The sequence below is a fragment of the Drosophila suzukii genome, chromosome 2L (genome assembly GCF_043229965.1).
Source record: "Drosophila suzukii chromosome 2L, CBGP_Dsuzu_IsoJpt1.0, whole genome shotgun sequence".
Lineage (NCBI taxonomy): Eukaryota > Metazoa > Arthropoda > Insecta > Diptera > Drosophilidae > Drosophila > Drosophila suzukii.
The window spans coordinates 1,408,436-1,530,331 of NC_092080.1; the positions used below are offsets into that span (position 1 = coordinate 1,408,436).

General features: G+C 39.7%; 6 protein-coding genes across 7 annotated transcripts; 1 reads left to right on the top strand and 5 right to left on the bottom strand.

Moving 5' to 3' along the window:
* The first annotated feature begins 9,141 nt into the window (after positions 1-9,141).
* LOC118876811 (salivary glue protein Sgs-3-like) lies at positions 9,142-10,514 on the top strand. The gene is made up of 2 exons (XM_065864439.2): positions 9,142-9,291; positions 9,356-10,514. Exons 1-2 carry the CDS (start codon positions 9,264-9,266, stop codon positions 10,381-10,383), a joined length of 1,056 nt encoding a protein of 351 aa, XP_065720511.2. The 5' UTR covers positions 9,142-9,263; the 3' UTR covers positions 10,384-10,514.
* A 4,938-nt stretch (positions 10,515-15,452) lies between these two features.
* Positions 15,453-16,149, bottom strand: LOC108010813 (uncharacterized). Its single transcript, XM_017075762.4, has 2 exons — positions 16,049-16,149; positions 15,453-15,984 (listed from the first exon to the last, which is right to left on the bottom strand). The coding sequence occupies exons 1-2, from the start codon at positions 16,122-16,124 to the stop codon at positions 15,545-15,547; spliced, it is 516 nt and encodes a 171-aa protein (XP_016931251.2). The 5' UTR covers positions 16,125-16,149; the 3' UTR covers positions 15,453-15,544.
* Positions 16,150-20,807: 4,658 nt separating this feature from the next.
* On the bottom strand, positions 20,808-23,744 carry Sr-CI (Scavenger receptor class C, type I). The gene is made up of 4 exons (XM_017068137.4): positions 23,476-23,744; positions 22,617-23,154; positions 21,438-22,303; positions 20,808-21,285 (listed from the first exon to the last, which is right to left on the bottom strand). The coding sequence occupies exons 1-4, from the start codon at positions 23,729-23,731 to the stop codon at positions 20,927-20,929; spliced, it is 2,019 nt and encodes a 672-aa protein (XP_016923626.2). The 5' UTR covers positions 23,732-23,744; the 3' UTR covers positions 20,808-20,926.
* A 445-nt stretch (positions 23,745-24,189) lies between these two features.
* On the bottom strand, positions 24,190-25,730 carry Sr-CIII (Scavenger receptor class C, type III). Its single transcript, XM_017078077.4, has 3 exons — positions 25,462-25,730; positions 24,870-25,410; positions 24,190-24,812 (listed from the first exon to the last, which is right to left on the bottom strand). The coding sequence occupies exons 1-3, from the start codon at positions 25,688-25,690 to the stop codon at positions 24,641-24,643; spliced, it is 942 nt and encodes a 313-aa protein (XP_016933566.2). The 5' UTR covers positions 25,691-25,730; the 3' UTR covers positions 24,190-24,640.
* Positions 25,731-26,836: 1,106 nt separating this feature from the next.
* LOC136116876 (serine-rich adhesin for platelets-like) lies at positions 26,837-28,383 on the bottom strand. The gene is made up of 2 exons (XM_065864442.2): positions 28,111-28,383; positions 26,837-27,852 (listed from the first exon to the last, which is right to left on the bottom strand). Exons 1-2 carry the CDS (start codon positions 28,325-28,327, stop codon positions 26,837-26,839), a joined length of 1,233 nt encoding a protein of 410 aa, XP_065720514.2. The 5' UTR covers positions 28,328-28,383.
* A 5,278-nt stretch (positions 28,384-33,661) lies between these two features.
* On the bottom strand, positions 33,662-121,528 carry ed (hemicentin protein echinoid). Of its 2 annotated transcripts, XM_036812927.3 has the most exons (10): positions 121,365-121,528; positions 120,052-120,425; positions 77,602-77,800; positions 71,886-72,146; positions 71,627-71,823; positions 50,485-52,674; positions 49,232-49,747; positions 42,056-42,424; positions 36,096-36,142; positions 35,725-35,851 (listed from the first exon to the last, which is right to left on the bottom strand). In XM_036812927.3, exons 2-9 carry the CDS (start codon positions 120,143-120,145, stop codon positions 36,114-36,116), a joined length of 3,855 nt encoding a protein of 1,284 aa, XP_036668822.2. In that variant the 5' UTR covers positions 120,146-120,425; positions 121,365-121,528; the 3' UTR covers positions 35,725-35,851; positions 36,096-36,113. The 2 variants fall into 2 exon arrangements, with proteins under 2 accessions (XP_036668816.2, XP_036668822.2); XM_036812921.3 differs by lacking the exon at positions 36,096-36,142 and having other exon boundaries at positions 33,662-35,851; positions 121,365-121,527.
* Positions 121,529-121,896: the final 368 nt, after the last annotated feature.

A 121,896-nucleotide genomic window follows, 5' to 3' on the forward strand; every position in this document is an offset into this window, starting at 1 on the left:
GATTTATTAACACGCCCCGAGCAACGTGCTGATGCAACAACGAAAACAACTGCAATCGATTGGCAACTTGTTCAATTTAAATGCTCAATAAACAAAGGCCACAAAAGATGGTATTTGCAGAGAGTGGGGCCCTGGGGGTCAGGGGCCAGGGGTCAGGGGTCAGGGGGCCACAAGAAGCCCTTTGCGACCATTTTACAATCGTTCAACAGCCGCAGGCCAGACAAAAACTGTCGCGACGTGAATGCGGCCAAAGAAGTGCTGGCCAAGTGGTAAAAAGTATGAATGGCAAAATAAAAATTATGAGAATGGGCGAAAGTCGGCCGACATTTAGTGCAATGTCCTTTTGTACAACTTGGGTAGCTTAAAAGGCGCAGGGATTTATAATGGCAATCTGAAAAGAAAATAAAGCGAGATGCATAAATAAAAATATTATATAATAATTGCAAGGCGTAGATTAGCTCATTTAGGTGACATTTCTAGTTACCTTAAAACTGGATGAAACTAAAAAAAATACCAAATGAAACTTCCTATTTAAAGACTTAGATAGTTTTCGTTTTCCTTACATAATTTTAGTCCCAGCTTTGCCCTAAATCAGTTTAAAGGGATCAGAACGGATCGAAATACAAGTGAAACCTGAAGCGGGACCTGCTGTTTTGATAAATACAAATGCCTCCTCTCCACGGTCACTTATTCCGGCTTACTGGGGCATTAAAGACCTCGAAGGACGACATTGAGGGATCAAAAATATCCAGCCAGCTGCTGGAATTGAATTCGAGCTTAATGCCCTGATGGCTTGGCTCTTATCTGTGCTAATTACAAGAGAGCAGCCAACAGGACTTGACCCAAATGCTGAAGCAGCAGCGATTGATTTTCCAGTCCAGTTTTCAGCCGGAAAAGGGAAAGGAAAAGGGGTTCTCCAAAGCGTCCCCTTCGAAAGCCATAAATGATGACAATAAAAAAAGGAAAATACACCAGCCACGCGTTGCAGCTTAGCTGGCGAAAAAAGCTGGGAGCTAGGGCTTTCAATTTGATGACAATTCCGCAGATGATTTGACGGTTGCCTCAGCATTCGGCATTTTTAATATGATTCTGCTGGTATTTCAGTTTCTGGGCGTATAAAATATCAGACGGCGACAGCTGAGCTCATCTCTTTCTCGATTTTCCCTGGGTTTTCCCGGTCCTCGCCCCCTTTTGATGTTGAACAATAACAGTTGCTGGTCTGGCTTGAGCTCCAACCCCCTGAAAAATGCATGATGCAACCCTCTGCTTTTATTTCATATCACTCGTATTCTTAATCGCATAAATCGTCAAGTATGCGTAATAATCTAATCGTCGTAATTCCTTTTTTGCCGGAAAATCTCTGCAAGAAAATGCGAATATATTTTCCGGGGGAAAAAGAGGGGGAGTGGCCTTAGCCTACTTATGACTTGCGGTCCGGGCCAAAATTGAATTATTCGCCCATTCTGTATTTCCCATTTTGCAAATTTTTAAATGCTTTTGATGACATTTTTATTTATACTCCGAATGTGTGAGAGTGTGTTTGTACTTGTGTTTCGGGGGATCCCCTTTTATTTATGTGCGGGATTTCTTTTCTCTGCTTTTCCCCCGCTTAAGAGCCTTAAGTGCCATCTGGGGAAATCATTGCGAGAACATGCCCGAGGTTGGTTTAAATGGAAAATGGCTCTCTGGGAATTCCCGGATCATATCAAGAGTCTTTACGGCTGCAATCGGTGGGATAATGAGTTAGGATATTCCTCAAAGAAGGTGTTTATTGATAGTAAAAACGAATAAAAATTGTTCAACAGAAATAGAAAAAAATATATAATTTATTGTTTCATTAGGCAATTTAGTCGTTTAAATACTCCGAACCGATACCTACCTTTAATCCGTGCCAATTCAAATTAAACTTGCATTTCAATATTCCAATTAAAGCATTTTCCCATAATTTGCTGCTCTATCCCTTTCTAACCCATTGTTTCACTGCTCTCATAGATTATTCAAACCTTTGTTTAAACTGCAAATGATTTCTTTGCCATGCTTTATAATTAATTGCAAAACGTTCGATTTGCAACGCTAATTGCAACTTTGTATCCATTGTGCCCGCAGGGGCGTACGAAAAAGGGGGTGGCGATTCGACGGGCTGAAGTTGGGCGGTGAAAGTGCTGCTAATGATTGGTTACATTCTCCGGCTGATATTTTCGGCTGCTCGGTAACAAAGTAAATGAAATTTAGAGCACCACATGTGTGTCCCCCTGGGCAATTTGGATACACATATAGAGATAGATATCGCCATTCCCCACTTTTAACCCTTCGAAAATAGCTCGGTGGCATCCATTTGAGTTGCATTGATTTGTTGACTTTGTCGCTTGCAGCTAATCGAAAACAAATGCACAAAAAACACGGTACATATCTCTAAGGGCATTCACAATTCGAGGTGTGTTAATATTGATGTGTTATATATTACAGCTATTATTATATTATATTAATAGTTTTTATAATACATCGTATTTCCCAGACGCTGTGAGGAACGGCAGAAAAGTTTGTAATATATATGGAGTTAAATACATTTTTCAACAAAAGATAACTTATAAATTAGGACTACAAAACATTGCACTAAATTACCTGCACAGTTTTTGAAAAATATATTATTCTTATTAGGCTTTATTAAAAATGGTATTATAAAGTGCTCCGAAACATGGCATAATATGTGCTCTCTATATATAAAAAACTTTCTAAGAAATTTATCTATGTATATCTTTGTAAGCCTTAAAATATATCCTTTTGCTACCAGGCCTTTTTCCATTTTTATTTTCTGTACAGGGCACCAGTTGTTTGACATGCAAGCCATTTGTTCTACCTATTCATTTGACAAACAATTATTTTTCAACTAATTGCTAGCTCTGCTATTATTCTGACCGCAGCTGTTCATGCATGATGTATCTGTGGAGACAAAGGCATTTTTGCCACGCGTTGATTTTGGTTCATAATTAACGCAGAACTTTGGCAAATTGGCAAACAGGACGGCAAGGACATTCGCAATGTCCAAGACAGACACGTCGAATGAATGACAATTACCTTTGTGTGCCAGTGCCAATGGCAGTTTTCAGTTTACAGGACAAAGGATGTGGGGATGGTGTTTTCTCACTGCGGTTTGGGATGAAATATAAATATTCCAATTACGCTTCGAAATGATATGTACCCAAAAGGGCACACGAGGGGTGTGTACTCTACACAGTGTACACAAATCACCAGCCGAACCGGGCAGTATGACAAAAGCAAAAATTCAATTAATATGCTAAATGTAAATTGATATTCTACAATGCATTTACAATGATTACACTTGTTTGTACTTGTGTTTTTTTAATCGCAATCATTATGTGGTCCATAATACAGTTTATGTGCCCGATGAATATAATACGCTCAAAAGCATATTACAACAAGTCGGGCAACAACAGCTGAATTTCCCATTCAAAGCTTTTCCACTTTCCACGCTGGCCACTTTTGGGCGCTTCGAATTTTAATAGAATTAAGCTAATTGCCATAGAAAAGCCGCTTGGCCCGCGCCCCCGGCACAAAATGCCAATGCGAATGAATCAAATGAAATGGGCAAACTGATTGAAAACTGATTGAAATTCGGTAATGTCGAAATTTTCCCATATTTTGGGGTCGAAGGAGATGTTCTGCAATGCAATATCACTAGTTTGTTGTTTGAAGGGCGTTTTAGTGGAATTTCAACGTATTTTCCTAAGCTCATCATTTACCATTCAATAAGGTTAGCTTGATAATAAAAAAAAAATTGAACAGGAGAGACACAAACTCATAGTTCGAACGAGTGTATTTCAAAGATGATATTCCCTCTTTGGAATTAATTTAAAATTCTTTCGCTTAAAAAATATAAAATTGATTACAAAAATATTTTAGTGCCCAAAGAATAATTATTTAGCCCAAAACACTTTCTATACAAATGAAAAATGGTTTGTGGGAACTCCTTGCCTCGAAAAAACATGCATGGTATGGACCAAGCTGAGCTCAGCAGAAAAAGAAAGGGATTTTCTTTCAGCCAGTGCTATTTGGCCAACTTCCCCGCTCGCGCCCAGATTTTATTGAAAGCAAATATTTTTGCAAATTACATTTTGAAGGCTGAACCGGAAAAGACGCGGCTCCAATAGCCAAATTCTCATTTCGCCGGCGAATGTAGAAGAGTCAGAGATCCATGGCAGAAGCAATTTGTTTGATTAATTTGAACAGCGGGCGAGGGGGTGGGGGCGACCTTCATTATGTAAATTGTATGCGAAATTTAAATAATCATCTGCAATTTAAATGCACAACAACACTTTGGCCCGAGCCCCGACAATTAATCGTTGGAACACCACACCCCACTCCTGTATCTCCTCATAAAATATGCCAAATGTGCGCCTTATGTTCATTTTCTATTTTAAGACGGATAATATATATTGCTGCCTGTTGGCATTAACTGCCTACGCATATTCGTAGTATCTGCCAGTATCTGTTTCTCTTGCCTGCGTGTGCCATAAATAATTATTCATATTTGTATAAAATACACACAGAATTTAATTAAAAATTGTTTCGCTCCGACCGAAAGGGGAGTCATCATCTCCATTTCCATCTCCATTTTCATTGGCATAATTCCCTTTGTCCTCTGGACACTTCCTTACACTTGTTTCCCCCTTGTTTTTGTTTGCCAGAGAACGATGAAGTTGGTCCAGTGGAGTGCCATTGCCATTTTGGCTCATAATAAAATTAAAACGAAATGAAACGAGATGAAAAAGTAATAAAGTCCTTATGGAAAATGCCAGCCAAGATGGTCAAAGCTTCTGTTTTAGCTTTCACTTCGGTTTTCCACTGCCACTGCCACTGCCTTTTGGCTTTCCCTTACCATTTTCCATTTCCCGCTTCTGTTTCTGTTATTGCCCTGGCTTTAACATCATCTCCTTCTGTTTCTGCCATGGCTACAAACATTGAATAGATGAGAGGACAGCAACAGACGGTAATGATAAATATGGAAGGAGTGATGTCGAACAGACGACCAACCCTCCAGTTCGTACTCAGTAAATATTATCGAAATATTGCATGGTCTGTTCGAATCGACCTCATTTCGGTACAATATATCATTATTATACTAAATTTTCGTCAAATATACTTTATATCAATGTCATATCTATCATATTTATAACAAAATATTGATGATGGATTGGATTTGGAACATTGGATTTAAGATTAATGTAAATATTTTTATAAATTAATGTGACTTAACATTGTGCTTTTTATATTTTAACTCTATGTCATATCTATCTTTCACTTCTTTAGTTCCAACTAAAATAATAATATATGTTATTTAATGTTTTTCCATAGTTAAGAAAAAAATGGATACAACCATTTGGGCCCTTATCTACATGGTATTTCAATAGTTCCCACTTTTCAAGAACCCTTTCCTCGCACACCCATTAATAATTGTTTGTTGCTAGTTGGGGCGGCACTGGCTTCAGCTTGTCTTTGAGCTTTTGTGCACAAATTTTTGAAATGCCGAACCATGTCCTTCATTCCATTTTCGTGTCTATCTGAGGGGATTCCCGCTTTTAGATCCCGGTTTTTCGGGTTTGAGTTTTGGGTTTCGGTCTGGCTTCTGCCTGCGCATAATTAAGCGGGAATCGCACTCCATTGTGAAATATACTTGGCCATTGCATTTAAGTGTTTTGCTCATAAAAGCTCCGAAATGGGGATCCGGAATGAAGAATTCCCGGGGACGAGGTGGATTGGGACGGGATGGCCAGACAGTGAATTCATTAAACCATTAGGCAGACTCCGGCTGAAATGGAGGCGATTAACGAAAGACGCTTTCCGGCAAAGAGCTCCGAAACTCGGCGTACAAATCAAACGGAAATCAAAACCCAAACAAGTAAATCAAGCAAATCCAGAGGCCCTGAGAGTCTCGGGGGGCGTTCTATGGAAAAGTGGGCGGAACCGACCGACATACAGCCTGCGTCATCGGAAAATTGTTGCAATTACGTCGTAGTAAGCAACCAACAATGATTGGAAAAGCGAAAAGGGAAAGGGAAAACATGGACTGGCTGGGGAAAAAGAGAAGCTGCCCGGAATTTCCATAAACACAATGCCGAAATGATGCCCTCCGACCATTCCAATTCGAATCGTCCTGGGTTTCGAAAGAAGCAGACTTGTCAAAGAGCCCATGCACCGTAGAAAATAACCGAGTTACTCTGTTTTTTCAGACATTAAGTGCCTTGAAGATAGATCGCTTTGATTATTTTAAATTCCCCATAGATGGGTAATCTAATCCGGGGTGTATAAAGGTTCCTAAGGTTAAAATTAGCTAGAATGGCTAGTTTTAATCATATCCTATTAATATCTATCCAAAAAAGTAAAATATAATACATGCTCTGACATATTTTAAGTATCTAGATTATTATCATGAGAGATTCCACTTTTGAGCAGTGAATATTTGAAACCACTGACACTGGCAGAAAAGTGCCGCTCGCCGCCAGTTGTTGCTACGGTAAATATGGGCGTTAGCCACCCCCGAATCGTGGGTGGTGGGGGCGTGCCAAGGGGTGCATACATTTGCGTGATTTACGAGCTGTCTCATATAGGCCGACGGATCTGATCCGTTGGAGATGATGATGATGACGTCGACGATGTGGCCAAACTCCTGGATCAAAGGAAGCTGGCCACGTCGAATGGAACATACGGCGTGACACGGGCCTATTGAAAAGGTGGTCGCTTTGCGGTGGGATTAAAACATTAATAAACGTTGAGAAACCATATATTTAGATAATAAAAGTAGATATTATAATTATTTTAAAACTATTTAATGAATAAATTTACCTGTTATTACCCATTATACAGGTGATATGGCCAAATCATTAAAGGTTTGCCCTGATCAAGTTATTAATATCAATAAAATTTAAATACAGCAACAGGCGCACATAAGGTTATTGATTCGTTGAAGTTCGATTATAAAAATACATATACTTCTTTTAAAAAAATGTTATTCGCATAAAGTTACTAGTATAGCAAAGGGAGAAATACCAGGGAGTGCCTTGGGTTATTTAGGAAAGAATGGTTTTAGAGAAAGTTAGAAATGGTTTTACTGGTTTTCCCAAGTCCTGCGTGATGTGATTGGCCCATCTCTAGTTGCGTTATGACCTGGCACACAATGGCACAAAGTTGTCAACGCAATCAGCAGCCCACAGTTGTTGCTACTCATGTTGTTCGGCCCTTGTGTTAGTTGTTGCAGAACAAAAGTGTATGGGACAAGTGGACAGAGGATAGTATTCCTCATCGAAGGAGGCGCTCTGGAGATGAATGAGTGCGTCATGCTGGGCGGTTGTGCCAGGATGGGTGGATGCCTGGGTGGTGCATTTACGAGTTTCAAATTGAATTGTTGGCAACACGTGACCGGGCGGACGCCCCGTCAATAAAGTCGGAGTGAATGACAGGCCTACAAACAGTCTACAAGTGGCCCTCCTCCCGAATCCCACACACCTCCCACATCCCACATCATCTTGATGAATGGCATATTAAAAACTGTATAGCAAATGGTTTCGCTTTTTGTGGTTTTTTCCAGTCGGTTTTTCGGGGTTGACCGACCAGCGAAACGCAAAATGTAATTTGCGTAAAATGAGTGCGGAATTTCGGGGGGAGAGCTCAGCTAGTTGATGTTTTGTAAAGAAGTGGTTGGTGTTCCAATTTTAACCGAGAGCAATGCACTGTTGGAAATATTGACACGTTTTTCCTAGGTCATACAAACCTTTTTTATTAAATAACTCAAATAATGAGCTGTATTTAATTATGAAATTATTTTTGACTTATGGCAAATGTATACCTTTACATCTTTATTAATTTCTTTAGGCCATAAAAGAGGATTTGAAATAAATCGCAATCTATTACTATCAATCACATTTTTAGTGGTACAAATAACTTTAAGGTTAAAACTATTTCTAGTCCCGTATTTAAGATCTGATTGAATTGATTTCTTACCGTAAGAGTAAGTCCCATAATACATCCATTTTATATACATTTTTTTTGCGGTGCACACTAGCCTGCACGCATTTGTCGAGTGCCTGGAGCAATCAATTCCCAAATCGCATTATGCCGCTGCCAGAAGCGAGAGTCCTGAGGAAAATTGCTTGGTGGCTTTTACGTGGGAAAGTGGGGAAAGCGGGGAATGGCCGGGGAGTATCTGAAGTAGGAGGAGCACCATCGCCACCGCCATCACCATCGCCGCCATCGACATCCTTCACAGCATTTGGCATTTTATGTGCGTCAACATCAGCAAGTCGCCAAGTGCATTGCGTGCCAAATAGTTTACGTGTCAGTGGCGACAAGAGTTCTCGATGGTCCGGAGTTGGGTGGCTACCAGGATGGGTTCGGAAATTTGTGGCGGTGGTGCATCTGCGATGTTGTGGCATTGTGGCCCCTCCCGTGGCAGATGCATCCCAATCCCAATCCCCACTACTTTATGGCATTTTGTTGCCCGTTTCTAGTCATCTCGGCATTGTCCACACGGCCATTTCCCCCCAGCATGCAAATGCAAGTCCCAAGTACTCGATTCCTCAGATCGAAGACTCTTTATGGACTGACTTTGTTGTGCCCACAAAATCGCAGGCGAACAGCACTTTGTTGCGCAGTTCTTGAATTAAAATGGGAGCTTATGATTGATTTGACTAGTTTTACTTTACTCGGCCGGGAAATTGCAGTCAAAGTTTAATCGCTGGGAAATATCGATGGTGCTTTCTCAGGCTTTGTTGCTTTCACATGGCCGTTTGAACTAGTTTTGCCTTCAGAACATACTTTTCTATCGAAGATCATTCTAAGCCTATCTGGAACATACAAAATGTTAGCCCCCATTATTGCCTGCAATCAGTACATACATTTTAAATAAACTTTAAACCCTTTTAAGACAAGTCAAAATATATTAAAGTGCTATATGTACAACTGCCTCATAACAACTTTTTAAACAAAAACCCATGCACGCGACAGCAAAACAAACACGAGGCGTATGCACAACCTTGAACTTGAGCAAACTTTGGATCAGCTGAAGGCTAATAATAAGCCGCAGGTGGATCGCATCGATCGGAACCAACGGGGCTGATTTATTTTTAACTAAAACTTTAGGGAATGCGAGTGCCTATAAAACGGGATCGAAGAACCGATAAGGACAACAGTCAGGGGCGCAGCTTTCTCTAGAGTACTTTGTTGCTCCGTCAAAAGAAAAAGAAATCAACATGAAGTTTACTCTTTTCTTTTTGATTGGTAATTTTTAAGAAGCTCTGTTAGAACCCACATAAAATATTATTATTTCCTTGCAATTATTCAGCGAGTGTCTTGCTGATCGACTATGCGAGTTCAACGTTAGAATGTGGTTGTCCGGAACCAACCACAACAACATTACCACCACCATGTGAAGAAACAACAACGACAACCACCACCTCAACTGAAAAGCCAACTACCACAGCAACAACAACCACCTCAACTGAAAAGCCAACCACTACTAAAAAGACAACCACCACAACGACAACAACAACCACAACTAAAAAGCCAACAACAACAACCACCACAACTGAAAAGCCAACCACCACAACAACAACCACAACTAAAAAGCCAACAACAACAACAACCACAACTGAAAAGACAACCACTACAAAAACAACAAAGCCAACCACCACACCAACGACAACCACTAAAAAAACAACCACCACAACAACAACAACAACTAAAAAGCCAACAACCACACCAACGACAACAACTAAAAAGCCAACCACCACAACAACAACGACTACAACAACAACCACTACACCGCCCCCAACAACTACAACTACAACCACAACATCAACAACAACAACAACCTCAACAACAACAACCACTACACCTCCCCCAACAACCACAACTACTACACCTCCTCCAACAACCACAACCACTACACCTCCTCCAACAACCACAACAACTACTACACCTCGCTCAACAACAACAACTACAGAGAAGACAACGACCAAGAAGACAACCACTACACCTCGCCCAACATTAACAACGACCAGGAAGACAACCACAAAGAAACCCAAGACGACCAAGCCACCTAAGACAACCAAGCCACCCAAGACAACCAAACCACCTAAGACAACCAGACCACCCAAGACAACCAGACCACCCAAAACAACAACCACCGAGGCACCGAGAACAACCACCCAGAAGCCCGGATGTGGTTGCAAGCCATGTGGTCCCGGTGGTCAACCGTGCGCCGGATGCCCGAGTCGGGAGAACCTGTGCCAAGACTTGATCAGCCTCCTGAAGAGTCTGGAGAATAAAGTCAAACAGTGTGTCTGCGGAGAACCTCAGTGGATGTTGTAAGTCAAAGCACCACCCACAACGTTTTAAACGGGAGCGATCGAGTCGAAGGACCACGTACTCAGATCTGTTTATCTGCTCCTTATTTGCCTAGTTTTATTGTTATCGATTGAATAAATTTTTATGTTTAATTACATTTTGCATTTTAATATGGTGGTCTTTATAAAGATATGATTATATTACCCACAGACTTTAATCATTGAAGCTTAAGAAACCCCAAATCATTTATTCCGCTTCCTAAAATAACCATTTTTGTCCTTATATCTATCCAAGTGTTTCCCACTGTCTCATTTGTCGTTGTATTTCCGTTTCTATTGACATCTTTTGCTCGAACACTTGCCAAAATCCATCATCATTGAATGTCACATCATCATCATCATTGACATCTATTCCATGGATACAGATCCCCGCCCCCTCCAAATCCATCTCTATTCATCTGTCGCCTTCAGTAAGCGTGCACGTTTTATAATTCATTTGCAGTTCCTTCAACAATTTCGTGAATATTTCATTTGGTTTCGTGTGGAACAATTTTTACAGCTCGTTTGTCACTTTCCCACCTTGTACCGCCCACTTCCCCCACATTCCCCCCACATTTCCCCCGCGCTTGCCCATTTTCCACGACTGAGAACCGCATGCAGTCTGCATGAATAATGCAGTGATCCGATCTGTGGGCGGAATCTGTCACAGATACTCCCAGATACCCAGATACTCACCCACTGAACTCCAAACATATGCATACTTATGCATCCGTCAGATACATTTGAATTGACTCGGTTTATTCAACGGCAAGAAGCAAAGACGATTAGCTAATTGACTAATTGTAATTGTAGTCATTAGGGGCGAGGGATGTGGTGGGTGCAGGTGGTCAGGTATTGGGCATTCATAATCTATCAATTAATTAGAATTCAGCTTGGGTTACTTGATTGAAGAGCAGGGAATTCCCTGTGCTAAATACGTAATAAAATCAGTAGTGTCATGAATATATTTTGTGAAGCCTTTTACAACTAATAAAAAAATATATTTTTGCAGTAATAGTATTCAAGCCATAACTCAAGTTCAAAATTGTCGGCTTGATGACCTATTCATATCAAATTTTTTCTCTGTGGACTCACCTATTAATTTTTTCGGGTGATAATGTAATTACCAATTTTCCAATACTGCCTGTTTCTGTCTTCTTTGTTCAGTCAGTGTGCTTTTGCAAAACCCAATCCAATCCATTAGGCGACCACCTTCATAAATAGAGTCCCGAGCCTAGGCCTTCCTGGACTTTTCAGCCATATGGAGTCCAGAGAAGGAGCATTCAATCCAGCTCGGATTATTACGAAGTGCAGCACACTCCTGTGATTTCTGAGCCAATCACAGTGGCAGATGCACAATTCCAGACTCACGAATGGAGTCGAACCGAGCGGAGCCCCTCTGGCGATTTTACTCCAGTCTCCAATTGCCTTCTCTTAAAACTTTTCATCCTTCTACTAATATTCAACACTTCCAAAAATGAGTGTATTGATTAAGTCAAAAAGCAAGGTTGGTAAACAATTTGGACCAAATTTCGTCTTACTTAAATTTAGTACTTTTATATAGTTACTTTTCTTTCAAAGATACTTTTCTGAGGGATAACATATCTTGAAGAATAACTTTATATTCAAAAATGTATTAATTTGTTGAAGAAATATAAAATTATTATATTATGAGCAAAACATTATTATTTCTATTACCAAAATTCTCGATCTTGTAAAATATAAGTAAATTGAAAATAAACGTAAACTTCCATATCTTCATCTAAATATTTTGTCAGCTTAAGAAGTTATGGGTCTTTTCTACCTTCCACAATTCGTATGCTCATATTAAAAGAAAACAGTTTCTTTCCAGTGCACTTCGCTTTCACTGTGTCGCCTTGATTTTCCAGAGTCGCCCTCTTACTTTTAATTTCGAATGTTGGCTAAACACAAAGTTTGTCATGGCTTGCCAAAAGGCTTCTCCTTCCTGCAACTTCTTGCCACTTCTTCTGGCTTTCCTGCCTCCCCCATCACCGCCTCCATTCGAACTTTCCGGGTTTTTTGGGGGTTTCCGAAAGGGGTTTTCGAGGTGGTTCATGTATAATGCATGTGGCTGCAGAGGACCAAAAACCTCCAGCAAATGTCGATGGCTGTCAACGCAACTTCGATGCGGAGACAATGTAACTCAAAGCTAGACACAATGTTGCCGGCTTCAGGGGTGGGTAAAAGGGGCTGAAAAGGGATAAGGCCCCCTGTGCAACAGAAACTGCAATGACTGAACGATTATGCCAATGGCAGGCCATGTCTAAAGCAAACGATTTGTCACAGTGCCAATGGAGTTGAGTCGAGTTCTCTGGCGGAGTTGAGTTGCGTATTTCTGGGGGAGTTGGTAGTGGGGCATCGGGTTTTATTGCCAATAACAAGGGCTGACGAAGGGGGCAGAGGGGTACCAGAGATGCAGAACCGCAAACACTTTACCCCAAAATGCGGCAGAGGGAGAAGTTTCTCCTTGGGCCCTGAACGGCAGCAAAGGGAGCGTACACTTCAGGAACAAAACATTTAGTTTCAATCACGGAAATCCTCAAATCTTTACATTTTTAAGGTACCTATATTTGAAGAACAACATTTTAAATCACACTTTAAGGCTGCAAGTCTATGGAATAACTTTACTATTTTTCGTACATTCTCTATAAACCCAAAACTAAAATAAATAACCAATGTGCTAAATTAAATAAATATTTCTTTATTTTGGGTCCTTAGCTTTAAGGTTTTAGAGTTAAGGGAAGCTTGCCATATTGATAACTATTATCACCTAACCGAAACCTCTAAAAAGTTTTTTTTTAACATGAGCTAACTTTCATATACGATAAAGTCCCTTTTTTGACAGTGCATTTCGCCCAGCGTGTGGGCGGGTTTTTGTTGAGTGGCCAGCCCGCTTCGATTTGAAAACTCCAGCTGCGACAACTGCAGGGGAGTCCTCCGTCCTTGGTGACTCCCTGGACTCCCTTTTCCAGCTACTCGAACATGACACCAAGTCCAAAGTCGTTGGCTGTTCATCCTTTTCAGCCCGCTGCCACTCCCACAACTCCAGCCCTTTTCCCTTTCGGTTGTCCTTGCCTTTGCCCAGCTGCAAGTGACAGTAATTGTTTTATTGACATTGATTGACATGGCAGGGGGGTGGAACTGTTCGAGGGGGTTGCGCTACGGAGCAGGCAGCATCCTCTGGAATCAAGAGCAGGGATCTGGAGGGGAAGGACAAACAGTAGCCGGAGCAGCCAAGTCAAGCCAAAGACAAACTGCAATGCCAAATGCGAATTTCAATCCCAATTTTTGTATCTTCCCCCCTGCGCCGAGAGCCCCTTTCATCCACCACTCGGAAAAGCTCAAAAATGAGCAAAAGATTTCAATTTCATTTTGATGGATCGCATTTACCCACCCACTTTTCGGCCCACTGTTCCTCGATTCATGCACTTTTTGGCTTTCCCTCCCATTGTTTACCCTTGTAAGCTGCTGATTAAACCATGCAATGTTGCAGCTTCTTTTGGCTTTTCCTCCCTTTCCCGCCAGATTTTCCTTCTTCGGCTTTTCCAGCTCCTCCAACAGCTGGTGGAAAAACAACACATCAATTGCCGGGTGTGCCAGCACAATGAATGTGGTGTGCCATTGTAAGAAAGACAATTGTTTGATTTTCGATATGTTTTTGGAAAGGTGCATTGGAAAAATAAACTTAGGATTAATGGCAGTCCTTTATGACATTTTCATGGTCTAATCAATTTCTATTGCTCATGAAAATCTACGACCTAAAATTTATTTATGTTATTTAAGTATAAGTGCCAGCCAATATTTTTAGTAAATCCTTTCTTGTATATAAATAAGATATTAATAAGAACATGCACATTGTATTTGTGCCCACCAAGAATAATTAAAAATATTAATTATAAACATAGTATAAATATAAATATAAATAATTATTTGTAGTGTAGCGGAAACTCTTAGAATTTCTGCCGTTGCCGCACTTTTCATTCGGGTGCGGATGCGAATGGGGATGCGAATGCGGATGCGAATGCGGATGCGGATTAGTCCTTGTGTAATGCACATCAATCCCGAAGCCAGACCCTGAAAATATTGAGGCAAGGATAACTTGTGCACCCCGCCATCCATTTTCCATTTCCCCTTTCATTTCCATTTGTTGTCATGGCAGCTATGACTTGGCTCCTTGTTTCTCCTCTTGTTTTTCATATTAATTATGAAAGCGCATTTGGTGAACGGGAAATTTATTTGGCTTATATTTCGATTTCGGTTGGTTTTTCTTTTTCTCTGCTTAGATTTCCTTCCTTTTTTGCAATATTATTTTTCCTGCCATTTGCGGATACTCAGGGGAGCTAGAGGTCGAATTGGATGTGAAATGTGATGCTTAATTAGTTTTTATGCTGTTGCCGGGTGATTATGGCGATGATCCTGAGATCCCCATGATGACGTCAATGAAAATGGGAAAAATGGTGAGCGGTGTGGAGAAACTAAGTTTCCATGAAGCTGATTCTTTTGGCTTGGCCTTTAAGCGGATTTCAAACCAACTCATAATGAGAAAAGAACTTTGATTATTTTTACTGCGAATTTAATTCAAGTCAATTCAACTCACTTCAAATCAATTCAACACAATTATCAACATATGATGTTGATAATATTGGCGCTGGAATCTATCACACCTTATACGACAAGTATCAGGTTTTTCAGAACTCCTAAATATCCCACACTTGGGAAGCAAATTACAGCAGATTTACCACTCCAAGTCAAATGACTTTCCTAATTTTCGGCATCCTGATCATATTTAAAAGTGAAAATGTATGCCATCATATCCTTTGTGGTGCTTCTACCTGAGTTTTTAACACTTACCTTTGGATTTTAACATGTAGCGCTGATCTTTATCCTTCCTTTAGTAAGCTAATTTATATACTCTGGCAGAGGCTATTGTATTTTAAGTCAGAAGATTGCACCGCAGTGGTATAGGGGCTTAAATATGCTCCCCAGCTACATACATATGTATTCGAGTAATGTTAATAAAGGAAAGCCTACTAGTTTTGCTGGTGCTCAAATCTGCTTTATATATACACTTATATTTTTGCAGAAACCCCATTTAGTTATTTCACTTGAGTAAACCTCTTACAATTTCATCGGGCCACTAGAACCTCGTATTTGTCATACTTTGCCGTGCTTCCTGCCACGCAGCAGACCTTTGACCCGAGAATCAGGGTTCCAGGAAGCTGACCAACAGGTGTAATCGCACGGCAAACGAAAACCAGCTCGTCAATGGTCGAGGTTCCCACGGCTACCAAACCTCTTTCATATTTCCCATTGTGGCTGGTTATCCACTCCAGGGAAGAGTTACTCGACGTCACCAAGATATCATAGAATTTCGTACCTTGATAAGCATAGGTTCCATTGTGCCACGTGATCCAACCAGTCTCTGCTACCACCTGAACTGGGAAAACTCCACCGTACTTAACGCGTCCTACGTATACGTAATATCCCTTGGTTGAGACGCCACCCAGTACTGCGTTCGCAGGAAAAGACAGCGAGAGGTTTCCAGCTACCCAAGTGTGCTCGGTATCTAAAGTTATTTTCGGTTATATTTAGTGAAAATTCAAGGTCTTTTTGCAGCCTGATCAACTCACCATAGTCTTCTGGATTGGCAAAAGCCACTAGAAACAATGCGAATAGAGCCACCACCAAACCTACAACTTTGACCATCCTGAAGCAATAACTGTGATTGCTAGAGTTTTGCGCTATTTATAAGCTAAATTCTTTATTTACAAAGTCGGCTTATCAGAAGACAGCAATCAGATATTTTGATATTGCAACTATAAAGCGATTCAATGGTGTCATATATTAGGCGAACCTGGCCAGCTTTGCAGCCTACATTTTAGCTAGAATTGCTACGGTGCGATCTTCTTTATCAGGGTTCGTCATATATATAAAATGTCAATATATTTATATACCTTCTTCAAAATTGCACTGTTTGTTAATTATTTGAACAATGACTAATCTCGTATCTCCTTTTAATTACTCTCTATGTTCGCATAGTTCGTAATAAATTGATAACATTTATAGTTTTCCGAGAAATTTCCCGTTACAACTTAATAAGGGCCTTCTAGTTTTTGCTTTCTGTATTTATTTAAATGTAGTCACAGTGTTGTGCAAAAATACTGCCTGACACACACAAGAAGTGCAAAAAGATCTGCAGTCGACAACAACTTTGGAAAACTGATAACGAACGGCAACAGGAAATGTCGAGACCAGGCAACAACAACTGCAGTGAAGGGGGTGGAAAATGCGGGGAGGGGTAACTGAAAACTCTGGTCAAGCTGGAAAAAGGAAAACCAGCCGTGTACACCGGAAGAAACGAAGTATTTCATAAGGTCTTATCTACATTTTTTGCTAGGCTAAAGACAATTCTGTACTGTTTACTGCAGACAAAATATGAGTTTCTATTAATTAGTTAATAATCTTATCTGGTATATTTTATATAAAAATAAAAAATATCTTCAATAAAATAAATTTTTTTTGGTTTTTCTTGCTGCAAAGGTATTGATTAAATATACAAGGATAACAGTTCTTACACTAACTTCACTTCCCTTCGAATCCTTTATTTTCTGTAATATTTTTCTCTTCGTGTAAAACCCCAGTGGCAACGATAAAGTTGCAGTCTGGTCCGCCATAACTTGAGTGCATAAATCTTGGCCAGGTTTTGTGTGTTGCCTGAAACACCCTCTGCGAGCCCCTTAACCCCCTGGAGCCCCACACAAGGTGACATCTTTGGTGACTGGCACATTAAAGTAGCCAAAACTCAGCTCCCCTCCACTCCACAATTTCACTTCCACTTCCACTGTCCAGTGTCCAGACACTGCATAATAAATTGCAGCCGTAGTGTTATAAATATTCGGAGGCCCCTGAGTCCTGATACTCCCCATACTCCCCATATTCCATATCTCCCCCTTATTCCGATTGGGATCTTAGGCAACAATTTCGCACATGAAGATTAAAAGGACAAAACTGAAAGGCTGACGCAGCTGATAGAAATGAGAAAACAATAAAAACGTAATGCAGAGACATTTTTATGTCGTGGGGGATATTGAGGAATGATATATACCATGTACGGGGGGCACACTTGCAATAAAGCGCACTTGGTTGTTAGGACTTGAATTTATATTAATATCTGGCAATAAGCTACCTAAACTTTAAATCAGTTTGTTATGTTTGAAATCAAATAACATATTATCCGGCATGTATTACATTTTTTAATTGCATAAAAAACATATTTTCGCATTGAATGAACCTAAGATTTTTCCCTGTGTGCCAAAGACATGTTGCATAGTTTCAGGTGGCCAAAAAAAACCTCTAAGTGGAAAACAATAATAATGCAGTTGCTGTCGCCTTTCCTCGCCACCCTCCGATTTTCGCCAGTTAGTGGACAATCCCATTAAGGGAAAACGGGCTGAGTGGGTGGGGTTTTCCACCGTGCCGCCGAATATGCGGCGACAACAATAAATTAATGCGATTTATTGCCCCGATAAGAAGGGGACAGCCAGAGGCCTAGGGACTTGGCAGGGAATAAAGCAGGGTGTCAAGGGTGCGTCCCTTTTTACCAACTCCAGCGTCGTGTGTGGGCTTGTCCGGAATGCGATAGATAAGGTGAGCCCCCTAAAACCCACCGTTACCACGCAATTTTCCATGCAAAAATTTGTCCCCTGGAAATTTACGATGCTCCGCATGCAATGCACCCGAATAAAAAACGTATATATAGCCATGGCCCAACCCCAGACCATATTTAACCCCTCCAGTTCGCAGATAAGCCGACTTACTTACCATTTAATTAGGGCCTCAATGAGCATTAGGGTGAAAATGCGCCAAAAGCAACTTGAGGCACGCCCCCTGTCTGGCCCATCAAAATGCCTTTTTAATTAAATCCCAAAGTGGGAAAAACAGCAGTGAAACAGGAAAACTCTCGCCGCCAAATGATGTGTGAGAAGTCGATAGAGAGCGACGGCGGGCGTTAAATCACAATGGCAAACAGGAAGTCATGGAAAAAATAAAAGTGCCGCTGGCTGAGGGGGAGGGGAAGGGGGACTTTTTCCCAAAAAACGTCAGGGGTGCATGCAAAACGCTGCGGAAAACTCAAGGCTGGCAAATCTTGTGTGAAAATTTGTTGAGCGTGCAAACTTGCTATTTTGTTGGGGGCTTTGGTCTGGGATTCGTCTGGTCCAGGAGCTATAATTGCATCAAATGCCCAGAAAAATATTTCTGCTGAGAGCCGCACAAATCGTTTTTACACAGTGAGAAAATGTGAAAAATCTGTGTGGAAACAAAAGGTAATAGGTTTCACATGACAAATTGTATTCCTTTCTTTATTAGGGTTATGCTGTTTTTTAATAAAATAATATATGATTCACTACAATTAATAGAAATAGGGTTGTAAAAGATTAGCCATAAATCGTTAAGGTTTTTAAAAGCGAAATAAAAAATTAATGGAATGGTCTTTAATGCATTAACTTTTTGGTTTTATGCAGACAAATATATTCTAAGTGTAATTTTTAGCTTCTTTTTATTTTTGTGTCAAACTATTCACAATATTGTCATCGAATTAAGGATTTCTACATTCCTCAGTTTCAGTAGTAATTCGTTCTATTTCTCTCTGTGCAGAGGAAGGGTGTGATAGAGGTTGTCTGGTTACTGGTTGTCTGGTTACTGGTAACTGGTCCCGTGCCAGACGCTAAGCTGCCAGTAAATCACAACCGAGAGCCGCTGTTAAAACACGATCTGGCCCCGGAAAAGTCGGAAAACTCCGTTGGTGGTTGCTTTGGCTTGGTTTGGTTTTTTGGTTAGGTTATTGGGTTCTTGGGTCTTCAGCCTTTTCTTTTTTTCTGCTCGGCAGCAGTCGGTGGTTGCAACAGCCGCTGGCAGGACACGTGCAACACCCGGATTCCAAGGAGAGGGCTGTGAAAATATAGGATATGGGGCGACTGACTGACAGAAGCCCTAGCTTCCGCAGGAACTCAAAGCCGGAGGCATTTTCCTAGTAACTGACACTCCCCACAAGATTTGATTATAGGCGAAGGTCGGGGAGGCTGCGAAACTCCTTCGAAGCTCGTTAAATGCGTCCAAAAGAGATTCGTTCCCGAGGGTTAACTTTTCGAACCCGCAATATATAACAGCTACTTCCCACCTGCCCTTCGTCTATTCAATTTTCTTGCCCTTTTCATAATCACAATATAGCCTAATTTGATTGGGTTATTCACAGTTATTCTTGGAGGGCTGAACCCTTCTAAAAATGTTTACTAACATTAAAAAACAGCACAATTCTATCAAGTAATATTAAGAATTTGTAGACTTTGAAAGAGGAAGGGAAATTATTCAAATGCCCTATATAAGCTACACGTTTTTAATAATAACAAACAAATTTGTGTATGCCTTTTAAGTGAGATTGTCACCCATAAATTCTTTTGAGTGATTTTTAAGTACTTATATATAATCACAAATATGATCACATATGGAAACAAATGAACCCATTAATGGGTTTTTAATATGCGGAATACTAAATATTGTTTACTTGTTGACTTCTTAAACTTAATAAACAGTTTCAAATTTGCTCATCGACAACAATGTTTAAAAAATCATTCGCTTTTCCTTGGATTTGTCTTATCTTTTTAATGGCCACCCAAGTAAAATGACACATGAATAACGCATATAGTATTTTTGTTCTTATCTCACACTTGTGTCATTAGATCCGTGCAGCTTTTGAGTTTACAAATATTAAGTGCACTTCGGTGGACTCTTCGTTTTCCACTTTTGAATACTGCTTTCTGAAGTCTGTGAATCGAACCTACAAGTATGGATCTCTGAAAGTGAACTTACATCAGTTGCCAGTTGACAAAGTAAAAGTATGCAGGTGAACGTACATTTTCACAGACAGATTATACGATTTCCCATTGTACTTACAGTTAAATCTGGCTCTCTATAAACGCTTGAATGGTTACAAACCATTTCTGTACAACATCACCATCGATGCTTGCAAATTCATTGTTAATCGAAATTCTTCTCCAGTGGCCGCGTTTATCTACAATCTTTTCAGTCCCTATTCCAATATGAACCATCCTTGTCCTTACAATGTGAGTCCCCACAAAATAAATACCATTTACGATTTAATTGTGAGACCTTTTCAGCATGACGTCATGGTGGATAAGGCACCCACATCGCATCTAAACCAACAATTGACGAATGTGTTGCCGTTTCCCAAGGGCGATTACGGATTTTTTAGCATTTGGTATGCCAGGGGGATTAAGCGGGCCTACGTCAATGTTTATGGGACCTTATCTTAGTTGTTTGGTAGATTTAATATCCCAAGTTTTTTTAAAAACACCAAGGAGCTGAACCATAATATTTTCTTCGAATCGTTTTCTATTTTAATCTTGATTTAATAGTTTATAACTTCCTACATAATAGGGATAAGCGAATGTAACTCAGATGGCGGTTTTGCCCATTCTGATAGGTCACCCTCATAGGTCAGTCCTATTGCGTATGTCCACGCCCGTTTCCTCGAAATAGTCGCCGTCCTCGTTATCAGTGTCGCACAATGGATCGTCTATGCTATTTCTCCTCCGATGTTTCTTCAGACTCTCAAATGCCTTTCTGAAACTCACGGCCTTCTCGCTGCTAGATCTCGCTCTACTCAGTGGTATTATCCAACGCTGGACGACATTGGCCAGTACTATCACTAGGACTAAGCCGACGAGCATGTACAGGACTATTAAAGCTGGATTCGGGGTACTGTCGCTCGTGTCCGTGTGACCAGCGATTTCCTGCGGATCAACCTTCCAAGTAATGCGCTTCCTCGTCTTCTCGGTGGTGCCGATCACTGGGGGATAATATTAAAGAAATATTATGTTGGATATCATAGTTTTTGGGAATAGTTAGTTGATCATAAGATCTGAATATATAATACATTTTATATCCCCTTACAGTTAAAATCGTTCTTAAGTCTTCATACCAGAGAAGCAATATTCTTACCTGCGATCTTTGGGGTACTTAAAGCTGGAGGTTTCATTGTTGTTGTTTTAGTGGTTGTTGTCATATACTTTTTGGTTGCGGCTGTGGTTTTTTGTGTTGTTGTTGTTATGGGTCTTGTTATTTTAGTTGTAAATACTTTCGTAGTCGTTGTTATTCTTGGCGTTGTGGTTGTTGTCCTTGGCGTTGTTGAACTCGTTGGTGTTAGCTTTGGTGTTGTTAAAGTCGTTGTTGTTGAAGTTTTTCGCGTTGTCGGGGCTTTAGTGGTTGTTGTGGTGGTTGTGCTCTTTGTGGATGTGCGTGGCTTTGGTGTTGTTGTCGTTGTCGAAGTGGTTGTCCTCTTCGTTGTAGTTGTGGTCGTTGTTGTTTTCTCTGTCGTTGTGTCTGGCTTCTTTGTGGTGGTAGTTGCAGTAGTAGTGGGTGTTGTTTGTGTTGCTGGTGAACTCAGATCATCGAAGGGCGTTGTGTCCATCTCTTTCTGACACTCATCTAAATAGTTGAGACAGCAAGTACTCGCCGATAGACATCCCTCGTCACAGCTACAACCCAAGACGAAACCGTGTTCGGTAATTTGGACACCGGGATCCGGAGATCCACAGCGTCCCGTGCAATTCATCATGTCGAAGACAAAACGCTCTTCGCCGCTGGTTATCGTTGTTGGCGGTGGCTCGGTGGTGGTCGTAAACCCATTCACCCCACAGTCGCTGCCCGTCATCAGCTTCACGTCGTCGATGGCGATGTCTCCGAACTGGGACCTCGCATCCGTGGCCGAGAAGATCACCTGAAAGTCCTCCTGCATTTCGTCGATGGTGATTGTATGCTCCCGCCACTCGGTTCCCTGGGGACCAGTAATCTCGAATTTGCTTGAGCTGAGGAGTAAGGCAGGAAATATATATGGTATTAAATAGAAAAAAAGAAAATCGATAATTTGCAGAAATAATTTTCAGTTTAAAAAATATCGAATGGGTCAATCTTTGAAACAAACAACAAGAACTTGTATCTAAAACATGAAAGTACTTCAATCACATTTAGCAAATTTCTGTATAACCTACATTTCATTCATGAAAAACGAATTCATTCTGTATACGAAATTATGATAAAACGCTGGAAACAATGTTCCCGTCTTTATCGCATTGCATGTGCCGGCTTATCACATTGTTCATCCGCTGCGGCAAAACTCACTTGGCCCTGAACCTGTTCCACATGTCGATCATCGTCATCGAGACGGGTTTTACGGACACCACCAGACTTTCCACGCCCTTCCCGAACATGAAGTAATGGAACCGAAAGCAGCAGGCGGTCTTCAGGCTGAGTTCTCTGGGATAGATCGGGGACATCAGGTGGTAGCTCCCGAAGGCCCCCAACTGGCTCTCCATGCGCATATAGTGTCCGCCGGATCGGCTGCCGAAGGTGTGATCGTGGTGCGGACCCGTATTCACGGAGTGGAACTCGGACACCGCGCTGACCCGCCTCCAGGGTTGCCGGTAGTGCGTCTCCGCCTCCCAGCCGCACTGATCCTCGCTCTCGAAGTCGCAGGAGTGGTCGCCCGTGTGGTTGCTCCTCCGACAGAATCCCAACTGGGTGCTCCACTTCAATCCATCGCAGAAGGCTGTGCGACTTCCAACCAGTACATAGCCTTCGAGGCATATGATTTCCGCCTTCAAGGGGTTCTTTTCAATGTGTCCGTTTTCAGGAGTATCTGGCTCGTCGCATCCTCTTCCTAAGTAAGGGAACATATCAAGATATCAATTTAGAATTATGTTCTTTTCGTGCAGAAGGCCTCCAATTCTGTTAAACTTAATGATTAAACTTGTTTTTTTATATGTTGCTTTTATATGGAACAGAAAATGTAGTACTGCCTAAAATTATGTATTTGTACGTGTACTTTATTTATTTCTTTCTTATTTCCTTGTGCTACAAGGACTTTCATATAAATTAATGCACTAGTCACAAAATTAAATTTTTTTTAAGCACTCTATTTATTCCTTATATTGATAAATATAACTTGTTTTGTTATATTTTTTTAATTATTTCCACTCACTGGCACAAAAAGGCTTTTCCCCACGAAGGAGACCACTTTGATCGCAGGCTTTAATCATTACTCCTTGCGGAGAATAACCACGATGACACCTGATTCTTACAAAACTCCGAGCTCTATAGTTCACTGTGGCATGTTGCAAATCTAAAACTTGTTCACAGCGTCCATTTGTTTGATCTGTACTGTATATCAACAGAACCAGAAAAACCAGAACCCAGAAAAATTCCATTATAAGGGATACGATGCCTTTGCTGGACATGTAAGTCCGGATGCTGAAAAAAGACTGAGCGACGATCGGTGCTCGCCTGTTTCTCGAGTCGAGGTTTATCAAGTCAGCGTTACGAAGAGGGGTCTCAGATGATAAGTTCCGGAACAACCGCAAAACACTGAAAGCCCGGCGAACTCTCTTTGCAGCTATTGCAGATAAACAATTTATCATTCTCAAGTCACTACAAGCTGGTTGTTTTACACATACAAGAAAATAATTTCCCCAGTAGTAAGCATTGTTGTACCGCCTATTCTACTTTCGATTAGAATATAAAAAACACAACGTCTGTATTTTTGCTATACATTTATTATTATTGGATGTCTTCAAGTTTAACAGTTTTGTAATCTAGAATTCCTTAACACATAGAATTACCTATAACCTGAAGTCAATTTGAAAGGAATTTTTTTCAACGTTTTTTAGATAGTAGTTCCTACAATTGTAATTGTAATATACACAGAACTCAAAACCATATACTTCGAGAAAGTACGATATCTAAATTTCGGGATTCATTTTTTGTTTTTAAAGCGTTTTATATTAAGAACCTAGATACTTTTCAAATCTCCTTAAATGCCCAAAATAATATTTCCCCCTTGAGAAGACCTATTGGGCAATCGTTAGATGAAAATTTACTTTTTTAAAGGGTGTATCCGTCATTGCACTTGAACTTTTGGGAACCACATGGTATTACCTACGTTCCATATTCCAAAAATGCAGGTTCAACAAGTTCACTGCCGGAGTTGTAGGTTGATAGATTAGGGTATTATACAATGGTATATATATAGAACATTTAACATATTAATTAACATTTATATTGATTTAATTTTTAACTTTTTACTTTAATTTGAATGTTATTAATTTCATTTTTATCCATTAATGCTGACTCGGTGACTACGGTTTTCTTCAAACTCTCTCATTGATAAATTTGACATCGTCGATGCCAATGTCTCCACCTAGAGAACTGGGATCCGCGCACGTGAATACAACCTGGAAGTCAGTATCCATCTCACTAATGTGGATTGAATGGCTTTGCCAGTTAGCGCCTTGATTTCCAGATACAATAAGCTTGGTGGAGCTGAAGCATTTAAATTAGTTTAGATTAACAAAAAGAAGACCCGGCTTATCAACTTACTTTGCCCTGAAAGTCTTCCACATATCTTCGGCTGGCATTGAACCGGGCTTCACTGAGACCGTCAGGTTCTTCACTCCCGTCCCGAACATATAGAGTTGGAACTGAAACCGCAAGGAGTTGCCTGAGGTGAGGTTCTTGGGCAAGATCGGCGACATGAAGTGGTAGGTCCTAAAGGCATGCACATGCGATTGCAGGCGGATAAAGTGTCCTTGGACGTCGCTCTGGAAGGTATGATCCTGCCGGAGGCAATTCTTCTTTTGGAAATCAGCTGCAGCCCTGATCCGCTGCCATGGTTGTGGTATGGCCTTGCTGGCCGTCCAACCACACAAATCCTCCCTCTCGAAGTCGCAGGAATAGTCACCCGTATGATTTTGCACCTGACAAGTTCCCAACGGAAGGATCCACTGCGATCCATTGCAGTATGTCACCGAATTTCCACTGAGAATAAATTCCTCATCGCAAGTGATGACCGCCTTTAATCCTCCTGGGACGGTGGATATCTTTCCGTTCTCCGGTTTTTCAAAATCTTCGCATCCCGTCTCTGAAAGAAAAATGGCAGTAGTTTGCACCTAGTTAAAATACCTATACTCACTGGCACAGAATCTCTTCAGAATGTTTCCGCTGCCGAGGTGCCAAGATTTGCCCTGCATGATATATCCCCGATCGCACTCGAACTCGATATAGTCACCCCCGTACCAACTGGATGTCTCAGTAACTTTTCCATTGGCCAACTTTATTTCGAGGTCACAGCTTGCAATCGCTTGGGCCACCTTCAATAACAGAAATATCGTTTTTGTCCAGAAAAAACCTGAAAATTCCATTGTGCTCGTGCAAATTTAGAAGCCAAATAGCAACTGAACCCAGCGAAGCTGTTGTAGAAACATGTTTACCACAGGAAGTGAACAATACACACACTGCTAGAAAAATGTAGTTAGTCCGAGAATTTCATATTCATTTTAAATATTTTTCGTACACTGCGAATTGTATCTTCTGTATATATGAAAATATTTAATTGAGCAATTCTAGTTACATTAAAGATTTTCAAATTTGAATTTAATGTGAAAAATATTTTAGAATATTTTGTATTTAGTTTAAATGTTTTATTCAAAATTTTAAATTCAATACGCAAATATTACTTATTTTTACTATTCCATTTTTTATCAGTGCACTTTGTTATCTAACTTAAATTGTACTCTACAGAAATCTCCAAAATTGTTATATATGTGTACACAAGTACAGGGTGTCTTAACTTATGTTTCAAACTTGACTGAGCTATTGGAAAGTGTTTAGTGTTGTTTAGTGCCTTCAAGTTTATGCTAAAATGTAATTGTAATATTATAGCTGACAATCGATTCTCATAATAAACAAGTCGATACCCTAATATATTTTAATTAAAAAAAAAAAAGTACCCAAAAACGTATTATTTTTTAAATTTCATAAATTTTATTAGTTTTTGTAAGTCCCTGCTGAAAACAACACGGAATTTGAAGTCTGCTCTTAAGAAAAAAAATATATAACAACCCATATCCGTTTTTTTTATCGCGGTTTGAAGCTAAGAGCCCTTATCAATAAATAAATTCATCAAATAAGATTCTATTAAGTAATTTAGATGAAATTTTCACATAAATATTAAACAAGAAATATTTTTTTTTTCTCTTGTCCTTAGTGTTTACACCCATCGATAATAGAGGCATGTTTATTTTTATATTGGTTATCAGAGTAAAGGTTATCTGATATATTGTTCTGAAACCTCCTTCAACCAAATACCGCCTCTGCGCCTCTACCTCATGCGTGAAAAATTCAAAAAGGAAATGTTGTGTATATATATGTATGTGAATATATTTAAATATATTTTTTAGCAGACGAACACCTTAAAATTTCCAAATTTCATATTTTCAAAAGCCTTCACTGTACACAGTTGGTAATTATTTTCTATCTACTAATTAGATTTAAAGTTGATAGTTGTCTCACTTATAAAGAAGTGTAAGAATAGCACAAATAAGCAAGGCCAGGTTATATATTCCGCATTCATTTGAACTATTAGATCCGTTTCGGGTGTCTAATAATCGGCGTGTAGTGGTTTCAGAAGGAGGTTCCGGTGATACTCTGTTGTAGGCTTCAGTTGGAGAATTGCCAATGGTCTTATTTACTGGAATTCTCTGTACATCTGCTTTTTTTTCAGTCCAGCTATAAATTCTAGTTGAAGGAGTGGTTCTTTTTTCTAATGTTTTTGTAGTCCTACCGGGGGTCTTAAACACTCGAACGTTCTGTTCGTTGCTTTCAGGATTATCTTTCACTAAAGTTTTAGTTGTCGTTTTATCGTTTCCTGGTAAAGAATGGCCAATAGCTTTAATAGTTGAAGCTCCCGGAAACTGTCGGTTATTTTCAGGCGCAGTATTTTCTAAAATTACACTTGTTGATTTGTCATAGGTTTCAGTCCAAGAACTGCCCGTCCCATCAGTTGATGTTTCCGGATCCTGAGTGCTATTTTTATACGTAGTACTCTCTAACTCTTCGTTTTTTTCAGTTGCAGAAGTCTCTTTGTTATAGACTTCAGGTAAAGAGAGGCCACTGTTCCCATTGGTTGAAGCCCCCGGTAAAAGTTGGTTAATTTCAGGCGCAGTATTTTCTGAAGTTACAACGGTTGCTTTTTCATAAGTTTCAGGCGAAGAACTGCCCATTCCAACAGTTGAAGCTACCGAAATCTCCGGGGTTTTTGTAGACAGAGTTATAGGTGGATAAGAACTGCCCTCCTCATCAGTTGAAGCCGTCTCGATTGTGATAGTTGGAGGTGTAGATGTAATTACGCCACTGGCCCCATCCAATGAATTAGTTTTCGTTTCTTGTTGAAAATTGCCAGTGGGCTGATCATTTGATGAAGATTCCGGTATATTTATCTTGGTTCCGTTCTGCGTACTGCTGGTCTCATCGAATTGAAGTGATTTGGCTTTCTCGCAGGTTCCTAAGTCAGCGCACTTCGACCCTGCAAGATTGCGAAAATAACCGGTAAATTTTTAAAGTTTACTACAGCATTTACAATAAATTAATTTTTTAATTGCTTTTTATGTCTGAGGTAATTGGGCATTATTCATCGTTGACCTTTCAAAATTAAATTATTTATTAAATTTAAAAAATTTCAAATCTTGTTTTGCTTTTTTAGTTTTTATTATTTAATTTATGGTTAAAAACACTTAAACGATTTTTGTTAAACTTTAAAGAAGTAATTGTTTTTCGTACTTACTGACACATGATATTTGTTCTCCTTTTAAGGTTCCACCTTCGCAGAGCAATTGGGAACTAGGGAACGCGGTATATTCATCATCGCACTTTAAAATATGAGTAGCACCCTCCAATTCAACGTGCCCGTGATCGAAACTGTACCCCGGTTCACAAATATCACCATTTATTAATACCGAGCTGGAAGCCACAAGTATTGCAAGAGCACAGAAGAACTTCATGGTTTCAAGAACCACCGGAGTTGTATGCTCTTGAAAAGTTAAAAAACGACTGGCCTGCGACCTAAGGTTAATGCCTTAAATATTCCACTTTATCGGCTTAATAATGATTTGTCAACACCATCATCCGTCGCCAGCATTCTGGACTTCGTTCATGTGTTGAATGGAAATAATTATTTTGTATAATCTTGCATAAAAAAACGGTTAGTACATTCCATACTTTTCTTATCAAAATCTGACTTTTTCCTACTAAACTAAATAGGAGTCATAAAAAAAAAATATTTCTGTATAAAATTTGCGATGCTATCATTTCTGTATAATTATGATTTCTGTTTTAAACAACTTTAAATGTTGATTTCCGAATTTCTAAAGAAACCGGTAATTCCTTGACTTGGGAATCTAAAAACCAGGTTTGGTCCCAGTGATTGATAAGATCATCATTCAGTTCATCCCCATATTACACCACTAAACTGGTAATGCAGTTTCGCCTTGGGTCGCCATCCAAATGCAATTATGCGCATCTCCGGTCGGAATCGGATCGCAGGGAGATGGAACTAAATGGTAGCAGCTTCTTCCTGTCGCCTGCACGCTTAAATTATGGCCATCTCCTGGAAAGTCCTGGAAAGTAATTGCCGAGGGTGGCTGCGTTTCTTGCTGTGATTTATGTTTACTTCCGCTTAAGTCTCAAACAACTCGCAATCACGACGGGCGACGGCTTTCTCCGCATCTCCCCCTCTAAATCTCCCTCACTTTCGCCGTGTCGAGATAATCAGTCAATATTGACAACTACTTATTGGCACTTCCGATGAGCGCGGAGTTGGCCGAAAGGGGGTGGTGGCCAGGGACACGTGACCGGGGATCAGGAACTGCCACGTGTCCGGCGAAATGCAACGGAAAGTGTAGCAAATTCCCGTTCTCCGATTCCCCGAGTCCTCCAGCAATTCAAATTTCATTCATAATTACAATCAGCGAAACGGGAGAGTTCAGGGTGGTAAACTCTAGGGGAGGTTTCTAGCCATGAGACTCTTCTTAGCGAAGGAAACGACCTGGTCCCATAGAGAAAACTCTAAAAAATAACACTCAGATTTTATTTTTTGAACTTATACATTTTTGTTATTCAATAGTATTTATATTTATGCATACTTTCTATTTTCAAATTTGTTTCTGGGTTAATATTTTTGAATGAAACACACAGAATAATGGCGAAGAATAATTGTAAGTTCATACGAAATTTCTTTTCAGTGCCGGAATACAAAAAGAAAATAATTCTGTATTTATATAATATTTTTGGAGCATAGAATTAAATTTATTTTAAAGTCCAAAAATTGTTTCCCGTGTAGCTGTTTTTCTGATAAGTTCCCGGCTGCTTAAATATTTGCTCATTATTATTATTATTCTTTTATTTGCGGCTGCAGCCACTGTTGCCGGTGGTTTTCAAACTTCAATATTTGCGCTCGAATTACGTAGCCCAACCACCGACCACCACTGGCCGTCTAGTTGCCTGGCAACGAAGGTGGTGCGGATGGCATGGTGGCAATCCCTTTCGGAGGTCCAGGATTAGCAGCAAATGAGCAGCTGTTGCCGGGGAAGGTTAGCTGATAAGGCAATGGGTCCAAGGGGTTTTCGTTTCCGAAAGATTTAAAGTTCTGGGAATGCCTATTCCCTGTCATGCCAACGCAGATAATCAAATCGAATTGGGATATTTCTTGATAACGATGTAATAGAAAGCTAGATATTTTCGGCTGGTTTACAAAATGTGTTGCGTTCTCAAGGTACTTTTAAATTAGGCATTGGATCTGTATTATCATTTTCTTTGGCATCTGACTTGACAAGAATCTTTCTAATACCGCATATTTATTTAATGGCCGTATGATTCAATAAGCTTTTATTTAGAACTCAAAAAATTTGGTTGTCAAGGCCACTAACGTCCATGAATGTAATCACCTAATTTTTGAAGAACAGATATTTTGACTCAACAACATTGTTGGATGTTTCCAGGAATTTTGTTCGTTAATATAATATTCTCAGAGAGTTTAACTTAGCAGAGGGTAAAACCTTTGTTTCACAACAAGTTGTTTACTTGCTTACTCTGATAAAAATGGAATGCCGAAAATTTATATCTGCATACTGAATTTAAAATGTTGTATTAAATATTTGAACTAAATACAAAACTTTTACGTTCAATACAAAATAAATTCGGAGCTAAACATCGAAAATTTTTAAAACAAGGTGGAAAGTATTTATACCCGTTACCCGTTGAGTAAAAGGGTATACCAGATTCGTCGGAAAGTATGTAACAGGCAGAAGGAAGCGTTTCCAAATCCTTAAGGTATATATGCTCTTGATCAGGATCACTCGCCGAGGCAATTATTATACATTCAAAAAATACATGAAGGACCACAAATAAGCTGCTTCCTTATAGAATTATTAAATAAATGAATGAAATATTAGATTAAGTAGAACCGGAACTTAACTTCCTCATCAGCTGCTCCTTTCCCTCGCATATGCCAAAACCTAATTGTGTTTTGTTGGAACTTCTGCAGCTTCCAAAATTGTGTGGGCGAATTTCGCGCCAGAGACTACTGACACACACGTTCGAGTTAACGCGATTAATGGAGGCGCCTTGCTTCGAGAGAGGTGGGACTCCGAAAGTTAAAGTTCCCCGGGAGTTTGGGGGCCGCAAACTTCAAAGATTACGTCGATAATTAATAAAATTAAACACAAAAGCACTCAACAAGGCCGCGGAGGTGTCCGTGCCCCCGCTGGCCTCCTCATCCGCGAGGGACGACCGCAGACAGGGGGGGCACTCCGGAGATTTACCTCCGACCCCGGCACTTTGGCCCCGTGCAACATTAGGGAGCCGCAGGCGTGCCAAGTCGCTCTTTGGTCAGCTTCTGGTCGCATTAATTACAAACCAATGACCGCAGAACACACAAACAGAATGAGCGATGGGAGTTTGGGGTATTCCCCCTTCCAAGTACCCAGCAAAAATCAAAGATGCTAGTTAAAAAGGAGAATATTAAGGAGCTTAAACTTATGACTGACTGGACTTTTACAATAATTCAAAGCTGTTGCAGTTAGGATATCGATATTTAAGAGTCATATAACAAAAATGTTCACCCAATATAAGCTGACAGCTATTCCCAACCCTTAAACCTCACAAAATCCAAAGTTTTGAGATTGGAGTTAAATGAGCTCTGACTAACTCAACAATTTTTAGATTTACCTTAGCACAAATAATTTTTTAAAGGATCAATTAATTAAATATAATTGTTAACACAAAAACATATATTATTTTTAACAATTTTGAAAGAAACCAAAGACATGTGTTATAAGGTGTCATTTCGGATACTCCCCGGAAATAATTGCTTCCTCGTTGACACCCCGGTTCGGTGGTTCGATGGAATCCAGGTGGCATCCACTTATGTACAAGGATGCCTACTCATCGGGTCTTTAATTTGCGGTAATTTATGGAACTCATTATGATCGCGGGCGTGCCATCGGCTAAAATCGTGGGATATAGTTTGTGTGCCGCCCGACCATCTCTTGAAAAAGTTGCCATTTCTGACTGCAGTCCGAAAGTTTTCGCGTAATTTCATTTAAAGTCCTCGAAAGTTGCAATTGTTGAGTTTGTGGTTCTCAGTGTTTTAGTGTTTTCCCGCGCCTAATGGCAGCAGTTGGTCGCTCATTATCCTGCTGATTTTTAGCACGACTTTCCGACAGCCCCGCAATTTGCAGCGATTCCGCGAATTTGCACCTACACACATAAATGTGGCATAAATCCAATTAGGCGCCACCGGCAGCGCTTTAATTGACGGCGGTTGCCGCCTACGTGCTGGATGAGCCACCCTTGGTCACGGGCGGGTTAAGGGGGCCGGGCCGGGCCGGGCCGTTCAGGGGTTAAGGATGGAGCCGAGCGGAGTAAATGAATTTCCATATGCCGCTTTTGTTTTCGCCACCGAGATATGAATGAATGAATGACTGCGGTTCGTTTCAGTTCAGTTCGGAGTGGTTTGGTGGTTCCCTGGCTCTTTGTGGGCTATATAGAGGTTTATATAGGACGACTGGAAGCTCCTGTTCCTGTTCTGTGGCCCACATTTACGAATTGCAGCTGGAGCCAGGCGAGAAACGGGAAGAAATTAGTTTGCGTTCCCTTTCAAATGATACCAAGCACTGCAAGAAAACGGCTTACTAATTTAAAGAAATAACTTCAAGCCTGCAAAAATATGTATAAAAAAATGTATTATTAATGTATTCGATAAATACATGCCCTTATTAACACTATTTTCTTTTTTCTTAAATTATAAAATTTCCTATCACGTTCTTTCGACAAATGGCACAAAATTAAACAAGGAAAAGATTCATAATATTGAAGACATTGTTGGAAAAACTTCACAAAAAGCATATCATTTCCTTGTTTTACCATCACTTGATATTTGCATCTGTCAATTTGGTTTTAATATCCGCAATCCCATAAATAAACTTCATTTTTCGCACACTTATCAGCTTGTTAATCGCTTCCATTTGATTTCGAGTTGATGGCTGGAATTCGCCCCCACCTTTCCCGCCTTTCCCGGTTTTCCCAGCTGTCAGCGGTATTCGAAGTGGCTGACTTTCGTTTCTTACGCAAAACTGCAAAAGTGACACGAACAGGAAGGGGAAATCGAGGGGCGGAGGAGGAGGTGGGGAGCCAGAGGTCCTGCGCTTGGCACTAAATTAAAATGTCAGTGTCGTGTTACTTCCGGCGCCAGGATTGCCCGCCAGGGTTGCCAGAGTGCCGGAGTGCTGCACTGCCACTTAAGTCAAATTGCATGCTATAAATTTGGTGCCAATCAACTTAAACATGGCACATTATGCAACGCCTGCAGCTGCTGCTGCTTCTTTGTTATTAATGCTGATGTCTGCCGCCACGCCCACAGCCCCTTTTTCGGAGGAGTTTTCCCACTTCACGCCCTGGGTCTTTAAGTCTGTGGAAAACCATATACTTACGTTAAAGTACCTGCTTTGAAACCAGAGTTTCGACATCATTTATGAAGGTTCCTTAAAATCCATTGGACTTTCAATTTCAAATAATTTCATAGGATAATTTTGTTCACCTTCTTGACAGATTTCCAAGCCCCTTGGATTTTTCTTTCAACTTCAACAACTATTTATTTGGCATGGCAATATCTCTGCATCTGAAGCAAATCAAAACGCAGGTCATCCAATTGAAATTATACTTACGTCAGAAGCTATTAAATTTCAAATGACCCAATGTCATTCCTATCTCTTTGCCATTGAAATTAAAATCTCTGTGGATGAAAATGTCGAAACCACTGCCAATCAAAACACGGGGCATTTAATTTAAATTCTTCGTTTTTTGATGTTTCGCTTTATTTTTACCTTTCGTTTTAAAACTGAATAAAAAAATATTATATGTTTTGTTTTATGTGTGTGACTGCATGAGTGTTGTTTGTGTGTATGCATAAATATTTTAGCTAATGTTTTCTTTTCGTTTTGTGGGGTGGCAATTTGTTGAATTGAATGAAATCAGAAATGCATACAAAATAGTTAACAAAGTGTTTTATTGTTTGAACAGCCCGAGGGCCTCAGATTCTGTCTCTACTTTTTCGTTCATGTTTTTATCGCTCGTGTTTTTGTGTGCCACTGCCACTGCTGTCAGTCAAATTGCAAAATATATATATATTTGTATAAATACTTTTGCTAAATAAAAAATCTGCTTTGATTTTTGTTCCGCTTTTTGTTGTGTTTGGAAATATATTTTAAATGGGTTCCGGTTCGCCTGGGGTTGTCAAATGAGAAATTATGCTTTACTTATTTACAAATAATAAGTAGATGTATATGTACGTGTATATGTATATATATATAATGTATATCCGCTTATCTGGTTTTAGATTGTATAATTTATATAATAAAGTTTCTCGTTTTTTCCCGCCTTGCTTATATATTTTTTGTTCATTCGACGAGATTTGCTTGTTTGCTTAAGGTTTCTTAATTCGTTTTATCCGCTTTATTTTGTGGCATTTGCTCTTAAACACTTGCTTACTAATTAAATTCATTTCGAAATTGTTTAAAATTAACTACAATTTAATTTAAGTTGCCGCTGCTGCTTATTTACTTTGCAAGTCAAGTAAATATATACAATTACACATGTATTTACATTTAAACCTTAGCTACAAAAATGTTTTCCTCTCGAACTTCTCGAGTTGTGTCTGTGCCATTGTCAAAAAGTTGCAAAAACACATGATAAGGGGTTAAAAACACAACGTAATGCACACAAACAAAACATTTATATTTAACTCAATAGGTCTGCGTGGTTAACATAACTTAATCGATCGTTTTCTAGTTGGCTTAACGATAACTACAATTAAAATTTTGAATTTCAACACAAAGCTTGAACAAATGGAAAACACATAGTTTCGTTAGTTGGTAAATTTTGTAAATTAAATTAAAGTTTTCAGAATGGAGGAGTTGAGTTCTATTTTTTTTTTGTATTTTACTGTTTATCTTAATCTTTTTCAATTATTTTCAATAATTTGTTAAAGTTCTCTTTATTTTAGTTTTATTTTTGTATCATATAACTTACTTAAAGCAACGTTTTTCGTTTTTCTCAGAGTTATTTAAAAATTTAAAATTAATTTAAGGTAAGTTTTTGTTTCCTTTTGTTTCGATTTTTTTTATATATTTTTCTTGTTTTTTGTGGCAGGTCGTACTGTTTATGTATATACTTTTTACTTTTCGTGGATCTGTGCTCGCGAATTTCGCACAGAACCAACAAGAATCACTTACGAGTTAATTAGCCTAAGCCTAGGTGAAAAGTGAGATTTTGTTATCGATTTTTCGATCGCCTGCCCTCCGAAATTCCGCCTTATAGTTTAGAGTTCGTTTGTTGCAACTGGGACCTAGATGACCATTAATATTAACTACTACTTAGCCTTATGCTACCTGGTAAATCGTAACATTTAGTGCTTGTCCAGTGATGGTTTTAATCCGTGTGTGTGGGTATTTCTCTCAGTGTTGTCGTGTTGTTTCAACAAAGTGCTGAACTAGAGCAATGATAGATCGGAACTCTAATCCTAGGGTATATGGTATATGGTATATGTTTCGTTGCCAATAAAACTCAACACACGTTCGTCGTATCCCTCAAAAACTAAGCTTACATCGAAGTAATATATTAAAAAAAGTATTCAAAATGGCCACTTTTCAAAAGATCTGCTGCTGGCAGTTGAAAATGATAATGTAAAAATGGATGATCATGGAATTTAGCGTGTGTGTGGGTGTGTGTATGTGGAGAATATTTTGGGTGCTGATTTTCCGATTTACCGATTCTCGAACTAGATTTTTCCTAGACAATAATCTCGCGTATGACGCGACGATTTCTGGCATTCGGCGTTGTCGAATACTCGCCCTCGAAGCTGTCGTCGTAGCTCAAGGACATGTGCTGCTGCGGGGGAAGGACCTCGTCCTGTTCCAAGTGCTCCATGTTGTAGGGATTGGGCAGGCCGCTTACGTCGTGATATGGTGAATCTGTGTGCGGAAGAGAGAGGGGGGAAATTGTTTAAATTAGTTTACCAAAATGGGCGGAAAAGCGGCCAAGTCATGCTCAAACAATTAAAAACAAAATGCTAATCAAACAGTGTTTCTCTTTTTTTTTTATGGGCTCTCAGTGCATAGGCTGGGAAAATCATAGGCAAAATGAAGTCCAGGCAACTCAAAAATTCAGCATCATCACAGTAATGGAATTTAGATTTTTTGTCTGACTTTAACTTACTTCAGCCTGCGCGCTCCGTTAGAGCGTAACATCCTGTATAATGTCCGCTATAGATTTGTTTATGATACATAATATATATTTTTTTGGATTTATGAGAGTGCAAGACATGTGTGAGAGTAGTAGAGAAAAATAGCCATGTTAGGGAGTAGTTAAAACACGCAATACTTAAGGTCTAGCTTAAAATGAAGGATAACGCTTTTTGCACTTTACAAACTCGTTCATTGAAGCTTAAAGTACCCAAAAGCAATTGTTTTAATTTACCAGTTGATTGCCCTCACTAACGACATCCAATTGCAGTACAGATTGCTGCATTTGCTGACCCCCTCGAAATCGTAAACGAATTAGAGGCATTTTCTGGCATTTGGTTTGGGTGGTCCCTGGTAAACAGGACATTAATTTATAATCAAAGGACTTGGCTGCTGCTGTTCCCCTCCCCCGCCACTTTGGCAAACATCTTTGTCTGCTACAAATTGTTGCATATTTAAGCGGATCCCCCTCCCAACTCTCCACTTCGAGCCATGTCCGCAGCTCTTTTGGCCATGCAAATCCGGCAAAGGATTCAGCACTAACAACCCCCACGCATTCCCACACTTAAGCCCCCTTTTTTCAGCTTTGGATTGCTTTGTGTGCCAAATCGTTGGAAAATTTATTGGAATTTGAATTTCAAAATAAGGAAAAAAGAGGAGCCAGAACAAAATCGCCGCATCGAAATGCTTTTTTGGCCAAATACCAATGTGTGAATGTGTCTGCCCCCTGGCCCACCCTTCTTAAACCCCTTCTGCACCGAAAAAAAACAGAGACGTGCAGTTTCTATCGGAATAAATAAAGAAACCAGATCCATTTTTAATACAATAAAATTATCCGACTAAAAAAATAATGTGTTTAGTTTTTCCCATTTATTATAATATATTTCAAAAAAACTTAGTTGAACAACAACTGAGTTAAAAACATTGGAAAATCGTATTGCATTTAAGCATCATATCTTACATTTAAAATTTTAAAAAATATATTAAATAAAATAATTATCAAGTGTGTAATATTTGGAACTTTTCTCCCTGTGCCTTCAAATGCAAAACGTAAATCCGTTCTAACAACTGCTCTTTAACATATTCCGTCTCGTTCGACTGGCTTTTCTTCACCGGACGGCTACCACAACCCCCCTCCCCCTGCTTTTTCCTGGCTTCTGGGTCGTGTGAAAATTCCTAAGCGCGTTTGTCGCCATCGCCCCATCGCCTTGGATTTTTTTCCACTTCGCTCTGGCATCTGCATAAACTTGACCCAAAAGCGATGGGGGTGGCAAAAAAAGGGAAAGCCAGCTAGCCAGGGAAAGCTGGGAAAGCGAATCCTTTTTTCCCGTCTTTCTGAACTATTTCCCTTCGAAGATTTTCAACTGCCGGAAGATTTGGCTCTCCTGCCCGCATTTTATGGCCAATACGTGAGCTGTGGATATTATGCGCATAACTTTATTGTGCCACGCCCACGTTAGCGAAACGCCCCTTCGGCTAGTGGTTTTTCCTGCTGTTTTTCAATTTCCATTCAGTCTCCTCTGTCTCTCAACAACTTAATCGTTTCTGCGTTAAGCATACGCACTGTTGCCTTTTTGCCCAGCTGTCTTTGCATGCAAATGTTCTATGTGTGTGTTAGCCTCTTTGGCCAAGTTTTTTGCTATGCTAAGCTCGTAATAACCCATTCTTTTTTAGGAAATTTTCGGAAACGTCGAAAGTAAACAAATTGCAGATGAGTTTATCCTAGCAGCACACACAAGACAAACAAACAAACTTGCTGGCCGGCTGGCAACACTTTCTCATGCATAGAACAAGGGGTTAAAACGCTTATCATTTGTTGCCTTTTTGGCCAGTGGCTTTCTCCAGTCTTCCTCCGATTCTTCTGGCCCCTGTCCCCCGCCTTTCTTCTCACAAATCCACTTAGTGTGTGTTTAGTGCTGTGGAGTGTGTTTCGCCTCCTGCTGTTTTTCCTGCTCGTCCTTTTTTCTTGTTGCGAAAATCCTGACTCATGTGATTTATGTGATTCCCGGTGCCCCACATCCTTGCAACTATTTTGGAAGCCATCCAGGAGAAAGGAGAAAGCGAAAGCGAGGCCAGAACAATATTCTTACGGCAGTTTGAATAAGTTTTCCTGGCATTTATTGCCCAAGCCCAAAAGAAAACTGCATTATGAGCCTTTCAGCGAGGCGATAAGAAGGGCGAAAGAAGGCTTTCTAATGGCGAAAACAGATTTGTTTGGACTTAAATCATCAGACAGTTGGCAAAGACAAGAACTGGGGGGATTATATATCGATTATTATTAGTTTATCGTAGGCTCCTACAACCCATGTGCAATTTCTAAGTAGATAACTGTAGTACCTTTCCCTTTCTCATACTCTTCCCGCAATTAAATTACCCCGACATAAATATGTGAGGCATACGCTCCGATATTAATCAAAATCGTTTATGTATATTTATGAAGTAGCAATTTGAATAATCTGCTAAAAGCCCGGGATAATCTCCGACTTGTTCTTCATCTTGCGGTTGGCTTTCTCTACTCCGCTTGGCCTAATGATGAATTAAAGCCATTTCCTGTGGGCCAGGAGTCTGTTTGACAAAAGACCAAACAAAGGCGCTCAACCAACTGACACAAAAGTCTGCATAATCAATCAGTTAGTCGGTGTGTCGGTCGGTCGTTCGGTCCCCCGAAAATTTCCCTTTCAGTTTTCCCCTTCATGTATGTATATATACCATATATGCCCCAATCTTTATTCTGTGCAGCCTTCTTTGCATGTTAACAGATGAGCAAAAAATTTGCTTACGCAGCTTTTTGGCGCCTGCCGCAGACTTCCTTCCTTCCGGCCATGTCCAGCACCCCTCTCCCCTCAACTTGCATCCCCTGATCACTCGAGTACACTGCAGAAAAATGTTGCACATTCATTTTAAAATAATGTGACACGTTTTGATGAAAAATACCTAAAAATATTAAACTATACTCCAGCAATATTTGAAACATTATTTTAGGAATTGGAAAGCCACCTAAATCCACAGGAAAATGTATGAGATACGAAATTGGTGAAATATTACCGAAATTCACAGGCAACTTTAAGGTGGCTCTAAAAAGTTGTGTATCGCTGTAGGTGATGTTACATTATTTACAGCATACTTTAAGGGATTAATGATTTCTCCCAAGAAACATATTTTCTACAGCATACTTAGACATTACACTATATAATCTCTAACGATTTCAATGGAACCCCAAGTTATTTAATGTCTAAAATGATTTATTTACGTGTGAATTTTTTTCCAGTGCAATTTGGATGCATTTTGCATAGCACAAAAGTCAGCCGGGGTCTCGGAAGCCACAGGAGGTGGGGAAAGCGGGCCGCAGAATGAGCGATGAGGGTCTCAAATGTGAGTTTGGCAAGTGTAAAAGCTTTTAAACATACAAACACAGACAGGCGGGCACACACACTCTCAGACTCTCACACACACACGCAGAGACGACATTCAGTTGCATTCGCAAGCTGTGCATAAGCTGACATCAATGTAATGAAGATGTATTTGCATATTGTAGCACTGTCAATCTGCTGGCTGTTCCACTCGTAACCCCTCTTTGGCCCTCTCTTAACCCACTACATTCTACATTAACCCTCTTCAGTGGCACTACCCCCTAAAAGTTTGCCTTGCTTTTGATGGCTCTCATGGGGGATCTATCTTCCATCTGGTAGCTTGTATCTTGTATCTTGCAGTTTGCTCTTTCTTCGATGGCGCTGTTGCATTTTATTGACATGCACGAATAGTTCCTTTCTTTCACTTTTTTTTACAAATATTTTCTTTATTGTTTCCATGCATTTTTTTAACCAAAAAGAACTACAGTTTCCCTGGCATTTTTTCATGTTTGTGCCTTGCGTTTAACCTCAGTAAACAAAAAAATGAATAAGGACATAGAAAGGGAGCCTCCAGAGCTTTTTTGCATTTCATATGCAAGGAGTGAGTGAAAGAAGAACTGAGGCGAAAGTACAAAAAAAATGGCTAACAATATTCAACACAGAAACAACAACAATAATAACGTCCTGCGAGTCCAGGGCAATAAAAACCGCCCAAGAACAACAAGAAGTAGCAACCAAAAATGTATTTTTTTCCGGTTTTGGTGCTCATAAAGCGTAAAGATAACACACACACACCGCTCATAGTTGTGGCCAACACACATACACACAAAAAAGAGGGGGATATTACGCATACGACCCGCTGGCGCTTTACAGTCACCACTGCTGCTGATCCAACTCAAAACTCTCACTGTGGCCGCTGTTCATCTTGGGCTTTCATTCGGTTCAGTTCGGTTCGGTTCGCTTTTTATTATTTAATATTTTAAAACACTTGCGGTGCTATTGGCATCACAATAACAACAACAAACAGTATGGAAAGTATGCAGAATTACAAAACATTTGAATACCCTAGAACATCAGGGTTACTCTCAAATTTTAAAAATTATATCGGTTTTTTGTGTTGCAAATTAAGCAACAAAAAATACCTGTAACAGAGCTTAGCTCAGTAACTAATTTTTAGATATCTATTTAAAAAAGCTTAACGTTTCTTCTGAATGATACTTTCTGTAATCATTTCGTCTTTTTCTTTACTTTTAAATACTTTCAAAAAATATAAAAGATTATTTCCTTTAAAATATTTAAAGATTTTTCTGTGGCTTATATCTAAGGACTGAAAACTAAAGCCACGTTAGTGCCCTTTTCTTGTAGAGTATACAAATAATAAAACACGCATAACAACAGGGGCCATGCGGCAGAAATGGATTCCGCAAAAATTCGAGCTCACACACAAGCACACACAGGACACCCAGAATACCCATAGACAATCCCAAAAAACAAGCTGTGGATGCCAAAGGGCAGCCCACATCCCAACGTCCCCATCTCCTCGACATCCTGCCACCCACTTGGTCCTTGTTGATTTTGCTGCTTTTGCTGCGGTTGTGTTTTGTGCTCGGGTGAACTTAAAGCAAACTCAACAAAGACTTTAGGCCGAGTCCGAATGTTCGAACAGCATATTGCCCAATAATATTTATTTGCAACTTGTGCCCGCCCTCACCCCTGATTTCACATAATTAGCATGGAAAAGGGCGCAAAACATTTCCAGATTCCCAGTGCTTAACTTGTCATAACTGAAAGCGAGCCAAAGCCTGAAATGCCAACAGAAATGTTGTTGGCCCTCTCACTTTCCTCGGCCCACACACTTTTTGACATAGGCCATGGGACATAGCATCCAAAGCCAGGACCTCACTCTTTTCCTGGGAACTCTAGGCAGCTTAATGTGTCAGAAAATAGAAACTTTGGGTCCTCGGCTCGGCAAAAGTTTATCAATCAAAATAAGGGAAAAGTTCCTCCAACAAATCTCTTCGCAATCTATGTGTAATTTTCTGCAGTTTGCCTTTCTCTCTCATTATTTCATCGGCGCTTATTCACTTCTTGTTCACACACAGTTTCTGATGAATGGGTGAATTTTCTACTAATAAGTTTCGTTATCCATGCTTCGATGGCTTTTATTTTGGAAAGTATTCTGAGTAGTTACCCCCAAAAATATACTTATTGTGTTCTTATACACATTTATGATCAGACTGGAGACAATTATCCCTCATGTCCTTTTTCATATATGCTCCTTATTTGATTTCTTACATTCAGACTGTTTGTTATTATGGTATGTAATATACTAAACTTTAACCTATCCTAGAGAACTGAAAATACTATATTAGTACATTTTCCTGTCCTATCATCCTATTGCTGGTGATTATATGTACTATATTTATCTCAAAACCCTTGTATTGGTTATTATGTTTCGCATCGAGAACACCAATAATCAGAATCTATTTATTATCTCCCAGCTAACAATCATATCTTTTTTCTTTAGATCTCAGCTCCTTAGATCTTAATCTTTTCTCATAGGGAAACTCCGTAGATTGCTTACCTAAATGCTGATCGACTCGCTTCTTGGGCTTCTGCACGGATGCGTAGGGATCGCTGCAGTAGTCCTGCCGGGACGGATTCTGGCTGTTGCGCAAGTTGTGGTACTCGTCGCCCACCTGGCTGGGCGTGGCCGTGAGGTGCGGGTAGGGGGCGTAGTCGTCCACCGCCCCGTAGCCCCCGTGGGTCAAGGGGTCGTAGCCATAGGCGGGCTGCTGCTCCACGTACTGGTTGAGGGGGGCCTGGACCAATCCCTGCTGGTTGCCCACCGCCGCCGCCGACATCTTCACCTGCCACAAGGAGTCCTGCGAGTTGACACTGCCGCCGTTGTTCGAGTTCGAATAGTTGTTCTCCATGTAGCCCATGTTGACCCCTGGAAAAACACAACGAAAATGTAAATGATGAATGAATATTTTTTGAACAAGTACAGGAGAGAGTTGCATTCTTTTCATAGGAAAAACATGGGTACGAAAAAGAATAATATATTGATGAGTTGTTCAAAAAGAGTTGAAAAGCGCAGGAATGTTTATAAATGTTGATTTGTTATTTAATTTATTATGTTTTGCTTCACACAGTTCCTATTATTTTAACCTCCAACGTTCACATGTAAGGCACTGACTATTTGGCCCTTGGCCAAGTAAAACTTTCGCTCGTTGGCAGTAAAACAAATTTTAATTAAAATTAAGCAAAAGTTTGGTCCCGAAACAAAGTTGAAGTTCTATCTTTTGGCGGCAACTTTGGGCTGGATTTTTATTGATTAACACATAAAAATGACAGGGGCATAAAATTTATTAACTTCGAGTCATAGACAAGGCGTAATTAATAGTTTATCACATTGCGCATACGCCGCGTGCGCCACTTAAAATCCATCGCAACGTCATAAACCCACGAAGAGCACCTTTCTTCGGCCCTCAGCCCATTTTGACAAATTTGTATGGGGTAAACGGGTGGAGGAGTCTTTGTCCTTCGACGAGGAGCAGCTGGTGCTCCCATTTTCCCACTCCTGCTCCAACCTGCCAACCGAGTTTTCCGTTTCCATTCATTGTTCCCTATGCTTTTCCATGGGCTGGTGCGTGCTTGCCGCCTGGACGCATTTATTATTATTTTTATATCGTGATAAATCACTCATAAATATTAAACGCACGCTTGCCGGCAAACGAAAACTTTTTGAATTTTGAGTTGGCTGCGGAAAAATTGTGTTCCCAAAAGTATATAATCTTTGGCATTTTAGGGGATTTGTCACAGTCCCTGGGTTTCTTATACCCACAAAGAGGATTTCCTAATGTTTATCTTACATTAACAGTTAATTATGGGGTGTGGTTGAATAAAATGATTTTTATTTAATAAACAAAATAATATTATCCAGACAAAATAATAACATAAATATGGATACTTTTTCAAGTACACTATCTTTCGCACTCCTCAAACAGTATGCAATAAAAATGTTCGATTTTAGGGGATTTCCCCAGATTGAGTGCCATATTTTCTGGGGTCTAAAAAACCTAGTGGTTCGGGAAATAGGCTCATATACCCCGCCTTGCGTGGCCTCTTTTGGCGACCATTTTTATGGCAAGTTTTCGCCATTTTTGCGTGTCCTCAGCTGGAACTGCGACTCGAGTTTAGGGCCCCGATTTTATGCCTCGTTTTCGGTGGGCGTGATAATTTTTATGATTAGCCATAAAACTAAAACAGTAATAATATTAACTTCATTTACATTTCATGCGGCCAACTTTTCTGTTGGCTCTTTATTTGCTCAGCCAATTTGCATATTTGCTTGAGTAATTTTATGCCGCAACATTCTGCTTATATACATTTTCCAATTGCAATGCGGGGGGACTACCAAAAAAAAAGACTGGAACTTTTCAATTTGATAAGCATCAAATCTTTTGTCGGCGGCAACTTTTGATTGCTCAAGTTTGCCAAAATATTTGACCGAAATAACAAAATTTCCCTCCCTCGCTGATGAAAATTTTAATGCATTTCCATTGTCTGGAGGGAAACATTTTGCCTACTCCTTGTATTTTTTATTTTTTTAGCAATTAAAGTTTGTCAAAGTTTTGTGCATTGATTTGAGCAAATAACAACAACAGTTGCGGCATAGTTCTGGCCGAGTCACGCCTCCATTTTCCCCAGTTTTCCACCGAAACCCCCTCCCCCGCCCCGGCACAACAGCTTATTATTAAACCCAGTCCGCACTTGGAAAATCTTTTCATGTAAAAGTGCTTGGGCTGGTGGAAAGTTTTCCCTCTAATTCACTCGACAAACTTTTCAACCGGAAGCGCTTACAATTATGCAACATTTTTGTGCAGCAGCAGCAGCGGCAGACGCACAATAAAAACAGTTTCAAATGCCATTAACGGTTAACTAAATAGCAGGCCGTGGTCCCAGTGGCACCCAGGGGTTAAGGATGGGGCAAACTTGCGCCTCCGGCTGCTGCCTCCTCACTTTTGCTGCCAACTTAACCCATTCCATTCCATCCCGACTCAACTCAACTCATCCGCACTGAACTCAAGCCCAGTTCTCTGTTTTTGGGGTGTTAATAGCACCAGTTCACTCCTTATCTAGGTTTCTCACACTACACAGAGAGAAATAGTCATACGAAAACTAGGAAAACAAGTAAAAGTAACTTAACCAGTTATTGTATATTAATTTCTTTGATGTAGGATTTTGGGTGATAAAACGTTGTAAAAATTTAATAATCCATAAAGGAATAATTCATATTATTATTGATTTAAGTGTTTTAGGACTAGGACTATATATTCTATGTAAACACTACTGAAGTTTGAGTATAAGCTCAAAAGCGTTGAAACAATTTTAAATATGGTTGAGTTAATATTCATTCATTAAAATAAATAAGGAATTATTATTTAAGGATTTGACATGATATATTTTACTTATAAAATCTTTGCAAAAATGTAACTAATGATTGCTCATTTTAAAGTTTCTGTATCTCAGTTTCCTCTATCTTTTGTAAAGATGTTGTTCTGCAACTTCTTTGCAACACAATGAATGCAAATTTGCAGAACATATTTTGGCAAGTTTTACCCCCATTTTCTAACCATGCAGCTGCGATTTTCCCTACGATTTCCCCAACCCCTGGTGACCTTTTCCTTGTTGCACTTTTAATTAGCGACGCGACTCGGAGACTCCGGGAGTCGAGATTGCGAGTTGAGAGTCGGAGGCTGCTTGGCATTTGCCCTAAATGCGCTTAAATGTAGCTGGCACAACAAGGGCTGTACTTTAAGGGAAAAGGGCTGGGAAAGCCGGGGAAAGTGGGAAAAGTGGGGCGCACTAGTGCCGAGTTCCTGCACTTGCCGTGTTGCACTTTTCCGCCGCTCCATCCGCTTTTCCTGCCAGCTTCTTTTGTGCGCCCAAGTTGGCCAAAAACTTTGGTGCGCTGCAACAGCGTCAGTTTCTCAGATTTTATTTCATTTTATTTTTTCGCCAGGATAATGAATGAAAAGCCTGTGGGGGCGTGGCGTGCTAGGGAAAGTAAAATAACTTTGTTAGCGAAACTCTCCCCGGAATTCGCCTTGTTGTTCCTGATCAGCTGGGCATGACGGAGAATTTCAGCCCAAGAAAGTGAGTTGAGTTGAGTGAAAAGCGGAGACAGGTCAAGGGTATTGATGATTTTATGGTAATAAATTAAAGCCCGCTTTCCCTGCAATTCCCCAGCAGTGTTCAGATTTAAGCCAATTAGCTGGGCCAGCTGTAAAAAAATAAAGACAACAAATTGGAACTCATAGATATAGATGGTGTCTTCGGAATGTTGTTTGTGGTGCGGTGGGATTTTGGTTTGTTTTGGTTTGGGTTGGGTCAGTTGGCTAGTTGGTCGGTTGGTCACCCAGTCTGCTGGGCCAAGGCTGCTGCTGACCCCCTTGAACCCATCGTGTTAACCCTTCGCTTACAACTGACACAAGACAAACATGTTCGAGAGGCAATCACTGCAAAAAAAAGACAGAGAGATTAGGGGAACAAAGAGCACCAAAATGCTGGCCTAAAACACAGCAGCTGGCGTGCACTCGAAGAAATATATTTACTTTGTCTTGAAAGTATTATATATACGGCAAGTTTTGGAAAAGCTTTTGATTTTATATGTTTTTTTAATGTTAATTTGAACCTATATTTTCGAACTAGAAACTTTTATAGAACAGATTTTAGGGATTTGTTTAAGCCTTTTTTAAAAAGATTTAGAATATTTTGTTTGTGCGAAAGCTACCCCCTTTTGGGCTACGTTTTTGGGGCGCGCAAAACTATTTTGCGGCTATTTGCTTTGCCGGGCTGCATTTTAAGCCCAGAACACAGAGCACAAGAGAACTGAGCTGAACAGAATGGAACACGGAACCCCGGCCCCCAGAAGCGCATTGAAAACACCCCCGACCAGAGGAATCCCGACCAAACCAAACCGAACTAAACCAAACCCAACTAAAACATGGCAGACATTTGTTGGCCAGGCGCGCGGGTTCATGGCTTTATTTATTTAGCGCATAAATTTGCCGAGCGCGAGATTCCTTCTGTTCTCTTTTTTTTTTTTGTATTTCCCAGCTATTTTTTTATATTTTCATTTTCATTTTTATTTTTCCTCCTCTCAATTTTCTATGGTTGGTTGCCTCTTCTGTGTGTGCGACGACATTTGTTTGCATTTATTTGGTTTTCCAAATTCCAGCTGCTTGTTTTGCTGTGCATTTATTTGGTGAAACATGTCCTAGCCGTCGTCTAGCCGTGGGCGTATTCCATATACATTTTTATACGTATATCCCAGACTTGTGATCCTTCATCTGGAGAGTGCAAGAAACTTTCCAAGAGGTGCCAGGGACTAATAAAGAGCTGCTTAGTTCTTGTTTACTTATTTAATATTTTTGAAGATAAATATTCTATGATTTTAATTCATATAATGGTTAACTTGGTTCTTAAAGCAAATATACTACTTCATATTTTGGATATTCCTCTTCCAAAAACCCATATTACCTTTCCCCAACTCCAAATGACTCCTTTCAACACTCGTTTTATTGGCTGCACTTTCGCTCCTCGCTTGATTGTTTTTATTGTCGTCGCCGGTTTACATGCAAAGTTCATTAGGTTTTTGGCCTAGGTCGAAAGCAATTGTGGCCATGAAGAGAAAGGAGAAGGGTTTCGAAAGGGGCAAAGCTCTGGGGGTGGAAAGCCAAAGGACCCGAATTGGGCGGCGTTAACGAGCCCGAAAAGTGCAGGCGACTACAACAATGAACCGCCACAGCTCTCAGTCGTAGGCAAAGTGGAAAGTGAAGGGGGTTTTACACAGAGAAAATAATGGGAGTTCTTATTTTGGGGGTGCATAAAAATCATTGGGGGTTTTAAAACCCTTATAGAGGTGTTAAAAAGTATACTGTGAAATAAAAAAGCTGTTCTTTCTTTTAAAAACAATATTGTTGCATACTTTTAGGCACCTCCATAAATGAATTCTTATCTTAGCACTTTTATAAGGTATAATATTCTGATTAATAATATAATTCTGTAACTTCCACATCACAATTAATCGGTATTTTTTGTCGTGCAGTGCAAATGAAGTCGGGGGTTCGGGTTTCCGGGAAGCATCTGCATCTGCGAAAGGACATTTTGGTCTGGAGCCGTGTGTTTCGGCTCCTCGCTTGTGGCTGCTCTGCTCCTTAAGCGGCAATTAGCGCTCACAATGGCAGGGAAATGGGGAGAAAGGAGTTTCCCAACACTCTTTGGTGCTCTTGCGTTTCGTGCACTTGCAACCCTTTATTATTCATGCCACTTTCACTTGGCAAATTAGCTGTTACTGCAACTCCTTCTCCGCTTTCCACCTCCCACAATCGTTTTTAAATGCAATTAAGTGGCAGCCCCCATAACCCCTTAATGCCCCCTCAGCGAGTCCTTTCGAGACTAAGCGCCTTAAAATTTTAATTGGCCTTCGAAAACAATTGAAACACGAAATTGCCAAAGCAAATTGCTGCTATTTAGAGGCTTAAAAAATATAAAAGTAGATTCAATTTCACAACGAGCAGTTATAGCAGATATTTTCCCTATCTTTGTGGTAAGCAAAAAAAGGAATTTTTAATTTGCACATCATTAGCAAGTGCCAAATGCTTTTTTCCCCACCATGTGAAAGGTTAAAAAATGTATGTGGGTGAGTGGGCAAAAAAAGAAAATAAACGAAAACCAGCACAATTAATAATGAATTGTGTAAAACCGCTGAGGGGAAAACTGGGGAGGACTTTTTTCTTTGTGCAGAGAAAGCTTCAGTCCAGTTTTACGCATTCAAACAGGGAACAAGAGTCATGGTGAAAAGAAACAGGGGGATTCCCCCACTTGAACACGGGTGGACAAGTGGGCGGAAGGGACGTCACGATGAATGGACGACAGCAACAATTGCAAAATGGAAAGTATATTACAAAATGCTACAGACCAGCAACAAACAGTAACGGACAAAAAAAACAGTCAGCGTTTAGAAAAAATTGCTGTTTCAACAAATTTACAACGGAAGTGGAAAGTGCTTTCACCCCCTCTGTTTTCCAGGTGCGTAGAAGGGGGTCTGACAGAACACAAACCGCGCTTGATGAATGCTCTTGCCGCCATCGATTTGCACTCAACTCCATTTTGCACTTTTCCCATTTTCAGGGGCAGCATAATTTCGAAAAAAAATACACCCCGGGAAACCCCACTTTGGATACCACCCCACGTATTTTCCTTTTAAACGTCAGCACGGATTTCATTTTGTGCGGAAGTGTACGTATTTGTGTGGACAATGAAAAATCACCGCAACCCAAACGGAGCTGGGGAACTTGGAAACCTCTGGATAAAAAAGGGACCGTAAGGACATGTCCCAACCGGAAGTATTTCTCACTTTGGTTTTCGATCTTTTAGTTTTTTGTTTGGCACCCTAACGTGGTTAGCACTTAAAGTTACAAAAAAAAGGCATAAAACGGTTGAAGAAGTTTCAAATACCTATAAATCTATATTAAATCTATTATATGTTTTCTAAAAGGTAAGACAGTTTAACAGCAAGTAGTTGTAAAATGTTTTTTCTTGTTAAACAAAGAGTACGTTTGGGCACTATCTTCTTTAATAATTTTAAATTTTTTTTTTTTAATTTTAAAATGAAAATCTGGGATTCTTGTGGTGTACATATATTTTTCCTTTTTAAAAGGCAATAAGTAGATATTTTTCAAGTACTCACATTCATTTCCGGGCATCGTGTGTGCATTGAGACCAGGCATTCCATTGACTCCGACGCCACTGCCTCCGATTCCGCCCACGCCCACCATACCGCCGCCCATGCCGCTGACCACGCTTCCGCCCACGCCCACGCCCACCACGCCGCCCCCAAGGCCAACGCCCACCACTCCACTGCCGGGGTGATAGCTGTAACCATTCTGGGTGGCGTACAGGGCGGTCTTCTGATCCTCCATGCTCAGGGCGAGATCCATCGAGTGCTCCAGGGCCTTGTTGTCCAGTCCGGAGGCGGGGTAGTAGGGGGGCGGGGCCTGGTTCTGCTGGGCGGTCACAATCGACGGTCGCACCGAGTCCATCTCGTAATCCTTGGCGGCGGCGCTCTTCTTGGATTGATTCCGCTTGCAGCGACAGAACATCAGGATAAGGCCGGCAAAGAGGGCGAAGACCACGCAGGACACGATTATCGCAATCAAAGTGGGCGTGGCCAGGGCACTAGCCTCGGCTATATACGGTCGACCAACTATCGGGGAAAAAGAGACGAATATTAGTGATGTGTTTCGAAAAATTCGAAGCTTAATATAAAAAATGTCCTATCCTTTACAAAATCGATTTTTTACATATTGAAACTAATCGAAATAAGATTGATATATCAATCGATATAGAAAATATCCGAAATGTTTCCTTTTAAATAAAACATTATTAATATTATATTGAAAAAATCCTTTTCTGTGTAATTTTTGTTAAAATCTTATTAATTTTATTAAGGTAATCGTTCTCCAAACCGATTTCTTAATTTCACCCCATTTTTGGCTCTGCATCGAGAGCGATATGAAATGAAGCCATGAAAAATGCATCGCAAGGAGTTGAAGTGGATGGATGAATGGCTGGATGGATGGTTGGTTGCTGGATGGCTGGATAGATGGTTCGCTGCTTGAAAGATGGGTGGCAAGGAGGCAGGAGACCACGACCACGACCACTGACGGAATGAGTGATTGATTGTCCGCCGGCAGCCAGTCGGTCATTCAAGTGGTGCAATTGCTCGTAATGGCTTTGCATATAATGGAAATCATCGGCAACGGTGGAGGATTTTCCAACCAGGCCATCTTTGCCACTTTCCTTGATACACACCAAGCACTTCTCTTGTGGATTTTTCATTTTTAAAAATCTGGTTAACGTATCTCTATACTTTAACTGGCAATCTCTTGCACTGATACATTTCTCTGTAATGAAATAATTTCTTACAACACTTCTACTCACTTTCCGCATCCGTGTAATCGCCGCAGTGCTCAGGATTGGTCCTCAGGCACAGCTTGACCCGCACAGTGGGACTGTTGTCATCCTCGAGGGCCAGCGAGTTCAGGCCATTGTCATCCTCGTCCTCGCTGATGGTGTGGCCCAGGGCACGTCCTCCGCCGACTCGCCGCGCTCCGATGATCCTGTCGATGACCTTCTCCTTGTGCGTGGGTCCATTTCCGGACAGCTGCAGGTTATCCATGGTGGCCACCACCTCCCAGGCGGCGTTAGCACTGTCGGCATTCACCATCGACTCCACAACGGCCACCAGGGACAAACAGGTGGCTCCGACATCGATGCCCAGAGTTCGGGTGCTCGGCTCATAGGTCACCTGCAGCGGTGGTGGAATCCGGCTGACCTTTGTAGTCACCATAATCTCACTCGAGTAGGGGGAATCGCTCTTCGGGTTCAGGGCCTTGACCTTAAAGGCATAGCTCTTGTGCTGCTCCAGGGATGTGACCTTGCAGGGAATGTCCCGCTGGCAATCCACCTCCGTCCACTCCGAATTCGAGCTGCCCACAGTGGCGCAATACGGTATCAATTGCTCCTCCCTCGGCATGGCCACAGGGCGGTAGCTCACAAAGAACTTGGTCTTGCTCAGACCACCATCGAATCCGGGATCCCAGCTCAGGGACACGTAGTTGTGACCCACCTCGGTGGCCCTCAGGTTGGTGGGCTTCTCCGGCGGACCCTTCTGCTGCAGCCTGATGGGAGCTCGAATGGTGTCCAAGGTGTTGGCCACCCGGCAGGTGTACTCTCCATAGTCCGAGTGGGTCAGCGAGTTGATCTTCAGCACGGAGGTGTAGATGTCATTGTTGTCCGTGGTGGTGCTAATCTCGTAGTGCCCGTCCGAGGACATGGTCAGGGGCGAGGGATTGTTGCCAAACTGCCATTGGAACTCGGGCTTGGGATAGGCCTGAACTTTGCAGACCACCTCGGCCGTCTCCCTGATGTCAAAGGCCACCTTGTTGTACTGGTGCAGGACTATGGGCTCATGCTCGATCCTCAGCTGCATGGAAGAGTTGGCCGAGTTGACCTCGTTCTGGTACAAACAGGTGTACAGACCACGATCTCCAGGAACCAGAGCATTTCCATTTGGCCTGGCCTTTCCGCGGAACTTGAGCTGACTCTGCACCGTGACCATGCCGTTGAGACCCTGGTCGGGATTGGTCTGCACCTCGTAGAGGTTCTCCTCGGGCAGGATTTCCACAGCGTCCTTGAGCCACTTGACACTGGGTGCTGGTTTACCCTTGGCACTGCAGGTCACCGTGTAATCCGTGTCGGCCACTCTTCTGGTCATGTGCTGCTGCAGTTTGGCCAGGAACTGCGGTGGCTGATGGATCTCCAGGGAAATGGTGGCCATCATTCCGATTCCCAGCTCGTTGACAGCATGACAATGGTACTTGCCCTCGTTGCCCAGGTGGGCCTTGGGTATGGAGTACTGTGGACCCTGGGCGAGGATCTTCTGTGTGCTGGAGAACTCTCCATCCATGTCCCTGAACCATCTGTACTGGGGTACCGGCCATCCTGGTGGATTGGCCGAGCAGGTCAGGGTAACACCATTGCCCACATGGACCACTGGCTTGTTCGGTGTGATGTAGGCCTGTCCTGGTCGGTGGCGAACTAGCAGGGCCACCGTGGAGTTGCCCACTCGCTCACTGCGTTCCATTCCCTGACTCTGCATTATATTTACAGCTCGGCAGATATAGTTCCCAGCATGATCGGCTCTCACGGAGTTCAGAGTAAGGACATCGCCATTGTACCGGAAATCAGGGGTATTCTCCTTGAGCCACTCGATGGTCACTGGAGCTGGATTCGCTGTGACATTGCATCGAATGGTCACTGTATCGCCCTCCTCAGCCTCCCTGGTCTTCGACTCAATCACCACCATGGGCGGGTACAGGATGTCCAGGATGAGTTCCTGCTCTCCAGTCTTGCCGAGACCATTGTCCGCAATGCAGGTGTACTTGCCGGCATCTTGGACACTCACCCGATGGATCGTGTGAACTAATGAGGAGCTGATGAACCGACCATTGCGGTTCCAACGGACGTTGGGGACCTTGGGCTTGGCATCAACGTTACACTCCAGTTTGGCAGTCCGGTCACGTTCCACCCGCAAAGGATTCTCGGGTCCAACCTCCACTCGGGGGTAATCTGGAAAAAGCGAAAGCAGAAAAGCAGCGAAAATTAGTCAAGTCACACAGGCAGCATCCAAATCAAAGCAAACCGCTGGATGAAAATTAATAAACACGCAGCATTTTCGGCATAATCAGGCAGCATAATCCCAAACTTCTAATTGAATTAATCAGGGGATAACGAAAGTGAGGGAGTGGTATTACTGGTCATGATTAGGCTGCTGATTAGACACGAAATTTGTCAATTATTAATTAAACTAATCAAGTGTCTGAAGGTCGGTCAATGCCAAAATAACTGCCAGAGACTCATTAGCAGAGTTGAAAGAAAAGTGTAGGAAGGGCTTTATTGAGATAATTTGATGTTAAAAGAGGTAGCAACCTTGTTGGCAGGGTTCATTTGAAGGATATTTTGGGAAAGGATATTAATAACTGCGTCAGAGAATTTTTTAAATAGAAGTTAATAAATACCTAAGCTTATTTATTCTCTTTTAAGTTACAAAAATAAAAATGTTTATTTTAGCATTTGGATTAGGTTTAATAATGCCACTTTGATTACCTAAAGGATATCCTAATAATCCAAAACTCGTTTCTTTGTTTTATGGCACTTTAAAATTAGTTTTCTGGATGTATCCCCCTACATACTTATAAGCTCTTAACTAAAGAAATTCCATTCTTCTGCAGGTAATTTCCTTTCCCATTTTCCTAGCCCCCTCGGAAAACTCCGCCCCTGCACTTGACTGGCCAGGAAGATGAATTCATCCACGGGCCAGGAGTCCAAGTTGGAGGAGCTGACTGCAAGTCATGGTCCAACATTAGCGGCCTCTTATGCACCGCAAATGGCGTGAAATTATGTCTTAGCCACCGCAACCACTTTGTAATTAACTGCCCCCTGGATAAGTGTCGCCAGCTGCCTAATGACTTTGCCCATAAACCCGCAATCCGCACTCCTCACTCCGCACCATTGACATCCAGCAGGAAAATAAAAAAATGAAGAAAAGTGGCAGTGGCAGTCTGAAGAACTTTAGCTGCCGCAATCTCAAGAAACTGGAGCACGGTCTTCGACTCGGACCCTTTCCCCAACCCAAGCCATTCAGCCCCTTCCATCCATCTCCACTTTCGCAATTCTCCTGCAAATTATACTAAATTGCGTGATTCTCTCTTGGCTACCTTTTATGAAAGGTCTGAAAAGCGGGTTCAGGTGTCTCAGCCTCACAGAGAAAAAGAATATTAAGTTGTACTTACAACTTGTTGAAGCTTACTTTGCGGTTTTTCGGAAATTTGTTGAAAATCATTCGACTCTATAAAGCAAATGTTTCATTTTTATAGTGCCCTTAAGCTCATCAGCCATAATTTTGGATGCAAGATGATATCGAATTAATGATTTAAATGATTAATTTTAGGGTATTTAGATTTATTAATCCCCTTATCTATCAATTTGACTTAGATAGATAAGATATTACAAACTTATCCTGTCGACCTCACACATTAATCAAATGCTACTATGAGAGAAACAAATAAATTTTTTCGATTTAAGACTGTTTTGTAATCATATTCTTGGGACTGTAGGTTTCAAATTTATACTGTAACCCGCCCCCATTTTCTCCCAGTGCCCTTCTAGCCCCAGCTCAAGTCTCAACCTCAGAATCTTCGTCTTTTGCGTGTTTATGTGCGTGTAATTACGTTTGATTGTCTGGCTTTGTTCGCCGACTCGGCGACCATTAAAGCATTGTTTGGTTAGAAATCAAGACCTGCTTCTGTTTCATTTCGCCCTCCATATAAAGGGTTTGCGAATAGGTATATAACCCGAACTGTACGGTTCTGTTTGGTCTGCTGGCTGAGTTTACCGCAGTTTTTGTTTGCGTTCTTGCCCGCTAAATGGCTTCAAATTGGCTTAATTGTCACTTTGCGAACATGTTTTCAACATTTGGGCCAGGTCGTTTCGGCATTGCATTCCTGGCATTTTCCGGGCGGGGAAAAGCCGGGGCTAGTGACCTGAAAATAGGCCTTTCATTCCCTTGATTACTTTAAAATGGACCCCGGACCAAACAGCAGTCGTCGAGTGGAGTGGAGTGAAGTTCCTTCAATTATTTCCATAGCCTGAACGCTTCGTGTTCATAAATAATCAACCGGCGAAAGAGAGAAAGAGACGGCCAACTGGGGACTGAAAGAGACGGGGGCAAACAATTTTATGCGTGTTTTGCATATAAATTTCTTGCTCAACGCTCTCGGACACGGCCCTTAAATTATGTACGCAAATAATTGAATTAGTTTACAGGATCCAAAAAAAATGTAAAAAAAAGGAGCGAAAAAATGAGGGGACCCCTGAAAATCGTGTTAGAAATATTTTTCCAATCAATTGCCAAATTGTTGCCAGGTTTCTGCCTTTTCCCCCAGTTCCCCAAGTGCTGCCAAAAAATAAACCGCCCCAACCATTCACATGGAAAATACTATTAACAAACACAAAGGACCCTTCCAAAAATAGATGGAGAATAAAAGGAAAACCATTTCTTAGCCGAAAAGCCACGTAGAAGGAAAAAATTAAAAAATTTAGTTTACATCTGGGTTTAGGTAGAGCAATTTATATGACTAATCCCCGAATGAAAAGAAAAATAAGCCAAATTTAATTTGGAGTTTCACATTCAACACGACGGGGCCTAATACAGTTTATCAAAGGATCTTCCTAGCAATTAGTTATAAGGTTAACTGGGCCTACATTTATTTCGAGTGCCCAAATGGATTTCTTTTCTTGTACCTTTTACCTTAAGTCAGGAATGGATATTTTCCCCGGTTTGATGAAAAATTTAAAACTCAAAAAATCTTGGCAGCTTGAACTCCGTGAACAACTATCAAAAGAGCAATAATATTAGAGCAAACAGACAATATTAATTTTATTTTAATTACCAAACGGCAAGGAGGGAAAAAAGAGAATGTGGCGAGAGAGCAGCAGATCCATTAAAAATAATCGACAGAGCTTAAACTCCCTCAATGGTCGTTGCTTAACTTGGCCAAATCCAATTTTGATGTGTGGGCTGCTGCGGGTGGGAAGGCGGTCGGAAAAGCGGGTTGGAAAAGCGGGAAAATTGAGGAAGGCACGCGCTGAGCCACAGGCCACAAAAGCCAAGGCAGCCGGGCCAAAAGCGATTTGATATGACCAACAAGCGCAAAACCAAACCCAACCGAACGACTCGTCCTTGCCCGCCCCCCAAATCCCCCTCCTCAATTTAACCCACCACCCATTCAAGACACGCGAAATTGGCAGGCCAGAAAACATTTGGCCCGAGGTCCAAGATAAATGATAAGGCGACTACGACTTATCCCCAGTTCAGTTTTTGCTCCTCCTTCACTTTTCGGTTTCTCCTCGGGCCTTTCTATTCGTAACTAATGAATGTTAAGTTTAAAAAGACACACAAATTTTCCAGAAGATACCATAAATTTAAGAAGAGCTACAGGGATACTGAAATCCCCCAGGGCCAGCAATTAGTGCTTCAATTTCAGTTACGATGTCAAGTCAAAAAGTCTAAAAGGTTTAGGAAAATGCAAAATATATATTATATCACAAGTAAACCCTTAAGTTTCCTACAATGTCAGCACACTCTTGATAAACATACCCAAAGTACTCAAGTTTATCTATAAAATATATTTAAACGAAGTTTAAGTCATGTGCTTAGAACTCTATCTCTGTGCTTACCTACCCAAAACAATTAACGCTTAAATTTAAGTAGACAAGTGCCTTAAAATGTTATTGACCCATCGAGAGTTGGCAGAGCTTCCTCTTCCAATCACAGTCTTATCAACAGGAATCTCTCCTCCATTCTCCTCTATTCTCCATCCATCCATCCACCCTTCGGTTCCGCCAGTTGTGTGGCATCTTCAAGTTGATGTTGCCATGATTTTCATCATCTACTAAATGTTTTTCTTGGCCTTTCAAGTTTTTCTTGTTTCCAAGCTGCTACATATGGATGTGGATCCACGAGCAGCTCCTCCAACTGCTTTCAGCATCTTCTCCAGCTGCTGAACCTCCACTTCCACTTCCTCCTTTACCTCAGCCGCCTCTTCAGAACTGGACTCTTGCCATTCCCATCTTTGCCATCTCTACCAGATGGTTTGCTTTTGTAACTTGTTAGTTTTCTTTAGTGGCCCTACACGGGTTGCTCCATCAGAGACACACAGGCCAAACAGCTGCGGTCAAAACAGAAGTCCAGGTCGAAACTATAGAGCCAGCTGGCTTGTAAGTTAGATATTTTATAATCGCGGGTGTCTCTATAGCTCTAAAATTACCTTTAAAAGTGTGTAAAAGTATACTACAGTATATTTACAATCGAAAATACCAATGAAATCATTCTGAAAAACGATAAACTTCTTTCACTGCATACTTTTAGACACCTCCCAAACTATGGTTTTCATAAAATTACAGTATCTTCAGTTCTAACTTTACACTTTACACTTTGAACCTTGTACAGTTTAAGAACTTACAGATTTTCTATGTCTCTGTCTCTAGAAACTAAAATGGGTTTCATAAACTTTTTGGAGTTACATGAGTTTCTCTATTATTTCAACCGCAACTGTGGCTACGCAAACACACTCCCGCCACTCGCATAGGAGCGCTTGTTCCCTGTCTTGTTTTGCTATTAAGTCAAGAATTTTTATAGCATTTAGTTGGAAAAGCTGCACATACTTCTACCTACTCCGTACCCATATCGGGACCCCTCCTCCTTCGAGTGGAGATACGTACGCATAACTCGTGCCTGCTGTCAGCGCATTTGAGCTATGAGCTCTTGTGGTTTCTGGTTCGGCTTTTTATTAGTTTCTTGTTTGGTTTTCGGGGACTTGTGGAGTGTGGGGTGTGCGAGCAGAGTGACCAGCAATACGGACGGTTTCTGCCATTTCTGGCTAACTAGTTACTAAATTGAGCGCATAAACTAAAACAACTGCGGCCCAGGAGATGGGACGGCAAAAAAAACACAGAGCCGAGAAACAAGAATAGCAAATGGCAGTAGCAATGGAAAAATAGCAAAGGAAACTCGTTGGCCACTGCTCATAAATTACAGGAAGACATATTCTGCGGAGACAAATAAACAAGATCCTCCTGCCTGCCCCTCAAGTACAAACATTCCCAGTTTGGTGGACAGTATTTAGCAGGCACATTAAGTCGGCTAACAAGAAAATCATTTAATTGAACAGCTCCAACCAGTTGGAGATTAAGAGTTTCAGAGGAAACGGGAGGCGATACTCAGAAGCTGTGAATATACATGGTGAGATGCTCTTAAACAGGCCCATAAAAAGTAGTTGTCTCAAAACGTCGTTAAAGCCAATGACAATTAGTGCAGTATATTGATTATACACTCAAAAAAGTATTAGACCTGAAGTTTAATGATATATTACTATGTATCATATTACCTTCTTTAGGCAAATGTAAAACGAAATATTTATGGTATTTATGGTACATTTATAGTATGTATAGTGAATTATTTGAATTTCTGTGGTTCTGGTTCTTCACTTGTATCTCTAAATGCACAAGTGGATCTAATTCACCAGAACGTGCCCAAAACCAAACATATACCCAGCACATAAGCCACAAACTCAAAAACGTGCCTGAAAAAGCACATAAAAAATACGCTCATGAGTTGTCCAAAGTGGAAACACTTTAAAGCGATCACGAGCGGATCAAAGAGAAGCATACAGCATACTGAAGATATAAAGATACAAAAATACGTTCATTTTCCAGGCAAAATTTAAGGCTTTGTGTTGTTTCAGGTTTCTGTGTCATTTTCTATGGAAAAATCTCTAGAATTCTGTGGCCTTTTCCCCACTCCCACCGATGAAATGTGCAAAAAGCTTTTGAAAAAAGCAATAAGAGAGCAAAACCAACTGATAAACGGACAAATGTTTATTGTACTAAAAATTTTATTGGCCACACACATGCAGATACCAGATACGGATACAGCAGCCCAAAAGATACATATATTTATATATAGTATATATCTGACAAAGGCTGGCCATAAAATGGAATCAAATTGTGCCGACCAAAGCAAATGTTTGGTCAAAAACACACAGAGGCCGAAGAAAATTGCTGGGAAAAATCAAGCAAGAGATTTAATAAATGTTGCATGACTTTATGGACTCCTCCTCGATTTCCCCGGAGCGAAAACATATTGATAAACTACAGAGCAGACAAGCAAGCAAACAGAGAACTGCTGCAAATGAACGTGTAAACAAACAGATGTATCTGTGCATCGGCGAGATATAAAGATACAAATGAGCAAACACAACATAATTGGTGGGCAGCAACAGCAGCAGCAGTCGCAGTCCAAAAACTCACATTCCCATCTGTCCAGTTTATTTTTATGGCACACAATTTGTGGCAAATCAATGAAAAGTTCTTCTAATTTTATGGGCCTCCACATGTTTTTCGGGCGTAAACAATTTCGGATCTTCACCTCTGAGGAAAACAGACGCAATCAAAGCTGCCCCAAATTAATTTAAAAGGCACAAAAACTTCTTGCCCGCTATTTAAACAACACAACAATTTTTGTAAATTGTCTGGTAGGAATTTTAATGGTAAACAACAACAGCAGGAAAAAAAGGGAGCTGCCAAATGGAAAATGGGAAAATCCGGGAGCAGGAGGCTGCTTTAAATAGGCAGCAAAATTATTGACAAAGTTTTTCCAGGCGCACACATGGAGATCTGGATAGAAAAAAGTGGGAAAGGGAGTAGCAGAGCCCGCAAACGATGTCATTAGTGTTGGGAAAATTGCTGTGGGGAAATGGGGGGCTGAGGGGCTTTTCCCCTACTAGCCGGGCCAAAAAGTAACAGTTAGAGTCGTGGGCCAAAAACTTTTGCTTTTATTTATTTACTTGACGCGCAACAAAACACAGACGAAAAAAATAGGTTCTGAAACGAGGGCGAAAAAAGTAGGTAAACAAAAGTTCTGGATAGGCTGGCAAAAAATTTAGATGCTCTGAGGGGAGTTCTTTTTGGGATGTAGGGTATGTTTAAATACCCTAGTAGGGCGGAAATTTATTTTAAAGGCTTTATACGCAAATGAAAAGGGAAATTTAGCTAACCAAAAAACTTTTTAATATTTATTTAGGAACTTTAAAAATGTAATAAGCATAAAGTAGTTACATAAACTTAGTAGTTCCTCAATTAATATTTCAATATTTTTTTAAGGTAACTTTAATTTCATTTTCCTCATTTCAAATTTCCTTGTCAAGTCACTTTTGCTCTTTATCCTTTAGAGTATTCAATTAAATGGGCCAAGCGATTTGCACAATCCGTGGAAGTAAAAAATAAAAAAACGAGAGCGCACGTAGAACAAATTTTTGAATGGCGTAATTTTGCAGGCAAAAGGAAAAGCGATGATGAGGATAATGATGATCATGATCCCAATGATGGAACAGTTGAGCAATTGCAGCTGCCTGTTTTTTGTTTAACTTTCGAGTGAAAATGTTTCGGCCGACATGAAAAGACTGCGGAAAATTGTAGCCGAGAATTAGGCGCAAGACGGAATTATTTGCGAGAAGTAAAGCAAATAAGGGAGGGGAAAATACGAAAGGAAAAGCGAAAGTTTTTCAGCAGGAGGCCGGAAAGGAGGAAGAAATTTCGGGGAACCCCATCGAGTGCTAGCCTTGCCCCCGCAATAAACTCAATTCCCGTCCCGCATTTACTAATGCAAAAACAGCAAGGAGAAGTGGCATTGTCCTGTCTTTTGACCTAAATAATTAAATTCATTTGGGAGCCAAGACAAGGAAAACCCAAGAAAATGGGAAACAAAACTTTGCTTTTAATTCTGTCCTTGCAGCTGCATTTCATTGCGTCTCATTTAATTTTATGTTAAATTAATTTGCCACTGCAACTCCTTGGCTTTCATCGCCAAAAAAAATAGTCGTCCAGACAGAATTTCATTGCTTTTGTAAATATTTAGTTAATTTGAAGAGATTTCTGCTTCTTTTGTGAGTCCGGCAAATTGCATTAGGGCGGAAATGGAAATCTGCAGTGCGTATCGGAATCTGCCAGTGACACATTTACTTTAATTTCCTCGAGAGGTGTCTGAAAAGCCCTGGAAATTGTGGGTGTGTGATGGAAAAGTTTTCGTCTGCCAGGAAGTTTGGTTGGGGTCTGCAGATCCCAGATATAAGAGGTAACTGTCTGGTTACCAAGGCAATCCTGAATGGATTTGGTTTCCCCAGTTGCTAAACGAAGGTACGTAGGGCGTACATACATATAAATAGGGCCTGGACGATGGGCTAAACAAAGAAGAGATTATGGCTTAATTGGGGCACGTGGGCTGACTGACATGGGAAGTGCGTGTGCCCATTGTTTTGGATTTACCTATGTATACAGGATTATCTGGCAGTATAAACTTTTGAAATATAATTGAAATATTTGCAATCAGCAAATAATTATCTAATTGGAAAGGGCTATATAAATTCCTAGGGTACATCACTTATAAAGGTGCTTAAACATGCAATGAAAAATATATTCAAAATATATTGTTGCATACTTCTAGACACTTTTATAAAGCACTACAATTCCTTCTTATTTGTTGCTCGTTTTTCAGCTACTTTTGAAATCTTTGTTTCATTGTTTTATTTTAATTTTATAACTTATACTAATGACTTTAATATTTTTTAGAGTTTCACCAAACGCAAATCCATTTTGTCTGCCGTGGGGCATTATGGATTGCCCTTTACAAAAATATCACCTGTGTTTTAATACAACTTCTTTTCTTATTTTGCCATTGGTTTTTCTGGGTTTCAGTCGGTCATGATTGCAACACCAGCTGCTTGTGTTGCCATTTCTGTTGCATAACTCGGGGCGCTTCATCATGGCTGTGAGTGCGTGTGTGTGGGCAAGAACTTAACCCTCTGGGGACAAAACGCCGGCTACAAAAAAAACACTCTGATTCTGCTGCTGTTTCAGTTGCCCCAGTGTTGCTGTGTTGCTCCTCTATTCCTGATGTTGTTCTGTTTTTGTTATCAGAGGCCGGCGGGCAGGGTCGGAGCCAAAGTCGCCACCGTTTCAGCCTTTTGGTTTCGAGCCCTCGGGCAGCGTCAGCTGCCGTTGCGACCCAGCCCTTCTATAAGGGGGGCTCTATAGTTCCATAGTTCTTGCCCTGCCGTATTTGCTGCTGCAAGTCAAGTAGAAGCTGCACTAAATGTAAACAAAGCCCCAGTCCGTCGAAAGCCTTCTATTTCTCCTCCGGCTGCAGCGACAGCAGGCGAAATGTAAATAAAATTTTTAAATTAACTACCACGTGTGCATGCAGTGAAAGAATAATAAACGAGGTACTTAAGGATTTGAAAATTGATTTTAAACTACTTATTAGGTGCCTAAAGGTATGCAGCAAAATATTTTATATTTATAACATTTTTCACTGCATACTTTTGGACATCTTTAAAAGCAATATCAAAACTCCAAGTAATTTCTATCAACAATTCTTATTATATTTTTTATATATTTATATTTTGAAATGTGTCTGAGTCTAACAATTTTTCATGTCTTGATTTTACATGTCACACTTTTCTCCCCGTGCACTTCTTTCGCATTTTTCCAGCAATTTCTTTCCGTTCAGTTCTGTTTCAGCTTCAGTTGCTTTGGACTCCGGTTCAGTTGCATCTGCATCTGCCGCATTTGCTGCAGGAAATGTATCTACATATGTAAACGTGCAATATTCAAGATTGTTGTTCATATTGCTGCCAGTTGTTTTTGTTGTTGCGCAACTACTGTTGGTTGTTTGCCATTTTAGCTTTTGTAAGTTGTTCCATTTGTTCAGCACTTTGCGTAGTTTTCTTGCTGTGCGTTTTTCCCTGGTTTTTTTTTTGTATTCCATTTGCGCAATATTTTCTTTTTTTTTGGCTTTTCCCGCTCTGCAACCTCGATAGTTTTGCAGTTCGTTCTGCCACATTTGCTGGCTTTATTTGCCTGCAGATTTTTCATACTTTCGTTTACTACTTTGGCTCCATGGCTGCCCCCCTTGAAATTTCTTATATGCGAAACACACGCGACCGCAGAAGTAAGAACCTCCAGCCAGTTGGCTGTCAATTGTTATGCACTCTACTAACTTTGGCGGGGTATTATCCTTGGAGTTACCACACATGATAATGATGATTTATGGCCTCTCTAACTCAAGGGATATTGCAGGGAGCTTGTAGGAGTGGATACTTATGGAAGTCTTTTTTCGCGAAGTTCAATTGGGAGATAGAAAATTGGCAGTAAGTGCTAGAGTGCAAGTATATTGAATGTGTCTAAAACATTTGCAGACCAGGCATTTTCTCTGAAGGTTTTTTAAATTAATAATTATACAGATCTTAAGGGATCTTTCATAAGAACCACAACAATATCCATATTTTACAGCATAGTATTAATATGCGAAATTTCTTGCGAAAGAGCATTAAAACTTTGTCCTAAATTCCGCCAACTTTGACTGCCACATGCCCCGAGCAACATGTGTGCCCTAAAAACTTTACTACTCCAATGTTATGCCACATTCTGCAGCTTCGCCTGCCTCATCGAAAATTCCTTGTTTGCAACTCTTTTACAGGCACAATAAATTTATATGGCTGTAAACATTTTCCAGTTTTCGGTCCTCAGCATCAGCAAAAAAAGTAAAACAATGTAATAGAAGATTTAATTTAAATTTTGATTTCTGTCCGCAGGGAAATAAAGAATTTTTCGGTTTGACCAAATTAGTTTGATATGTAGAAATTGTGGAAAGCCATAAAAAAAAACTTTTAATTAGCTAACAAAATGTTTGAGGCGAACCGGACAGACGGAAAATGTGCAAATGTAATTAAAACGCAATTCATTCCACGAAAACCAAAGCAATTCATATTTCTGGTTAAATTTACAATTTAATTTACACGAAAAATAGACAAATCCCGGGACTAGTTTTGAACAAAGTGCACAAACCAATTGATGAAAACCAAGTTTTCTGGAAATTGTAAACAATGGAGCCAGTGAACAACGAAATCGGTATAGTTTTCGATTGAAAACGGAAATATATCTCATGCATTTTTGTGCTTTTCTACCGTAAACTTTTTTCAACTGGTAGAAATCCTTTAGATGTTTTTGGTGGATTAAATCGGATTTTTCACTGCCCTATTGATGGGTTCTGGTGGTGAGATATTTTTTGTAGAATATCTATACCAACTGAATGAGCTTTAAAAATTGTCAGCTTGAGCTGCAGGGATTGCATTCGTCATAAAATAAAATCTCACACTAGTGGAAGTATTTTTACTTTTAGAGGCTTACAAGGTTTAAATTAAATACATTGACCTATTTTAAAGGTATATTCTGCCCAAAACTCCAACAAGTCAGTCTAATGATGTGAAATCCAGAAATGTGCCTGAAAGAGATCACCCCAAATGAGATGTGCATAATGAGGCCCCCTCTTTGCACCATTAGACCAGGAAAAATGTCCAAATTTTTTAAGGGTGTAAAATTGGCAAGCTGATCATGAGTTGCATTCGGTTTTTGGGTCCCTCTGCTCAATTCATTAGTCAGTCAGTGGAAAAATATTTGGACGGCAGCTGCAACTGGAGAAGTGCAGAAATACCAGGCATTCCCATTCCATTCCACATCAACCCCTGACTTTTCACCATCCTTCGGTGGAGCTCCTCTTGTGCGTTGGCAAAAGTCAAATTTGGCACGAAAATTTTGTAAATAAAATTTCTGGTGCGGCTTGTGCAAATTTGCACACATTGCGCAAATTGCATTGCATTCTCTCTCTCGAAAAGTAGATGAGAGGAGTAGGGGAATGGGTAACAAGTAGAGTGCACTGACAAAAACATTTAAGCTAACATTAGGTTTCACTTAATTAACAAACCAAAGAAGTTGGTCAATTAAAGATTTCCATTTAGAAGGGCTATGGTTTTGAAAACACTTTTAAAAGTGCATAAAAGTATGCAAGCCGAAAGAGTTCATTGTACAACACCATGCCTATTTTCCACAGCATACTTTTCGGCACCATATACACAGTTTTTGGGAGAAATTATAAAATGTATCTTAGTTTTGTCAAAACCTTATTAATAAAGATACCCAATTTCCTCTGTGTATTTGCTGTCTGTACTGCAAAAGTCAAACAAATGTGCCAAATTAGCATTTTGACATTTCAATTTTGAATATTATTGACATGTTTACTTGTGTGAGTGTGTGTGTGTTTTTGGGGTATACCGTGTATGTAGAGTTTTTGGGAGTGGGTGGTTGGTGATTTCATAGTTCTGCAGCCCCCGAGTCCCCCAACCGGTTTCATTGAATCGCAAAATTTACTTTAATTAGCAGCAGATATTTAATGATCATTGTCATTCCGGTCGTCATCATCAGTTTGTGGGCGTGGCAAGTGGCGTTTGTTTTGCAGTCTATCCAAAACAATGCCGAATCATTGTCCATCCTGTTGGACCCCTGGAAAACCCCCCTTAACCCTAGGAACTGCGCCAAGCGACGCGTGCTGTTTGCACTGTTGACATCATACACACATCCTCATCCTCATCGGCAACGCCATCATCATCATAAGGCAACAATAGGACCTGATATGGGGGGTATCTACATATATTCGTATATCGCCATCATCATGACTAACAATGCAAAGTTTGTTTTGGTCGTTTGGCATATCATCGAACAGCAGAGCGGAGAAATAAAACAGAAGCCCGCAGCTAAATTGAAATGTTTTCCCCTTTTTGTGAAAAGGGGGCTTTATGCGTTTGCTATTTGTTCAGTTGTTCGGTTGTTGTCAACGCTATAAGGTTATATATGTTTTTATGTTTTCATGGGGGAGTTTCTTTCGTTATTGTGTTTTAATAAGACAGGTTTAATTCACAGAATATAATTCATCTTTTGTTTAATAATTTGCATATATTTTATTTTCCCTACCATAGCTCCGAGGAATGTTGTCTTTGCCTTTACATAAATCTCTAATTTCAATCGCCCGAAATGTTAAACAAAGAAAACAGGCAACCTTAGCCAACTTCTTAGCCCCAAACCAACCCAAAGTCCTAACCCCAAACGCCCGAATGCGAAACCAAAACCCTAACCTTACCCAAAAACCGAAAGCCCAAAGTGACCTCAACATGGAAAATCGAGAGAAATGGAAATGAAGCGTCAAAATGTGAGGCGGCATTCGGGTTTCCTTTTTCTGGATGGTTAAGGATACGTATTTGCGGAAAATTCCCACACACATGCCCTTAGACAGTTTCCTTTTCCCTTTTTTTGAGGGGCAGAGCAACGCACGATTATTTGTGGGGAAGCCTTTTTGTTTCTGCTCATCGAGGGGGTGGCAAAAAAAAAAACAGAAAGTCTGACATAATGTGGCCAAATGTGTAGCCAAACAATAAATGAAAATTGTGTGCAATTGTCGTGCCTTTCATGGCAGCCTTTTGTCTCCAAGTCCCTCGAAGTATCCCTCGAATTTCCTCAACTTGGGGAATGTCACTCAGCTTTTGTTTTCCCCCTTTGCCGAATTTCCCCCCGATTGCTCGCTTTTTTCGTTATTATTGTTGAGCCAGTTCCAGTGGCATTTTGAGTTGCCTGCGTGTCCCGCAATGCGCTCGTTATCCTTTTTATTTGAAGTTTGCTTAATGCCAAGTAAATAGTACCCGGCACATATCCACATGCCTCGTCTCGTTATCCCCCGACTTTTGCGACTTTTCCGACTTTCCTGCCTTCCTGCCGCATTGTTTCATCTTTCGTCCTGGCCGCAAATGGCAGATGTTATCCTGTGGCTGCTGTTTTTTCAGCCCCTTTTCATGGCTTGTTGCGGACCGAGCAGACTAAAGACCTTTCCGCCCCTCAACTCCCGTTTATTGACGTTAAGTTGGCTGTTACCTATGACCCCATGGACCCCAGACCCCGGAATCTCCAGACTCCCGGCTCCCGACTTATCTGGCGCATTATCATCATCATCTTCAATTTAATGCGTCGACGATGCCACTCGACAATCTCTTTTTGTCTTTGCGGCACTTCCTGCCAAAGGACATGTTTGCGTTTATTTTCTGTGTGTATGGTTTTTTTTCGGTTCGTTTTTTTTCCGGTTCGTACTCTAATGTAATGCCACTTTATATGCCGCAGTTGATGCCTTTAGAGGCTTTTGTGTTTACGCCATGTTAAGCCTCGAATCCTTGAATGCCATAGCCCTCGACCGTTTCTATTTCTACACGCAAATAAAAATTGTTTCTAAAACTAAGATCAAATGACTTCGATTTGGGCCTTTGAGAATGCTTTAAATCAATTTTTAGAAAGTTCAATTTAAGCAAAAAACATTTTGGTTTGAAATTTAAGATACAAATTAAAAAATTTCTCTAAATCTAAAATTAAACGAACTCGAAAGTCAATTTATATATTAAATTAATTTTTACACAATGTATTTAAATAAAATATATTCATTAAAATGTATTTAACATACATATTTTTAAAAAGTTCTAGTAAATTGTAGATTTATTAAAATGGAAATTTATCTTTTTCCCACTTTCATATTTTATTTTGGAACTGAATGTTCATCCAGTCCAGTATACTAATTATTTTTGCCGGTGCATGGCAGCTTCTTTCTGGCGTTGCATGTGTATTGGCATTTGCTTGGTTGATTTTCATGTTGTCCCGCCTATTTGCCTGTGACAATCTACCAATCTGCTCCCACTCTCCCCTCCCCCGGATTTTCCCCCTCATTTTCCACCCAGCCCCGCCCACTTCGGAGTGTTAAGGCCCAAACACAGAGCAAGGTCGTTTCCCGTTTTTCCATATGCCGCATTTACATTTAACATTTCCATTTCCATTTGAGGACGTGCTTCGGTTCGGTTCGCTTTGGTTTTGCCTCAGTTTGGTTCGGTTTTCCTCCCGGCTTTTCCTTTGGCTTTTTTATGCATGATCTCATCGCTGACTGGCAGGTCATGTGACAGGCCTACTCCTCTTTGAGCCCCCACCCATTTCCCACTTCCCACTTTTCCCACTCCTCATTGTACTTTCCCATTCGTTTTTGTACTCTTCTCGGGGGGCCAGACAAAAGTTAATTGCCTGACATTAAACTGTGGAAAACGATGGACCCCTGGGAAAGGAGTTGGGAAAACTGAGTTTGCCGAGGTTGCAAGCCTGCAGCAAGTATCTCTTAATTATGATTTTTAAAAAGAATCTTTATGAAGGGTTCTCCAGATACTTTAAACGCTTTACGAAATTTAGCAGCTGCTGAAAATGGAAAGCCATGTAAAATGTTGTAAATCGAATATAATAGTGGTGATTTAAATAAATCATCACTAATACTGAGTATATTACGCAGTAAATTTATTATTATCAATTACGCACAATCGGATTTTCAAAATTGACTTTAATTGAGTTTTCATCAAAATTAAATAACCGACTAATATAAAATATTATATTTAAATTGAATTAAACTATTTAGTGAATAGCCTTTAAGCTTCAATTGACTTAGCTCTATTTAAATGGGCTTGCACTTCTAATAGGCTTGCTGTTTTCAAACAATTTCCCCTTTCTGTGAAGATGGCCTTAAAACTCCTGCCTATTTCCGCATTTCAGTATTTCTTTTCGTAGCACGCGCTAAGCCGCCAACAAACTTAAGCGGTTTCCGGGCTGGGAACAAAGATTTGACACCAAAAAAAAAAGAATATTAAGCCCGTGCTGGATTTGCCCCCTGCCTTGTCAGCTTAGAATCAAAAACAAAAGCCCCGTCCCCAAATATCCCTGTGAAGCAGCTGTCTGTTGCTTGCCTACTTTTCGCAGGTGGAAAATGGGAAGCTCGGCAAACTTCCTCGCCCTTCAGATCCGATTGGCTTCATCAGGAACATAGAAAAGGTAGGGAAAGTAAAGAAGAACGACCCTTCGGGCCAAAAGGCAATACATTAGAGCCCCGGCCAGATTAAACTTGACTTTTGCGCTTCCATTCTATCCGGAAGCCCTCTCAGAAATTTGAAATTATTGCCATCGTTGATTTTTCGTGGCAATTTTGTCATTTTGCGGTTATTAGCGCGACAATTTCCACTGCTTTGGCCTGCGATTTATTGCCGGCCATTTGCCAATGAGTTATTACGGCAGATTAGGCCAAGAACGTGGCTCATTTTCTGATTAATTTGTAGGTGTCAAAGGGCCACAGACAACGGAGAGCCAGAACCAAGGAACCGGGGAAAAGTGAATTTTTATTGCCCAACGTAAATCACAGGGAAAAAGGATAACACGCCTGTCTGCTGTTTTCCCCTTTCCTCGCCTGATTTCAATTAAATTGCTTTTGATTTAATTTTAGAGCTCAAACTGTTGGCTAAACAAACAAAACCAGTTAGGGACCAACTGTCTGTTTGGGTCTAAGTGGAGTACACAAAGAAAAATGAATGGTAACTGGTATTTTCAGAAGTCATTTAACAAGGAATTTTAAATTCTTGAAAAAGTAACGCCCACTGAATCCTTTGGACTTTCTGTTGCATACTTTTAGACACCAAATTAAATGTTTTGCAAATTTCCTTTTTAATTATTTTATAATAATACAATTACCAGTTTAAACATTTTTTTCTCTGTACTCTCTATTTTTCTCAGCTTTCTAAGTCCCCAGTTTGGTGTTCTCTACTTTTCCCTGTAGATTTCTGGCCCGCAGCAACCGCAAAATGCCTGAAGGCTGGCACAACTGGCAAAAGGAAAAGAGGGCAGGACACCGACAGGACATCATTTCCCTGTTTGATCTACTCCGGACCCTGTGTTCTGCTTGCTTAAAAACGCATTACTGGAGGAGAAGTTGGGGGAAAATGGCAAAGGAAGGCCCACTGAAAACCGGAGGTGACCGCAAGTGGAAAATCCTTAGCCACAATCAGAGTTCACATACACATCCTTTACGGTCTCGATTTATTTGTTCTAACCTTTTTATTCTTTATTTTTTCCTGCAATTACCAAGCTTCCTCTTGTCGCTTCTGAATTTATTTAAAAACTTTTTTACCAACCAATAAATCTAGGCACTGGCAATTAATAAACATTTACAATTGCAAATCCCCCGAAATTTACTTTGCGGTTTTATGGTTTTTCTCGACTGACTTTTTCTAATATTTTCGTAATTAAACCTTTTTGCTTTTGCCGACTGACTAAACACTTTAGATAAACATACTGAATTTGATGTCTGTGTATCTATGGACATTTATTTAATGTGGCTTATGCAAATGTGGGCGTCTGTGGGCGTGGCCCTGAGGCCGACTAATTAAACCGCAAGCGACCTAAATATTTTACATGTGTATCTAATTTTTTCTCTAGTTTTAGTTTTATAAATCCACCTCAATTGGATGCAATCCATTTTAAGTGGGCGTGGCCATTTGAAGAGGCGGTTAATTAGCGTTTCGATATATATTTTTACATATACCATGATGCGTTGGTGTTGTTCCAAGTCAGTCAGGTGGGCATTACTCATACGACATGTGTGACGACGTTGGCGGTCGGCTTTAATTCATTTCCAGCCGCCGTTGTTGTTTACAATACACAATTATTGGCTCACTGTGGTGGGGGATAATATGCGCAGTGGTTTGTTTAGACCTGATTGGAATGCGGTTTTATAAAGTGCAAAATTCCTAATAGGGGAACTTTAATTGCCTTAATATTATGTATTTTAAAATAGATTTTTAATTCAGAGGTCGGGATTTTTAAAGATCTATTTTTCTATCTATTTTACTTTTGAATTTATTCTCTATTCTCCACATCTCTGTAATTAGCGTAGTCTTCTGCCCACTCGTATTTTGTCCTCTTTCCACCACTAATACTAACGCTTATTCTATGGCCAATACAGCCGCCTCGGTATGTGTGTGTTGTTTTTGAATTAATTACACAGTTGATAGCCATGGCTATAGGTAATAGTAGGGCTATAAAACCAATGGTACAGAGAAAGAACAAGGAGGGACATTTAGTGACTTAATTTTAAAACCCGAAAAGGATTTCTCTTCCAAGAAAAAGTATTCAACAATTTTGATAGCCCACTTTTAGACACTTTAATAAGGGACTAGAGATCACTTCTAGTTCTAACACCTTTGACAAAACTTTCGCTCAGTGCACAGGTGTAGGCCCAAACACTCGATTGCCCTCGCCATGGCGGCCGGGGCAATATTTCACTTTATTTGCCTTTTGATTAGCCCTAATAGCCAGCGTTAACAGCTAGCAGGTCACACACAGATACACACACACACTGCCGACACACATCCACTAATACACCGCCACTTGTTGCAAAAACAACAACTACAATTAAGCAACAACTGCGACGAGTGGCACATAAATTTGTATTCTAATTACTTGCGTTCAGTCAGCAGCAGGTCGTCGGTTCAGGTCAGCATTTGTAATTTATGTGCCCGGCTTTGTTGGCTTTTAAAAAAGATATATGCGATTATGCGATTGCCGGTCGGTCGTGTTGCTAGTTGTGTGTTTGCGGTGTTGCCCGGGTTGCATCTAAATACTTTAAACGAAATGTGTCATGTGCAATGGACGCATTCCAAGGGGAAATGCGAAAAACACGGGGTTAAACGTTCATTGTCTCCCTCCTTCATTATGCTAATGTTTAGATATTCAGATGGTGTTGTAATTGCCGCCTAGCATGCAAATTAAGAGAAGGTCGACTTGTCGGATAGATGACTCCGCCTGGACTGGCTCTGGAAAAAGTTACCCAAGACTCTCCCCAAAGTTTCTAATTAGCAATGGTCAAGCTCCGCCATTTATGGGAATTATTTTCCCTGTCAGTCTGTGGAAATTATTAATGATGCTCAAGTGGTTTGGGTGTGAGTAATGGCAGCGATTATCAGGGGAATGAATATGGGCGGATCATCTCTTTATGCAGTTCTTTCATCGAGGCTCTCAAGTACAACTATTACTCATGGCTTTCAATGGGCGTTTATAATAGATTTTCTAGAGATTATACTAGAGCGTATAATGCTGATTTTTAGAATGAGCTACAAAGGATTTTCCCTTAATATGCCGTGTATGTTAAGAACACTATTATTGAGATCTGAGCACTTACAGTTTACATTCAAAGTGGCAGTGGCCTCCAATCGTTTTCCCTCGTTCATGGCACGATTTCTGACTACACACTTGTACTTGGCACCATCGTCCTCCCTTCGCGGGATAATGGATAGGGTGGCATTGGTGGGCTGATCCTTAGTTCCGCCCTTCAGAACAGTGGCGGGCAGGGGGGAATTGGAACCCTCGCGATACCAACTATATAAGTGGGTAACAAGTTAGTATAGGCAAAATACCAAGAAATATATGTCCAAACTTACGTTATGGTGGGATCGGGGGAACCGCCGATGCTGCTGCACGTTAGCTCCATGGGCTTGTCTTCGGTGGCCACGGCTATATTTCCGGGCGAGATCACGGGTGGATGGGGTGGTGTGAGGACTGTGAGATTGTGGAACTCCTGATGGACATCCGCTCCCGTTCCCTTGGCCTTGATGCGGCACTCAAAGCGTCCATTGTCTCGGTTGTAGGACACATTCTTGATCTGCAGATCGTAAATGCCTCGCTCCGGTTGAAAGTCGAGTCTGGTAAAGAGAAGGGGAATCAAATAAGTCAAGAGCTCCATGTATATCATCACATTTAATATTCTCCGTAAAAATCATATAAATACCAAAATCTTTAAGCCCATTAAAATTTAAACCTTACCACATTTAAGCTTTATATTTTGGTCTCTTTTCAGGAAAGAAGAAAACGAAACAAACTTCAAAGCTTAAATGTCAGAATCCAGTCAATCAATTTCCATTTGCCTCGAAATCAATTTATTTTTATTTGAAAACTTCCCCGCTCTTCAGTAGCCATCACTAATTGTGCTAATATTGGATTTTCCCACTCTTGTCCTTGATTCCACTTCCTGTTTTTCTGCCCGCAGGTGGCCAAACTTTAAACGCTCCGTAATATAAATAAATACGAAATGGTAATATTTGACGAAGGAGGCGACAGGACGACGAATTTCATGGGCGAGGGGACGGGAGGGGTGCCAATATAAATAAAATCAACGTTCGAATAAATGTTTGCATATTTTTCCTAGACAATTTCCAACAAGAAATTGGGTCTCAGACGTTGCCAACCCAAGTGAAAGGTAAACAGGGAAAAAAGTAAAGTAATTTTCGCACAGCCTTTGGAATTTTCCTGATATTTACCTTATTGTTATTGTTATGTGCCGGACTATTAAGCTCTGAGGGGTTCTTATGGCGTAATTGCTTTGTAGACCCGAAAACCAAATTAATTGCGAAAAATTGTATAATTGGAAAATCAAAGATAACTTTATGTATATTTTCCATATCGCATTTAGCAGGAAAACTTCTAGAAATGTTGTTTGTTTCTCAAATAAATAGATGCACATACACACAGTGCTTGTTCGTGCCAAAGAAGCAGTAAATTAAATTTATTTTCCCATAATTCGTGTGTGACAATTTTGATATAATAGCCTGAAACTGAGAAAGTTTTCAATTTATGGCTATTGATTTTGCTAAATGGTATTTTGCATTCAAGAAAGCTTCCGTTTTAATTAAATTTTTAAATTGTTGGTTTTTATCGCAAGCATTGATTAAATTCGCTTGGGGATCCAACAGAGATTACCCTTAATCTTAAAGCCCAATCACGTCTTTAGTTCGGTATTCAATATATCGAAAATGTGCTGGTCTTTCATCTATCAAAAAAAAAAAATAAGGGACATGGACAAGTTTGTCAATTTTCCATCCTTGGCTTCTGCCAGACATTCATTTCCCCCTCCTTCACTTTCTCGTCTTCATTTTGTCAATGTCTTAATATTTCAAGGCCACTTCAGTGTCCTCGATTTACGATTTTTTTGGTGCTACGATTTTTCACAATTTTTCAATAGGATGATGATGCTGATGATTATTTGGTCGTCATCGTCGTCCTGGACAACTACTGAAAATTGATGCCGCCCGAATGCGCTTCGCTGGATTCTTGGCTTCTCCTCGCCGGTCAGTCAGCAGTTTATTAGATTGGCAAACAAGATGATAGCCCCCAAGCCCTGAAACCCCGAAATCGCGCAGATACGATTTTCATTTTCCATTTCCCGAGACTTTTCCGAGTTCATTTGTCAAGCGGCAAGTGGACTTTTGACTGACACTGAAATTGCTTCTCATCTCGAGGATTTTTAGCGAGGCGGCTGGGCCGGCACTTTTCCTAAGATTTTCCGAGACATCTTTGAAATTTCAGCTTTGTGCACTTCGGTCTAGACAATTTTGCGATTCTAATTGGAGGGGCTTAGGGCTAAGACTGATTAGCTTGGTCAGGAGTTCGTTTTATTTACTCACTCATTTTACTCGTGTGCTAATTGCTGGCAAAAACCGCAGTGGCACGACGGAAAAAAAGGAAAATGAAACACGCGTCTGTGTGAAAATTTAATTTGCCAAGCAGCAAACCGCAGAAGGACGAAAAAAAATACTGGAACTGCCCTGGACTCTTGCTCTTGAAATCCCTAAATAGAATGCGCAGACTGGCCAAAAAGTTCAGGGGGAAAGAAAGAAGAACTCGAGTACTAAAGCATCCAAAGAGTGCATAAAATGTACTCGGAAAAAATTTAAAGAATTTCATTAGTTGTATCTTCAGTATATGAGAATAAAAGTAAATAGAGCCAAGAGGATTTACCCAAAGAATGCTGCTACTTAGATATTAAAAAAATATAAACATTTTGAAAACAAGAAAATGCTATAACAATATTTATATATATAGTATATATACAACAAATATCTTTAAGAAGGTATTAAAAATCTACAGATTAAAATAGACTTTTATTTACTAAAATTTATTGCACTTTAATGTCTTTACTCTCACTAATTTTTAGTGCATGTGTCCCAATTTTTGCCTCTGCAGCAGACAGCAAATTGACTGAATTCTCCACAGACTGGACCGCTCATCTTCTTTTTCCGCCCAAAAAAAAACCGCGTGTCCTTGTCTAGTTGAATTTCTTTTTTTTATTACTACGAGTATTTTTCTATTTGCAGCTGGTGCTCCTGCCTCCCCACTTTCTCTCTCCACTTTCTCTGCCCCCTCGGATATATGTATCTCTGCTTTTTGGGGCCGAGTCTCTGGCGACTTGCTCATTTGCAGCTGGGATAGAGAGAATTCTCAGGACACGTGCTCGTTGGAAATAAAAAAAGTGCAAATTATAAAAACTGCTGGCAAAGCGCAGTCATCGTCATCGTCATTGCCGCCGCTCTGGGGAATCCCCTCGATTTTCCACCTCCTATTGGCAAATGAAAAGCGCCTTAAACGAGCAAAGCCAGGAAAACAGGCGGAAAAGGACGCGTGTCCTTGAGCGTTATCCAAAAAAGGACTCCAGGGGGCTGCCTTATTCTTGTTGCAATTTTCAAGTTTATACCCAGCAGGCCCGGGGCTTTATTTATATCACCCCACTTCCTCCTCCTCGGAAAATGCCCCTCCTGCATTGCAATTTGTGATTTGTTGTTGCTACCACAGTACTGTCCTCGATTCGCAATTTTTTATATTTTTGTTGCTCCCTCTGGGCAAAAGCAAAGTTTTTATTTTTTGTTACAGAGGGTAACCTTAAACGGCCACCAATTATTCACAAAAAAAAGGAATGTTCCACACAAAAGTAAGGCAATTTTTTTTTGGTTATTTGAATGGCAATCCAAAATATGTGGCTCATCACAAGGTTTTATATTAACATTTCCTAAAAACATTTTGTTTTTTAATAATCTTACTCATAGCATGTAAAGCCCTGTAATTTACATCCCAGATTATGATCTTCAATTCGAAAATTGATTCGTAAAGAACATATTTCAGGAGTCCTGTTTATGCCCAACCATTTGTTCAGATTGAAGATAGCCCCACTGATTTTCCATCAGATTTTCCTCCCAAGCATGCTATCGTATTTCTCCCCTCGCCGAAATCCCTCCACAAGTGAAATTTCGCATTCGAGGGAAGCGCCTTCCCTTCTAAATGCCGCACTCATTGTTTCTCAATCTCTGTGAGAAGAGCATTCCCCTGATGTCTCGTTAAATTAAATGTTCAGCGAAATATTAGCCCAGAGCTTTTCTTTTTCCCTTCGACCTGTCGCGACATTTTGGCCCAGAGAAAAATTCTGTAATTTCGGTTTTTTCTTGTTTTGTGTGTGTGTGTTTTGGCATTGCCAGCAAATTTGCAGTAATTTCACTTTTGCACAGATAGGAATTTTCCAGGGGGGTTTTAAGGTTCGGGTACTATCTCCCGCCTTATTATGTGGCCAGTTTCGTTTTGGTCTCCTTGAGCCGTGTTCTCGTCCTGTTACTTGTCCTTGTTGGCTGCTTGTTTTCGGCTCCTTGTTAGCTTTCGGCACAAATTGCAGTAAAAATATATTTTACAATTTGCCTGGGCCCGCAGCGCGATTTCTTGGCCCCTCAACGCCTCTTTATGCTGGTTTCTATTTGTTGATTTGCTTTTATTATGCCCACACTCTTACTCAGGGGCGCACAGAAAAAAGTTGGGCTTAACTTTGAAAAGATTTGAAAATCTTTAGAAAATTGTATCTTCGAATGATTAAACTGATAGGAATAAAGGTTTATAAGTTGGTAGTCCTCAGATAGTTTGTGGTGGTTTCATTTTTAATTACCTACAGATCCTTTTCCCAACATTTCGATACATTTTATTGGATAGCCTTCGACCCTTCGCATACATTCACTACATTTTCGATTTTTATTTTTCTCAATTTATTAAACCATTTTCCCCAGTGCATCCATAAAATGTATATGGCGTAATACCAAAGCTGGCTTGCGGCCATTTTATTTGGCAAGCTGTGAGCGGAATGAAACGGAACGAAATGAAACGGAAACGCAGCGACACGGAATGGAACGGACGGAGGGTTGCATTTTCCGCGAAAGAAGAGGCAGCCGGGGAAGAAGAAGAAGATGTAGGTCCGTGCGGCACAGTTGGCACTTAAAATTTATGCGTTGCCACATAAAGAAACCAAACCGAACATTAAAAAGCAGGCGGCCAACAGGAAACGGAAGTCGCAGGCACCAGGCGAATAAAAATACAATTGAAATCTGGGGATGGTAACGGGGGCAATGAAAATGAAACATAAACACAATCACCAATAGGCCATGTGTGTGTATATGCATGTCTCAACATGCAACACGCGGCGTTGACATTAAGGATTAAGGCAGGACATGTACTATAGAGATGGACTCACGGCAGGCGATTAATCGTATATTTAATAATTCAAATATTCAGAAACTATTTTTTTACAACCATCTCTTTAGAATAGATCTATACTTACATAAATATCATGAAGTCTACAACCGTAACCGCACCTATTTTAAATTTTGTATTCATTTCTCTTACATATACATACATTTAATAACTCTTTTCATATTCATAAGCCCCTTTAAGCCGTTGGCCAAGTTTGGACTTAACTGTTTCAGTCGTCTGGCATTTTGTTTAAATTGCCAAGAACTTGATTTTAATTAAGTTGCCAGCCCAGTCAGTCACATGCATAAATCGCATTATCCAGGTCGGGAAATGGAGAATGGGACGAAGGGGAGTGTGAAACATTTAATTAACTTAACAAATGGCTGCCAACTGCTGCTGCTGGGATAAACTGTACTACTCGGTCGGCGGAAGGATAACCGTTAATGCCGCAAAAGGACAGAGGCGGCGGCGGGGATTCCCCTCCAGGTTTCACTTTACGACCCCACGCACACCGACACACACATATACCCATTAAGGACATCAGCTTTATGGACAGCACTTAACATCCCTCAAAGCCGGCCATTCCCGCAATTATCATCCTTGTTGCTGGGTCTCGATTCCATGACCATTAATTGCTAGGCTTGCAAAATATCGATGGTGAAAGCAATCGATTGTATCGATAGTATCGAAAAGCTTTAAGTTTTAGCCCAAAATTCAAAGCTAATTCTTAGTTTATTTAAATGTTAACATGAAGTGGCCACTTTAAACTTAAAAAGATATGAAAAACTATCGATAATATTCATAGAGATGACGATTACTCACCTATAGCCGGAACTCAATTGGACATCGCCGATGGCCACGTTATCGAATTGGGCGGGATTCGCCGTCCAGCGGGTCCAGAAAAAGGAGAAGTCGTTCGACTCGTACTTGTCATTAAACCGGCACTTAAGGGTTAAGTCCGCATTTTCTCGTGTGTCAATCGATTCATCGGCCAGAATCGTGGAACTGAGCGCTACAAGAGCTGCAAAGGACATTGAAGAAGATATAATATTAATAATAGTCAATCCTTGGAGGTTGTTCTAGTTTTAAAATGTGTTTCGTAAAAATCTCAGAACAAAGAAAATTTCTTAAAGTTTAAATCTGCTTACTCATCCCCAACTTGACAACTTGTGATTGCGACCCCAAAAATAATTGCCTTGCCATAAATAATTTAAATTCTTGACCACCACACGAAAGAACTTTATCACATTTTCATAAGGCTTAAAAGAATCATAACTTTTCACTCCAATCCCTTACCCAACTCTAAAAAAGAAAAACCGACGACATAAGAACCTTTTCAGTGTTCATGAAATTTTCATCAGCTGTTGCTTTTTTTTTTACCGAAACAAAGGAGAAAAATCGGTTTAAAATAAAAGAACCCATAAGAAAAACAAAGGACAACAGTTTTTGTTTAATTCTTAATAATGCATTATACCTCAACAACTCAACTTGAAACTTGCCAAGAATAAAAAGGGAGAGCTTCGAATAAAAAAAAAAATGAAAACAATTTCAAGTAACTTTTTCATATGCTTAGGCGACAAAGTTTGAGATACATTGCCTACCTTTAAGCGCACCTTGAACACATGCGTATCCCAAGGATTCAGGGACTCACTTTTTCGTTCATTTTTGTCCTTTTTTTCTGGTGTGGCCCTTGGCGCATTACTCTTACTTTGGTGCGTAAATTTCAAGTGGAATTTATAGCCGCTTTATATTTGGCATCAAATATGCATGAGGCGGCGTTTAAGCCACTCCAGAAAAAAAGTGGCGCGAAAAAACTCGAAAAGAGTGTTTGAGAGGCAATAAATTTTTGTATTTTAGCTGCAGCAGCTCCAGACTGTTTTTAGTCTGTGTGCTAAATTTAAAGATTGTTTCGGTCTGTTTCTCGGCATTTGCATTAGGGCCAATAGTCGTTAAAATCCCCCAAAAGTTATGCGGCCCATGAAAATCGCATTAAAATTAATTTGGCACTCGGCTGAAGGCCCTTAAATATCCGTATCTAATCCGATGGATAATAGCATCACACGTCAAGGTGGCAACTCTGGCGGCCAACAAAAAGAAGCCTTCACTTCTCATTTTGCGCCCCGGGTTTTCTATCTTTTTGGGCCGGGAATTTATGTCAAAAGTTTCGTTTCTTGTTATTTTTCCAAGTCCTGGGCGCTGTGCCCATTTCATTCATTTATTCTGCCCGTCTCTGTCTGCCATTAAAGTTACTTTTGTAGAGCTTTTGGCCTGGTTGTCAACGCATTTCTTTGCTCATTTCACTTGACTGCTTAACGGGAGGAAGAGCGGGGAAATCCAGGGGAAAAGGCCGGGGAAAATCACGGGTGAGAAAGAGAGAGACTGAGTTAGTGCTGTCCATTTTCGCAGGATGCGTTTCTAATTAAAAACTTTGGATGGAGAGAAAGGGGCGAAGAAGTTCAGCTCGCTGCACTTAGGCAAATTGCCAGATGTTGTGCTGTTCCACTGAATTATCCTTCAGAATACTTTGGGTCAACATTTAAGGAGACATGAAAGATGCATTTGTTAAAGGAATTAATGCTATAGTAATTGAACGATATCAGAACAGATCGAATGAAACCTTAAGAAAAACCAGGGTTTTTTTAAAGGCGGCGAAACAAAAGCGTTACAATGTTTTTTATTTTATTCACATGATTACAATTATACTACATCGTCCGATTGACAAATAAAATAACATATTGTTGTCTTATGGCAACCCATGTCAATCATTTCGCCGTTAAACATGACAGTGCAGGACTCGTGGCCATTAATATTACTCGTTCCATTACTCCAGTACAAAAAAGGTGCCGCCTTTCCAGAAGCCACAGATACAAAATTTCCTTCTTCTTCCCGATCGTTAATGCCCAGCCAATAAAATGTATTCCTCATAAGTTTCTTATCCAATGCAGCAAACTCAGTCTCATCTTGGACAGCTGCTAAATGTCCACCCAATGCAAGACAGCTGACTTCTGCGTCAAACCAATTTTTTTTGTCATTGCGTTCGATATAAAAAAATCTTGATCCTATCCGATCAAATTCTGGCGGGATGGACTTCGTTGCTGGTAGCCGAGTGGTCTGTACTTCTACTGGTCTGTTTCGGATCTTGGCTTCAATTCTTTCAAAATTCATCATTGTTTCGCTCCTTAGGCTGTCCAGCTTTTCTTGGGTTTCTTTCAGCTGTAGAGCAATCATATTCAACTGTTCCCGAACCTTCTGATTGTGATCAATGAATGGCCTTTGGGCGGTAAGGCAAAATGCACCACATTGATTCGGGGCATCCTTTAGAAGACAAACTGTATCTTTATTATCCTGGGACTTAGCCAATCCATAAAGATTGCAGACGACAGAGGCATACAGAAAATAAAATCGGAGCTTGAGCATTTTTCGGGCGTATAGTCTTGGAAAGCGAATGTTTGCAACTGATTTAAAATATATTTCCAAACTCAAATAAACGCCAGAGTACTCAGTAATAAGCAAAAAGATTTTTTTGTTTAAAAAAAAATGTGATAAGGGCGATAGAACAATCAAGAACAAACGTTTTTTTTATAAAATGTTAACACATTTTTGTATACAAGTAATATTTGTATAAAATAAAAATTCACATGTTTCTTGATAAAAATAATTTCATGCTGAATAATTAACTCTTAACTCTCTTAAGAGTTAACACTTAAATAAAATTAAGTAAAAACGAAGCACCGCCGTTCGATCCCATCAATGGCTGATTAATCGAGACCTTTTAAGAAGAAATGTCAACGCTTCCTTATATTTTCGATTTCGCCTCTTTTATTGTCGGACATTAAGAATTCACGAAATGTTAAGTGCAATTAATGGGGCGAATGCAAAAATGGTGAGAAAAAGCAATGGCCAACCGAGGGCAGAAACTTGCAACTAATTAAATTATCGTTAAAAAAGGCGCACGAGGGAAGGAGCTAAAAGAAAAATTTCTTATAATTGCTGGAAATTAAAAATAATATGCAAGACGAGTGAAAAGCAGTGCAAAGGCAGCCTCAGTTTAAGCATAAAAAATTCAATTTCCGCTCAGGACAGGGTCAAGAGTTTACATTTTCATCCCAACTAAAAGCTAATGGAGCCAAAAGGACAGACGCAACGGAAGCAGCGAAGTTTTTATTTATGTATTTTATGAAAATTTGCACATTAACTCCGAGATTGTTCAAATGACTTGAATCAAGGTTTAAGAGGTCCATCAGCTAGGAGAAATTGTTTCAGATTGCATCTCTACTGAAATTATTAATAAGGATCGTTAAACACGAAGAAGAGGTACAGTATTTAAAAATGGGCAGAAAAATGTGCATTATAAGGTTAATAAATAATTCCGAGTTCCGTAGGGCAATCTGTATTCGTTTGAACACCCAAAATCATATCGGTTCGGGGTGTTGCAAATCTTGCAAAACTCGAATACACAAAATTCCTATTTGTTCGAAAATAATTGGACTAGAAAATTATGTAAGACAACAGCTTTTCGCATCATCTAGTTAATTTGTATTTTCCTCGATTTTCTGCTGAACTGAAAATGTATGTACATTTTCCCCAGAAATTTTCAGACCAATTCAAGGGAAGCAATTCGATTACGCCTGAACGGCAAGAGCTGGAAAATTTTCTAGAACATTTGGTCAACGGCCTTTGCATTGGGCATTGTTGTCTCTCTTCGGGCCGAGAACTCTCAGACCAACACCTTTGGTACAGTGGAGCTTCTGTTGCTGCAGCTACAATACGCAATTATGACGTGGGAATTATATTAAAATGGAAACAATGACGAAGGCAAAGGGACCGAAACGGAGGAGGAGGAGGTGGGAAACCCCAAGCTGTGAGCTCTTTTGTGGCTGCCTTTGGGAAACTCGAGAACCCAGCGAACGTAGAATATAGGAACTAAGAACATACACAGATAAAAACGTATTGCAAATAGACAACCTTAAATGTTTAAAAACGAAATTTTCTAAAAAGTTGAAATCACTTTGAAAGGTAGCTAAAAGTGTGCTACATATGTTTTAAAGTCCAAGTTTAGTTTTTCACTGCATACTTTTATACACCTTTCCAAATCTTTTCTGATTATGGTATTTCATCAAGATATTTTGGTGAGTTACATTTTGACCTTAATATATTAAGCTAATACGCTGGTATCTGAACCGAAATACTTTTTTTAGTGTATAACCGGAGCTCTAGACCAATTCTACGGCACTGAATTTTGCCCTTGTTAATTGCATGTTCTGCATATCACTTATAAATGCACCCACACAATCACAACCAGTCAACTTCGCACTTACACAGACACCTTGCCTCACATGTCAGGACACACACACAGACGAAAGAGACGGCAACAGGGCAAGCGAGAGAGATGGCAATATGGATGGAGCTACGAAGACTTTGGGAAAAGTTTGCCATAATTGGATTTTCAGAGTTAATTACCAGCATTGAATTTGGCCATAAAATGTAAGAAATACCTACGCTCTCCCTGTCTCTTTCTAGGATTCTCTATCCGTCTCTTTCGCACACTTGATTACAATGTAAGTTGGCATAGATTTTTGATTTTAATTGGAAACAAAAGTTGGTGAAACATTTTGCCTTCTAGTTAGGGATTGTTATAGTTGGAAATTAGATACACAGTGGGCAAACAACATCAAATGTGATTATTTATATTTTTTTTACACCTTAAAGAGAACATCTTTATTTTTAAGCACTGTTGATTAAATTATTTATTATTTTATAGCGTTTCTCTGAGTTCCCCATCGGCTGGATATCTTTAAGGTTCGTAACACCCTGGTTGCAACCGCAGGGATAAATAGACACAGAGAGAGGTCTGCAAAGTTATGCACAATGTGGACTCAGGACGGCGAGGAGATGCCAAAGGATGAAGGACCAAGACCAGGACCAACAGAAGCTTTGGAATTATGTCTTATTATTTTGCCTGCAGCCTGTGGACGGGGCGAAGAACAATGGCAAATCACACAGCCAGGACCAAGAGCAGGACTCTAAAGCTGGCAATCGGGTTGTTGTCCTGGCACTGCACCAAAGTCGCAATCTCAACGCCTTCTATTCCCAGCCCCCACTCCCTGAATTGTCTTTAATGTCTTTATGCTTAAGCCAAATGTTGGCCGGTCTAGAGAATCCCGACACAGGGAAAAATATTTGAATAGCATTACCTTAAGAATACAACTTGTAGTATTAAAATATCAAATGTTGAATTGATGTTTGTGAAAATCCTCAACATTATGATGTGTTCTAAGTATGGCACATTTAAGATGTAAAACCTTCAACTGTGAACTCGTCTCGAGTTTTTCTTTCTCTGCATTCGAATACTTGGCCTTTTCTTTGGTCCTTGCCAACTTCAGAATCCTTTTGGCCAAAAGCAGAGTCGATAAAAACTGCAAATGGTCTCCTGCTCCTGGCCCATAAAATGCAACATAATTTTCTTATGACTCACACACAGATAGACAAAGAGGAGAAAAAATAGCTGCGAGCAAAAAATCAAACCATACGATTTCAAAAAGGTGAAAGAGAAGGGTTTAGGTGTTAAAAGGTTAAGGGAAGGGATTGAGGGGGACCGAATCCGCTACTGTTACAATGAATGTTATCTGTTTTAAACGGCGCTCCCGTTTATCCTGGCTACCAAAGGCAAAGCCCAAATAAAAGCAAAAGCCCAGATACTGAGACAGCAAAAGTCAACGAAACGGAAGAAGATTGCAATTTAAAGGCGGCGGAAAACGGGACGTGGGGCCAGCGGTGGGTTAAGGTGCGGCAAACTGGTTTTTTGTGTGTCTGCAGAAGAATACAGAGAAATATATTGATGGCCAAGTTGCAAGCTCCTCGGTCGAAGAATAAAGGTAATAAGAAGAAGCCTCAAGTTGCACAAAATCAGAAATGTTAAAAAGGAACGGCAGGAGAAACGTGACAACATTTAAGTGGCACACTTAACCCACACAAGTGATTGGGGAATAATTTAACACTAAGGAAACTAGGCAATTTTGAGAATAACCCTATCAAAAGATAACCTTGTAAAGTACTAGACATGATTAATTTGCTTTGCTTAAATCGCGAATTCTTCAGAATCGTACGTTTTATATGAAAAACAAACATAAAGCTTACCCCGTTATATTTTTCTTCTTAAATGGAAAACTTTTCAATAAGAAACTAGAATACTTCAACGATATTTGTAGTTGGGGAAAACTATCCACTTTTGGTCTTAGGAAAAACAATGTGTGAACCTAAAGAAAATTTAATTTATTTCCTCAAGATAGGCTAAGTAATCGCAAAAGAAATGCACATGAATATATTAAGACAGCAATGGGTTAAAAGCCAAATAGAAAATCGCATGTTGCAGCTGTTGCACCGCATATATCGAAAGGTGGCAGAGGGGAGAGGGTGCAAGGGGGTCAAGGCATCGGCAGATGGGGACACCTATATCTACCTACCGTTATTTCATTACAACTTTTGCATGACAATGCGGAAAAGTGGGAGAACATAAGAAGCTGCAAACGAGAAACTCTCCGCTTCGGCGGAAGAAAAAGGGGCTCAAGATTCGCACAACCAAAGTCGAGGAGATATATGAACGAGTTGTATCTTACAAAGGCAAAAATACACACATATATATATGCGGGTATATATGAAAAAGGCAACTTTTTTCCAGCGGCAGCGGCATTTATGCGTTTTTATGCAGCGGGCTCCAAATTGCTTTGGCCAAAGTGGAAAAACCAGTTCGAGCTGCAACTTTGGCTGCAAGATACTCACATGAGCCGCTCTCGCAAGCCCCTTAACCCCCGGTCTTAACCCTCTGGTGCGAATGTGTGTGGTTAACATGGCTTAAGAAACTTTTGTGCCCCCAAAAAAGAAATATAAGCAACAACAGATAAGTTGCAACTTTCGAAAGTTCCACAAGAACTGAAATGTTTTCGTAGCTCTTATTCTTGTTGCCTTTTTTCTTGTTTACAAGTGACCTCCTCCTTCACATTCGCCCCAATCCTTCTTCTTTTTTTGGCATACATTTTGGTGAAAAGAAGTCGAATGAAAATGCAATTTTCAAAAGCAAAACAAACACTTGTTGATTTGCAGCCAAAGAGAGTCGGGGGCCGCAACCGAACTGGTGTTGAAATATTAATAAATAAGCCTGGCAACTTTGGCAATTTACGCCAGCTAGCTCTAGGGTTGCCACCCGCTCTTGACAAACCGCAAAGCCAACGGGCCAAAGGCAGCTGAAATTTTTCTTGCTGCCACAAAAAGTTGCACATGCATGGCAAAAAACACCCCTTCTCTTAACCCTCTGTCGACCAAATCAAAAGCGGGCCAAGTGCGCCAAACTTTTGCACTCGAAAAAGCCCAGAAGAGAAGCCGAAGAAAAGGCGGGCGAAAAAAGCAAGGGAATACAGTAAAAGTACACCAAGAATTTTCCTTTTTCGCTGTTGACTTTTGGGTCAGAGTTTTCCCCCGAACTTTTCCAACCCGCGCACTGCGGGCGCGTATCACTTTATCAACACTGGGGAAAATTCAATTTCACTTGCCCATATGCAGGCGGTGGCATTGCCCCAGGGGGCGTGGCACTTATCATATTCGCGCAAACTTTTGGCATTGCAAAGTTCAACACTTTAGCAGGTGGAGTTTATTAAAAATGCATTCGAAAATGAAGCGAAAAACTGGGTGGAAAAAAGAAACGGTCGAAATGGGTACAGATAAAGAAAAGAATGGTGTACTTTGATACTTAAAATGATTTTTGAGGCAAGAATTTATGCAGATAGTTTTGTGTATTCTTATGTATATATAGTACTACTAAATTCGATTTTCTGTCAACTGAATGTAAAAACTTGACCCAAAAATCCATTCTTAGCACAAACCAACACTGGAAAAAGAATTGCTTTTAAAGACTTGGAAGTTGTAGCTCTACTGTTTAAAGATCTGTATTGATTCGTAAAATGATAACCAGAGTTTTTTACAAATAGAAAGATTCAATAATAATCCAGCCTGACCAATCTTTAATCTAAATAAACTAACAAGTTTTCGAGCAGTAAGACCCCTTGGATTTCTTTCTCTGAACTTCATAAATTGCCTCCAGCTTTGGTGACCACTTTATCACTTGGCACTCCCCAGATAGACCCACACAAAATGTAAAGAAAAAAAGAACAGCAGCAGCTGGCAAAAGAAATAGAACAAGTCGAAGTAGTTTCGGTTGAACTGGAACTGCTGAAAAATACCCCAAGGCAATCTGCAAGATACTTTTGTATCTTTTGTGCTGCCACTGCACTGGGATTGCGGTTGTCCGCTGGTAATGACCAGAGCACGTTTTGTTTTCCGGGGCGACGGCGGTGGAGGAGGGCTGAAATATCTCTGGCAATATTTGAACATTTACGCTTCATCGATTGCAGTCCGCACAAATACGGCAGAAAGTATCTCGCAGATAGATACGTATTCGTAAGGTAGCAAAGTTTGCTGGCCAAACAAATAAACCACCAGAGAGTGCGGCCAGCAGAAACTTTTGTTTACCCAAGTGCAGGCGTACATGGCTGGATGCATAGAGCTTCCGAGGAAAAGCGATAAAAAGTCAGGTGAGGCAAGGAATGGCAGGAAAACCCATTGCTTGACCAACTCAACTCCAAGTTGTTGACACTCGAGTGGGTGGAAAAGTCTCCTCAAAGGGCGGAAGGATTTTCTCATTACCGGGGAGTCGGCACTTCATTGCCACTCAGACACGTGGACAATTTTCACTCTCGGCTAATTAAAATAATTTCTTCGTTCTTTCTTCATTTTTGATTGATTCCTTGCACTTGAGAAAGCAATTTACCAATTTATTTATAACCTAAGTTCCCCATTTCCTGGGTTTTCTAATTTTTAAAGCAGCAGAACTCCTTCTAAATAACTGAACTTTTACAAATTAAAAAAATTGCATCCTTTAAAATCCACATTTGTTTTTATAATTCCGGCATATTTTCTTATCTTTTCGTTTTTTCCAAAAAAATTCATTAAAAGCGGAAATGAGTACTCTTATTATCGTTTGCCAATCATAAGCAAATAACTTAAGCAACCTTCTCTTTGTCAAATATTTTCTTTGTATTTCTTTTTTTTTTGTGCCACACACGCTTTTTGATTCAATTAAAAATCAGCCTTGCATATCATAAATATTTCTAAATGTTTTTCTTCTGCTTAAATTCGAAAAAATCAACAACAGATGAGCGAAAGGAAAACCTGTATCTCCTCGCATGCCAAAGATTTTCCCTTCTTCCACACAAAGGAAGCATCATTCTAAGCACACAGGAAACAGGAAAGGAAAGGAAGGAAGGGGAAAAAAGAAAAACTGAAGGAAAAATCACTGGCAATTTGCATAAGATACAATTGAGTGAGTGTCGTTTCTTTATATTTTCCTTCTCCATTTTTTGTCCTTTCCTGCCGCTTCCTTTTCTCCCGCTTTTCCCCGACTTCCCTGCAATATCTTGAAGCCCGTGTAATGAATTATCATATTTCATGTGGAAACAAGTGGGGAGGAACAGCAACAACAATGTTTGTATTCAAATTTGTGCCGCCAAAGTGAAGTTGGGACGCAAAAGGGGAGCTCAGACTCCAAAGAAATGCCGCAAAGTATGCCATAAAAATATATCCACACAGCCGAGAGCAGAAAACCAAGCTCAACCGAAAAACATAACTCACGGGGAATCTACAGCGGCGGTCAGATTCGTAGTGGGATCAAAAATAAATTTAAAATGAATTTAAAAAGTAATTTAAATTTTTTAATTTTTTAGTAACTGATGAGCTAAACAAGTATTTTAATTTTGATTTAAGATTTTTAAGTATACCCTGTTTTGATGATTTCTGATACTTCCCTAGAACTTACTTCTTACTTCCCTTATAGAACCCACTTTCTGGATAATTAATACATTATAAAAAGTTAGTAATATATCCTAACAGACATTCTTATAGATATTTTTCTACCATTTCAACCACGTCTGTAATCTTAAATAGAAAACCAGATTGAGTCGCAGTTGGAATCTTCAACATTCCTTGTTGATTTGGGTCGGTACAAGGACTTAGCTTTGGAAAGGGGAGGAGGTTTTCAGCACCCACAACAGCTGTTTTATCCCGCCACCCATTTGATTTTTTTATCCTTCTGCCCGCTGGCATCCAGAGATCCTAGGAAATGACACTGGGAATATGTCAGCAAAGCTTCGCTCATCCCTTGCATTGTTCCCAGTGGGAGCAGCACTCCCTTTCGCCTTATGGACCATGTCCTGTGTCCATTCCGTGGCATTTCATTCATTTGTCCTGCGGTTCTCAACTGCAGCTTAGTGTTAAGTTCTCGTCCTCGTTTCTCTATCTGTATCGCCATTTTTGTTGCCCCAACTTTCCGTGTTTTTGCGTGGTGCAAATTTAATTTTCAGCCAAGCTGGCTGACACGCCCACACACACACCCCGCCGCCCCTTTGAACTCCCTTTTATTTTTGTATTTTTTTTTGCCCGCATTTATTTTTATACATTTTTTTTTCGCTGGAGTTTGGTTACTGACCACTCGACAAGCTTTTCCACGCTTGTTACTCATGCAACTTGGTTTTTGGCCACGGCCGCCATTCACCTCGTGTTTTTGATTCGAATTGCTGACAAAAGAATTGTGGAGCAGCTGCGCCTGGAAAAGCCGGAAAAATCGGTGTGAGGGTGGAGCCAGGCAGCTGGGGGAAAACCACAGCAGTTCATTTGGCCAAGCGCCTTTCGGATTGTAAATTGCATAACCCAAAACTCCTGTTTTTGGAGCAGGAATTTGGGGTCAGAAAGTCGATGCAAACTGCATTCCAAAGTATTTAAGTACATTTTTAAATGTCGAAACAAATGTATTTAAATATTTTTCGATCCATATTGGTTATAAATATGCCCTTTTTCCATTTAATTTTCGAATTAAATTAAGAAAATCCCACACGAAAACCGCTGCTAATTAAAGAAAACCTTATAAATAAAACTAATATTAATTCCCAAAGAATGCGAAACAAAAAGGGAAAAGTTCTGCCAAAGCAGCAATTGGGGCAGATTTCTTGGCCCCGAGACTCTTTTCCAAGAGATTTTCTCCACTTCTCAACTCTGCATGCTCGCTTTGGCAATCTTGGCAAGTTGATTATTTTTTAAAGCATATTTCAAAAAATCTCAGTTTTTTCTGTCCTGCTTTCCCTTCCAGTTGCTTTGCGTTTTGCGAGTCTCGGCGCTAAGTTGGCGCTAAATTAAAAACTTTTGCATTACATATATTGCACGAGAGGATCAGAGTCGTAGTCCCAGAAATGCAGCTGGGGAGGAGCTCCAGGCCCGAGGGGAAAACGCAGGAGGAAAACAAGCTCCCTTTTCTCCGCTGCATTTTTCACTCAACAAAAAGTTTTGGCTCGCTGTTTTTGCCGCTTGTTTTGCCCAACTTTTGCTGCTACTACTGCTTGTAAAACCAATTCCGAGGAAAATGAAAGTAATTTCTCCCATTTAGCATTAAAATATACATATAATAAAAGTCAGAGGGAGTCGAGAATGCAGCAGGGAAAAAATGAGCAAGATAAAAGGCAGCAGAAGGAAACTTCAACAGTTGCTGACAGCAACAAAATGTTTGCCATTTAAAATTGCAATGCAATAATACTAAAAATCATCATAAAAACGCAGCAAACTATGCAGAACACAAAGCAGGAGAGTAGAAAAATGGGCGAAATGATGGAATGCCGCTGAAAAAAGCATGACAGCCGGGCGTATACGCGATGTGCAGCGCTTTTCCGCCCGGAAAACCTCCCCCAAGAGCAACCAGTAATTAATAGGTGGAACATAGCCGGGGTTCGAAGGTAACCAAGTGCATCGCAAGGGAGTTGCGCCAAACTTAAATTCAAACTGTTGCTTAGCAAAGTTTCCAAAATAGTTGGAGAACTGCTCTTGAAATATATGGTAAAACTTTGGGAAAAGCAAAGAAAAAGTAAATTACTTAGCATTAATTTTAGGCATATGTGGTTTCTAATTTTACATAGATTTTGCTTTATTAAAAAGTTAATACGATTTTAGAACACATGTTATTACTTTGAAAATAGTTTAAATTCTGCCCTAACATTCCCACGCCCTTCCTAAAATAGTATAAAGTTTCTCTTTATAGCCAGACATTTGTCAACCCACTGCTATCATCGAAAACCACTCGGAAAACATTCACGAGCCGAGCCTAAAACCCATCTATTTGACCCGAAATGGTTCAATAAAGCAACTTTATGGCGTGACATCTTTTCACGCAAATGCTGGTCGGGCTATCTACATTTCCCCATTTTCCCAGCCATTAGGAGCCGCTTACCTTTCGGATTTTAGAGCTCCTCCGCTGACCACTTGGGCGGCCTATTGGGCTATTAATATTATCTCTATGGCACGCCGAACCAAATGTGCCACAATAAATTAAAAACAAAATACCCAGAGCCGAGAAATTAGAACTCCTCGAAACCGAAAGCCCCCCTCTGAAAACGAAAAACGTTAAAACCTGAAAAACAAAAACCCAATCCCTCTATCCGGGCCAAAAATCCCCAATTTCTGTGGAAGTCCCGCTGTTGCGACACTCAATAAACCAGCGATAGACATGCCAGTAGAGAGAGATGGCTATAGGGTGCGCAGAAAGAGACGGCAATGGCTGGCGGGAGGGAGATGGGTGTAGAAAAGTGGAGCAAATGCATGACAACATTTTCAGTTGTTGGTGTCGCTCTTTTTTGGCAGCTTTTGCAGCAGCTCTTTCCACCGACAAAAAAAAAACTACCGGCGACAATAAATTTTCCAACTGTTTTTCCTGTCGTGTTCTTCTTGTTGTTGTGCGTCAAGTGACCCACATTATTTTTGGGTTCTTCGTATTTTTTTTTCAATTTTTTTTATACCAGTATTTGTATGTCCATGCACTGGGCAGGGATTTGACAAGGGTTAAAGCACAATGACAACAACCGCAGCACCGAAAAAAATACAAAAAATATCACGACAAAATTGTAACAAAAATCAACCAACATTGCATTCTCCTGTTTTTTAAACTTATTTCTTTCATTTCAACTTGGCCCGGGGTCAAGCTCAATTTGTTGGCCTGATATTTCTTGGATCTGGTCGGGGAATAAAGTTTTTATCTTTCGGTAGGTGAGAGCTTATCGATGATTGTGTGGGGACTTTCCTCGAGAGTTGCTCTCGACTTTCTAGATTTTATTTAGAGAAAGGTAAAATTATAAATTCGCAAGTGGTAATAACAACGATTTATCCTTAAAAGAAATTACTTTGGTTTTGAAACCACTAATAAAGGGCCTAAAAGTATGCAGTAAAAATCAACACAGTCGTAATACAGTACTGCATACTCTTTAAAAGTGATTTCCGTTTTACTCTCATTAAATTAAACATAATTTGCACTCAAATCTCCTCACATCCTTCTTAGATTTAAGTCCCATTTACACTTCTATTAATTGCTGTGGTCCAGAATTGAATTTGGTTTTCATTTGGCCCAGAGCAAATCTGTTTTTAAGCCCCATTTACACTGGCCTTGCATATATGAGCTTTCGGCTTTGCGTTTCGTTTTCGTTTTCCACACTCACAATCACAATCCAAATGGGGGCTTAAAGTCACTGGATTTTTTTGCATTTTAATAGCCATTTGCGGCACTTAAAAGCCCAAAAGCAAATGGGGAAATGGCAATTGTCGGGTCGGGTTTTGTTCTTTCTGCTTTCCGTTTTCTGTGTTCCTGCTGCACTTACTCATGCTCCTCTGCTATCCTGCTTTTTTCTCCAAGTCTTGACCCCTTTGCACCTGTTTAAATAGCCAAGTTAGTTGTGCAGCTAATTAAGTCAAGTTTATGCAAGGAGAGGGTCCCCAGCTTCCCCTTTTGACCACCGGTGTTCGCACGTTCTCACCTGGTCAAAGCCCCTTCCCTTTTACAACCATTTTTTTCCCATCTGGTTGTGGCATCTAATGGTTTTGTTGCTCTCCTCTTTTTTTATGGGTGGAAAAACTCCTGGTTTTTAATGCTGCAAATTTCCCCACACAAGTACCCTCCCATTTATATCCCCATTAATGGACAAATATCTAATGAGACTGAGGCAGCCAGACCACATTGACAATGATGGATTTGCTCCGGTTAATCAATACGAAATGAGGCGAAAAAGTGCGGGGATGGGACCCTTGGCTCCCTATAAAACCACTTCTTACCATTTCTAAAACGGGGTAGTCTCCATTTTATAGTGCTGACATTTTATGTTTTTGTTCAGAGTAGGAGACAAAATATTTTCCTTTATAGTAAAAGTTTTTTAATTGCTTTGTCGCCTTAAAAGTAACATTTGCAAATTGCCATAGCAACATTTTCATTTCCTCTTTATGTGCGTACATTTTTTAACCATATCTTTCGAAATTTTCTAGGTGGCAAACTTAATTTCCGAATTCTCACAGGCTTCAAACCTCGAGGTTCGTTAAGAGTGATTTAAATAAAATATTTATAGAGTCGGGTTGACAGAACGAAGAAGCTTAATCAGCTGGTTCGACAAAGAATTATGTGTGAATCTGGGAATCTGGGCTTGGGAAACTTTGGGCATAAATAAATTGAAATAAAATGGAGACGATATACACGCAGACGTTTAAATTTGCATATTGCCTTTGCTTTGCTCAACATTAATTGAAATTCATTTACATTTAAGCCGGCAATTATGTGGATTTTCCCAAGCAAAACAATTTGTAAATGATGCATAAGATAAAAACCCCAAAGCAAAGACAAAAAATCTTGGAAAATTTGCATAAATTAAAACAAAGCTGCTGCAGATGAATGACGACTTTATCTTTCCTTCTAGGGCAGGGAAATTATGAAACTTTAATCTGTTTTGTTGTCCTGTCCAGCAGGGAATTCCGCATCTCAGCATCTCAGAAATTCCTGCTGCAAATTAGACAAAAATCTTTTACGCACATTGAGCAAATTGTTTTGTGGTTGTGTAAGACGGCAAAACATATCGCAAGATGTAATCCCATAATCGAAGCAATTTATAAACGTGTGTATGTTTAAACAAATTGCATAAGAGCGGCCGGCAGACTCTCCATCTAAATATCCGATGTAATGCAATCAAAAACTTTGCTAAGCGCATTATGAACAGCCAGACAAGTGAAGAAAAGTGGGGAAAAGTGATGGAAAAGTGATGGAAAACTGATGGCAAAGGGGTGGCAAGGGGAGGGGCCGACGAATGACCATGGAAATCTGCTCATTGTGCATGAAGTTTACACGATTTTCGCTTTACATCTCATTCACCTGCGATTGCCACACATGTTTCCCCCTTTCCACCAGCCAAGTTTCTTCATGGCCAGCTGAGCAGTTGGAAAACCGAAAGTGAACCCTCACATAATTTGCTCAACAAATTATAATTACCATCTTATTTTCAATGGTCAAATATTTGGCCACTTTCACAAACTATTTGCACTGCTTAATTGGGAACTTAGTCTAGACCTGAAAACATACTCCAGGCCATACCAAATTGCCATGAAAATAATGCAACAATTAGTTTCGGTATCTTTGGTAAAATTCAAGATTTGCTGGGTGATTCAGGCAATATAATTATTGTTAACGATGATTGTGTAATTTGCTTCAGGTTTAATAATTTCAGAGAAAGGTACACAAATGCCGAAACATTCATCTGCTTAAACAATGTATCTATATATTAAAACTCAATAGGCCATAAAATCGAACGATTAGCTTTCGTTTCTGACCGCGAACAATTTACACGGAAAATACCCGTTTAAATGACAAATGCTTCAAAAATGTCATCCTTGCATAATTTAATTTGTGAAATATTTCAACAATTACTGCGCGAAACGGCGAAAGTGTAATTGTGCATGCGAAATTCGTGCGCCCAAAAGTCAATTTAGTGTAAAATTTGAAATGGCCTAAAAAAAAAGATGGTAGGGTTGAAACATGTGTACCAAGATAAAACAAAAAGCATCGCGAAATTTATGCATACGACACACAAGGTTGTGTAATTTAGCCAAGCGAAATGCTTTTCGCCAAACCAGCAACGAAAACAAGAATCTGTATCTGAATCAACAATCAACATTTCGGAATACGCGCAGAGTAAGAGCGGAAATTTAAAATAAACAAAAGTCCCGTGCCCTCGATAAGTAAAATTATTGTAAGCATTGGCTTAAAGTCGGGCAGAAAATTTCTGCTGAGCAATAGAAAAAAGTCTACGTCAAAGTGAAGCGTAATTAAAAAGATCCGGAAAAAAGGAGGAAAATAATACGAGGACCGGGAAACGTGAGGAGCATTTTAGTAAGGGGAAAACGTTGCAGCAAATTGAAGGCAGCATGCAGCGAAATGATAAACAACAGGGGAAAAGTGCCAGCTCAAACTCCGAACTACAGACTCTCGAACTCCCGAAAAAAGAAAAAGTTGAGACAAAGAGCAAGCCACGTGCCAAAATGTATTGCATACTTTGTGGCGCAGACAACAGCATGTTGCCACGCCCCCACGCCCATCACTCATGCACCGGCACAACAGGTGCACTGGAAAAAAGGGGTACTTCAAATAAGATAACAAAGTTTTCAAAAATGTATTTTCCAAAGTATGTTGTGGGTGGTACAAGAATTACTACTTTGTAAAGTTCAATGCTCATTTCAAATCTAGGATAGCATACTTTTCGACACCTATTAAAGTAATTTTAAAGCCCCTGAAATTTCCGTATAAGTAACATCCATAACGTTTGCTATTCTCATCTTGAATTAAAGTATTAAAGCATATTTTGGTTTCCTGTTGATTTTTTCCAGTGACGGCTTGTGCCAGGGTTGTCATCATCAACAAAGTAATCATGCATCGTCGTCTGGCGTTAAAAGTTTGCCCAGCTGCCCATTTTTTTCGTACCGAACCATCCTGTGCTTTTTTTATTATTTCTACTTTCTTGTGTTTTCTTTTTTCCTGCACTGCTGCTGTGCAAAATTTTATTATTAAAATGCAAAATTGAAAATGGCAGCAACGTGCTAGAGAAGTATAGAGTGAGTTGTGGCCCCATGTAAGTGATGCGTGACAGGAAAAGACGAGGAAAACTGGGGGAAAACAAGGTGGAAAAAGGATATCCAAGGCACCAGGACGAGGCACTTCAAGCTGCTTTGATATTAAGAAGGAAAAAAGAGCACACTTAGCGTCCTTCCTTTGTTGATTCAATTTAAGTTCCACTCAAAGCTATAAACAAAATTGATTTCGCCTAAGCCCGCTTACACATATAACCTCAATTTTAGTATTCCTCTTCGGTCCAATAAAGCGGAATCAAAGCTTACCTGCAAAGAGAAGAAAATGGAAGGAGTGGGTAAGTAAATTGTATCAGATAAAAAGTGAAATTATTCTCCCATTCGCAGGAATTTGCATTTAATTAAAAGATTAGAGACTAATAGGTAGGTAACAAAAAGTAACCAAATCGTTGGTTGTCACCTCAAATGGCGAGTCTAAAATTTCATTTAATTACAAAAAAATACCCCTAGTGCTTAGTGGTCTCAGAGCGAGACGACACAAGGGTGAACGAAAGAGACGGCTAGCTGGCAGGTATGTGTGTGATTTTGTTTAGCTGGCATTGAACAGGAAGCTCGGATTTCAGACCCAGATGCAGGCAGAAAACTGTAGAAAAATATGTAATGGGAGACTATATGGAAAATGAAGAGGTGTGGCAGCTGAGGGGGGTGAGGGCCAGGAAAACGAGACCAGGGCTAATAATAACATTTACATGTGACAGACAACCCGGCAACAGGGTACAAGAAGCGGCAGAGAAATATGAATATGCATCATAATGCAGTGGGAATACTAAAAAGAAACTCTCAAGCTGCAAAGGAAATTTTAGCGGCAAATGAGACACTTAAAGAAAAAATTTTAAAAAGAATTAACATAGTATTGTTTAAATAAAATAAATTTTGGTGATATGAAAACTCTGATATAAATTCACTTAAAAAGGGGTCCAAGAGTTATCAAGAAAAAATCATTTTTCCCATCTAAATTCAGTATTAAACAATAATTGTTGCATAGTTTTAGACACCCTAACAAAGGATTTTAGCGGAAAATAAAACACTCGGAGAAAAATTTTTGAAAACAAATTTAAATGTTTTTGTTAAGTTAAAGTTAACTTGGGTGGTTTGAAACCTGTTTTGAAATCACTAATATAGGTGTCTAAAAGTATGCAAGAAAAATCTGAACTCAGTACTAAAATTCAGTACTAATTTCAAAGCTAACCTAAAGTGTGCATTACATTGTTTTTTGTAGTCCCAACTGATCTTAAACCTTTTCTTTCGCCGTGTAAAAAGAACAATAAGAACCTGCCACCTTATTCCAAGGAATGTTCGATGGCAGCCCCCGGGGAAAACTGAACAAAAAGAACTGGGAACCTACCGAAGTGGTTGAAAGAAAAAGGGAAGCATCTGCACATATTCATTTGGCCTGCGGTGTCTGTTTGGCGATGACAAAAGTTGATAAACTGGAACAAAGAAATCAACAGAACGAGGGAATCCGCAGAGAAAACTGCTAACTGCAATAGCAAGTGCAAACTGCTAACTGCAACTGCAACTGCTGATGGGCCAGATAAAGATGACGATCCCATCCGACCCGCAATAAATATATACACATACGCTAGACCCTAGACCACAAATCATTTCAGATTTTCACCCGTTCGCCCTGCAATTAAAAAACAATTTCCGGCAGATAGAGAAACGAGCAACACAAACACAATCAAGAAAAGAGGAGCCGAAATCAAATTAAAATCAAAATTAAATTTCGAAAAGGGCAGCACACGTTTTCGAGGAATACGAGAGATTACCGAAAGGTGGAAGGAATATGTTTGATGGCCTAGGTAAATGTTTGAGGGCCGACATCGAAATGAGGAATACCAAAACAGAAGCGGCCATAAAGAACAACAAGAACTACAAAAAGGGCAGATGTTTTCTTTTTCGAATTTTAGGGCAGCTGAGAAAACCGGGAAGAGGGCAATGAAAACTGTTTGAACAGGTTTTGGGATATGTTGAATTAATTCGGGTAAATTGGGAATAGTTTGTAGAGGTTGAATATTTATAAACTGCATTAAGTGGAGAGCTGATAACCCAAGGCAACTATATTATCGGAAAAAATTGATGAGTCAATTTCTACTGCACACATATGCAAGAATTTCTACAGATGAGCAGCACATGTGGACATTATAAATATATCGATACTATATGATATGAAACATATTATAAATAAATGAACTCCAACAAGCCATACCCAATTTGGGTTATACAAATACATCTATACCATTTCCACAAAGAAAGCTTCTTCTTTTTCTTCCCAATTTCTTTTCCGTATAACCCATATATGGTTGTTTGTCATATTTTTTCGCCTGATAGCGATACTCGGAAGCTTCCTGAAAATAATGCAGCAGGCAAATATTGGGCAACCAGCTAAAATGTATATAAAAAATGATGCTGATGAAGATGATTATGAAGAGTTCCTCGAAGGGCGTTCCTATGCTGCCCCATCCCCTTGCTAAACCCCTTCTTCCTCACCCCTCCTTAACCACTTTAAAACGAAGCGAAAAATTCCACAGGCAGATGTTTTGCCAGAGCAGCAAAAAAAAACTTAATTACACTTTAGATTGGCACTTTAAAGCTGAGATTGAAGGCCGAAACGGAGACAAGGAAGAGATATATAAAAAGGAGATCTGCGGAAGGAAGGGGCACCACACTTTAAATATCTTTTAGGGAAGCAGCTGCTGTTGCCTTTTTTTGTGTAAGGTAGGTACAACAAAAAACAGGTAAGAAAGCTGCAATGGAAAATGCAACTGCCTCAGATGTTGCTGCTGTGTTTTTGGTGTTTCTGCCGTGGCTGCGATGTTGCTGCCGTGCTGCATCATCAACGAATCTTAATAAACGCCGGCGACAACAGCAGCAACAACAATTTATGTTTGTCTCCTTCGCTGGCATTTTTTAACAATTTTTTGTTGCTGTTGTTGTGGGTCTTTTATTTTTTTCTTTGGCTTGAACGTTTTTTAGGTCAACGAAATGCCAACAGATGAGGAAGAAGAAGCAGCAGCTGGAGAAGAAGAAGACAACGATGCGAGCAAACATAAATATAAAAAAAGAGAGTTGGGGGTTGAACAAAAAAAAGAAGTAAAGGCAGCTGGAAACAGGTAGGTAGAAGAGGAAGAGCCAACAAAAGTCAAGTCATGGACCATATTTGTAGTGCACAGAAAGAATTTTGGATATCTAAAATGTATCTGTAGGTTTGGGGGTGGTTCGAAGTATCAATGCTACACAATTTGTAGTTTTAAGATAGTATACATAAAATTCGTTTCTAGTTCCCTACCTCCATTCAAATTGGCGTTAACTGCAGGTTTTATAGATATAATAGAGCACTAGGTTCGATACCCAACATGGTAAAAAATTTTATATCTAATATTTAATTTTTATGTTTGAAGTAAGGGTAAATTTTGTTTGATTTTTCATGTGTTTCCTCTAATGTTACAAAGTTAATATAAGATTTGTTTGTTCAATCCACATTTTTCTTGCAGTGTTGTCTGTTGTTGAACCCATTGTTGTTGTTTTCAGAGCCTTTTTTTGTCTGTTGCTCGTCTATAAATCTCTTGGAGAATAGAACAGAAAGCCAAGAGGCAAAGAAAGACCAAAAAGCGAGAAAAAACGAGAAGAGAATGATAGAGAAGCGATAAAGTCATTTGCATAGATCAACAACAACAACAAAAACAGCATTGAGTTATAAGAGCCATAGAAGAAGCAGCATCATCTCTACACACCTACAACAAATAGAGAAAAAGGTAAAAAAAAATCTTGAAGAAGGCCCAAAGAGCGCGATAACCTTTTGAAAATCAAATTAGAAGTTGAAAAAATAAAGAGGAAACGGGCAACACAAAGGCCAACAACAATCAAATTTAATCAAAAACTGGGATAGTTCAAATTTAAGAACAAAATAAGCGGGAAGCTATATAAATAATACCTGGAAAGGTAAATACAAGCTTTCTAGAGGAAGTAAAGCACATATGTATATGCTTAAGGTGATTGCATTTTGAGAAAGTTAGGCCAGATGTTTTTGAAAAGGGATTATTTTATAATTTCTTTTAAATGCGTTCAAGAAGAAACCTTCTTAAAAACTTTCAAGAATAAATTATTTTTAAGTCCCTTGAGCGGAAAATCTTCAAATTTAAAAGCATAGCAATTTTCCGCTTGGTGTTGCCCAACTTCAGCATTTCTCCCGAAAACTCATCCATCGATTAATCCATCATAATCATCTTCTATACGTTAGCCCCGAGGCTCCTGCCTCCCACTCCACTTTTAATAGCCCGTTTCTAATTTGCTTCTTATGGGTATGCGGTTTTATTCGGTCTCTCGGCTGCCTGGTATTCCACATTTCGTATTCCTCCATCAAAAACCATCAGGGAAGACGTCGGAAAGCCGTCACAACACATGGCAACCCATTGCCTCACTCAGCGTTATTATTTCTACACTTCTTGTATTTTTTGTTCATTTTTTGGCTTTGTCTTTTTTATGACGTTTCATCTTACACACACGAAAATAAAACCGAAAAATGCATAGGATGAGATGATATTTTATGTTTTGATGGTGCTTCGAGACAAGGGGCATTATAAAATTTTGAGGAGATTTAAATTGTTTGAAGAGATGTTTAGTTATGCTAAGAAAGCATACAAATTTTAAGGATATTTTATTTGATTGTTAGAATTTATAAAGCTTAAGTTCAGATTAGCCAACTAGTAAATATTAAAAATCCCGTTTTGATAAACACAGTACCGCCTTTTTATATCAAATACAATACAATACTGTTTTGATTCTCTTATGTCATATTTTCTGTTGAATTGTGTCGAAGTTTTTATTGTCTAGGGCATTGAAATCTTCGTATTGGCCAAATAATACTGATGTTTCTGTTATGGAGACAAGCTGGTGTTTTTGTTTCGTTTGGGGGACAGGTTTTGAGCGATTATAAAACCGCCAGATAATAAGCCAATGTCTCAAAAATTTGATATTTACGGCTCACATCTACATATACTGTGCATATATGAAATGCAAGCCGAAGAGCAGGTGTAACCGAAATCATCATTAACAAAAGAAGTCGAACGAGGCAGCAGAGTAGGAAAAAGAAAAGAGCCAAAAGACGCTTAAAGTTAATTAGTAATTTTATGGGCTCCGAGAGATATTTTTGGTCATCGACTGGCTCTAATGGGAATTTTATAGAATTATGTAAATTCAGGCAATTCCGATTCTGACCTGCTGCTGATAGGCATTTGATGGGTCACAGAGACAAAGGGCAAACGAAGAAGATCCCCGGGTTCCCAGAGCGAGGCTAATTGCGCCTTAAAGTCCCCAAAAGAAATGGAAATATAAATTTATAATTTATGGGAGAATTCATTTCGAAGCAGCGATTTGCCCGGGGAATTAGTTACAAATTAGAAAATGATGTGGCCTGTCCTCCGATGTCTCGTGTCCATCATTTTCCTACAAAAAATATGAAAAAATGAAGTAGAAAAATAAACAAGGAAAAGCCAACGAGGATCCTTGAGTGAGAGGCAGACACTTTGTTATGGCACCCAACAAATCCTTGGGCTACCTGGGATTTTCCCCCACGACTTTCCCCAGCTTTTCCTCCCTTTTCTTTCATTTTGGGGCCCCGGGCTTCATCTTGCTGCTTATCCTTGGCTCAGCATCCTTGTCGCTCCATTTGCGTTTAGATTTTCTCGCTTTCACTGCGCTCGCTTTTCACTTTTTCTGCTCGGTAATTGCGGGTAAAAACGGTATTCTATTTTGCATCCATAGACATATTTCGTAGGGAAGTTGGAAGTTAGTATGCTGTGCAGTAAGCCTTTCAAATTAATTTGCTAGAGTTATAGGAAGTACAGGCTTTAAAGTTTGTAACAGATTATCCGTCATTCTCTAGACTGCATTTATTAAAAATAAACTACTAAAAATAAATCCTCTAATATTATTTTCCAATTGAAGATTATATTATATAAAAATTAGGCATTTAATATTCGGTTTATTTCAATTATTTCTTAGTTCCCCGCAATACTTTCTCTTTCCTCTGGCTTTGCATCTGGCTGCTCTAAATACTTCCTGTTTGGTCCTTCGCAAACAATCTGCACCTGCACCTGTGATTTCACAGCAGGTGGGTTTCCACCAGAACCGTCTTCTCGCACTTTTCCCGTTTTCCCCACAGCCTCTGCTCTAATTTCGCTTTTCCTTTAGATAAAGATAGAGGTATCGCCGCAGGCTTTTCTCGGCAATTTCCACGCGTGGCGTCCGTTTCCCCCTTTTTGTATAGCAGTGTCTCTTGCATTTTCTTCTCGTGTGGCATCCTGGCAAATCCTGCGGATTCTTTGCATTTAATAATTAAAACATCCGGGGCCAACACCAAAATGATTTAAAGTGTCAACGCCAAAACGGGGCTGGGTTAAAAAAGGGTTTTCCTTTCTCAGGACATCTTGGTCCTTGGTCCGTTTTTCCCTTTCCCCGTCGCTTAGTTTGTTGCCATTTTTAACGCCTTTTTAATTATTTTTCACTTTGGCAAATGAAAATGCTGACAAAGAGTGATAGGGGTAAGGGGGGAGGAATAGGGTGTCCCGGGAAAATAGCGGAAAATGAGTAAGGCAGAGGAGTTTGCTTACAGGGGCTATCCCTCGCATTTTCCGCGTGTCCAGCTGCGCTTTTCGTAGCTTTTCGCCGCTTTTCAACTGTCATCAGCTGCAGTTTTCCAGCAACAAAAGCGGCGAACACAACTTTAGTTAATTTCGGCTAAGTGCCACGCCCCTTTCTCACGCCTCCCGGGTGACAGAGCCCCAGTTTTTCCACCCAGTTTTCCACCATTCTCCACTTCTCACACCTACCTCTTTAACCTGTTATCCTGAGGTGTTTTTTAATATTTGAATGCACTCTTGCGACTCCCTCTCTTTCGCACACACGCATATGTGTCGTGGGCTTCCTCTTCCTGATTTTTCACACCCCCACCCCCTTCCCCCACCAGTCAACATCCCATTTTCCTCTTATTATGCATGACGCGCACGTGAAAAGCGAGAGAAAAGTTTTTCCTTTCTTTGGCAGACAGACAAGCGGCACGCCCCCTTTTTCGAACGCCCACCTGAACGAATTTTCCGACTTGACACGGTTTTTCCAGCACCCACAGCTCCTTAAAGAAGTTATATTAAATTTCAGACATATTTTAGCAGTTTTGTTGGTCTAATTAAATGTATCTAACTTTAAGAGAATTGTGATTCATTAGCACCGACTTTAAGCAGAAAGTTTCTCACTGGGCTTTTCGCAATTTTGTGACTCATTCAAAAGCGGAAATGTGGGCTCGTTTGGTTTTATAATTATAAAGTTTATTATTATTATGTGTGCCACATCTAAAGTTGGCCAAAAGGCGACTGACTAAGCCAGAAAATATTTTGTTTGTTTTCGGCTTTTTGTTATTTTTCGGTAGCTTCTGTAAGTTGAAGAAGCTGTTTGCTACGTTGAGTCAGGGAAATTATTTTTGGCAACATTTTATTACCAATGTCAAGCTGACTAAGCCCCAAAAAACATGAGATATCATTTTATGGAGGTTTGTTTTAATTAATAAATATTATTAAATACAGCATTTAACAGCTGTAACTGCAGTTTTGATTATATTATTATTCACTTTATGTCATTTACCATCTGTGGTTATTGCATTCAGTGCTTTTTGGTTGCAATTGGATAAACTGAACTCGAAATTCAATTTTTGTTAGCTGGAAGCCGAAATCGTATCTCTCCTTTTTACTGGTTTTTCTTAGTTTTATCTTTGGTTTTTATTTGTAAAACTGTGTGTCGTGATCGCTGTAATTGTGTTTGTGTGTCAATCTGTTGGCAGTTACTCACACGCCGAAAGAGAAGGCTAGATAGGGAGTGAGAGAGATGGCTGCACACAAAATGCACTTGCCACGAGATTAGAAAAGTAGAAAAAACTTAGCAGCTTAGAAGGAAAATTCTACACAGCATTGTTGCATTGTTTGGGCGCTAGAAAAGATAGGAACATACCTAGAAAGAGAAAAAGACCTAATGACATTTGTGCACAACAAGAGGAAACATCATGGGAAGCAGAAAAAAACAGTCAACAGATTTCTAACAACTTTTGGCTCGGCTTCTTTATTTTCAGTCCACCTCTTTTTTTCAGTGCGTGTGGGAAAACAACATTTTAAAAGCATTTTCTTATCTCAAGCCAACAATGCAGGTGAAGTGAAATCTCTTGAATCTCTTGACAGATGCACTGCACTAAAAGTTAAGATAGAAATTAAGAAAAATGATAAGGGATATCTTTGGGGTATAGAAAACTAATCTTTTACGTCACATAAATTGAAACGAATTAAATTTGTTGTGCTAAAAAAGTTATGCATCCGCTCCTGACAGAAATACCAGGAAAAAAGGATAAACCAAATATAGGATAGGTAGAAAGTGTTGCCAAAAAAACGAGACAACCTCGAAAAAAGTGTAAATTATCGAGTTTATGTGGCAAAAATGACAAGCGACCAACCGAAAATCGCAACAAAAAAGTGGTATGTTAAAGGAACATCATTCTCCTGTTTTTCCCACTCAATTTTCGGGTGGCCAAAGCATTTTGTATGTCCCATTTGTTTGGCCTGCTGTGAAAAGTGGGAAAATGGGGGCGTGGCACGAAAATTGGCAGTCACCAAAAACACAGCAACCGAAAAACAAAAAACAAAAAAGTGCAGCAGCAGAAAGAAAATTTTACGCGACACGCATTCCGAAAAATGCAAAAATTGGGGCCGCAAAAATAAAAGTGAAAGGGCGAGAAAGGTGGGCGCTGGTGCGGCGGAGTGGGCGTGGTCCTTGTGAAAATTCGCATGAAATTGTGGTTTTGTGTGTGGTTGGGGGTCTCATCAGGGGTCTCCTCGAAAAAAGAACCACCCACTTGGCTTCGAGAGAGCATCGAAAGCTGGCAGCCATTTTGAAGGGGCATCCTTTCGGCCCACTTAACACCCAACCGCCCAACCACCCACTTAAGCCCCCTTTCAGCCCCCCTCAAAAATGTACATGTGTCCATTGACAGCGACGATTTTTGCCATAATTATTATGATGATGCTTGGCATTCGGCAAACATGCAACGGAAGGCGGAAGGGGGTCTGAAAGGGGTCTGAAAGGGGGCCTGAAAGGGGGCATGGCCCAACAAGGACATCGCGGAATGCCGACAACCATGGCAGATGAGCCATTTTATTGCCTGTACATTTGCGGTTAGTCGGCGGCCCAAAGGGGAAAACACATGGGCGGGTGTTGGAAAAGTTTCGGAAAATAAAAGGGGGTTGGTGCACCACCACGGGTCAATTGTTTATGCGCGAATTCGGTGCGAGTTGCGAAACAGAGGAGTAAACAAGGGGGTTAATGGGGAAATGAGCAGAGTGCATTGCATTTTCTGATTTACGAAACTGCTTTCGGGGGCCAAACTTCTGATTGAAACTCGCAGATGAAATTAAATGGAAAATTGAATTAGGTTTCTAGGAATTTTGGGTTCCGTTATAGGAAGTGGTTCTTTAAAAAAACCGTGAATTGTTTACTACCAATATTTGTTCTACAGTTTTGAGCATTTAAAACAATGTTTATTTACCACAACACATTGTATATAATTTTTTTTATGTATAATAATAACGTTTTTAAAGTTTGACCTTTTTTCAATGTAAAATTTGGTAATTCTATTTCTTATACCATTACAATTTTTTAAATAACTTGGTTTTCCTTTTGCGTGTTTACTAATTTGGCTGTAAATTGATTCCCTATTTCACCACCAAATAATCAGCTAATGGCCAACCAGTTCTAGCAAAATAAAGTGCAAAGAACAATTTCGCTGCTTTAGCAAATTTGCAAATGTTTTGCCAAACGATGGAGAGCGGGAAAAATCATTGCTGATTTTCCGAATGCAGCAGCATGGGGGAAAATTCACTGGATGCATCTGTTTTTGATTTGAAAGACGTCAAAGGGGGAAATTCGGGGGAGGGGCAGGCGGGTGTTGAAAAAGGAAAAACCCAGGGAGAAGATCGTGTAAACTTCCAGGAACGAACGATAGCTGCGCTAATTATTGCGCATCATTGATTCGAGAGCTGCGACGGGGGGTTAAAGGGGGTCGCCAGGGGCGGGCTAAGAGGGGGCTAAGAGGGGCTAAGACTCATATCAATGATGGCCACTGTGCTGAGATGAAACCGATAGCAAGCTCCGACTATCTCTTTCTGCAGCTCTCCTTTTGCAGCGGTTCGAATTTCGAAATTTGAACTCGACGATAGCTTGTTTTGAAGGGGGGCAAAGGGGATTTCGGAGCGTTTTCAGGGGGTTTTCAGGGGGTTATTTGTCATGAATGAAATGAGCTCTACGCATGTGACGAACATGAGGAGATTGATGTCTGTCGCATCCATTTATAAAGCTGCAGAGCGAAAAAAGAAACTAGTATTATTTTGCTACGCTTTAATCTGATTTACTCCTCTTTTCCTCTTTTGGTTACACTTGATTAGGATTTATTTATGTTTTTCAGTTTTTTCCCCTTTTCTGCCAATTACAATTACATTTAGAGCAGCTGCTGAAAGCTACTTAGTGAAAAGAGTGAAAAAACGGAGATGGAGCGACAACTTTTACTTTTCGCCTTTGTAATAGTGAAATATTTTTAGTTGTTTAGTTATTTCTGCACTCCTATTCAGCTATTTTAGTTGGCACTTTCTTTTTTCTGTGAAAATAATTCATAGATCTTGGAAAAGCATTGTTAATTAAGCCAAATGAAACGGAAAAACTTACAACGATAGTCATAATAAAAACCTTTCACAAGGTCTTTTTTGCGCTTTTTGATTGCATTTCGCATCGTTCACTGGACTTACCTAAAACGAGAAGAAAAAATAAATAATTAGTGAATGTTTGTGGGAAATAGGATAGGCTGAGTTATTGTATCATAAATTAGTTTTGAAACAAAAACTCATATTTGTATAAATGGGAAAAGTGATGGGCGATGGATTTATTAGTTAAAAGCCATTAGAAATATGAAATACATTAGGAATAGAAAACAGAATCTGACAGATTTGTTGTTGAGCCAATAAAGAAAGTAACAAAAAATATAAAAAAATTTAAGCTCAACATCCTGAAAACATTTAGCTTAACCTTTAAGATATTTATGCATGTTATAAGCAAGTATTTATTCAAACATCATCATTGAATTTCAGATTTATTCCTCTCGCTTTCGTATAAAGTTCACTCTGAATGTCAAGACTGAATGAATAATTATGGTGGCAGCGCAATTATCTCTCCAGAATTAATCGATGCTTCTGCATAAATTATAATCACACACGTCTAGACCGGATATTTCTTTTGGCACAATCTTTGACTTGAGAATGGAACCCACAGCAATTACGGAACTGTCTTTCATCCCCGGGAATTTTCGACCATAAAACACCAAAAACCAATTTACCAGCAATTTTTGCTCGATCTACGGGCGGCTGAGAGGAAGCTGAACTTTATAAATAGCCAGGAAAACAATGCAACAGGAGGGCAGGGGCGTGGAAAAGGGGGTGATGCATTTCCCATCCTCCCTCCCCATCCTCTGTGGTACATTCCTCAATCAATTTCGTTGGTTTCCTCTGGCGTCTCCTTCGTTTTCTTATTTACTTTGCATTAATTAAACATGCCCTGCCACCTACTCAGAGATCCCCCGCCCCTTTTTGCCGCCCCCCATCTCATCAGCTTGGTGTAGATTTTTCAATTCCCCCTCTCGAGCACTGGAAAAAAATCCAGTATTATAATATTTTTATTTTTATAAAATTTCCTATACTGGAAACCTTTGCCATTGTATAAATCTTATGTATTATAAATGGCGATATATATATTTATACCTTTTGATAGTTCTTATAATTTGGTTATTATCTCTATCTTACCCCATTTTCTCCCAGTGCACCAGTAGCATCTGCGGCAATCTTCGGTTTATATTTAAATGTCTGTGTGGCAGAGACGCACGTGCAGCACTTCTTGTCTCTCCCTCGCGCCCACTGTTCCCCTCTCTTTCACCATTCGTCTCTGTCAAGTGGCAGTGCAGTGCAGTCCCCTCTCTTTCCCCCGATACCACCCCTCTCTTTCGCACCGACTGTGCCACATTGCAGTTTGTCATTGTAGCAATTTCAATGTTGCGCTTGTCAATTTTGCTGTTTCTCATCCTGCCCTCTCCCTCGCTCCCCCGCTCCCCCGCATGTGAATCCCCTGCTAATATAGCCACCCACCGCCCATGCCACGCCCCCTGGCCCCTCATGTGGCTGATGCTTTTTCCAGTTATTTTGCCACAGCAGCAGAAAAGCCACTTAAAGTAAGCGGCAGCAACACAAGTTGCATGTTGCAAGTTGCTGGCTGTCTTTTTTTATTTTCCACTTTTTCATTCGAAGAAAAAAAGCGTATTTGGGGAATGATATTTTAATTAAATTCTATAAGTCATAACAAATAAACATAGACTGTATTTTTAAATAATTTTCATAAATATTATTTGTTTCTTTTAATACCGAACGTCCAATTATTGGTAAATATACATAGTCAAACCAATTTATTTATAATCTTCTTATGTGTATCTACTTTTTTTTACGTTTTCTGCTAAGCTTTGTTAGCTTGACCAAATGAATAATGCTGCCATTAAATAAAACTAGCAAAAATCTACCATTTGATAACATTTTATGAACTGAAAAACTTTAAATAAAATGTGTTTGCATTAAACTCATTCATAATAAATTTTATGACCCCAAATTGGCAATTCTTTTATCTAAAAAGCGTACACAAAAATAGCAGAGCTGGCAATTTAGATGAGATCTTGCCGACTCTACGAATAATTCTTCATTGCCGCATGGCATTTATTTTGTGCTCAACTCCCCTCATTTCTGGCTTTTTTTAACTGCACACAGACAATTTAATTTCAATGTCGCCGCAATTTAAAAAGAAATGCATCGGGGGAGAAAGTGGGAAAAGGGACTGCTCTCTTTGTCTTTGTCGCAGCGAGTGAGGGAAATAAATAGTTTTGTTTTGACACTCTTAAGGCGAAATGTCAGCGGCGCATCTCCGGCTCCTTTCTCCACTTAATTCTCCGGTCTTCTCTGTCCGGCTTTCCATCTGGGGCCCCAGATTTTCCACCCCCATCCTGCCCCCAAAAACGTCCCCTCGCTTTTAGAACGCCTGCATTTGACAAGTGGATTTAGCATTGGTGGCACTCAAACAGCAAAGCTGACACAAAAATCCAAAAATTGAAGTGATAAGCGAATTTTGGAATACTCTTTTGGAATGATATGTATAAACCCAATAAATGTTTAAGGGATATAAAAAATACAATGTTTGTTATTTTTAAAGAACTTCATTAAGTTGAATATCACTCACACATCATATTTTATAAGGAAAAAATCCTAAACCTTTTTGTAATATCATAAAATATTTGATATTGTATTCCTATGAAAGAACACTTAAAATGTTCAAGTCAACTTAAATAACCTTCATTTATAGTTAGGAGATATAAAATTGTATAATTAAGATCAATAACTGTCTATTATTTTCTTTACTCTATACTGTTTTACCCCTTAAAAGTGTATACAAATCGGAAGATAGAGAACGAGGCTTACTAAACTGTTGGCCGACCAAGTGTTTTAGCCAGCTGCTGGAAGGCCTCTGCCACTTTTTGTTAGTTTTCCTCTCCCATTTTTTCTGTTTTTCTGCGGTTTATAGGCGTTATGATTGGATGTGTTTTCCCACTTGTGTTTGTGTGGGCGTGGCTGGCGCAACAAGTTGACAATTTAGTCGGATTCCGTTTCCTCTTCGTCTGTTTTCCCAATCTTCCGCCTTTTTTCGTTTGCTAATGAGTTTTTAAGTGTCACGGGGGGCGGAGGAGGAGGAAGAGAGTCTTCAGTCTTCAGTCTTCAGTCGCCAGTTTTCTGGTTTCTGGTTCTTCTCGCAATGCTTCGGTGGTGATGAACATAAACTGACTAAGCAAAACCAGCTACAACTACCGTTTTCCCACTGATTCTTTGAGCCACTTCTTACAACACTTCTTGTATGTTCTCTTATTTTATTTATTTCCTCGCTTGTGACATTCTTTTTACTGTTATAAATCAAGCGCAAGTCACGTACAGTGTTCATTACCTTTGAAGATTACAGTGAATGTAGCCAAGGCAGAAAGATACTGCTAAGACTGTACTGGGCTTATAAAGTGGGGCAACTATGCTACTAACAAATTGATTCGCAATTTTGTATTTACACAAAGGGTTACGTATTCCTATAAATATAAACCACTATTTTAATGGTATTATATAGAAATAATCCTATCAGATATATTTTCATATTTTTGGATATATCAAAACCATTAAAACAATATTAACCCAAAGAATACTTAAAACTATAGACAACGATCATCATTATTGCATTAATTTCGTTCCTTTTTATTAATATTCCTTTATAATACCCAGTCATTCCATGATGTTGTATAGAATAATCACTTTCCTAGATATAGTTTCATATTTTCGAAGTATCCAACTTATTTTCTGTGTAGCCATCGATGGCTGGCCACATTTTCTCCAGGTGCTGCCCTTAATTTTCACACCTTTTCCCGCTTTTCTGCTTGGACAGCTGCACTCCCATACAGGTTCTCCCTTCGTGCTTGTGTGCTGTAATAAACCCCATTTACACCGACAATTTTATGCTTTTGTTTATTGTTTGCTTTCTCTCCCAGAGTTCGGGTTCATTTCAAAATTTGTAACGAACAAGACAGCCTGGGCAAAATAAAAAACCCAAGTGGGCCACGTATAATTGGAAGGTGAGGCACGTCATCGCCATTGCTTAGAGCTTGGAGCCTCTTAAATATTTATACATTCCGCTAATAAACAATAGTCAGGCACACCAAGAATTGCAGTTTGTTTACTTATTATTTGGCTGACTGCAAAGTGAAAAGTTCTTCGCTTTTTATTTCCCTCAGGTGGCTGGGGGCATAAAAAATCTACCAACAATGAATTAATTAGCATTCTAGTGTATTATTTTTTACGCTTTGCTGTAAAAAAGCACAAATTAAACCATAATAAAAGCAGCATTTTTTTTTGTGGCCAAGATCTTGCCAATTTTGCCAAAAAGAATCTTTCATGGCTCCTGAATTTTTGGGAAATTTAAAACATGTAATTTTATATAAATTAGTGTTAAGCATTATTAATCGAACTAAACGACTTTAAATTGAAATTTAAACCACATATTATCGCCATTTGAATTATTCGTTTTTTAAATGCTTTTCCCGTTTTTGTTTGCCCCAATAAGGCCTTGAATTTGCTTTGAACGTTTATTAAATATTCACACAAATCCTTAAAGCTTTTGGCAATTATACTCTGCATAAAAAATGCACATAATTTTTGGCTTTGCCCAGTTTGAATTTGTGCAAACATAAAAAACAAAGATTCGAACACGTAAAAGGAATTTGTATGAATTATTTCCAAATATTTTCTTTTCGCCATTTTCAGCTCGCATAATTGAATTATTCTCTGTGCCCGGAACAAAAAGTGAATGCACTTTCCATCCATAAATTCGTAGTTCTAATTAAACAAGCAAAATAAACACGCATTATGGGCAAATAAAAGCATAGAATATCCCTGTTACATGTTTAATTTATAAATAATTTGCCAACAAGCAAAGCAAACTTTTATCTTTGCAAATAAATAAATTAATTTGCTTATGTCTGGCATTAAAAAGGCTAAAGTGTCTGTTGCAAAGTCAATTCATTGAAATTTATCTGGTCTATTAAATATTTATGTAAACATTGACAAACACAACCGAGTGGGCGGAGTGGGTGGAGTTGAAGGACATTCGCAGACTCTGACAAACGCATCAAATTGTGCAAAATTAATTAAAATGCATTTCATTTATGAAATTTATCAGGGGTCGTGCTTTCGGGGCAAGACCGACACGCTAAATGCCCTAACAAGTTTTATCTATTTATATATTTTTATAATTTAAATAATAATTTGTTTAAAATTTAAATCAAACGATTTAATAATATTTTGTTAAATTGTAGATAGTCCAAGTATTTAATTCCTTAACCCAAAGTTACCCCAAAAGTAAAATACCTCTCTCAAAATTGGCATGAAAATCAGGTGCTTACTGATAGTGAAGCCGTACCACCTTCACAAATGACAAATTAATTGAAATTAATTTATACTTAATAAGCTTTTACCGCAAAAAAAAAACTGCGTAATGCTTAAAGGCAAATTTTATTTTTTAATTTAGTGGATATTTTCGCCACGTCTTTCAGATATTTTTTACGCGTGTGTAATCAATTTTCAATTATGTGCAAAATTAATGGCGAACGTTTTGGTGGCATGTTTGTTAATCAGACTTTTCCCGCCACCATTTTCAATCCCCTCGCTATCGTAAACTGACTTTTGATTGATTTTGTGGCACTATTAAAGCGTATTTGGCTGGAATGTCTTTGGGCACGCAACAGCGATTTTGTTTTACCCCCGTCGTCCTTGAAGTGTTAAGGATTATGCTGGTTAGCAAGCAGAGGCACCCACAAGCAAAACCCATCCACAAAAGCACCCGACCAGCTTTCTACTTGGAAAAGCAGAGGCAGACAAAGACATATTCCCCGAATAGATGGAAATCAAAGGACAAAACACACAGACAGGAAAATACGGGGGGAAAATGGCTGGGGCACCCAACATATCGATGACTGCCAAAGCAGGGTGTTTAAATGGGAGGTTTAAGGGTATTTTCCTAGCCCCAGCCCCCAAAACATTTCCCTAATGGCAATTGACATAATTACGCAAAGTAGTTCCTCTCCATTTCCCAGACTTTTACTCAAGGTAGGCAAAAGTTTTTCAACTTAGATTAGACCTGCCCTGCCCCACGTTTACCTTCAATTTGGCCCACCCAAAAATGGAAATTAGGCTTTAAAATTGCCCTGGAGGCGTCTTTAAAATTTATTGCGGCCTTTGCTGAACTGAAATTCCCCTTGCCAAACCATTCCTAAATTTATTCAGCCTACTAGAACATTTTCCAGAAATTTTTGAGGGCTGTGCACTGGCGAAAATGATGACTCAAATATTGAAAGTTAATACGGAACATTATAAGATAAACATGCAGTTTGAAAAATATTTAAAACTATTTTTAAAGGTTTTTTATTTATACACAAAAGATGATTTCTCAGGATAAGCACTATGGGTATATTATTTCCAGTGTTTTTTCCTGCCTTGAGGTAAGTGTAATGAAAATTACTTAAACAGAAAAAAGAAGGCCAAAAAATACAGCCTAGAACTTCTAAGCAGAATTATGCCTGCTTTTCCGACCTGAAAGGGAAAATGTTTGCCAGCCCGAAAAGCGACCGAAAAATCAGCCAAAAGCGGGGGTTATAGTGAGGAGTCAGAAAAGAAACTGTTTGACTTCACTTTTCTGTTTGTTTGTCCTTGAATTTAGCTTTCTATAGCCGCAAAGCGAACCAAACTCCCCCAAAGTTATTATTACGAGCACATTTTCATTGCCACACAAAGAAGGGGAAAATTCGGTGGGGGAAACAACGGCGAAGACCAAGTCAAATTGGCGCCGAAAAAATGTTTCGCATACATTTTCACTGGAAATTGATTTTTTTCTTCCCCGCCCCTTTGGGTTGTCAATTGAATTCATGGCGTTTTATTTGCTTTCCTTATATTATTTGGTATTATTTTTTTTAAGGAACCCGACACTCAAGCAGCCATCATTTGTCAGCGTCTTTTTCACTTTTGGCAGGTGATTAGCGAGTGGAAATAAATATTTAAAGCTTTTCCCCAAGTTTTGGGATGGTGAAATATATTTTTCAAATTAAATGTGAAGGAGCGAATAATGAAAAGCACTTAATGCATACAAAATTGGATATTTGATTTACATAAATAATATAAACACGCAGGCTGGGCAATGCATAAATCCATTAAAATGATTATTTACTTTTTTGCCTAGATAAATTACACAATAATGATGAAATTAATTAAATAGGTAAATGCCACTTGATTTATACCCCTGTCTAATGGCCATCTAAGTCTGCGTTATATTTTCGCTGGGCGTCATAAATTGAAATTTGATCCGGCCCATAACTTACATTAATCATTCTGATCTTTAAACCCGGCTTAACAACAATTATTTAACGCACTCATAACTCATGTTTAATTTATCGAGCCAACTTTTCTCCCCCCAATTTTCATCTTCTTATTGTTCTTCCGCGTCTTGCGGATTAATTTAACCCCTCGACTTGAACTCTCTCCACCCGCCGGTTAAGAAAACTTTAAAGTTTTTAATTAAAAGCACATTGCTCTGCATTTCCATTTATAATTCAAAAATTATCAAGTGAAAAAGAGCGGGGAGCGGGAATAGAGCTCGGTTTTAATCCCATTCATAGACTTTTATTGCCATTTCATGCGCTTCAATGAAACTCAATAAAAATACACACTTTTTTCCAGCCCCCATTGAAACCGAAAGGCCATAGAAAAAGTTTAATATACAAATTTAAAAATAAATCGAGCCAGGGGATGGAAGATCCAGAGAGTGCAATGAGTGTTATATAATAAATGCAGACGACAAACAATGGATAGAAAAAATATTGGCGGAATGATTAAAAATGGAAATAAGAAAATGCAATTTTTTACACTTTACCCGCACGTTTTTTGCCACCAAACCCATTCTTCATTTTTTTGATTTTGCCACTCTCCGTTTGTGTTTTCTGTTTGATTCCGTAGTGAAATCAATTTTGTGCAACGCATAAAATAAAAGTATTGCCAGTGCAAAGTGAAATTAATAAAAAACACTTTTGGGGGTTGCCTGATCGATTCGTTTGGGGGTTGCAAATTTATATTCCATCTCCTTTTTTAATATCCAGTTTAAGAATTTGTTATTTGTTGAAATATTTTCATCGGGTCTTAATTTCTGTCGGCCAAATGAGCATTACGAGGGGTGTTTTTTTTACAGATGACAGTCGGCAGCCGGATTGCAAATGAGTTTTCTACACTTGAGACACGAAATTAAAACTTCGACTGTGGCCAAAGACAAAAACCCTTAAAACACAGCCACCCTTAGGACAAATCCTACCCCGCTTCCTCTCGATTGAGCAAATGAAATGGAATGTTTGATTAGAAAAATGTTTTGCATAGCGTAAAATTTTATATCCCTTTAGCCATTCGTAATGGGCGTGTCAAAAGGGGGCGGGGAGGGGGAGTTTTAACCCCCGAGTGACGGCTTAAACGTTGGAAACGTAATGCGTTTCACGAAAAAAGGTTTTCACAGTTCATTTTGTGTAATTTCTACAATGTTGCTTTGCATTTTTCTCAGACAGAGAATCCCCTTTAACCCCCTGAAGCCCCCGTAACCCCCTTTTCCGTTCAGACAGATGCACAACCCTAAAAAAGCGAATTGATATGCTTGAGAAACCCGGCAAAAGTATCAAAAGCATGGGATTGGATTGGATTGAGCCAAAGGGGGATTGCATTTTGTATTTTACTTTTCAGGGGGTGAAGGTGGAGTGGGTTAAGGGATGCACTGATTTCGGTGTCTTCAATTTTCCACCACGGGCTGGCGGCCCACGGGGAAAACTTTACACATTTTCCACCGCCTTTGTTGTTCTTTTCCTGTTCGACTGCGATTCAAACAAATTCGAGTGCTAAACGATCATTATGGGGTTTTTACCAGACGTGGGGTTGCAGAGGGTTTAGGTTTTGTGCCTCGAGGGTTAAGGTTTGTGACTGCGAAATTGAAACATTCGGATGAGGTCTAATTAATCTATTTATTCGGGCTATTGTGCATTTCAAAGGGATTTTTGAAATAATATTATTATGGCATTTAGCAGACAAGGGAGCATTGCAAAATATTTATTATTTAATTTGGCTTGAAAGAATTATGTTTCTCATGTTTTTTAATTTTTTAAGGGCTGAAGAATATTTTCTTTAATTTTTTAAGTGTCTGACAAGCCCCAAAAAAAACTGAAGAGTTCTGTTGATGAACCCTCTTCATTTTAAGCTCATCCCAGTTGAGCTGGACTTGACCAACTTCTCCATAGATACTCCGCCCTCCCAGAAAAAACCTTCTTCAACCTGAACCCAACTCTTCCCTAACCCCTTAAAGCCCCACGTCCACTTAACCCGTTAACTCCAATCAAGGAAAAAAACCAGTGGCGAAAAACAGCCAGCCATAAATTTACCAGCGAAACATGAAACGTGCGAGTGGCCGGCAAAAAAGAAGATACTCAGATACGTTTGTTCAGTTTGAGATACTCCGCCAGCGATACCCACAACAGATACAGATACGGATCCAGGTTCAGATGCAGATAAAGATACATGCAAAAGCAATCAGAGTATTGACCACAGCGATTTTTGACATGCTACGCATACAAATTAGAGCAGACTGCCCCTTCTTTTTTCTGGTTTTTTCCCTTTGGCTCATTTGAAAGCGGACAGGCAGAAAGCAATCCCCGATAAAGAAGCCAACAAAGGGCAAAAGCGAGAACCCAAAGCAGAAATCGGCAAACAGAAGCCAAAGAAAAGTTGGAGCAGTTAAAGAAAGAATTATATATATAAATAAAAACAGCATGGGCAAAAAAACGAGTGGAAAAAGTGCTGAAAGGGTAGGAATAAGTAATGCAAAATACAGAAAAAATAAACAAAAGAACCCACTTTATGTGGGCGAATAAAAGATGCTCTTCAAGAGGTAGCAATCTTTTTTGGGAACATATAAATAAATGTATTTATGGATGGACAGAATAAATATTAAGATGTTTGGAACAAAAAAGGAGTAAGTATCTTTTAACAAGTGGCATTTAAAATAAAGCAGATAGCCAATTTTTATTAAATATATATAAATGACATATCTAAAGCTGGATTTATTTATTTTTTCATTATTTCTTTTAAATTTCCATCACAATTTTTATTTAAATAAAAATATTTAGCATGCATAAGAAGCTTTAAAAAGCAATAAATGAAATTCCTTTCAAACTGAGGATTTATTTGGTATTAAAGAACATATATTTATGGGTAGTGAAGTACATCCGATGGAATAAACACAAACAATTCCATCTAATCAAGAAATTCGCAGAGAAATTCAGCAAAAACCATTGGCATCATCAAGTACCCACAACACAATCCATGCTAATGATCCAAAGTGTCTGAAGACGAATTCCCCGATTTCAAATCCACTGCCAAATTCCAGTAGCCAACGCAATTAGCAAAGGGCGATAAAGGTGAGGGGATTTCAGGTGGGTTCGCCGGCTATTCAGGCGTGACAATCGCCGCTGAGTTGGTCAAGAAATGCCATCACGTCAAGCGTTTTTCCAGCGACTTTAATCGCATTCGGAATGCAAAAACGAAACACAAAAAATGCAAAACGTAAAAAATATTATGGTAAATCAATTAATATTCAAAAGCTGTTGAGTCAGTAGCTTCTAGTAGAGCTGCGGCAGTTGAATGCGAAATAAAATTAAACAACCCAGAGATTAATCAACATTAATTGATATTCAAAAGCGGGTTTCTATCAACGCTTCATGCAAATATTTATAGAAATTAATTTTTCCTCGTACTGGTCAGCGACGTCAAAGCGGAGAAATAAATTGCCTGGTGTGACAAAGAACTGTAAAAATCATTGACATGCCGATAAAAACGCCAAGCAAAAGCGACGCACAAAACTTTGCAAAATATTTATTTTCTGCAAATGCTGGTGAAAATTTTTCTGTAACCAAAACCAATGACGAGGTCGTTTGGAGGGTTAAACAAAGCAGAGAAAAACGTGCTGGCTCCGTCATCAGTCAGCAAATGTTATTGAATTTTTATCATTTTATTTACTACTTTATTGTGTCGGAACATCATTTTAATGCCGAGGAATTCTGGCTGCATTTCGGCTGTGAATGGAAGTTGTTTAAACAGCTGCGAGTTTAAATCCGCCACCCACCTCAGAAAGGGAAAAATGAAAGCATAGAGTGCATAAACATGACTACAGATATACCAACCGAGAGATATAAATTCTCCGCTTGCGAGTTATAAATTCCATATGCCAAAGCATCAAAACAAAATGCGTGATGGTTTTTTTCGAGTTTTACGCTAGCAAAATAAAACTTTGGGGGATTTTGTAGAGGGCCAAAAAGCAGTATCTGATTCCATGGGGTTGGTGGAAATTTAGGGGAACATGAGCTGCAGTTCACTAAGTCTTTAAAGTAAATTAAATTTAGATACTACAATTACTTATAATATTTTTATTTTAGTTTAGCTTGTTATGTCTTGGTGAACATACCCATATTTTATATTTAAAAACATTTCTTTGTTTTCATTTTATTTTTCACTCAATTAAACAAGATCGTCTGCCATTTCTTTTGTTTATTTGACTCTTACCTTTGTATATCAATATTTCCACAACAGAAATTCCAGCTAACTTAACCAATTTATAGTATCCAAAATCCCCTTTGTACCCAACGCCTCTGGCCATCTCTTTTCCACTTTTCCGTGCAATCCAACTTTGATTTCGCAAATGCAAATTGTGAATATATATATAAATTTTCCTCTGCAGGAAAAGTGCTTCTCATTTCCACTGCATCTGTTGCTAACCTCTACCTGTCTCTTTTTGCACACCTGCACCCCTCTCTTTCCCTCTTTTTTTGGGGGCAACACATTTCGCACACGTCGCTGGATTTTGCACGTAAAAAATGTTTGAAACAAACAAAATATTTGTTTAATTTATTTTAATTTCAAAGTTGCAGCAGTTGCAGATATTTTTTGGGTGGCGGAAAGGAGGCAAGCCGTGTGTGTGGAAAAGGAAAAACAGGGACAATAACAACTCCGGAAAAGTGAGAAAAACTAAGCCACAATCATAATTCACGCGCTAAAAACAGCAGCAGAAAAGCGGGGAAAATGGGGGAGTTTTTTTTAGGAGTTTTGGGAGCGCAGGCACTTGGAAAAGCCAGGAAATGAAATGAATGTGGAAAAACTCAAAGGCACGGAAAACCCAAAAGGAAAAGGGCGACAGTTAGCAGGTAGACAAACGAAAATAAAAACCAAAGGCGGAGAGAATAAACATAAGAACCCAGAAAACGCACACAAATTGTTGCAAACAGCCTTTCGAGCACTTCTTAAGCAATATCCTGTGTTTTTCCTTGAGCATTTCATTGCGCACACAGGATATTCCGAGGAAAACTCAGCTAAATTGGAAGGCACTTCAAGGATCAACAGGAAAAATGTCAGTAAAATTAAGGAGACGGGGTGGAAAAACAACATAAGTGCCGGCTTTAAATAAACTACGGAGATGCGGCTTGAAAAATGGAGTTTTTGGGATTTAAATTCTTCCCTTTAGCTAGTTGGAGATAGTTATTTTAAAGGAATATAGGATAGTTGGTATTATAAACTGAAATTTCTCCCTGAGATAATATGAATTTCCGAATATTTAAACTGTAATTTCTTTTTATTTGGCTTCATCTTGTAAATATTTTGCCCAAGAGGTCTCGAGTTTTCCCGCTCCCCGTTGCTAATCTTTTAATGTGTTTTTAATGTCCGATCCCCTAACCCCTGGAAGTAATCCCCCTCGACCGCCGTCGTCAAATCTAATAATGCCCCCGAGTTGAGCAATTCCCCAGAAGCTCGGGGCCAAGAAACCTCCGCCGAGAGTTCATTGATTTCTGATTCTGGCCACTTTTTGCTTACTTAACTCGGAGGCGTTGACAGCTAAGCTGCAAAGTCAACTTTTACGAGTAGTTCCTATGAAGGCGCTAGAAAACGCGTGTCAAAGGCCCAATTAAGATGTCAAATCAACACGTTTTATTTATTAAATGATTACACACGCAGAACACAAAGAGGAAAACGCGGGAAGCGCCATAAAGTTAATGGTGCAATATATATCTGTTGAGGGGGTAAAAACTCAGAGGGTCTCTAGACCCAAACTAATCGCTGACAAATTAATAAAGGAGTTGCTCCCCTTTCGAGTTCCCTTGACCGATTTACCCGATTGAGTGGATATAATTCACATTTAAATTTAGCCCCAGCCCTTGGATGACTTTCCATGGGGTTCTTTAAGTATTAAAAAGCATTTTGTAAGCGAAGTATTATATGTGAGGAGGGTAAAACTTTGTCGAAGCGTGCCAAACTAAAGTTTTCTTATATCCCACTATGTCCCCCTGATTTCCACCTTCTACTTGTGCTACTTTTCTTCGGGACAGTGAATGTTCTTGCATAATATCAGCTTTTCCATACTGATATGAAAATTATGGATGCTGGAACTCATAAGCATCGAATATAATTAAGAAAGAATTTGTAGCATACGAGATCCTCACTGAGAAGCTTTATAATCATTGACTTTTGTAGGGTTCCATTAAAAAATATCGGAATTATCGATATATCATTGTGAAAAACGATTTTTACACCTTTTTAATTTTTTGATGTTTTTGATACGATATTAAGATACGACATTTTCGACAAGAAAGGTTTCTTATAACCCTCCCAAGCGCACAGTTTTATTTATGCAATATTGACTGTACTTTAAGTTCAGATTCAATATCGAGAGCTCTTGCTAACAGTAAACGCTGCCAATTGACAGGATCCAAAGTGAGCGGCGGAGACAATGAAGGCGGTGTGGAAAATCGGGTGGAAAATTGGGGAGGCTTGAGGACCAGATAAAAAAGTTTATGCTGACGTCAAGCTGCAACAACAAAGATCAACAAAAAACTAAAGTGACGTCGCAAGGTGACAACAGTAAAAGCGACATTGGAAAAACAGGGGTGGGGAAATGCCAAGGGAAAATTGTGGGAAAAAGGGGAGCTGTCATAAACAGGGGATGTCAAAGGAGGAACCGAAAGTTTTAATTGATTTGTGATATGCGTGTGCCAAAATAACGGAGAAGCAGGGGAAAACATTAGAAATTTCCCCAGGTAGTAAACGGAATAAGGTCTGAAAAAATGATTTCGATATCAAGAGCTTATAAATAGTACTATTAAAGACCTCTGGGAACATATATTAATATATTTAAACATTATATGGATGCAGACCTTGAGCCAGACAAAGAACTTTCAGAATTATCAAAAGGTCGCCAAAATCAACAAAAAAGTTATATATTTAAATATATTTTTTTATATTAAATCCTGGAATTTCATGAGATAGTCCTTAACCTATAATAACCCCACTTATCAAAATTTAAAAAAATCGCAAGCAACGCCATTTAAATTCTTCGAAGAGAATCAATTTCCAAATATTATTTTATAAAATAAACAGCCCTTCTTATCAGCAATAAACAAACATAAAGAAAGTAACTTACCGATAAGAAAAAAGTTCCAAATATTTAGCGCTGCGCTCCTCGCACTCCTGCTATCGACTATTGCCGTCTCTCTCATGGCAGTTTTTCGTCTCATTTTGCCAATTTTTTATGTGTATATTTTATGTTCCAGCTGTTTTTTCCTCTTCTTTGGGTGGGTTTAATATCTACTTCCGATTTCCTTTAGCAAAAATAAGTTTTGCTATTATTGCAGCTCTGTTTCTTCCGATCCACAGCTACTCTAGCTGCTGCAGTTGTTGTTGCTGCAACGCTCCATTGCGTTGGTAAATGTTTTTTGTTTATTACTGGTGGTTATATTATTTCTTATTTATTGCACACTAAACTTTAAATGGGTATCCGAAAACGAAGAAGAACAACTGAAAAGGGTTAAGAAGAGTGATGTTGTTTAAAACTCTATTTTGGGATCTCGACGCTATGAAGGCGGCTTAGAACCAGCGGTCGGCGCGGAGTACAGCTTATGGTACACTGTACGTGTGCCGCCAGATGCTAAGCAGAGGTATTCCTTATGCCCGCGAAAAGGGACGCTGCCGATCGCTGGTTCAAAACCAAGTGGTATATCCCTTGTCTTGTTGTTTTTTAAGCGTTTTAGAGATTTCTCTTGGTTTTTTTGTTTATTTACATTTTTAAATATTTTTAGCACTAATTTTAATAAACTAGGTAAAATTCATAAAATTCCATTTTAGGTTAATAACACTTTAAAATTTCGTATACTCTCTTCGGTTTTTTCTTAGCAACTCCCTTTCGTCACTTTTATCGTTATCTTTGCTTCACCTTTTTCTACCTCTCCTTTTTTCACAGTTATAACTGCATTTATGCTTCACACTCTTTCGCAGTTGTTGTTTTTAAGTTGCAACATGTTTTTATTGCTTTTGTTGTTGTACTTTGGAGCAGGTAAGAAAATCACTTAAGAGGTTTCCAAGAAACACACAGAAAGGCACGTTGAGACACACACACACACGTTGGAAGGTAAAACCTGTTTCCAGGTAAATCGGCGAAGGTGTGCGAGTGCGAGGGGGACAGAGCGATCGCAACAGATCGCTGATGGAAAAGAGAGGGAGAGAGAGATGACGCAGATGCTGCGTTTTTTCTTATTTATTCCAGCTTCTCTTGTATTTTTCTTTGGGTTTTAACTGTTGTTTGTTGAAAATAACATTCAGGGATTTTATTTATTAAATATTATTTAGTATTGTCAGTTGTTTTGGCTTGTTTTTTGGTTCGTTTTGGCTTCAAAAATTAATTTTTAATTTCCATTTCTAAGCACTCACTTTAAATTTAACATTTATCAATTTGTATACCTTAAATATAGTATTTTGTTGGTTTTCGGCCAGTATTGTGGTGTTGTTTTTGTTATTGCTGTTCGCGCACACGCGAAAATCGGAAAATCGGCGGAAAACGCGACGCGCACTTAAACAGCAAGCGTACTCACGAAGCGTTCGACCCGAAAATGGAAAACGTACAGAAAACGAATTTTTGAGCCACAAGCCACGCGGTTTGATGCCAAGGTTCGAGTCGAACACGTTTGGCGAGAGAGTGTTTGGGCGAGAGCGCCCAACAGCGCTGTTAGTAAAAAACGGTTGAATTTGCATCGCTAACATGCTGTTAGCAGCGGCTTACAGTACAGGTTCGAACGGATTATAGGTTAGGTTCGAGTTCGATAGGTAGTCATTTTTTTACTTTGAACTCTCTTAAGAGTTTCTCTTCGTACTTAACAGATAACATTCTACTTGACAGAAACAAAAAACTTCTGTAACGAACACGCTATCTACATTTTTGACCGGCTTTATGTTAGCTCACATGGTAATCAAAATTGTTTTTAATATATTCAAG

What these genes read in the sequence shown, in the direction of transcription:
- LOC118876811 (XM_065864439.2), top strand. Translation starts at nt 9,264, where the DNA reads ATGAAGTTTACTCTTTTCTTTTTGATTG. An exon ending in TACTCTTTTCTTTTTGATTG is followed by an intron (nt 9,292 to 9,355) that starts GTAATTTTTAAG and finishes GCAATTATTCAG; the next exon opens with CGAGTGTCTTGCTGATCGAC.
- LOC108010813 (XM_017075762.4), bottom strand. Translation starts at nt 16,124, where the DNA reads ATGGTCAAAGTTGTAGGTTTGGTGGTGGCTCTATTCGCATTGTTTCTA. An exon ending in TGCCAATCCAGAAGACTATG is followed by an intron (nt 15,985 to 16,048) that starts GTGAGTTGATCA and finishes AAATAACTTTAG; the next exon opens with ATACCGAGCACACTTGGGTA.
- Sr-CI (XM_017068137.4), bottom strand. Translation starts at nt 23,731, where the DNA reads ATGTCCAGCAAAGGCATCGTATCCCTTATAATGGAATTTTTCTGGGTT. An exon ending in GGAAAAGCCTTTTTGTGCCA is followed by an intron (nt 23,155 to 23,475) that starts GTGAGTGGAAAT and finishes TCCCTTACTTAG; the next exon opens with GAAGAGGATGCGACGAGCCA. An exon ending in AAGTACCCCAAAGATCGCAG is followed by an intron (nt 21,286 to 21,437) that starts GTAAGAATATTG and finishes ATTATCCCCCAG; the next exon opens with TGATCGGCACCACCGAGAAG.
- Sr-CIII (XM_017078077.4), bottom strand. Translation starts at nt 25,690, where the DNA reads ATGGAATTTTCAGGTTTTTTCTGGACAAAAACGATATTTCTGTTATTG. An exon ending in TCTGAAGAGATTCTGTGCCA is followed by an intron (nt 25,411 to 25,461) that starts GTGAGTATAGGT and finishes TTTTTCTTTCAG; the next exon opens with AGACGGGATGCGAAGATTTT. An exon ending in TGGAAGACTTTCAGGGCAAA is followed by an intron (nt 24,813 to 24,869) that starts GTAAGTTGATAA and finishes TAAATGCTTCAG; the next exon opens with CTCCACCAAGCTTATTGTAT.
- LOC136116876 (XM_065864442.2), bottom strand. Translation starts at nt 28,327, where the DNA reads ATGAAGTTCTTCTGTGCTCTTGCAATACTTGTGGCTTCCAGCTCGGTA. An exon ending in AGAACAAATATCATGTGTCA is followed by an intron (nt 27,853 to 28,110) that starts GTAAGTACGAAA and finishes GCAATCTTGCAG; the next exon opens with GGTCGAAGTGCGCTGACTTA.
- ed (XM_036812921.3), bottom strand. Translation starts at nt 120,145, where the DNA reads ATGAGACGAAAAACTGCCATGAGAGAGACGGCAATAGTCGATAGCAGG. An exon ending in TTGGAACTTTTTTCTTATCG is followed by an intron (nt 77,801 to 120,051) that starts GTAAGTTACTTT and finishes TGTCCTTTGCAG; the next exon opens with CTCTTGTAGCGCTCAGTTCC. An exon ending in CACGATGCCCGGAAATGAAT is followed by an intron (nt 42,425 to 49,231) that starts GTGAGTACTTGA and finishes GTGTTTTTCCAG; the next exon opens with GGGTCAACATGGGCTACATG.